General features: G+C 43.1%; 3 protein-coding genes across 11 annotated transcripts; 1 reads left to right on the top strand and 2 right to left on the bottom strand.

The window, feature by feature from the left end:
- Nucleotides 1-16,988: 16,988 nt before the first annotated feature.
- On the bottom strand, nucleotides 16,989-22,031 carry LOC110527184 (uncharacterized). Of its 2 annotated transcripts, none has more exons than XM_036982525.2 (5): nucleotides 21,664-22,031; nucleotides 20,976-21,083; nucleotides 20,593-20,891; nucleotides 20,104-20,330; nucleotides 16,989-17,774 (listed from the first exon to the last, which is right to left on the bottom strand). In XM_036982525.2, the coding sequence occupies exons 1-5, from the start codon at nucleotides 21,728-21,730 to the stop codon at nucleotides 17,672-17,674; spliced, it is 804 nt and encodes a 267-aa protein (XP_036838420.2). In that variant the 5' UTR covers nucleotides 21,731-22,031; the 3' UTR covers nucleotides 16,989-17,671. The 2 variants fall into 2 exon arrangements, with proteins under 2 accessions (XP_036838420.2, XP_021463996.3); XM_021608321.3 differs by having other exon boundaries at nucleotides 20,988-21,083; nucleotides 21,664-22,016.
- A 6,187-nt stretch (nucleotides 22,032-28,218) lies between these two features.
- Nucleotides 28,219-111,071, bottom strand: LOC110527185 (filamin A-interacting protein 1-like). Of its 5 annotated transcripts, XM_021608323.3 has the most exons (7): nucleotides 110,707-111,071; nucleotides 84,230-84,360; nucleotides 71,540-71,870; nucleotides 71,144-71,317; nucleotides 70,532-70,710; nucleotides 32,842-35,656; nucleotides 28,219-28,590 (listed from the first exon to the last, which is right to left on the bottom strand). In XM_021608323.3, exons 3-7 carry the CDS (start codon nucleotides 71,858-71,860, stop codon nucleotides 28,384-28,386), a joined length of 3,696 nt encoding a protein of 1,231 aa, XP_021463998.3. In that variant the 5' UTR covers nucleotides 71,861-71,870; nucleotides 84,230-84,360; nucleotides 110,707-111,071; the 3' UTR covers nucleotides 28,219-28,383. The 5 variants fall into 5 exon arrangements, with proteins under 5 accessions (XP_021463998.3, XP_021463997.3, XP_090096083.1 ...); XM_021608322.3 differs by lacking the exon at nucleotides 84,230-84,360; XM_090239957.1 differs by lacking the exons at nucleotides 84,230-84,360; nucleotides 110,707-111,071 and adding an exon at nucleotides 77,524-77,562.
- On the top strand, nucleotides 65,577-126,887 carry LOC110527187 (uncharacterized). 4 transcript variants are annotated; one of them, XM_036982522.2, is made up of 9 exons: nucleotides 117,880-117,957; nucleotides 118,064-118,293; nucleotides 118,802-118,922; nucleotides 121,544-121,674; nucleotides 122,077-122,175; nucleotides 124,661-124,812; nucleotides 125,831-125,894; nucleotides 126,023-126,085; nucleotides 126,216-126,887. In XM_036982522.2, exons 2-9 carry the CDS (start codon nucleotides 118,084-118,086, stop codon nucleotides 126,546-126,548), a joined length of 1,173 nt encoding a protein of 390 aa, XP_036838417.2. In that variant the 5' UTR covers nucleotides 117,880-117,957; nucleotides 118,064-118,083; the 3' UTR covers nucleotides 126,549-126,887. The 4 variants fall into 4 exon arrangements, with proteins under 4 accessions (XP_090096085.1, XP_036838417.2, XP_021464000.3 ...); XM_090239959.1 differs by lacking the exons at nucleotides 117,880-117,957; nucleotides 118,064-118,293 and adding an exon at nucleotides 65,577-65,801; XM_021608325.3 differs by having other exon boundaries at nucleotides 117,895-118,293.
- The last annotated feature ends 17,292 nt before the right edge of the window (nucleotides 126,888-144,179 follow it).

Below are 144,179 nucleotides of genomic sequence, written 5' to 3'. Positions count from 1 at the left end.
GGGACTGTTCGTTTGTTATTTATTGTTTTTGTTCAGTGTTCTAGTACGTGATTAAAAGCTATGAACACTTACCACGCTGCGCATTGGTCCTCCTCTCTTTCTCCCAACGCCGAACGTTACAAGGGCCGTAATTCGATGTTTGATAAATTGCATAATCCTATCAGAACACAGCAGGACGGGCTAGTACAGCAGGGCGAATGTGACAACAACAATGGTGTCAAGCACCGGTACGATGACAGATCCTCTATTTATCACAGAGATAGAAAGAGAGAGATGAGGTGAAATGGGAATGTTGTTGTTCCGTCCCTGGCTGTCTCCCCAGTCCCAGCTTCACTCCCCTTGCTTCAGCCTCTGTGTCTGTCCATGCCCTCCTGGCTTCTGTTTAAACTGGACTGCTTTTGTCCTTAAATGACAGGAGCTGCTGATGAAGCTGCTCCTAAATAAAGAACGACTAGTGTAATGAATGCTGGGCCTCCTCCTGCCAAAAACTGCATTACAGGCTCTAATGCGCTCCCTTGTCTGAATCAGTCTATCAGCTAACTTGTTCCCAGACAGTGAATTAAAGATCCAGAGAGGAATTAAAGATGATATTGGAGGAGAAGGGGTTAGTCGGAATGAGGGAGGGAAGGAAAGCCAATGAGAGATGCATCGAGACTCACCCAGGGCAGGTACACGACCCCGATCACCAACCCAGTGCCCAGGCGGCCATTACCTTTTAAAGCCTTTGAAATGAGAGGCCTCTCCATCCTTTCCAAGGTGAACAGCTCTCCCTCTATGTTGAATGGTTCATTTCTCTGTCAGCAGGAGAAAGCAGCAAGATGGTGATAGTCAGAGAGATACCTGCTTCCACAGACTCCAAAACAATCTTGAATGTTCTCGGCTTATTTATTAATTAATTTATTTGCCAGGGACCATGTACAACATGTCATTGCACCAGATTTAGCTTGATAGCTCATTTTCATCTGTAATCCCTGGGCAGAAAGCAATCAACATCAATACATCATTACAATGCTACAATACACTGAGTGTACAAAACATTAAGGACACCTGCTCTTTCCATGACATAGACTGAACAGGTGAATCCAGGTGAAATCTATGATCCCATATTGATGTCACTTGTTAAATCCACTTCAATCAGTGTAGACGAAGGGGAAGAGACAGGTTAAATAAGGATTTTTAAGCCTTGAGAAAATTGTGATGGATTGTGTATGTGTGCCATTCACAGAGTGAATGGGCAAGACAAAAACCGCAAGTGCCTTTGAATGGAACGGGGTATGCTAGTGGGTGCCAGGCGCACCGGTTTGTGTCAAGAACTGCAAAGCTGCAGGGTTTTTCACACTCAACAGTTTCCCATGTGTATCAAGAATGGTCCACCACCCAAAGGACATACAGCCTACTTGACACAACTGTGAGAAGCATTGGAGTCAACATGGGCCAGCATCCCTGTGGACCGCTTTCAACAACTCGTAGAGTTCATGCCCTGACGAATTGAGGCTGTTCTGAGGGCATAATGGGGGGATGCAACTCAATATTAGGAAGGTGTTCAAATAGTCAATGTATATATATATATTTTCAGTGGGGAGAACAAGTATTTGATACACTGCTCATTTCGCAGGTTTTCCTACTTACAAAGCATGTAGAGGTCTGTCATTTTTATCATAGGTACACTTCAGCTGTGAGAGACGGAATCTAAAACAAATATCCAGAAAATCACATTGTATGATTTTTAAGTAATTAATTTGCATTTATTGTATGATGTAAGTATCTGATACATCAGAAAGCAAAACCTAATATTCTGGATTTTTGTTTTAGATTCCGTCTCTCACAGTTGAAGTGTACCTATGATAAAAATGACAGACCTCTACATGCTTTGTAAGTAGGAAAACCTGCGAAATGAGCAGTGTATCAAATACTTGTTCTCCCCACTGTATATATACACTGCTCAAAAAAATAAAGGGAACACTTAAACAACACAATGTAACTTCAAGTCAATCACACTTCTGTGAAATCAAACTGTCCACTTAGGAAGCAACACTGAATGACAATACATTTCACATGCTGTTGTGCAAATGGAATAGACAACAGGTGGAAATTATAGGCAATTAGCAAGACACCCTCAATAAAGGAGTGGTTCTGCAGGTGGTGACCACAGACCACTTCTAAGTTCCTATGCTTCTTGGCTGATGTTTTGATCACAGTGGTAGCATGAGACGGAGTCTACAACCCACAAAAGTGGCTCAGGTAGTGCAGCTCATCCAGGATGGCACATCAATGCGAGCTGTGGCAAGAAGGTTTGCTGTGTCTATCAGCGTAGTGTCCAGAGCATGGAGGCGCTACCAGGAGACAGGCCAGTACATCAGGAGACGAGGAGGAGGCCGTAGGAGGGCAACAACCCAGCAGCAGGACCGCTACCTCCACCTTTGTGTAAGGAGGAGCAGGAGGAGCACTGCCAGAGCCCTGCAAAATGACCTCCAGCAGGCCACAAATGTGCATGTGTCTGCTCAAACGATCAGAAACAGACTCCATGAGGGTGGTATGAGGGCCCGACGTCCACAGGTGGGGGTTGTGCTTACAGCCCAACACCGTGCAGGACGTTTGGCATTTGCTAGAGAACACCAAGATTGGCAAATTCACCACTGGCGCCCTGTGCTCTTCACAGATGAAAGCAGGTTAACACTGAGCACGTGATAGACGTGACAGAGTCTGGAGACGCCGTGGAGAACGTTCTGCTGCCTGCAACATCCTCCAGCATGACCGGTTTGGCGGTGGGTCAGTCATGGTGTGGCATTTCTTTGGGGGGCCGCACAGCCCTCCATGTGCTCGCCAGAGGTAGCCTGACTGCCATTAGGTACCGAGATGAGATCCTCAGACCCCTTGTGAGACCATATGCTGGTGCGGTTGGCCCTGGGTTCCTCCTAATGCAAGACAATGCTAGACCTCATGTGGCTGGAGTGTGTCAGCAGTTCCTGCAAGAGGAAGGCATTGATGCTATGGACTGGCCCGCCCGTTCCCCAGACCTGAATCCAATTGAGCACATCTGGGACATCATGTCTCGCTCCATCCACCAACGCCACGTTGCACCACAGACTGTCCAGGAGTTGGCGGATGCTTTAGTCCAGGTCTGGGAGGAGATCCCTCAGGAGACCATCCGCCACCTCATCAGGAGCATGCCCAGGCATTGTAGGGAGGTCATTTGTGACTCCAAATCCAGACCTCCATGGGTTGATACATTTGATTTCCATTGATAATTTTTGTGTGATTTTGTTGTCAGCACATTCAACTATGTAAAGAAAAAAGTATTTAATAAGAATATTTCATTCATTCAGATCTAGGATGTGTTATTTTAGTGTTCCCTTTATTTTTTTGAGCAGCGTGTATTTATATATATACACTGCTCAAAAAAATAAAGGGAACACTAAAATAACACATCCTAGATATATATATGAAATCTATATATATATATATATATATATATATATATATATATATATATATATATGAAATCTAAATATATAACAATAGCAATACCTATGGAAGACAATTTAGTGTGAATGCAATGATACGTTTGTTAAAATAGATGATTCATCTCATCTGAAACCATGCATTTTCTACTCAGACTAGGCTGGAGATATTTTTGTGAAAATAGATTATTCATCTCATCTGAAAACATGTATTTTGGGTACTCAGACTAGGCTGTAGACATACCATAAATCTTTCACAGACTCCAAAACAATGTCTACACAATGTTTTCAGCTTAGTGACGCCGGATGAAAACAATTGTGACAAAATGTGGACCAGAACTAGTATCTCTTGTTGTTGATATAACTCAAGACAGTTTTATTGGGTCCTTCAGACACCAACTAAAGTACTGTTTTCAAACCAGGTCATCTTGCGATGAGAAAACAGGCCTATAACAGGAAAATGAGCAATGGTGAATTGTTAATTCATTATCCCAATGAATTAGTGATAGAGAGAGGGTGAGATACATGAGGCACATGAAGAAGAGGGGCTGCAGATGCTCCCTAGTGCTTAGGGGCTCAGAGCAAACAAACACAAGCGGTGCTCAAACACACACAACCCATGTCACAAAACCAACCTCTCCCACTCCATTTCAGAACACTTTTCTTTGTGTAGGGCACCAGGTTACTAGATGTCTTTCACCAACACATGTGTAAGCCCAGTGATATAACTCTGAATGCATCAAACAAATAACCATATGCATATTAAATCCCTTCTTCTATCCATATGACGTTTGTACTCTTACCGAGATATTGTCAGTTTCAAGTTTAATCTTTGAATTTCAACTTGAATATATCAACTTCCCTTCCATCTCTGCAGGGCAAACATACAAGCAGGAGCCGGGAGAATACTGTACATTTAGAAAATAAAAATGTATTCTGGGAAGTGTGTTTTCTCCCCCTCAAGGAACGAAGCAGAAGTCTTTAAAAAGACATCCCAGGATTATCTGGACAGGCCACAAAGAAATGTCTCTGGAGTGAGAATATTGGGCATCCTGTCTTCTGACACACAATACTGCCAAGGGAAGGAGAGGAGTCTGACAGTGGCAATAAGAGCGCATCTCCTCCTTCTGCTATCAATATGTACAGCTGGTAAAAAAAATAAAAACGTGTTTATGCTTTGACAGTAACACTAGGATTGGAAACCGCAGAGCATTTTGTAAAAAAAAAACTAAAAAAAAGCAAGTGCAAGTTTTTATTTCATTATTTAGGCACACAGACTCTGATATGGAACTGGGTTTCTATGGATAATGATGTATGTGGCTTTTTGCACCTCCAATAAAAAGTGTATTGCTCTTCAATACAAGAATACATCAAACCTGACGCACAGGTCAATGCTAGATATAATGTCCTCCGTAAATGTCTTCCTTACCTTTGACAACATCAGCATAACAAATACATGATGTAATTTCAATAAATAATGAATGATTATCAAACAGCAGTGGTGGAAAAAGTACCCAATTGTCATACTTGAGTAAAAGTAAAGATACCTTCATAGAAAACGACTCAAGTAAAAGTGAGTCACCCAATAAAATACTACTTGAGTAAAAGTCTGGTTTTAAATGTAAACGTGAGTCACCCAATAAAATACTACTTGAGTAAAAGTCTGGTTTTAAATGTACTTAAGTATCAAAAGTAAATGCAATTGCTAAAATATACTTAAGTATCAAAAGTAAAAGTATAAATCATTTCAAATTCCTTATATTAGCCAAACCAGACGGCACGATGTTCTATTTTTACTTATTTACGGATAGCCAGGGGCACTCTCCAACAATCAGACATAAATTATAAACAAAGCACCAACTAAAAAATACATTTTTAACACGATTTTTTAAATAAAAAGACAAGTGTCGTAGCAGAATCAGAATTCTTTAGGTAACATTTATAAATAACATTTTATTCATTTTATTGCATGCTTATGTGAGATATTTGTCATTAGAATGTCTTCTTTTGGATAATACTGTTGGCCGTTTGCAGTTATCTGTTCTCTGTCAGGGTTCAGTTACTTGGGCCACAGAAAGGGGAGAGGTCAAGCTTGTCTTCATATGTAAACATATATTTTAAACCATGTGAAGGGATGATTGAGGGGGAACCAATTATCTCTTGGCTCCACAATGTCTGTGTGCCAGTCACTGTGTCTCTGTGATCTTGTCCAGGAGAGCTGTATTTTATATATGCTAGTGGATGGGGTTTTGTTTTTGGTCCTGAGTGGTACCAAGAGCGAGATAAGAACATAGTTTAGGAGACAAAGCTGAATGATAATTTATAGCCAATGCTGTCTGGCTATGTGTGTCTTTGCTATAAAGGATCTCAGTTGCAATGTGTAAGCACTCTCAGAGAATTCATTTATAGACACTGAATTGATCTGAGAGTCACAGGGTTGTGATGGAGCTCATAATAATTAAATATGGACTTTATGATAACTCTGACTTGTGTAGTGGTTTGCTCTCATGATTTGGTAAATACAGGAAATTTCCACTACACAAGTAAATGAGCATGATAATTACAACATTTTTTAAAAAAGCATTAGTGTTTGTGAGTCTGCCAGATCAGGTAGTAGGGATGACCAGGGATTTTCTCTTGATAAGTGCGTGAATTGGACCAGTTTACTGTCCTGCTAAGCATTCAACATGTAATGAGTACTTTTGGGTGTCAGAGAAAATTTAGTAAAAAGTACATTATTTTCTTTAGGAATGTAGTGGAGTAAAAGTAAAAGTTGTCAAAAATATAAATAATAAAGCACAGATACCCCAAAAAACAATTTTAAAGTATTTTTACTTAAGTACTTTACACCACTGTCAAACAGTGATACCATTAGCCAATAACAGCTGTCAATTGGGGCTGCATGATTATGTGGAATTAAGGCGGAATTTTACCTCCGTCGCTAAGCACGTCCATTCACCAGCTGACTCAGGCCTTGTTTGGTTTGCTATCAGTTGAACATTTTCCTTAACTCAGCACCGGTTGTGGCGAGCATACCGAAGAGACTGCCTCCATCTGTGAATAACAGTACTGGACACACAACTATTAACTGATTATGGCAGAAGGCCGAGTATGGCAATAGTCATGTAAACACCTTACTCTGCTTTTCTTAATCGTCAAAATCGAAGTAAGCATATGACGACTAAAATACCTGGTTTTCTGATACATTTTTCAAATAATTAGGACAAATAAACACTAATCGGCGTTCCAGCGGATTTATCTGCGCACGTGCTAGCATCAGACGAGCCCTCTATAGGGCGAGTGATGTGAGTTCGGAACAACTGAATGTATACGTCTTAGAAGTAGTTTTCACATACACGCTATATGCTTCCTAAAAATAGCATGGTCGCTGTGGTAAAACGTTTATTTTGATATGGCGATTTTCTGCATTTATCAGTGCCATCATTTAGCCTGATTTCAGATGTGTCCATTTAAACCAGATTATTATGGATTTTTTTTCTTGCAAGCATGTAAACGTTTTAATCGAACTATTATATGAATCTGACTATCCACAATAATTGCATTATTGTGTGCATGTTACCGTACTCAGAAATCCTCCTCGTGGTTATTTTATCACAGGTATGTCATGTGTCCTGTTTGGAAGAAATTGAAGTGAAGTTTATTAAGCAGTAAGTACCCCGTACTCAGTAAATCCTCCTCGTATATATGTAACAAGTATCCCTTATGGTAATCTCTTGTGGACAGACTACGCAAACATAAATGGTACCGTAGATATGTCATGATACAACGGGATGTGCGCAATCGTCACTGGTTATTTGGAGAAATCCCGATTTCGCAGGCGTTAGAATCTTTTGAATTAAGGAAAGGGTTCCGATGTTCTTTCTCGCTCTTCTCTTAACACGTATGGACCCAGAATTTAATCGAGCATCAGACCAATTACGCAATACTTTAGTTCTAGGTTAATTTAGGCAACATGCACTTCTTCCTCAACTAGATGGGATGGCTGGAGGAGACGCGTGTTATTCTGCTGTAGTTTGGTACCACAGATGGGTCCGATCTGTCCTAATCAGATGCCTGAGCTGGGCTGGCTGTACATCTCTGGTGTTTGTTGTCAAAATGCGGCACAGGCCTGCACGAGCATGCTTGCACACAAAACAGCCTGCAGTACGGGAGGCAGTGCACGTGCACACTCAATGTGACGTTCTCATAAATCTACCAATGTGGATGAGAAGAAAAAATAACTGAAAAAGCATTTCTAAAAGGTATTCTTCTGAATCCAACCTGCCTTTATAGATTAATGATATAAAATGTGCCATACTCTTGACACCAGACAGCAATCTATGTCAAGTCTAATTATACCCAGTCTATAATTATACTGCATGTTATATTCTGAAAGCCAAAAAACAGAAACCAAAGTCTCTAAATAATATTAAAATCAAGGCGAACAAATACAATCTCATGCAATTCCCTGTAAACATCTCAATATATCTAAGAGTATCAAATCAAATCAAATCAAATTTATTTATATAGCCCTTCGTACATCAGCTGATATCTCAAAGTGCTGTACAGAAACCCAGCCTAAAACCCCAAACAGCAAGCAATGCAGGTGTAGAAGCACGGTGGCTAGGAAAAACTCCCTAGAAAGGCCAAAACCTAGGAAGAAACCTAGAGAGGAACCAGGCTATGTGGGGTGGCCAGTCCTCTTCTGGCTGTGCCGGGTGGAGATTATAACAAAACATGGTCAAGATGTTCAAATGTTCATAAATGACCAGCATGGTCGAATAATAATAAGGCAGAATAGTTGAAACTGGAGCAGCAGCACAGTCAGGTGGACTGGGGACAGCAAGGAGTCATCATGTCAGGTATTCCTGGGGCATAGTCCTAGGGCTCAGGTCCTCCGAGAGAGAGAAAGAAAGAGAGAATTAGAGAGAGCATATGTGGGATGGCCAGTCCTCTTCTGGCTGTGCCGGGTGGAGATTATAACAGAACATGGCCAAGATGTTCAAATGTTCATAAATGACCAGCATGGTCCAATAATAATAAGGCAGAACAGTTGAAACTGGAGCAGCAGCACAGCCAGGTGGACTGGGGACAGCAAGGAGTCATCATGTCAGGTAGTCCTGGGGCATGGTCCTAGGGCTCAGGTCCTCCGAGAGAGAGAAAGAGAGAAGGAGAGAATTAGAGAACGCACACTTAGATTCACACAGGACACCAAATAGGACAGGAGAAGTACTCCAGATATAACAAACTGACCCTAGCCCCCCGACACATAAACTACTGCGGCATAAATACTGGAGGCTGAGACAGGAGGGGTCAGGAGACACTGTGGCCCACTCTGAGGACACCCCCGGACAGGGCCAAACAGGAAGGATATAACCCCACCCACTTTGCCAATGCACAGCCCCCACACCACTAGAGGGATATCTTCAACCACCAACTTACCATCCTGAGACAAGGCTGAGTATAGCCCACAAAGACCTCCGCCACTGCACAACCCAAGGGGGGGAGGGGGGGGGGGGAGGGGGGGGGGGGGTGGGGGGGCGGGGGGGGGGCGCCAACCCAGACAGGATGACCACATCAGTGACTCAACCCACTCAGGTGACGCACCCCCTCCGGGGACGGCATGAGAGAGCCCCAGTAAAGCCAGTGACTCAGCCCCTGTAATAGGGTACCCTCTTATCCACAGCAAATCATCAGTGCATTCAGTACAAGTTATTCACAGCACTAACAATAGTGCACTAGCAGTGCAGAAGTTCTTCATGTTAAATACCTAAGGTCATAACTTAAATTGTTATTTTATCTTTCTTTTTTGATAGACATCTAATTTCCGCAGTTGACATGAATTAGCATGCTATCTAATAACCTCGTCATCACATTAAGCTGTCTGAGCTTGATTTGTTGAAAAATGACACACTCATGTCAGATCAGTGTCACAGATGAGCAGCTAGCGTTGCCTTACTCCCGACGGTAGAACAGAGCCAAGTAACAAAACATACTTGTGTGTTAAGAGTAAACCCATGGAAGAAAGACTGACTGCCAGACATCACTGATTGTTTGGCTTGTATTCATGTTATCCTCCTGATGGCACTGACACGGATAGAGAATCAGCTGCCAGCCCACTCTCTCTCTCTTCCTCTCTTCTGAGGAGTAGGCACTGATCTGCCAGAGGACCCTGTACCTCTCTCCGTTTATCTGACAGTTGATCCACTTCCTCTAGGCACTGCCGCCAGTGCCTTCCATCTGTGGAGGCCACCGTCAGGACAGGACAGACATGTCACTGTGGCATGGCGACTGGGGAGGTCCCGTGCAGAGCTGCTTGTGATTTAGAAACTTGGCCTTGCCAGAAACCCTCTTCCTCACATTAATTTGTCATGCACAAGTTCACTACTCAACGTACAGACAGACACCAAAGGAGATCGATCTCAAGAAATTATAAGCAAAATGGAAAAATACAGGAAGCACAAATGATTGCCCAATAAGGAGAGAACGATAATCCTAATCAATATACTACTCTCCTCCACCCACCCAAATCACTAAGCTATAATCTTCACACTTGCCCGTATCATTCAGCCAGCACTGGATGGTGATATGATGTAATATCACCAAGGGAAATTCAGATTCTTCCCTGATTCTTTTGTCGGTTCTGAAAGGAGGCTACGTCAGGGAGAGAGGACTTCCATGTAGACGGAGAGTAAACAAAACCTTACGACTGAAACACAGTGACTCTGTCTGTCTGTCTCCAGGGCTTTGGTCACAGTCACTTTTCTCATTTCTAACTTGTCAGACTCGACTTCATCTTTTTTTATCGCCATTGAAATCCCCATTTGCACCACGAGGCGCTGGAGCAACTTGACAGTGCAAATATGACAGTAACACATTTGGACCGAAGAGCAAAGAGAATGTATACAGACACCACCACCAAGGCCTACTGAGACTGTAGACACTGGAGCCTACTACAGCACATCTTTAATAGACACTATATCAGTGTTCTATATCTATGCTGTCTGTTACCACATACAGTATAAGCTTCAAGAAGTGAGAAAGTAATCCACCTATGCCATGTTGTATAGAGGCTAAATCACAATCTCCATCTGGGCCCCGGGGACAGTAATATAGAATGAGGGTTTATTTCTGTGTCACTGCGGTTGGGTGAGACTGAGTAAGTACACCTTTCTTTCTTCCGTGCAGGTGAGTGTGTGATAATAGTTTGTGCAATCCAAGGCTGCTGGAGATAGTGCCTGCAGGACCCTGGTTAATTTGCTGTTGCCAGTGATGTGTTAAATGGCCATCTGTGAAAAGGTGAGAGCCTCAATAATGACTTCCTGTATGGATGAGAAGGAACGGTGGAGTTTGGGTCTAATGGAGGGGGAGGGGGGGGGGGTTATCACACTTGTTGTTCCTGGTAAACTGGTATCATACTCACTGTATAGGGCAAGTTTATACTGCATGCATTTGTGCCACTGGCGCTACACAACCAGAACTGTCAGTCAAAGTTACTTCCATTGATATGGCTTCATGGGGAATTTATTAATTTAATTAATAAATAAAAACCTTTTAATGTGTTTTCTGGTTCACTAGCCACATTCTTTAATGATGGTTAGTTAATACAAATATATGCAGCATATCTATTTATGATTTAGAGCTCAGCAAAATATCAGCAAGTAATTTAACCATTTCCAAAATCCCAGAACTAGATAAAATGCATAGTGAGGAGTTATTACTGCACATGTTTTACTGGCCTTACCTCACCAAGTATAGTATAGATTGAAAGGGCCACATCAGCCATACTCAGGCACTGCAGTTCAACTCCAGCCCTGTATTTAAGGGTATTATGCTGGTCACCTCTGAAATAGAGTTCTCCCACCTTAGAGAACATTCACCAGTGGATAATTATCCCTAATCATCACCTCAACAAGCCTACTGTGTAATTTTACAGTAGTTACTTTGGACAGCTACAGCTAGCTAGCATTCTGCTTTCAGCTTGATCAGCAATTCTCTGTGCAGGTTTGGTCACACCAAGGTCACACCAGATCGACTTCAGTATTCAACGTTTGTCCAAGTCCCCAGGACGTTGGGAGATGCCTTTAATGCATCCACTAGGGGCAACGTGAGCGCCTAGTACCATCTGGTACAATGGTTGCCAACTCCAGATCTCATGTACCCCCAACAGTACACATTTCTATTGTAGCTCCGGACAAGCACACCTGATTAAACTAGTCAACTAACTAATCAACAGGCCCTCATTTAATATATATATACACTGCTCAAAAAAATAAAGGGAACACTTAAACAACACAATGTAACTCCAAGTCAATCACACTTCTGTGAAAACAAACTGTCCACTTAGGAAGCAACACTGATAAACAACAGGTGGAAATTATAGGCAATTAGCAAGACACCTCCAATAAAGGTGTGGCTCTGCAGGTGATAACCACAGACCACTTCTCAGTTCCTATGCTTCCTGGCTGATGTTTTGGTCACTTTTGAATGCTGGCGGTCCTTTCACTCTAGTGGTAGCATGAGACGGAGTCTACAACCCACACAAGTGGCTCAGGTAGTGCAGCTCATCCAGGATGGCACATCAATGCGAGCTGTGGCAAGAAGGTTTGCTGTGTCTGTCAGCGTAGTGTCCAGAGCATGGAGGCGCTACCAGGAGACAGGCCAGTACATCAGGAGACGTGGAGAGCAACAACCCAGCTGCAGGACTGCTACCTCCGCCTTTGTGCAAGGAGTAGCAGGAGGAGCACTGCCAGAGCCCTGCAAAATGACCTCCAGCAGGCCACAAATGTGCATGTGTCTGCTCAAATGGTCAGAAACAGACTCCATGATGGTGGTACGAGGGCCCGACGTCCACAGGTGGGGGTTGTGCTTACAGCCCAACACCGTGCAGGACGTTTGGCATTTGCCAGAGAACACCAAGATTGGCAAATTCGCCACTGGCGCCCTGTGCTCTTCACAGATGAAAGCAGGTTCACACTGAGCACATGTGACAGACGTGACAGCCTGGAGACGCCGTGGAGAACGTTCTGCTGCCTGCATCATCCTCCAGCATGACCGGTTTAGCGGTGGGTCAGTCATGGTGTGGGGTGGCATTTCTTTGGGGGGCCGCACAGCCCTCCATGTGCTCGCCAGAGGTAGCCTGACTGCCATTAGGTACCGAGATGAGATCCTCAGACCCCTTGTGAGACCATACGCTGGTGCGGTTGGCCCTGGGTTCCTCCTAATGCAAGACAATGCTAGACCTCATGTGGCTGGAGCGTGTCAGCAGTTCCTGCAAGAAGAAGGCATTGATGCTATGGACTGGCCCGCCTGTTCCCCAGACCTGAATCCAATTGAGCCCATCTGGGACATCATGTCTCGCTCCATCCACCAAAGCCACGTTGCACCACAGACTGTCCAGGAGTTGGCGGATGCTTTAGTCCAGGTCTGGGAGGAGATCCCTCAGGAGACCATCCGCCACCTCATCAGGAGCATGCCCAGGCGTTGTAGGGAGGTCATACAGGCACGTGGAGGCCACACACACTACTGAGCCTCATTTTGACTTGTTTTAAGGACATTACATAAAAGTTAGATCAGCCTGTAGTGTGGTTTTCCACTTTAAATTTTGAGTGCGACTCCAAATCCAGACCTCCATGGGTTGATAAATTTGATTTCCATTGATAACTTTTGTGTGATTTTGTTGTCAGCACATTCAACTATGTAAAGAAAAAAGTATTTAATAAGAATATTTCATTCATTCAGATCTAGGATCTAGTGTATATTTTTTTATTAAAACCTATTGTTTTTATTTCATCTTTGGTCATGCTGCTGCTCCCCCTATGATCATTCCACTCCACCTCCTCAACAGTCGTCACTCTGCCTCCACACCACTGGACATTTATTTGCCACAGTTATTATTATGTACATAGTGCTATTTCTATTGTGTGTTATGACCATTTCCATGATTTTATTTAACTTAGTCCTGCATGTTGGAGCTCGAAAATTAAGATTTTAACTCTACCCTGCAACCAAACCTGCAACCCTGTATGTGACTATTAAATCATCTGAATCACTGAGTTGTCTGGGGGCTACAACAACAATGTGTGCAGTTGGAGATACTGGAGGACTGGCGTTGGGAATCACTGGTCTAGTCGTCTGAGGATTGCAGGTTCAATCCCAGGGCTGGGCAATCGTTTTCCTTTTTTCTGTTTCTACCCTATCCCAAACCTTAAATCAGTCGGAATGAATGTCTAAACTTAACCCCCAGACAAACATTGAATACTGAAGTGAGATCTTATTGGTAATTTACCTTTCACTCGACCGAATCCTTCATGTGATATAAATTCAAATGGAAAATGGCACTTGCTGATTTATTGAGAATACAAAGTGTGTTTGACTGATTGGGTTTCTACCTTGTTCCGTTTGATGGTGCGATTTCATTGAAACTAAATTGATAATTGAAAAGTTGGACTGTAAGAAGCTAACAAAATATAACCGTATGGGATCCTGCTTATCAGCCTCAATTGTTCAATACAGACCATGACCTCTGAATCAGAATCTAGCATGGGAGTGTTTGAGTCAGAGTAATGACATTGTAGTCCCAGGGGGGAAATTCTGGGTTGATGCATGAACTAATTACATGCTTATCACACTATTTTACAAGGGAAATATTTTACAGCACCTGATTGCAAAGTGAATAACTAAAAACATTTTTTCAAAACAGTCCAAAAATCTGTAAAAAGGCTTTAACATGAAAGTGTTGATTTCTAGATCATTCAGCACAAATCTTTCTAAGGAGCGTTGTCACTCAGCTCTTGAGTGTGTGTGTGAGAGAGAGAAGGGGACTGCTGCCCGTACTGTGTTTTGTTCGATGGGCCACTCTCCTGGAGAGAGGCAAAGTGAGGACACACTCGCCAAAAGCATTGTCCCCAGTCAGCCATGAAAACAGCATCAGTGTTCCTGCTGCTAAGCTGCCAGCGCTGAAATGAGACTGTCTAATGACACAATGCCCTAGGAAGGCTCAGGTCAGCAGCCCAAATGTGAGGCTGCCCTCACAAAGGGCAGCCTGCCGTGTCACTTCAGCTGGCCGGCCCACCCTCCACACAGGGACAAATGTGAAAGGACTGAGAATGTCCCCATAATAATCTCTACCTCTCAGAGTGGGTGTTTCTGTTTCTGAAAAGAACTGCATGGGCAGGTAATGATGAAATGTCTTAATAGCTTTTTAATGAAAATAATATTTTTTTTTACCCACATAAGACAACGTAACAAAATATCATGAAGGCAATGGTCTGAGCTCTAAACCCAACGGTCAAGCTCCAAAACATTCCAAAATAGTTTTGATGTTTAACATGCAGTCTAATTCTGTTTGCTCCCCAGGTCAAATAAGCCAGGTGCTCATGAATATAGAAGGAATTAAAGATGCGAGAAGTTATTAATTACAAGTTGGAGATTTTTAACAAGGTTATTCTTTCGTCTTGCTTTCCAGTCAGAAACACGGCTGTCAGATCATCTCCTGTTCTCTCTCCCCAGGTGGCCCTGAGGGCTGGATACTCAGACAGCAACAACGGCCCTCACAATTCATCCAAATGCAAGTCAGCCATGGTTCTCACAAAGGAAGGTTGGTACGGGACTGTACATGGTTCATAAACACATGTCAATGTTGAATGTGAAAAGGGCAGAACGATAACGAATACCGAAAACTGCACAAAAATCTACTCATTGTTCCATTTTACTTACTGACAGGAGTAAACAAATGTAGCAAGATTACATTTTCCAGTAGATGGCCAGTTAGAATCAAACTCCCAGACAGGAAACGTACATTTTTCTGTATCACCAGTGTGCATTGAAGAGCGCTCTCTATCCCCCATCCCAGCTCCATACAACCAGCGCATGGCTGTCTCATTGGGAACACCAATTATATATACTGAATTGTTTTGTTAGGAGGATATTGTGATCAAGTCTGCTAACAATGGATAAATAGCCATCTCCACATGATTGCCTGTCAAACTGATAAGGAATCCGTAAAGAAAATCCCCCCATGCTCACCCCGATGTCATTATTTACTTCTTAAAACCTGAATTCGGACTTTAAAAAAAAACATACTTATTTCTTGGTTTTAAAAAAATGCTCCTCTAGACTTTACCACAGAGATATACTATGAGATGGATGTAATGGAATTAAATTGTGAAGGAATACATAGAAGTGAAATAGCAACAATGCTGCAGAGTACTTGGGTTGTCTGAAAACACAAGCCATCAAATCCTTGCTTCCGCCGTCCTTACCTCAATATACTTCTCAAAGCAAATGAGGGGGCGCTCCTGCTCCTCCCCAGAGCTTGGAGGAAACAAGGATTTAGGACAGATAGGAACATTTTCAGACACCATTATGGACGCTGAGGAAACGAGAGCGTTCTGATAATTAAGCAGTTGCCAAGGACACTGATAACACACTGCAGAGATGGCAACACCCTCCTGTGTCCTGCGAGGTACACTAATCACAGTGTTTGAGAGTGTGAACACAAGGCTTCATCTGCTGCGGGATTGAGTCATCTTCCTTCAGATTGCGCTTCCAAAAAGCAATAAATGTTACTGCTAGAACTGGATGTACTGCCACACATCTGGTGATGAATCTTTTCATGTAAGAGTGTAAACGAATTAGCGGGCAAGGCTAGATTTCATTCTCCTCATTCGTTCAGCATTAACCATTGGGCATTTCTGAATGCCAGTGTACTGTGCTGGGTTTAAACAGAGGTTGGTGCTCAGGATAAATCATGTAACATGGGCTCCACACAGTGGTGGCACAGGGAAAAGGAAAATCAGACACCGTCACTGATTAAAGGGCAACCAACTACCGCAGTGCTCAGCAGAAAACATTGGAGGAACATTCTGATGGAAATATATGAAGTTAATTAGAACACAAACCTAAAAGTTATTTATTTTTTATTTATTTTTCTGCTCTTTTGCACACCAATATCTCTACCTGTACATGACCATCTGATCATTTATCACTCCAGTGTTAATCTGCAAAATTGTAATTATTCGCCTACCTCCTCATGCCTTTTGCACACATTGTATATAGACTCCCCCTTTGTTTTCTACTGTGTTATTGACTTGTTAATTGTTTACTCCATGTGTAACTGTGTTGTCTGCTCATACTGCTATGCTTTATCTTGGCCAGGTCGCAGTTGCAAATGAGAACTTGTTCTCAACTAGCCTACCTGGTTAAAGGTGAAATAAAAAAAATAAAAAAATAAAATTATGTCCCAGTGACGTGCAGACTGAAGAATCACGTCAGTTCTATTCATGTAGCTGTCCCACTTCTATTTCGAGGACGTATCACTAATGTTGATGAGATGTTTTGACTGTGACAGCTACAAGAAGAAAATGCCACTCTCCTCACATGCTTGCACTGAACCTGTCCTCTGAATTAGGCAAAATGCAAGGGGAAAACCAGCTAATTAACTCAGTGACAAAGCAGGTCGCCAAAGTCTCAAAACGGTAAATCAGTGTCATGTGTTTTAGAGGAGACAAAACCAGAAAGTCAATGTCGAAAAACTAAGTAGAATTTTATTAAATTAGATTTGATTTTATCAAAATGTCAAGTTTCCAGGATGAAGAAAACAGTGCAAAACAGTTACTTTAGACAAATATTTACAAAACAGGTAGCATTCAGCCAAGTTGAAATAAGGCAGCTGTTTCATGTATCGTGGCATTTTTCAACACATCCACAAAAACATCCCCCAAATATAAAACATCTTGGTGAAAAGGACAGTTCATTTCCCTATGACAGCATTTCACATTTTAAAGGCCATTTCATAATTTCCTTATGATAACATTCAATAGTTCAATGGCAATAAACACATTTTACAAAACAACTTAAATACAAAAAGCTTAGATGCACATTTAAAAAACAGCTTACCAAAATTCAAAGCTCTCTTGTATTTACTCTGAGGGAATACTGTAGGCAAGGGGGAATAGCGCAACACAAGGCAAGGGGGAATAGCGCAACACAAGGCATGGGGGAATAGCGCAACACAAGGCATGGGGGAATAGCGCAACACAAGGCATGGGGGAATAGCGCAACACAAGGCATGGGGGAATAGCGCAACACAAGGCAAGGATACCAAACATAATTGAATGGCAACCACTGATATACGCTGTTCAATAGTGCAACCCCATAGACTTGGAAGCCGTGCTGATGGTTGTCAGCTGATCTTAGTGTTGGCCATTTCAGTGGGTGTTCATGGAACAAACCTGTGCTTCGCCGAGGCTTCTCTCCAGCTCCTGAATACAAGGAGAGATCAACTGACTGTGCAGCTGTGCCATTTTAAACCTGAAGGAAAGAGTTATAGAAAAGAAGAGTTGAAAGGAGCAGTATTCCCACATATTTCTCTTCACAGTTGGCAAGAAAAAGTATATGAACCCTTTGGAATTACCTGGATTTCTGCATAAAGCTGGTCATCAAATCTGATCTGATCTTCATCTAAGTCGCAACAATAGACAGTGTGCTTAAACCAATACACACATTGTATTTGTCTATATTGAATACATTTAAACATTCACAGTGTAGGTTAGAAAAAGTATGATAACCTCTAGGCTAATGACTTCTCCAAAAGCAAATTGTTGTCAAGAGTTGTTTAACCTGGAGTTCGATCAATGAGAAGATTGGAGATGTTGGTTAGAGCTGCCTTGCCCTATAAAAACACACACAATTTGAGTTTGCTATTCACAAGAAGCATTGCCTGATGTGAACCATGCCTCAAACAAAAGAGATATCAAAAAAACCTACAATTAAGAATTGTTGACTTGCATAAAGCTGGAAAGGGTTACAAAAGTATCTCGAAAAGCCTTGATGTTCATCAGTCCACGGGAACACAAATGGTCTATAACTGAAGTGCAGCACTGTTGCTACTCTCCCTAGGAGTGGCCGTCCTGCAATTATGACTGCAAGAGCACAGCGCAGAATGCTCAGTGAGGTTAAGAAGAATCAGCTAGACTTACAGAAACCTCTGCTAATATCTCATCTGTTGAGGAGTCTACAATACGTAAAACAAGAATGGTGTTCACAGGAGGACACCACGGAAGTAGCCACCGCTGTCCAAAAAAAACCCATTGCTGCACGTCTGAAGTTTGCAAAAGTGTACCTGGATGTTCCACAGCACTACTGGCAAAATATTCTGTGGACAGATGAAACTAAAGCTGAGTTGTTTGGAAGGAACACACAACACTGTGTGAAAAAAAAAGGAAAAGCACACCAACATCAAAACCTCATCCCAACTGTAAAGTATGGTGGAGGGAGCGCCGTAGTTTAGGGCTGCCTAGTTGCCTCAGGGACAGGACAGCTTGCTATTATCAACGGAACAATGTATTCCCAAGTTTATCAAGACATTTTGCAGGAGAATGTTAGGCTGTCTGCCAATTGAAGCTCAACAGAAGTTAGGTGATGCAACAGGACAGTGACCCAAAACACAGAAGTAAAACAACAGAATGGCTTCAACAGAAGAAAATACACCTTCTGGAGTGGCCTCATCTCAAGAGTACTGACCTCAACCTGATTGAGATGGGAGCATGACCCCAAGAGAGTGGTTCACACCAGACATCCCAAGAATATTGCTGAACTAAAACAGTTTTGTAAAGAGGAATGGTCTAAAATTCCTCCTGACCATTGTGCAGGTCTGATCCTCAACTACAGAAAACATTTGGTTGAGGTTATTGCTGCCAAAGGGTCAACCAGTTATTAAATTCAAGGGTTCACATACTTTTTCCACCCTGCACTGTGAATGTTTACACAGTGTTCAACACAGACATGAAAACATAATTGTTTGTGTGTGATTAGTTTAAGCAGAGTGTTTGTCTATTGTGACTGAGATGAAGATCAAATTTTATGACCAATTTATGCAGAAATCCAGGTATTTCCAAAGGGTTCACAGTTTTTCTTGCCACTGTAGGTGTCTTTTACTCCCGGTGTTTCCATTATGAAAAAGTTGTGCCGGTCAAATGTCCAAACATATCTCAATTTGCCAGACTGATGCCAATGTGCAGTTTCTCTAGAGAAAAATCAGATCAAGCACAGGCTGGACGATGTAGTAGGAGGTTGTAATTTCCAACAGGCCAATGTTTTACATAGTTCAGCGCAGAAAACGTGGTAATTAACTACAATAACCATAATCCATTTGCCCGGTCTGTGTTTTTACACAACTTATTTACACGAGGTAATAAAGCTTGAATCCATAATGTTTCTAGGCGCACTGGTGCTCCCAAATTAGAATTCCAGGCCATAGAGCAGAATATTTAGGGGCATATGCGAGTAAAATGGTCGCACTGTGGAGCCTTGAGCCTCGTCTGTCAGACTCACTTTGTGAGCCAGTACCAGTAACAGTGTTGCAAGTTTGCAATAGCAAGAGGTCAAGACTAACAGGCGGAGTTGACAGACTAGAGATATACGATTAAAAAACAACCAGAACCAACCTCCATGCATAGCCAAAGTGACTTTATAGAGCATATTTACTTTTCAATTTGTATTTATTTATCTGGTTTTATGCACTTTTACCATCCAAACGCTGCCAATTCTCAGTCAACAGAAACACCAGTTTAAACTCAATACAGTGTTAACAATTCAAGCATGACCTGTGAAAAGGTTCCAAAGAAAGGAGGATTCTTACCTCCTGTGCAGCTCTATGGCTTTGCTGGGGTCTGGGCAGTAGTGCTGTAGAGCTGTGATGCAGTGGGCTGCCAGCATGCTGTAACACTGTTCCCTCACCAAGTTGTGGCTGCTGGTGTCCCACTGTGGCAGCTCACTGGTGTACCTCCACGCCACTAGGGCGTGCTCCAGAGCAGACTCCCACTCCTCGTTCTGCAGCAGCAGCTGACCCCACTCCTGGCAGGAAACCTGGGAGGAAAAAGACAAGGTTTGTTAAAACACACAGCAGGTGATGCAGCATAGTACCAATCACCATGACAACCCAGAATGTCTAGCTATTAAACCATCTTAGAAGCACTTAAGTCACACAATCAGCTTGAAAAAAAGTTAGTGTAAATCTTAAAAGACGTATATTATTTACTGCAAGGAGATTCAACTTCAGGTCAATTACCCGAGTTACAGTCACATAAGGGCAACTTAAAGAGCATAAAACAAAAATGTTGATACTCACTTTAAACACCACCAGGTGTGGATATGCCTTTCTGTAACAGTGTGCGTCTCGGTTGGACCCCAGCCGTGAGTAGGGTATAGATCTGTAGACATTGGTCTTTTTCAGGTGCAAGTCCTCCTGTAACGGCTTCAGGTCTGTAGTGAGGGCTCTGGGCTCCTGCCTCTGCCCCTGTTCTACTAGGATGAAAGATCTTATGAGCTGCACAAGCTGCTGGTTGGACAAGGGTGTCTGGTCGTCTTCCATTCTTTCACTTTGGGCCTCACTCCGACTACTCCCTGTTCTGTATATGGCTGGGTCCACTGCAAAACATACACCACCGTATTGGTCACACTAATATATGACTAGAAACTGAACGACATGATCCATTTAATTTGCTTACTAACATGAATGCCCACGTTTTGAATTGCTGGTCAGGTTTCTGCCTCTAGAAGTGGTTGAGAATGGAGCTATGCGTGAACTTAGAACCTCCAGGTAGGACCTTCTCATTCGAGCTGCAAAAAAACATTTGGCATAACTTGAGTGCATTTGTGTCTACTAACGTTACAGGATCATAGTTAACCCAGTTACAATATTATTCTAGCTGTACTAGAAAGGAAGGCAGATGCAATGTTTTGGTACTTGCATAAAACAAAAATAATGGTCATGTCTTGCTGAATTAAGCTACAAACAGCTCACCCACAATCTTTATTACTTAGCTAAAAATGTCCAATATCAGCTAGTTATAACTAGGTAAAGTTGTTAGCAAAGGCTAACAATAGGTACCATGTTGTGTCAATGCAATTGCTAACTCAAAGATGGCTATCTAGCTAGTTGCCCACACAAGTTAAAACGGACTTATTTCCATTATTAGCAAATTGACACAATTTGATTGTTCAGACTCGGTGTTTTATTGGATCTTACTGGCTGACTTCATTGTTATGATTCAACATATTTAGAAAATAAGGTAGCCGCTATTTAGCCACATTTGTTCCTGGCCCGCGCTTACTTTACCAAGGACAGCTGTTGTGATGCTGCAGTGGAGGGAAATGTAGCTGGCTAGCCAGCTAACGCTAAAGTTGTTGTCAGACGTACCTGCAATTTTCGGCTGTGGAGCTGGGATTTCCATCAGGGCACGTCTTGAGTGACACATAGTTGCCATATTAGATACTTTGGATCAAAACGACAGACCTCTTGCAAAAAGTTTGCCAGTTATGTTGTTAACGTTAGCTGTCTAGCTAGCTAGCAAACTGTCTAGTAGTGTGCAGCCAACAAACTGTGAAGGTTGTACTAATAACACGCAGCTACCGCATGCCAAGTACCTCAAATAAATGCCATAAATTTAAATAGTTGCTGGCAAAGCTGTTCTCCCGCGAATGTATGACAAAATTACTGTCGCAAGAACTTAGCGCGCGGTCGTGGTTCATTACCCATCAACCTGATTGGTCAATGTCGAAACAGGCGCGTGCATTTTTATTGGCGAATGGGATCTTGAATTGCGCTGTGTTGAAATATCAAAAACTAATAACTGCTTAAATACAGTAGGCCGACACATGTACTGTTGTGAAATAGGACTTACGTAGCCATTTGTGAAGTGGTTAAAGTCTGACATACCTGACATTGTTGGCTGGGGGATAGTTAGCTAGCTACTTTATAGTAAAAAGACATAGACTTTGCAAACATTTGACCAGTTCTGTTGTGGGCGACCATTGATGCACTTTATTTTAATAACATACAGCTGCCAAGTAGAAAACAAATGACAACAAATATATTATGGTAATAGTCATTGCTATGAATTTAAAAAATCTTCTTCTGTGGGGTTTATCGGATGTTGGCATCCAACGTTATGAAGCATTACCGCCACCTACTGTACTGGCCTCTTACGAAAAAAGATTGCAGTAAGAGTGCAGTTTAAACTGGGTGGTTCGAGCCCTGAATGCTGATTGGCTGACAGCCGTGGTATATCAGACCGTATAACACGGTTATGAAAAAATAAGTATTTCTACTGCTCTAATTAAGTTGGTATCCAGTTTATAATAGCAATAAGGCACCTCGGGGGTTTGTGATATACGGCCAATATACCAGAGGTGTGGACTCGAGTCACATGACTTGGACTCGAGTCACAAATATGATGATTTGCAACTCGACTTTGACATTAACACCAATGACTCGTGACTTAACTTTTTGCCTTTTGACTCGACCTGACTTGATACCCTCCCCAAGCCCAAATATGAAAAATTATGCTATTAAAAAAGGTGTGCCACGCATCAACTCTTCATTTAACAGATTACAGTTTGAATCGGACAGCAGCCAATCAAATTGTGCCAACTGAGAAACAGTTGAGCGTGGCAGTGCAGAGGAACATCGGTGGGTGAATTCAGACGGAGCCCTTGGAAAGATGATACCCCAAATTATTATTTTCGGATATAAAGACTACGCTGTATCAACAACAAACAGATTGTAACTTGCAAAACATGCGGGAAGAAAATTACAGACAGAGGCAACAATTTCCAACTTTGTTTGACATTTGAAGCAGCACAAAGAACGGTAAGTCGTGGCTAATATAGCCGACAGCTATATATAACTTTCCTAGTGTAGCATGTAGGCTAACGTAACGTTAAATCTATGAGCCTCCACACAGTCAGTCAGTGCGGGAACGTGATCATTGCACCCAAGATTGAGCAACAACTGGCTAGGCAGTTGGTAGCCTAAAGCCTGCCTGATGTTACTGCTGTTCCTAAAACCATTGACATACGTTAGCCTACTGTAACCACACACAGAGAGGATGTGTGTGTGTGTGTGTGTGTTAAGGTTGGGCGATTGTGTACAAGCCTACATCTTTCTCATGGCTACACATGCAAGTTTATTTGGAAAGTAATAAATATATATATTTTTAAAGCATTCAAGATTTGTGTAAATGTAAAATACGAACTATTACTCTTGTTAAAAATATGAAATGGTGTTACATTTGGTGAAGAGCACATTATAACTTGTTTAGGACTCGAAACTGAAAGTTTAGGACTTGAGACTTGACTCGGACTTGCCTGTCTTGACTTGGGACTTGAGTGCTAAGAATTGAGACATACTTGTGACTTGTAAAATAATGACTTGGTCCCACCTCTGCAATATACCACGGCTAAGGGCTGTGTCTAGCCCTTAGCCGTGGTATATTGTCCATATAGCACACCTCTTCAAGCCTTATTGCTTAATTAGAGTGCAGTATAACGGCAGTATGCAGCAAATACTGCGTCCAAAACAACAATGTTTTTATACTACAGTACTTTTGCAGTGGAACTGCAGTTAGAGTGCAGTATAACTGCAGTTCAACTGCAGTACACTGCATTTGTTCTGCAATTACTGCGTCCAAAATACCACAGTCGACTGCAGTTACTGCACTTTTACTGCAGTTTCAAAACTGTAATCTTTATTTGAAAGGGGCCTGTGGGCCAGCCCACCTGCCAGCCCCTTTTCTCTTAAAAAAGATAACAAAATATTTGAGACTGTATTTCTGCCACGCTGATCCTCAACACAAGGGCCCCTCATGGGTGTATGCACAGTCCCCTCCTGTACTCCCCATTCACCCATGACTGCATGGCCAAGCACGACTCCAACACCATCATTAAGTTTGCAGACGACACAACAGTGGTAGGTCTGATCACCGACAACGATGAGACAGGAAGGAGGTCAGAGACCTGGCAGTGTGATGCCAGGATAACAACCCCTCCCTCAACGTGATTAAGACAAAGGAGATGATTGTGGACTACAGAAAAAGAAGGACTGAGCACCCCCACCCCCAGAATGGGGGCCCCAACCCCCATTCTCATCAACAGGGCTGTAGTGGAGCAGGTTGAGAGCTTCAAGTTCCTTGGTGTCCACATCACAAACAAACTTTTTAATTTTTTATTTCACCTTTATTTAACCAGATAGGCTAGTTGAGAACAAGTTCTCATTTACAACTGTGACCTGGCCAAGATAAAGCAAAGCAGTTCGACACATACAACAACACAGAGTTACACATGGAATAAACAAACATACAGTCAATAATACAGTAGAAAAAGTCTATATATACAGTGTGTGCAAATGAGGTGAAATAAGGGAGGCAAGGCAATAAATAGGCCATAGTGGCAAAGTAACTACAATATAGCAATTAAACACTGGAGTGATAGATGTGCAGAAGATGAATGTGCAAGTAGAGATACTGGGGGTGCAAAGGAACAAAATAAATAAATACAGTATGGGGATGAGGTAGTTGGATGGGCTATTTACAGATGGGCTATGTACAGGTGTAGTGATCTGTGAGCTGCTCTGACAGCTGGTGCTTAAAGTTAGCGAGGGAGATATGAGTCTCCAGCTTCAGTGATTTTTGCAGTTCGTTACAGTCATTGGCAGCAGAGAACTGGAAGGAATTTATCGCCGAAGTCGAGGATCGGTAGGATAGTCAGTTTTACGAGGGTATGTTTGGCAGCATGAGTGAAGGATGCTTTGTTTCAAAATAGGAAGCCAATTCTAGATTCAATTTTGGATTGGAGATGCTTAATGTGAGTCTGGAAGGAGAGTTTACAGTCTAACCAGACACCTAGGTATTTGTAGTTGTCCACATATTCTAAGTCAGAACCGTCCAGAGTAGTGATGCTGGACGGGCGGGCAGGTGTGGGCAGAGATCGGTTGAATAGCATGCATTTAGTTTTACTTGCATTTAAGAGCAGTTGGAGGCCACGGAAGGAGAGTTGTATGGCATTGAAGCTCGTCTGGAGGTTAGTTAACACAGTGTCCAAAGAAGGGCCAGAAGTATACAGAATGGTGTCGTCTGCGTAGAGGTGGATCAGAGAATCACCAGCAACAAGAGCGACATCATTGATGTATACAGAGAAGAGAGTCGGCCTGAGAATTGGACCCTGTGGCACGCCCATAGAGACTGCCAAAGGTCCGGACAATCATAGTCCAAACACACTAAGACAGTCATGAAGAGGGAACAACCACACCTATTCCCCCTTGGGAGACTGAAAAGATTTGGCATGGGTTTTCAGATCCTCAAAAAGTTCTACAGCTGCACCATCGATTGGTTGCATCACCGCCTGTTATGGCAACTGCTTGGTCTCCGACTGCAAGGCACTGCAGAGGGTAGTGCATACGGCCCAGTACATCACTGGGGCCAAGCTTCCTACAATCCAGGACCTCTATACCAGGTGTCAGAGGAAGGCCTTAAAAATTGCCAAGGACTCTAGCTACCCTAGTCATAGAATGATCTCTTTGCTACCGCATGGCAAGCGTTACCGGAGCGCCAAGTCTAGGCCTAAAAGGCTTCTTAACAGATTCTACCCCCAAACCATAAGACTCTTGAACAGTTAATTAAATGGTTACCCGAACTATTTGCTTTGTCCCCACCCCACCCCCCATTTTTACGCTGCTGCTCCTCGCTGTTTATTATCCATGCATAGTCACTTACGGTGCCCCTGCACGTTGACTCTTTACCGGTGTTGACTCTTTACCTGAACCGCTTGTATATAGCCTCGCTACTGTTATTTTATTGTTGCTCCATAATTATTTGTTATATATTTCTATATTTCTTTCTTAAAACTGCATTGTTAGTTAAGGGCTTGTAAGTAAGCATTTCACTGTAAGGTCTACATCACTGTAAGATCTATATCACTGTAAGGTCTACAACACTGTAAGGTCTATATCACTGTAAGGTCTACATCACTGTAAGGTCTACATCACTGTAAGGTGCACATCTATCTGTTGTATTCGGCTCATGTAACAAATACAATTTGATTTGATTTTGTATCTAATGATGTTCTACTCTGTATTCTCTTTAAACTCAATTCCTCTACCCCCTTCTCCCTCATACTGGATCTCTATTTCCCTCTCATACTGCCCACACTATCAGTACATGCTCCACTATCTCTGTTTCCTGGCAGTAATCACACCTTCCTGTGGTTGGTGACTAGAGGGAGTACAGCTCTGACCGGAAGTTACTTTTTGTAGCAGGTTAGCAGAGCATTTGAGCTAAACCTAACCCTTTTCCTAACCTTAATCCAAGTCTTCTAACCTGCCACGTTAATTATCCTAACCTGCTGCTTAAATTGTCCTAACCTGCTAGGAAAAAGTCTGGTTTTAGCTGTACTACCTATAGTACCCCTTCCTGTTGGACGCTTTCCTATCACATTTAACGTCTTATTCAACCTGCAGTGTCCCACCCTTAGCCTTGTAAAGATGTCATCCTCTCTTCTCTCTTCCTGCCGTCCTCCCCTCCCCAACTTTCCTCTGTACTTGGAATAGATGCCTGCCCTTAGTGTTGCTGTTCCACTGCTCCTGCCATCTCTGCACCACAACTGTCCTTATAACTCACTTAAGCCTCTTCCTTGCTTATCGGCATCTCCACATCCACCTCCTCTCTCCTAAGGGCCTGTTTAGCCAGAACATCTACTTCCTCATTCCCTTCCATCACCACATGGGCTGGGACCAAATCGAAACCTATCTGGATACCCATCTGTCTCACCCGGGCATGAATTTGGCGTACCTCATATAACATGTTGGAGGCTACTGCTAAGAGAACTTCACAGATAATCTGCATCTCCCGCAAAGAATGAACCACGAAGGTGTGGTTGTCTGATCACCTGACTGACCCATCAACATGATTGGTGATCGTCGAAACAGGTGTGTGCATTGCAATTGGAGGATGTCATTTTGAATTGAACCATGATGAGATCCTCTGATATACAGGTAGGCCTGCATTTACACAGTGGTGAAATTCTGTGATGGAATACTGTGATAATTACCCATTTAAAAAAAATATATATATTAGCTTGCACAATTCATATTTCCACCAGATTGGGAGTGTTTTTATGTTCTATATTTCAGGCAGAGCAAGCTGGGTTTCTTATATATAAAATAAAATGTAAATGTGTATATGTATATGTAGGTATAAAAACAATATTTATTGATAACCAATTAATAGTCTGATCATTACATTTCAGAGATCATCACTGAGGAGGTCGCATTCAACATAAAATACCAATAATACACATGTACATTATTGAAACTGTTGATAGCATTCCTTTTTTTGCCACTCATAGAATTAGACTAATTAAGTAGTGGATGTAAATTAGATAGGTCTAACCACATTAAAATAACAATACAGTTCATGTTACAAGGGGATAATACACATTCATATTTTAATGGTATTAGTAAGAACAGTAGCCTAATATCCCATATATATATATATATATACATGTGTATATATATATATATATATATATATATATATATATATATATATATATATATATATATATATATATATATATATATATATATATATATATATATATATATATATATATATATATATATATATATATACATACATACATGTGTGTGTATATATATATATATATATATATATATATATATATATATATATCATAATTGATCAATTACTGCAATTATCGCTCACCAGGGGCGCAACTTTGGTTTTAGAGGTGGGGACACACGCATATATATATTGTATTTTTTTTCTACCCGACCGCTCGGAGGCGTCTGCATGGTCCTAAAGTACCCCGCTGCCTTGTTTTGTATCACATTCCAATCATAAAACCCCGTCCCCAGTAAAAGTTGTGTCCCTGCTGCTTACACAGACAGATCAGTGAATTTTTCTTTGTGAAACACATATGCTAGTTAACCTTGTCCTACTCATCTTCCTATTTTGGTGTTTTCATTATCAATACCGAGGCACACAAAAGCAGAAGTCTTTGTAGCAACAGGACTACATCATAATTGAGATCATAATGTGATGATACATCCAAGTGTGTGACGTTATATTCTAGTGGGGCGGTTGACCACATTTAGGTTGTTGGCTGCACTCTGAGTACCCTGCAGCGTCTTCTCTGAGGAGAGAGCTGTCTGGGGCTGTCCTTTATTGCTCGGCCCTGGATTGACCGCACTGTTTGTTCCTTTTGTACTGTAGGCTTTAGGTTTGGGGATCCTGGTTGGACCTGGGCGTCGGAATGCTTCCAAGGGGATCTGAGAATAGACAGAGAGAAAAAAGGGATCAATATCCTTACGATATATAACTGTAGGTTGTTTATCAAACTGACCACAAGATGGTGCCAAATTATGTTTTTTGGCATACAGTAGCAAATATCTAGCAATTTCTGACAAAACACATTACAAAATAAATCATGACATGCTTATTAAGACATGTACAGGTTCATGTATGTGTGCAGTATAACAAGTAGACTAATAAAACATTACTATTTAAGTAAAGCTTTGACCATTTTTTCAACACAACCGACCTCTGTAAAGAATGGAACTAAAGAAATCCATGATTCCCTTTCTGAAACCATCTTTGGAGTTTGTAGAGCTATTCACAGACAAGTAATTGTTTTGCTCCCAAAGAAGGCTTATAAGAGAGAGTGGGGAGGGAAAATGTTTGGAGACAGGTATTGGATCGTGTTTTAGCACCAACTGCCAAAACAGTCACAGAAAATGTCTCCCGTGGGGTTTGCATCATTGTGTTGTTTACTGCACAATCAGCTTAAACTGTCATCTAATGCTCCTAGCGCTCCGTCTCAGCTCTGCCAGAAGGTGATGTCACCATAGGAGCTCTTCATGTTTGTCATCGCTCTGCGTTTAGTTTAAACCCCTCTCTGCTCAGTCTAAATGCTTCTCTGCTCAGTCTACTCAGTCTAAACCCCCCCCCCCTCTCTCTCTTTGCTCAGTTTAAACCCCAGGTATTGCCCAGTTTAAACTCCTCTCTCTTTCTGCCCAGTATAAACTCCTCTCTCTCTCTGCTTAGTTTAACCCCCGCTCTCTCCCTCTGCTCAGTTTAAACCTCTCTCTCTCTCTCTCTACTCAGTTTAAACCCCACTCTCTCTGCTCAGTTTAAACCCCACTCTCTTTCTACTCAGTTTAAATCCCTCTCCCCCCCCCCCTCTCTCTCTCTTTCTCTCTGCTCAGTTTAAACCTCTCTCTCTCTCTCTCTCTCTCTCTCTCTCTCTCTTTCTCTCTGCTCAGTTTAAACCTCTCTCTCTCTCTCTCTCTCTCTCTCTCTCTCTTACTCAGTTTAAACCCCACTCTCTCTTTGCTCAGTTTAAACCCCACGCTCTCTCTCTCTCTACTCAGTTTAAATCCCTCTCTACCTCTCTCTCGTTTTCTTTCTCTCTGCTCATTTTAAACCCCACTCTCTCTACTCAGTTTAAACCCCTCTCTAATACCTCTCTCTGATCAGTTTAAACCCCCCTCTCGCTCTGCTCAGTTTAAACCCCCCCTCTCTCTCTCTCTGTTCAGTTTAAACCTCTGTCTCTCTGCTCATGTTAAAAAAACCTCTCTCTTTCTCCTCTGGCTTTAATGTAACTGCATGTGCGACTAGAGGGATGATGATGAGGGTGCTTAGAGCAAAGAAAGACAAGAAGGGGTATAGATGATGAAGTAGTGTGCTACATAGGGAATAGGGTGTCATTGGGGAGGCGGTTCATTTTGCACATTAAGGCATTCTCCCAGACCTGTTGCAAAATATAGGTTATTATACTGTAGTTTTAACGTTGCAGCTTATTTCATCACTCTTTCTTTCTCTGAGGGAGAGCTCTTGTGAGACACTCCAGTTACATGCCGAAAGCTATTGAGTGAATCTACCTAGTCCAAGGAGTGAGTGGTTAAATGCTTTTAAAGACCAACTGTAAGTGAGTGTGTATAAGTGTTTTATGATTTCGAAGATTAATTCTGAAACGTGCAATGAACCATGTCCTTAAATCCATGCAGGACATAAATTTGAAATGTGTTTTGAAAATGAGGTTAATGGACCAGAAAATCTGTGTGGGTCATGTCAGGGGGCCATGTTGATTTTACACGGAATGACCTTTAATTATAAGCCTCCTCCCTTTGGAGGCATGCAACAGGAGTACTAGAGTAAGCACTTCCTCTGCCACGGACAGACCAGCCTGAAGTTCACTAGGCCGGCCTGCGTTCTGCAATACTGGCAAAGATGCAGGGTTGTCTCCATGGCAACAAAACACAGGATTTGTTTTGTGCTTGGATTGTGGTGCGAGACACTATTTCACAGCACACTACTGAGCCTCAGGATCCTCTTTAGTTCACAATATGAGGCCTTTGTTTGAAATGGGCCCTGCCCTGTCCGTTTATTTTCCTCTCCTTGTTCATTGGGCCTATCGGTCAAGGTGTTTGGATACCATTGTGATGATGACCGTCATTGTAAACTACACGTGAATCCCATCAACTCCTAAACTAGCCTGGGATTAGCCTTTGCAGGGTCGCCAGAAACCGCTTACATCCGGTTTTCAGGGATACAATATTTTCAACCTAACTTCTGTTTCCCCTGAATAGCGGATGTGGGAACTCCGCTCAGGCGTCTTTTTACGCCTGCTACATTAGATTAGCCTGTGATGTACACTGACGATTAGTCTCGCCTCTGATTGGCTACTGTCCTTTCTGTATTGAAAAACAGCACAGTGGATGATGGTGCTGTGTGATTGTATAGCTTACATAGACCTTAGATTTATCTGATGCGTCAAGTGAGATATAAAAAGGGAAAGGGTGTGTCAGACTATGAAGCCATCATCCATACTACTTGCACTTTGCTCTCATTCGATACGGACTTTGATGTTATTTTTACATCAGAACATATGATCTGCCTGGCTCAAACAATGACCTCACTAGATGTGAATAAGTACGATCAGATAGATAATGACATGGAGGATATTTAAGGACACAGCTACTCTGATCCCTTGAATGAACAGCGTCTTGTTTAGCCTGCAAATTATTCTTGGGCATTGAGAGATTGGGATCCTGTTTCCAAATGTCAATGCTCCCAGCCTGAATCGATTTAAAGCTTGACATAGACACCTCTTTATAGTGACACTGACTCAGAGAGTATTTGGATTGGGTGTGCATTTTCACATGCGTGAATGGATCTGACACATTTATGCTCATTCAGGTGAGCTTTATATTACCAGTGTCACTCAGAAGTCTCTTCATGATAAGCCAGTGCTTTGAGTGATGAGTGTGGTTTTTCTTCATTCCTCTACTGCAATCTATTTGCATTGTTGTGTAGGTTGCATGATAATTTGCCATTAAAACAACTGTATGTATTTGCAAAAGAATCATACAACACTATGATGAACGTAAAGAATATTGATTCAAATTGATGCAGAGAGTTGCAGCAAAGAAACATCCACTTGGAGAAGACCCTCAACAGTTAAAGCACCTCTCGTTCGTCCAAGCTGACTTACATGGACTTTCCATGGTATCATTAAAAAGGAACTTCAAATTCACTCATGCTAGTCTTTACTCTTGGTAACTGGGTTTTTGTGTTTGGGATAGAAGGAGAAACTATGACATCACCAGCCTATGAATTTAACTCAGCCAAGAAAACACATGTCAGAAATCCCTGGCCTTTTTTTCATTTTCTAATAAATTCTGGACGTTCACACAAGAGTTCTTCTGAGAGTCCTGCTAGTAAAAAACATAAATGAAGTGTCTCTAAAATGTCCTATTCATTGTATGTGTGTGTCTTGATGGTTGAAGGACAATGGACTGCTATCAGTAGTTGTATTGACTGAATACTATTTCAAATGGTTAAGGTAGCACTTGAGCAGTGGAAATTAGATCACAATGAACAAATAAAATATAAAAACTAGAAGTTAGAAAACATGCATAAATAAAAACATTAAAAATATATTTGAACCTTGAAATTTATTCCTCATTTTCATCATTCAGCATGCTGGGTTTACCACTTCTGAATGAGTAAATGAAATATGCAAGCATGGATGACAAACTAAAACAGAACTTTTGCACACTTTTAATATTTAGAAAATAAATCAGCTTAAACAAAATGCAAGTTGTGTAATATGAAGTTTAAACACAATTGAAACGGTCCATCAGTGAATAGTCTTAGTACATGGTATATTTACCAAATAGCATATACAGTAAAGTTATCCCGGTGTTCAGTAAACGTTTCTTACTACAAGTGCCTTCAAAGGGTTATTGTTCTGTATTGTATTTGAATGACAATTCATGCATGCAAACATCTTTCCAAACAGAACCAAACAAACAAACAAACCCCAATCACAAACAGAGGTCGGCCTCTCTTCATACAGATCAAGTAAAATGGAGGTGGATGGATCAAGATCGGATGACTAGGGACTGAGGAGGTTGGGTTGGGATAGGTGGTGCTAATGGGAGACGGACAAACTAGGGTTTACTAATGGGGTGAGGTCTCTTGGGATGGGGAATCAGTCAATCATAGGCATTACTTACTGTAATTTGTGAAGGCTTTTTGTTTGGGGTGGATGTTGGCTTTATAATGATGCTACTTGTGATTTTGCTGTTGCCTTTGACAGGGGTACCATTGGATGATACAGGAGATCTCTGCTCCTGCCCAGGTGAGTAGCATGGGCTCACAGGCTGGGGTGTAGTGTTTAAGCTCTGAATGAAGGGGCTCCCTAAGTGAATGTGGATTTTGTTGTCCTCCGTGGTGATGACGTTGGGGCCGGAGCTGTTGGACCTCTGAACCTGCCAGCTGCTCTGCCTCTCTGGTGTCACCCTGAAGACTGCATGACCTCCCATGACCTCTACTGGCTCCGTGAACAGGGACCGGTCAGGAGTGCCTGTTGTGACCGAAACAATCTGGATGGGTGACATAGCCCTGTCTGGAGTGACCGACCCAGAGGAGTCTGGGGTCATCGCTCTAGAGTAGGTGGTCATGGTGAAGGGAGATATGGCTCGATCAGGAGTGCAGGGGGAACCATCTGATGAGGGGGACCTTAAACCTTTGTTTCTGGTAGTCGGGGAGATGGATGTGTTCTGAATTATGGTGATTCTTTGTTTGGGTGGACCTCCGCTTGTGGGGATGACTGCAGTGCTGGTGTATGACTGGGTGTTTTCTGCGGTGGGGCTGGTGATTTCTAGCATGGCCATGTTATGCCCGTGGTCTGGGGTTACCTTGATGTGCAGTGGTTGCCCGGGGCTGTGTGTCAGAAACACGTCTCCTTGCTGCACATGGTTCCCATTCTGTCTGGGAACCTGCACTTTGCCATTGACTGGGTTGTGGCTTTCTTTGGTTTTGAGAAAAGGGACTCTCCTGATGTTGTTGTTGAGGTTGTTGACATTGTTGAAGAGGGAGGGGTTACATTGGGCGAGGGGCAGCTCATTGTTGTAGTTTGGATCGTCCCCAGAGTCACTCTCTTCGTACAGTTTTCCGTTCACCACGGCCCGCTCCAGTGGGGCGATGCTCTTGTAGTTGGGTCGAAGGTGGTCTGCTAGATCTGTCTGTACCTCCTTGGTGCACACCTGTAAGTCTGAGAAACGTCTGCCGTTCATGCCTGGGCGGAGACTTTTGCTGAAGCGACGGTATCGCTCCAGCTCCCGATTGAGGGTCTCCATCTCTCTGGCCAGTTCTTTATTTTTCACCTCTTGCAGAGTCAGTTTTCTTTGCAAGGTGGAGTGGTCATTTTTCATGCGACAGATGTTTTCCTCTGTGCCCATATATTCATGGATCTTCTCTTTTAGGGCCGCCACCTCTCGGGTCAGATGACTGGACTTGGCCTCTTCCTCTTTCAGACGCTTGTAGAGGATGTGCTCCTGGTTGGACTCTTGCTTCTCTGCCAGTTGATACTTTAAGAGCTCATTTCTGGATATTTCCAACTCCTCCATCAAGGCCTTTGCTCGCTCTTGTTCCCTGGAGTATCTCTTCTCCATTGACTCAAACTCATCCTCAGTCTTCAACAAGTCATCTTCGACAACCTTCATATCTTTAAGTTTTCGCCTCAGGCGCTCAACTTCCTGCGTAAGGTCTTTGACTTTGTAGTCCTCTTGTTGGGAGCGGTTGGCGATGGGCGCCTTGATGTTTTCCTCTTTGGCTTTGTTCCTCAGGAATTCCCTCTCTGCAGCTTCCAGTGACTGCAACCTCTTCTTCATCATGGTAACTTTGGACTGCAGGTCGTTGCTCTTTTCCTCCTCGGCTTGGAGCTTGGCCTTGAGTTCATCCCTGTCCTTGGTGGCGCCACACATTTTCTCCTCAAGCTCAGCATTCGACCTTAGGGCTTTCTTGCTCTCCTCAATAAGCTTCTCTGTTACTGTTGTGACTTTGTGCTGCTCAGCTTGCAGTTTGCCAGTGCTGTTATGGACCTTGTCCTCCATCGCTTTCAGTTTCTCAGCCATGGTCTTCCTTTCATCCACCAGCATGACCGTCAGCGTCTTCAGCTTGGTGAGGTCTTCCTTTAGTGTAAGCTCTGTCTTCTCCAGCTGACCCTCCAAGGCCTCCAGTTCTTTGACCCTCGCTTTCAGGATGTCCATCTCCCTGGACAGAACGTTTGACACTGTCCTCTCTTTGTCCAGATTGCACTTTAGCGCGTTGCACTCCTGTTTGCTCTTGCCGAACGCATCCTCTAGTTTCTCCAGCTCCATGATCCTGTGGTTCAGCTTGTCCACATCAGCCTTCAGGCTACGGCTTTGGCTGGCTTCCTTCTCCAGCTTCTTGTTGAGGTCCCTGCACTGGTCCTCCATTCTGACCAGCTCCTCGTCCTTCCCCTCCATCTCCAGAACCCTTTTCCGTAACTCCTCCACCTCATCCATGAGGCTGGAGTTGCCACATTCCCCGCGGCTGATCTTGTCCCTCAGCTCCTGGAGCTCGTCCTCGGCCCTCCGGAGGGTCTTGTTGGTCTCCTCCAGTTCATCCAGCTGCCGGCTGAGTGTGGACAATTTCTGCTTGAGCTGCCGGTTCTGGGCATCCTCGCTGGTCAGTTTGGCTGTCATGGTCTCCTGTTCCTGGTGAAAGCGACTGGCTTGGTCGCCTAGCTCTGTCTCCAAGTGAAAGACTTTCTCTTCCCCCTCTTGCACCTTTGCATTAGCAGAGCTCAGCTCTTCCTGGGTGTGGGAGGCGCTGGCGGTCAGTTCCTGGACCTTAGCAGTCTGTTGGGTCAATTGCTCTGTGAGGCGCTGCTGCTCGTCCACGACCATCAACGCAAATGACTTCAGCTTGGTCAGCTCCTCCTTTAGGCTGCTGACCTTCTTGTTGTTCTCCTCCTCTTTCCTTTCCTGATAGGCCTTTTCCTGGTCAATGAGCAACTTCAGTCTGAAAGAAAAACACAAGAAGAAGAGAAAAAAAGTTTGAATAAAAAACCATGTTGAACTTTTCACTGATACACACATTGGACAACTGACACATGGGTGGAGAAGGTGATGGATGACACAGGGAGCAACATAACACGACACAATAATAATAACACAATAATATAACATAAACAATATACAGTATATCAGCTTGGTAGAAAATTGTCATTCGTTGTTTGCTTGTGAAGTATCAAATGTGTCTAATTCTTATTCCCAAGTGCCATCGGGCCTATTATTAGTAGGAATGCAGACACACCATAAACACTCATGGGTGTCACATTTGTCTGACCATACTGAATGGATTTCTGAAGGGTTTTGACATTTTATGTAATGGAAACTTTAACAGATCATAAATATAACTGTGCTAACTTTCCCAAGTCGGTAGCCTGACATACACTTGCAGTGTGTTCCTTTTAAGGTCCCCCGATAGCAGTTAACTCTCATATGGGTTGGAAACTCTACACGCCATAGTAAAAGTCCAAAATAGTACTCCTTACGGTCATTCCTATACAAATGGACTATCTAGATTACTATTATTAGGATTTGCATGACTGATTACTGATGTCCTGTATTGTTTATCTACTGTTACTTGAAAGAAGAAAAATAATAGAGAATGGACTAAATGCAGTGTTTGTACTGTGTGAGGATGTTCCCTCCAAATGCAAATCCAATAGACTTTTTTAGAATGCTGAATGTTTACCCTGACCCCTATCTGACAAGAATACTCCCATCAGTCCCCATCAAACTGTAGACTAAACCCGTATTCAACCACACTGCTGTTTTTGAAATGTCCCAGTGAATACAGCCCTCTTTCATACCTGTTAGAACCACCAACCCTGCTTAAAGAAACCACTAAGCTTATATTGCAGTTATTTTAACATCTAGAGTGATATTGAGTTCATAGTGTGTACTTGTGAGCATGTGTGTAGGTGTATGCCCAGTGTAAATGTACAGTCTACTGTATATACAGCATATGTAACAGAATCACGGGGGAAGCTGGGGTCACGGTAGCTGGCAGGGCATGCATCGTACCGGGCCAGTGTGCCTCCGCTCCAGGCAGCGTCGGAGGGGATGTTATGACTGCTGAATGTGCAGCTGCCAGCGTGCTAGCACAGATGTCGCATTGGCATGGAACAATCCCCTAATTAAGGGGTTCCTCTACTACCCCCTGCCTCCCTCTCTCTCTGGTTATATATTTAAAGGAATCCCCCCTGCTTCCAGTGGCAATTACAGCCTGGCTGGATAAACAGAGGGCCTCTCTCAGGGATCACTAATTACACCTAGTCTCCTGTAGAGGAACATGATGTCAGCATGGTCGCTGGTAGAACTGGGGCTAAGGCAGGTCCATGGTAGGGCTGGGGCTGTCCTATGCCCTATGATGTTAATCCCATGATGTTCCACATGTTCCACTGTGCCAGAGATCTGATGATCAAAGCTGATCAGCTTGAAGTTGATGTACAGTAGGAAAGCATCAGACGGGGAGGAGTTTGTAATGGCCTCTAGTGTCCCACTGAGAAAGTTCACAATGGGAATGGGTGGTAGTCAGTTCTACAATATCTGAAGACATGTCTTTCTGGCAGAAATGATCATTTAGAAAAAATCATCTAAATCATGATATTCTATTAACATTGCTGAGACGTCAGGGCAGAGCAGAGGAGTGGCAGCCATATAAAGGCCTGCAAATGTAGCTAGAATGTAGCTAGAATGTAGCTAGAGCTAGACTGCTTTATTTGTATCCTTGTTTACTCTAGCAGTTATCTCCGCTACCCAGTTATGCTCCGTTTTCCCAGTGATGCAATCAAACCAGAACAGAATGTGAGCCGAGGTCCTGGACTTTAGACACTGCTAGTTAATCACAGAGGGTTACATTGTGAAGATACATTATGGAAACAGAAGATACATTCAGGGAAACTTCCATGTATTATTAATCAGGTGCTTGAGATCAGCCAAGACATAGTAGGCTATATGATGTCTCTGGAGAGGAAGTACATGTGTTCCCTAGGATCCTAATCGCTTGACATGAGAATACTGTGTCCCTCCAAAGGGACAGTCATTGGATTCTGTTTCCCATGGACTCAGAATTCTGCTGGACTAGTGGGACTTGACAATCGAATAAGACAACTTGGGAGAGCAGAAGTTGAACTGCCAGTGAGTCAACTGTGACGATATGGTCGAAAGGGGAATACGAGGGACTTGAAGGCTACCACTTGAAATTCTCAACGTTTGCCAATGAATGATGTACTAGTTTACCCAGTTCATCCTTATACGGCTTTGCCATCAAACTTGGTTATACAAGATGTCAGCTGCAGAGAACAGCGACTTTGTTTATTAATCATTGAAAAACGATCAAATCCTATTCTAGATTAAATCATTCTATTGCGTGATTAACTTTGTGATTTTCCCCGGAATGGTGATTACAAGGTACGGTAAAGGCCACACTTGATTGAACAATTTATTTTATCACTGCCAATTTTCCAAATAGAGTCAGTCTGTCTAAAACGGTACATTCCCATAAGGAGTTTCTATGTCATGGAAAATAGAGTGATGCCTTCTGCATGGTAAGCAGTTAAGAAATGGGTGTGGGTGCAGATGGCTATTAACCCAAAACCAACCATTCACCTACTGACCTCTTCCGAGCAACATCAGCATGCAGAGGGGAAAACACACACACACATAGCCGGCAGCAGGATGTCACCATGCCCACCATTATGGCGAAGGCCACAGAGGGCTTTTCCTCACATTTAAATAAGCAGCTGTGGCCAGTGTCCTTTGAGCTGGAAACTATGGCTCAGACTCTGTAAACAGTGCTGCTGCTGAGATGATACAGGACATGCCAGTATTCTGTGTGTATGTTTTAGAAGTCAATGTCCAAGACAATGCCCTTGTTATAGGTCAATATCCTGCCCTTTCCCTTAAAACACCAGATTTTATTTGACATTTATATTAACAGGGGAGTCTCATTGAGACCAAGGTTCTAGGCCTCTTTCACACAGGAGCATACACATAATTTACAAAAGACATTATAAAACAATGATCTGTTCATGTTTGATCCTGAACCCTGTAAATAGATAGAAGCAGTCAGTTTGTTAGGAGGATTATTCCTGGAATGCTTTATGAAAGAGACATAGGAAGCTGGCCAGCATACGTCCAGCAGAGGGCAATCAGTAAGCAGTATGGGCTCATAAAATTACAGGCAATATTTGTATGCCTTCAGTTGAATGACTGTGCTAGTTAAATATTTTATTTTTAATAGTTACATTTTAGGGGTTTAGCTGGCTATGCTGTATGTTACACAATCAATAGCTCATCAAAAAATATATATACATATTTCAGGTTGTTGAATTCATTGTAATATCTGAGTTTATGTTCAAACTTAACTTGTTGGTTCATAAATGTATCACTCAGAAGTGATTCATTTTTCACAGGAGAGCAGGTTCAAATAACAATGACCATCTTTTTGATTTCACCATGCACATTTTCCCCAGATTCTCACAGACAGTAGAGTGTCGTGTGAGTGTTGAGTGGCCCGTTCAACTACACTTAGGAAATGAACCACTGAATTACCCATAGCTTTAACTCACACACGGAATCAGCTTCTATCAATGTCCTCCCTCAATGGTACATTTGAAAATCACAATTAGGGAATAAACATTGTGTACAAATTGTTGCAATATTTAGTTACTGTACTCAGCATCCGTTTAATTGTAATCACAGTTTCCAAAATATCAGACTGCAATTGGTCAAAATTGTTTCACCATTTTTTCATGACTTGTTGAATGAAACCTTTATTTCTAATAGATTGCCTATAATTGTATCCCAAAAGACACAACTTTCCCAGAGTCAGATATCAATTCTTTACACTAACCCAACTGAATGTCAATATCAAAGCTGTACTTTCCCCCTTGCACTCAGTCACAGTGCTCCATAACGAACCAACAGAGCAGCTAAGTCGAGTTAAAGTTGCTTTTCCTCCTACCTGTTCCATAGGTCTGTCTGGTGGCAGCCTCAGTGATTGAAGCTCATTATGTTGCCGTACTCTCTCTGTCTCTCAGCTCTCACACAGCGGTCTGTGATGTGGACATTCCAGCAGGGAGACCAAACAATAAGATATGTCTCTCTGCATGCTCCCTGCCTATGGAGCATTACATCATCAAATGCCCTTATATGGAACTTTGTGTTGTACAGCCTCCCTGACTCTCAAAGGGGTGTGTACTCCTGTGTGTGTGTGTGTGTGTGTGTGTGTGTGTGTGTGTGTGTGTGTGTGTGTGTGTGTGTGTTGTACAGCCTCCCTACCTCTCAAAGCGGTGAGTGTGTGTGTGTGTGTGTGCGTGTGAGAGAGAGAGAGAGATTCTTTGCATGTGGGCTTAAGCGTATGTGTGTGTGTGTGTGTGTGTGTGTGTGTTTGTCCACCTAGGTGTGGCGTGGGCCTTAAAACAAGAACAGAGAGGAAAAGTGTTGAGTGACGTCTGTAACGTGTGAAATATCTGCTCTCTCTGGTCTGTCTATACTCCAGAGGCAGAGGGTGAGGAGAGACAATTTTATTTATTTTTTTTTATTTTACCTTTATTTAACCAGGCAAGTCAGTTAAGAACAAATTCTTATTTTCAATGACGGCCTGGGAACAGTGGGTTAACTGCCTGTTCAGGGGCAGAACGACAGATTTGTACCTTGTCAGCTCGGGGGTTTGAACAAGCGATTTAGGTTACAACATTTCCTTCTGACTTTCCTCAGTAAGAGTCATTGATTCAACTGAAGAAAAAAAGACTAAATTAACTTGACCGACAACCGTGTTTAGTAAGGAAATCTGTGTGTGTTTGGAATTTATTCTTGTAATACACTATTAGAGCCGAACCGAATTAGAAACACGCCAAACATTTACATGCAACACTTCACACAATCAACAACACAAACATACCGCAACAGTATATGACACTACTAATCGATAATGTTGGATTGTCTGTAAAACTGTTATTAGGGACTGCTAATCGAGTGCTGTCTGGACTTTTATGGCCAGGATTTCAACATGACCGTTCATCTAGAAACGATCCTCACATTTACAGTACATCTCACAATTCACATTTACAGCCCTCTGTATTATCACAGACGGCTCATTGCTCAGTCTATTCTACAGTGTGCCTATCTTTCCCTTGATACCAAGACTCCTCTCTCCACTTCACACAAGCAAAATTATAGATTCACACTAAATAGCTGGCAGCGAACTACACTCAAACTAAGCTAGTACCAAAAGCATTAAGTTCAGTGGGCCAAAATACTGGATATAGCCTGCTAATAGAGATCATTGAGTAAATTATCCTCCCGTATCGGTTCAATGTCCCTATTGTCGTCGGACAGAACATCAGCTGTTCGCTGAAACAATGGAGTTCACAGCATCAGCACGGACGTAACATGACATCAGTCATCCTCGTTAGGAGGAATCAAGGAAACACTGGGACATTTCCTGTTCCCAAAATCCTCTAAATCAGATGTCACAGCTTCACAATGGGCGCCAAAGCTTGGTTACCAAGCTGTAGGAAACGAGGAAATACTGCCAAGACAATATAGAATAGAGATGTCCATGGAAGGCCAGAGAGCAAGGAGCCAAACAGCCCCCTCCCTCCTTGTTAGTGGTTTGAAAATGGCAGCAACCACAATGAAACAAATACGTCATTTGACACGGTGCGATCCAGTTTCATGAGAACATTTTGTGGTGATAACCCAGATTATACAACGGACCGAAGAACCAAATACTGATTACATTTCACTATGTCATGATCTTTCTAGAATTTTTGTAACAATTTGTTTGTTCTTGACGTAAACACATTCCTTCATTTAGAAAGCCCAATTAGGGTTTGTCTATTTCTGAATCTGTACATTTCCAACACATCCTAGACAGAGTGATCCCAATCCCAGATGTTCTTCATTGAACATGAAAGTTGGCCACACAAACATGTTCTCTATGTGAAGCATCTGCCAAATTATAAATAGTGGAAAACAATCCCTGTTTTATGTAATGTCTTGGTACATGAGTCTTCCTCTGATACTCCGAAATGGAATGTAGAGTATTATGAATCAGCTAGATTGAGTGAAAATGTGTGGTTTCAGAGAACATTTCCCATGAACACACAATCTTAGAGCTACATGTGTATCTACGGCTCCTATAGTGTGTTTTAGGCTGAAAAACGCTCATCTCTATGACATTTTCGTATATACATGATTTGTAAAGCATTTATGTAGGTATTTTAAAGGTCTTACGTCTTTATCAGGCCTTTGTAAGACATGATTGGTTCAAGTGACCTTCTCTTGAGACTTGCCAAGTGAATAAAACCAATGTTTCAAGCCACAAGTTCTATACCATATAGGAAGAACCACCATGACCCACCATTTGGGAATCAAACCGTGCCCCAAGATGACAAATTGACTCTCTCCCTTCTGTGAGTGCTGTAGGAGTATGCAGATTGTTAGTGCTGTAGGAGTATGCAGACTGTTAGTGCTGTAGGAGTATGCAGACTGTTAGTGCTGTGGGAGTATGCAGATTGTTAGTGCTGTAGGAGTATGCAGACTGTTAGTGCTGTGGGAGTATGCAGATTGTTAGTGCTGTAGGAGTATGCAGATTGTTAGTGCTGTAGGAGTATGCAGACTGTTAGTGCTGTAGGAGTATGTAGACTGTTAGTGCTGTGGGAGTATGCAGATTGTTAGTGCTGTAGGAGTATGCAGACTGTTAGTGCTGTGGGAGTATGCAGACTGTTAGTGCTGTAGGAGTATGCAGATTGTTAGTGCTGTAGGAGTATGCAGATTGTTAGTGCTGTAGGAGTATGCAGACTGTTAGTGCTGTGGGAGTATGCAGATTGTTAGTGCTGTAGGAGTATGCAGACTGTTACTGCTGTGGGAGTATGCAGATTGTTAGTGCTGTAGGAGTATGCAGATTGTTAGTGCTGTAGGAGTATGCAGACTGTTAGTGCTGTAGGAGTATGCAGACTGTTAGTGCTGTAGGAGTATGCAGACTGTTAGTGCTGTAGGAGTATGCAGATTGTTAGTGCTGTAGGAGTATGCAGACTGTTAGTGCTGTAGGAGTATGCAGATTGTTAGTGCTGTAGGAGTATGCAGATTGTTAGTGCTGTAGGAGTATGCAGACTGTTAGTGCTGTAGGAGTATGCAGACTGTTAGTGCTGTAGGAGTATGCAGACTGTTAGTGCTGTAGGAGTATGCAGACTGTTAGTGCTGTGGGAGTATGTATACTGTTAGTGCTGTAGGAGTATGCAGACTGTTAGTGCTGTAGGAGTATGCAGACTGTTAGTGCTGTAGGAGTATGCAGACTGTTAGTGCTGTAGGAGTATGCAGATTGTTAGTGCTGTAGGAGTATGCAGATTGTTAGTGCTGTAGGAGTATGCAGACTGTTAGTGCTGTAGGAGTATGCAGACTGTTAGTGCTGTAGGAGTATGCAGACTGCTAGTGCTGTAGGAGTATGCAGACTGTTAGTGCTGTAGGAGTATGCAGACTGTTAGTGCTGTGGGAGTATGCAGATTGTTAGTGCTGTGGGAGTATGTATACTGTTAGTGCTGTAGGAGTATGTATACTGTTAGTGCTGTAGGAGTATGCAGATTGTTAGTGCTGTGGGAGTATGCAGATTGTTAGTGCTGTGGGAGTATGCAGATTGTTAGTGCTGTGGGAGTATGCAGACTGTTAGTGCTGTGGGAGTATGCAGACTGTTAGTGCTGTAGGAGTATGCAGATTGTTGGTGCTGTAGGAGTATGCAGACTGTTAGTGCTGTGGGAGTATGCAGATTGTTGGTGCTGTGGGAGTATGCAGACTGTTAGTGCTGTGGGAGTATGCAGACTGTTAGTGCTGTAGGAGTATGCAGACTGTTAGTGCTGTGGGAGTATGCAGACTGTTAGTGCTGTAGGAGTATGCAGACTGTTAGTGCTGTAGGAGTATGCAGATTGTTCGTGCTGTGGGAGTATGCAGATTGTTCGTGCTGTAGGAGTATGCAGACTGTTAGTGCTGTAGGAGTATGCAGACTGTTAGTGCTGTAGGAGTATGCAGACTGTTAGTGCTGTAGGAGTATGCAGATTGTTAGTGCTGTAGGAGTATGCAGATTGTTGGTGCTGTAGGAGTATGTATACTGTTAGTGCTGTAGGAGTATGCAGATTGTTAGTGCTGTGGGAGTATGCAGACTGTTAGTGCTGTAGGAGTATACAGACTGTTAGTGCTGTAGGAGCATGCAGACTGTTAGTGCTGTGGGAGTATGCAGATTGTTAGTGCTGTGGGAGTATGCAGATTGTTCGTGCTGTAGGAGTATGCAGACTGTTAGTGCTGTATGAGTATGCAGACTGTTAGTGCTGTAGGAGTATGCAGATTGTTAGTGCTGTAGGAGTATGTATACTGTTAGTGCTGTAGGAGTATGCAGACTGTTAGTGCTGTAGGATTATGCAGACTGTTACCGCTGTAGGAGTATGCAGATTGTTAGTGCTGTGGGAGTATGCAGAATGTTAGTGCTGTGGGAGTATGCAGATTGTTCGTGCTGTGGGAGTATGCAGATTGTTAGTGCTGTAGGAGTATGCAGATTGTTAGTGCTGTGGGAGTATGCAGATTGTTCGTGCTGTAGGAGTATGCAGACTGTTAGTGCTGTGGGAGTATGCAGACTGTTAGTGCTGTAGGAGTATGCAGATTGTTGGTGCTGTAGGAGTATGTATACTGTTAGTGCTGTGGGAGTATGCAGACTGTTAGTGCTGTAGGAGTATGCAGATTGTTAGTGCTGTAGGAGTATGCAGACTGTTAGTGCTGTGGGAGTATGCAGACTGTTAGTGCTGTGGGAGTATGCAGATTGTTAGTGCTGTGGGAGTATACAGACTGTTAGTGCTGTAGGAGTATGCAGATTGTTAGTGCTGTGGGAGTATGCAGACTGTTAGTGCTGTAGGAGTATGCAGATTGTTAGTGCTGTGGGAGTATGTATACTGTTAGTGCTGTGGGAGTATACAGACTGTTAGTGCTGTGGGAGTATGCATACTGTTACTGCTGTGGGAGTATGCAGATTGTTAGTGCTGTGGGAGTATGCAGATTGTTAGTGCTGTGGGAGTATGCAGACTGTTAGTGCTGTGGGAGTATGCAGACTGAGACACATGTTTGCATAATACTCAATCCATGCCTGGGGCCTGAGTACCTGACACATATGACATCACTAGTCCCTTAATCAAATCCATATGTCTCTCTCTCTCTATCTTTCCCATCTCTCTCTCTCTCTCTCTCTCTCTCTCTCTCTCTCTCTCTCTCTCTCTCTCTCTCTCTCTCTCTCTCTCTCTCTCTCTCTCTCTCTCCCTCTCTCTCTCTGTCTCTCTCTCTCTCTCTCTCCCTCTCTCTCTCTGTCTGTCTTCTTCGTGTTTGTGTAAAGGCTGAACTGACTATGTAGTAGGCCAGAGTGAGTCTGGGATCCTTTGACCTCGTTACACAATAACCTGGCTGTCTGTGGAGTCTGGCCATCCTGTAGGCTGCTTTAGTTCTACTGTCTCAGAAACAGGCTCCCTAATAGAAGTGTATCAGCGTTAAATAATATATAGTATTGAGTACCACAGCATCATAAAAAACAGAAATGGTTCCAATCGTTTTTTCACCATTTCCATCTGGGATTTTAAAACTAGTTCAAATAAGGTCTGTGTTTCATGTAGACTTACCTTGGCATGACGTTTTGATAACCTGGTCTGTGATTCATGTAGACTTACCTTGGCATGACGTTTTGATAACCTGGTCTGTGATTCATGTAGACTTACCCTGGCGTGACGTTTTGATAGCCTGGTCTGTTTCATGTAGACTTACCTTGGCATGACGTTTTGATAGCCTGGTCTGTTTCATGTAGACTTACCTTGGCATGACGTTTTGATAGCCTGGTCTGTTTCATGTAGACTTACCTTGGCATGACGTTTTGATAGCCTGGTCTGTTTCATGTAGACTTACCTTGGCATGACGTTTTGATAGCCTGGTCTGTTTCATGTAGACTTACCTTGGCATGACGTTTTGATAGCCTGGTCTGTTTCATGTAGACTTACCTTGGCATGACGTTTTGATAGCCTGGTCTGTGTTTCATGTAGACTTACCCTGGTGTGACGTTTTGATAGCCTGGTCTGTGTTTCATGTAGACTTACCTTGGCATGACGTTTTGATAGCCTGGTCTGTGATTCATGTAGACTTACCTTGGCATGACGTTTTGATAGCCTGGTCTGTGATTCATGTAGACTTACCCTGGTGTGACGTTTTGATAGCCTGGTCTGTGTTTCATGTAGACTTACCCTGGCGTGACGTTTTGATAGCCTGGTCTGTGTTTCATGTAGACTTACCTTGGCATGACGTTTTGATAGCCTCGTCTGTGTTTCATGTAGACTTACCCTAGTGTGACGTTTTGATAGCCGCGCAAATCTACCTCGGACGAGGTAACTTTGATCAATAATTAGCATTGTGAATTGTTTTAAGTAAATTGTGGCTAATATATTGATAAAACACCTTGTCGGAGAGAGAATTACACAGCAATCAAAACGTCACGCCAGGGTAAGTCTACATGAATCACAGACCAGGCTATCAAAACGTCATGCCAAGGTAAGTCTACATGAAACACAGACCAGGCTATCAAAACGTCACGCCAGAGTAAGTCTACATGAAACACAGACCAGGTTATCAAAACGTCATGACAAGGTAAGTCTACATGAATCACAGACCAGGCTATCAAAACGTCACACCAGGGTAAGTCTACATGAATCACAGACCAGGCTATCAAAACGTCACACCAGGGTAAGTCTACATGAATCACAGACCAGGCTATCAAAACGTCACACCAGGGTAAGTCTACATGAATCACAGACCAGGTTATCAAAACGTCATGACAAGGTAAGTCTACATGAATCACAGACCAGGTTATCAAAACGTCATGACAAGGTAAGTCTACATGAATCACAGACCAGGTTATCAAAACGTCACACCAGGGTAAGTCTACATGAATCACAGACCAGGTTATCAAAACGTCATGCCAAGGTAAGTCTACATGAATCACAGACCAGGTTATCAAAACGTCATGACAAGGTAAGTCTACATGAATCACAGACCAGGTTATCAAAACGTCACACCAAGGTAAGTCTACATGAATCACAGACCAGGCTATCAAAACGTCACACCAGGGTAAGTCTACACTGAACACACAATTCATTTAAAAAAAAATCCACATTCACGATGTGAAAAATAAATGGCGGAAAAAACATTGGAAACATTTCTGTGTTTTTATGGCAGAATATACTATATATGGTATACTATATCTATATGAAGGTAGTGGCATAATGGACGAAACAAGTGTGATATCACCAGGAGAAGATTACCAGTCAGTACCAGTCAAAAGTTTGGACACACCTAATCATTCAAGGTTTTTTCTTTAGGCAAGTCAGTTAAAAAAAACATCTTCTTTTACAATGAGGAAAATATCAAAACTATGAAATAACACATATTGTATGTAGTAACCAACAAAGTGTAGTAACCAACAAAGTGTCAAACAAATCAAAATATATTTGAGATTCTTTAAAGTAGCCACCTTTTGCCTTGATGACAGCTTTGCACGCTCTTGACATTCTCTCAACCAGTTTCACTTGAAATGTTTTCCAACAGTCTTGAAGGAGTTCCCACATATACTGAGCACTTGTTGGATGCTTTTCCTTCACTCTGCGGTCCAACTCATCCCAAACCATCTCAATTGGGTTGAGGTCGGGTGATTGTGGAGGCCAGGTCATCTCATGCAGCACTCCATCACTCTCCTTCTTGGTCAAATAGCCCTTACACAGCCTGGAGGTGTGTTGGGTCATTGTCCTGTTGAAAAACAAATGATAGTCCCACTAAGTGCAAACCAGATGGGATGGCGTATCGCTGCAGAATGCTGTGGCAGCCATGCTGGTTAAGTGTGCCTTGAATTCTAAATAAATCCCAGTGTCACCAGCAAAGCACCCGCACACCATCACACCTCCTCTTCCATGCTTCACGATGGGAACCACACATGCGGAGATCATCCGTTCACCTACTCTGCGTCACACAAAGACACGGTGGTTGGATCCAAAATCTCAAATTTGGACTCATCAAACCAAAGGTCAGATTTCCACAGGTCTAATGTCCGTTGCTCATGTTTCTTGGCCCAGGCAAGGCTCTTCTTCTTATTAGTGTCCTTTAGTAGTGGTTTCTTTGCAGCAATTCAAACCATGAAGGCCTGATTCACGCAGTCTCCTCTGAACAACTGATGTTGAGATGTGTCTGTTACTTGAACTCTGTGAAGCATTTATTTGGGCTGCAATTTATGAGGCTGGTAATGAACTTATCCTCTGAAGCAGAGGTAACTCTGTGTCTTCCTTTCCTGTGGCGGTCCTCATGAGAGTCAGTTTCATCATAGCGCTTGAGAGTTTTTGCGATTGCACTTGAAGAATCTTAAAAAGTTCTTGAAATTTTCTGGAGTGACTGAATGATTAGGTGTGTCCAAACTTTTGACTGATACTGTATATATACAATTGACAATGTAACAGTTGAATTTGAAGAGCGACACCAAACAGGCCATAATTTAGGACAAAATAACTGCCATTACCTCATAAAGGACACACTCTTGTTCTAGCCTTTGGTGAGAGGACGGGTGTGTGTGTGTGTGTGTGTGTGTGTGTGTGTGTGTGTGTGTCGACAGGGCTGTGGTGTGTGTCTGTTGCCATTTCTGGGTGCAGGTAGCTGATAATAATTACCTCTCAAGTGTTTGGATTGATGCTGCAACTCTGGAGTGCTTTGGAGGAGGATGTTTCCAATGGCTGTTTCACAGGAAGCACAGTGGATTTCAAAGCCTGGGTCCCGGGGCCATTACAGACATACAGTGCCTTGCGAAAGTATTCGGCCCCCTTGAACTTTGCGACCTTTTGCCACATTTCAGGCTTCAAACATAAAGATATAAAACCGTATTTTTTTGTGAAGAATCAACAACAAGTGGGACACAATCATGAAGTGGAACGACATTTATTGGATATTTCAAACTTTTTTAACAAATCAAAAACTGAAAAATTGGGCGTGCAAAATTATTCAGCCCCCTTAAGTTAATACTTTGTAGCGCCACCTTTTGCTGCGATTACAGCTGTAAGTCGCTTGGGGTATGTCTCTATCAGTTTTGCACATCGAGAGACTGACATTTCTTCCCATTCCTCCTTGCAAAACAGCTCGAGCTCAGTGAGGTTGGATGGAGAGCATTTGTGAACAGCAGTTTTCAGTTCTTTCCACAGATTCTCGATTGGATTCAGGTCTGGACTTTGACTTGGCCATTCTAACACCTGGATATGTTTATTTTTGAACCATTCCATTGTAGATTTTGCTTTATGTTTTGGATCATTGTCTTGTTGGAAGACAAATCTCCGTCCCAGTCTCAGGTCTTTTGCAGACTCCATCTGGTTTTCTTCCAGAATGGTCCTGTATTTGGCTCCATCCATCTTCCCATCAATTTTAACCATCTTCCCTGTCCCTGCTGAAGAAAAGCAGGCCCAAACCATGATGCTGCCACCCCCATGTTTGACAGTGGGGATGGTGTGTTCAGCTGTGTTGCTTTTACGCCAAACATAACGTTTTGCATTGTTGCCAAAAAGTTCAATTTTGGTTTCATCTGACCAGAGCACCTTCTTCCACATGTTTGGTGTGTCTCCTAGGTGGCTTGTGGCAAACTTTAAACAACACTTTTTATGGATATCTTTAAGAAATGGCTTTCTTCTTGCCACTCTTCCATAAAGGCCAGATTTGTGCAATATACAACTGATTGTTGTCCTATGGACAGAGTCTCCCACCTCAGCTGTAGATCTCTGCAGTTCATCCAGAGTGATCATGGGCCTCTTGGCTGCATCTCTGATCAGTCTTCTCCTTGTATGAGCTGAGAGTTTAGAGGGACGGCCAGGTCTTGGTAGATTTGCAGTGGTCTGATACTCCTTCCATTTCAATATTATCGCTTGCACAGTGCTCCTTGGGATGTTTAAAGCTTGGGAAATCTTCTTGTATCCAAATCCAGGTGGATTGTATTTATCATCATTAGTCATTTAGGTCAACATTGAATCATTCAGAGATCCTCACTGAACTTCTGGAGAGAGTTTGCTGCACTGAAAGTAAAGGGGCTGAATAATTTTGCACGCCCAATTTTTCAGTTTTTGATTTGTTAAAAAAGTTTGAAATATCCAATAAATGTCGTTCCACTTCATGACTGTGTCCCACTTGTTGTTGATTCTTCACAAAAAAATACAGTTTTATATCTTTATGTTTGAAGCCTGAAATGTGGCAAAAGGTCGCAAAGTTCAAGGGGGCCGAATACATTCGCAAGGCACTGTAGGTCCTGAGACCTGGGGCCATTAAAAGGTCCTGGGGCAGTTACGGACAGAGGTCCTGGGGCCATTACAGACAGAGGGCTTGGGGTCATTACAAACAGAGGTCCTGGGGCCATTACAAACAGAGGTCCTGGGGCCATTACAAACAGAGGTCCTGGGGCCATTACAAACAGAGGTCCTGGGGCCATTGCAGACAGAGGTCCGTCCTGGGGTCATTACAGACAGAGGTCCGTCCTGGGGTCATTACAGACAGAGGTCCTGGGACCATTACAGACAGAGGTCCTGGGGCCATTACAGACAGAGGTCCTGGGGCCATTACAGACATATGTCCTGGTCCTCTTACTTACAGATTAGTGAGGAGCTGGAAAGAATAAGCCTTCCCCTGCATCCCAATAAAGCACAGTGCCCTGGTCAAAAGTAGTGCACTATATACGGAATACACACTACAGATGGGCAGGCTCCAAGTGTGGTCAGTCGGTTGAAGAGCACTTCAGCCACTAAGCAGCTAGGGCATCCTATGAGAGCACACTGCAGGGGAAAACACACTACTTAGGCTACATAACATGCTATTTTCCTATAGCTCTGGCTGGCCACGGTCTCTACTCCCTATCCTCAGCCAGTGATTAGCGCAGTGTCTGCTTTGCTCTGGCTTCTTAAACTGTATAGGAAGCACGGGAGAGATAAACAGACATTACTAACAGATCTGGGTCTGCCTGGGCGATCCTTAGATCCAGATCAGCTGTCAGTTGTGTCTAACTAGGGGCGACAGGTAGCGTAGTGGTTAGAGCATTGGGCCAGTAAGGTTGCTCGATCGAATCCCCGAGCTGACAAGGTAAAAATCTTTTGTTCTGCCCCTGAACAAGTCAGTTAACCCCCTGTTCCTAGGCCATCATTGTAAATAATACTTTCTTCTTAACTGACTTGCCTAGTTGGCAGGGTAGCCTAGTGGTTAGAGCGTTGGACTAGTAACCGGAAGGTTGTGAGTTCAAACCCCCGAGCTGACAAGGTACAAATCTGTCGTTCTGCCCCTGAACAGGCAGTTAACCCACTGTTCCCAGGCCGTCATTGAAAATAAGAATTTGTTCTTAACTGACTTGCCTGGTTAAATAAAGGTAAAATAAAATAAAGTTAAATAAAGGATAAACATTTAAATATCTATTATTAATCCTTGGCCATATCCTCCTGGATTTTCAGGAGTCTCAGGTTATCACAGATCTAGGATCAGATTACACAACCCTAAATCCCAACCTTAACAATAAAGAGCATGAAATCCAGTTCCTTCAGGAAGTATTCATATCCATTGACTAATTCCACATTTTGTTGTGTTAGTCTGAATTCAAAATTGCTGTAAAAAAATATATATATGTATATCACCCATCTATACACCACATTGGCAAAGTGAAAACATGTTTTTTGACATTTATGCACATTTAATGAAAATTAAATACAGAAATATCTAATTTACAAAAGTTTGGACACACCTACTCATTCCAGGGTTTTTCTTTATTTTTACTATTTTCTACATTGCAGAATAATAGTGAAGACAACAAAACTATGAAATAACACACATGGAATCATGTAGTAATCAAAACACTGTTAAACAAATGAAAATATATTTTATATTTGAGATTCTTCAAAGTAGCCACCCTTTGCCTTTATGACAGCTTTGCACACTTCTCTCAACCAGCTTCATGAGGTAGTCACCTGGAATGCATTTCAATTAACAGGTGTGGCTCGTTAAAAGTTAATTTGTGGAATTTCTTTCCTTCTTAATGCGTTTGAGCCAATCAGTTGTGTTGTGATAAGATAGGGGTGACACACAGAAGATAGTCCTATTTGGTAAAATACCAAGTCCATATTATGGCAAGAACAGCTAAAATAAGCAAAGAGAAACAACAGTCCATCATTACTTTAAGACATGAATGTCAATTAATGCTGAAAATTTCAAGAACTTTGAAAGTTTCTTCCAATGCAGTCATAACGACTATAAAGCACTATGATGAAACTGGCTCTCATGAGGACTGCCACAGGAAAGGAAGACCCAGAGTTTCCTCTGCTGTAGAGGATAAGTTCATTAGAGTTACCAGCCTTAGAAATTACAGCCCAAATAAATGTTTCACAGAGTTCCAGTAACAGACACATTTCAACATCAACTGTTCAGAGGAGACTGCGTGAATCAGGCCTTCATGGTCGAATTGCTGCAAAGAAACCACTACTAAAGGACACTACTAAGAGGAAGATACTTGCTTGGGCCAAGAAACACAAGCAATGGACATTAGACTGGTGGAAATATGTGCTTTGGTCTGATGAGTCCAAATTTGAGATTTTTGATTCCAACTGCCGTGTCTTTGTGAGACGCAGAGTAGGTGAACGGATGATCTCCGCATGTGTGGTTCTCACCGTGAAGCATGGAGGAAGAGGTGACACTGGAATTTATTTAGAATTCAAGGCACATTTAACCAGCATGGCTACCACAGCATTCTGCAGCGATACACCATCCCATCTGGTTTGCGCTTAGTGAGACTATCATTTGTTTTTCAACAGGACTATGACCCAACACACCTCCAGGCTGTGTAAGGGCTATTTGACCAAGAAGGAGAGTGATGGAGTGCTGCATCAGATGACCTGGCCTCCACAATCACCCGACCTCAACCCAACTGAGTTGGACCGCAGAGTGAAGGAAAAACAGCCAACAAGTGCTCAGCATATGTGGGAACTCCTTCAAGACCGTTGGAAAAGCATTCCATGTGAAGCTGGTTGAGAGAATTCCAAGAGTGTGCAAAGCTGTCATCAAGGCAAAGCGTGGAATAATCTAAAATATTTTTTTATTTGTTTAACACTTTTTTGGTTACTACATAAATCTATATGTTATTTCATAGTTTTGATGTCTTCACTATTATAGTAAAGAGTTTTGCACACCTTAGACTGCACAATATTTACACATTTTTATGTTTCTAATTCTTCAAGCTCTGTTGGTTGTTGATCATTGCTAGACAGCCAATTGTAAGTCTTGCAATAGATTTTCAAGTTGATTTTTAAGTTAAAACTAGGCCACTCAGGAACATTCAATGTCGTCTGCGTAAGCAACTCCAGTGTATATTTGGCCGTTTGTTTTAGGTTATTGTCCTGCTTAAATGTGAATTTGTCTGTCAGTGTCTGATGGAAAGCAGACTAAACCAGGTTTTCCTCTACGATCTTGCCTTTGCTTAGCTCTATTCTGTTTCTTTTTATCCTAAAAAAAAACACCTTAGTCCTTGCCGATGTCAAACATACCCATAACATGATGCAGCCACCATCATGCTTGAAAATATGAAGAGTGGTACTCAGTGATGTGTTGTGCTGGATTTGCCCCAAACATAAGGCTTTGTATTCAGGACATAAAGTTAATTTCTTTGCCAAAATGTTTGCAGTTTTACTTTAGTGCCTCGTTGCCTTCTTACTTCTTATTTTGTCATATTTTGTCATTTTGTCATTTAGGTTAGTATTGTGGAGTAACTACAATGTTGTTGATCCATCCTCAGTGTTCTCCTATCACAGCCACTAAACTGTAACTGTTTTAAAGTCAACATTGGCCTCATGGTAGAATCCCTGAGCGGTTTCCTACTTCTCCGTGAACTGAGGTAGGAAGGTATATTTGTAGTGACTGGGTGTATTGACGCACCATCCAAAATGTAATTAATAACTTCACCATGCTCAAAGGGATATTCAATGTCTATTGTTTTTTTTACCCATCTACCAATAGGTGCCTTTATTCATGAAAACCTCCCTGGTCTTTGTGGTTGAATCTGTGTTTGAAATTCACAGCTTCACTGAGGGACCTTACAGATAATTGTATGTGTGGAGTAGAGATGGAGTAGTCATTCCAAAATCATGTTAAACACTATTATAGCACACAGAGTGAGTCCATGCAACTTAACGTTTTTACCCCTGAACTTATTTAGGCTTGTCATTTAGGCTTGAAAACTTATTGACTCAAGACATTTCAGCTTTTCATGTTTAATTAATTTGTTTAAAAAAAAATGGTATTGTGTGTATGCAAATTACCAGAAAACCTAAATGTAATCCATTTTAAATTCAGGCTGTAACACAACAAAATGTTGAAAGAGTCAAGGAGTGTGTGTACTTTCCGAAGGCACTGTAGATCAGACTCTGGACCAGCACCTGCTACCATACACATGGTATAAAGGCTCTGATCATAAACGTATATGTTGTGTATCAACCTGCATTATTTAATAGTAGTCATGTATCACTCCAGAGACTTGTATTCCAGTCATCTTTCATTCGCTCCAGATGGTAACTTCTATATGTCTGATATATGGAGATGACCTGCTCCTGAACCTCAATGTCTTTCCCTGGCTGTCCTATCCCCATGAACATGAACCCAGGACTGATATGCTAGGCCTAGCTACTGTAGGTAGAACGATAATTCAGTAAACCTCAAATATGCTGTTGCTAAGCGTTAAATCACTGGTTGCCTTTGTTATTTACGGTTTGGGAAAAGGTGCTAAGGAGGGGAAGCTACTATTTAACTTGTACAGCCACTCCCTTCCACCCCTACTGCTGTTCTAAATGTCTAGTGTTCCTTCCAGCAAGGTCCCAGCTTGAAACAATACAGGGCTAGGATTAGTGCAATTAACATACCTGCACTTCAAAGTCGAAAAACACCGGAGCTGCGTTAGATTACAGCTAACATAAGCAACACTTGTTAAACGCAAGCGACCGGGGGCTGCAGCTGTAGCCTGGCACTAAAGTTGTTCTTAATATAGATATATCTGTCATTTCCCTCTGCACGCATCATCTATAAACAGTGTTCAGTGATTATATACAGCGGAAATGGTTTCCTAATCCATGGTTTCATTATTTTGCGAAGAATCCACAGGCTATGTCCCCGCTTAGGAAGTAAATATGCCCCCCGTGACACAACTTCATCGCGTAGCTATTTCAAAACAACCCTGGACCGTGGGGACACTTTTCTTTCTCTTCTCTGGAATCAATTCTATAATTAGATTTAAACATGCCTTGTTCTACAGAAGAAGTAACCAGCATTACTTTAATCAGACACCCAAGAGAGAGCCAGGTCTCAAGAAAACAACCCTATTCTACTGTACATCTGTTATGACCCCGACAAGGTGGGGTCAGATTGTGGGCTGTTTCCCATGAATAGGCCTCTGATGGCACATTAAGGCACATCAATGACAACCAAGGGATCGCTACAGCATCACTTCACATGCTTTATTACAGGACTTGTCCACTCCCTAATCCTCCCTAGACCCTGCCTTATCATTCAGCTGGCTAGTCAGGGTTTCCGTTACAGCAAGCCAACCAACTGCTAGCTAAAGCTCTGGGTTGAACCCACTGGCCTAGACAACAGATAAAGATGTGAGTCTGTGTGTTGACCAGGAATGTAAATGATGGTGATTGGGGCTTTAGGCGTGACACTGGAATTTACTTAGCAGAGACTCTAGACGGCAGATGACAGATTTCTTCTGTGGTGTGTGTGTGTATGTGTGTGTGTTTAGGTTGAGATTGTGGCTCATTGTGTCTGACTGAGAATGACATCATCCCCCGTCCTGGAGCTTCCATAAGGGATGAGAGGAAGGAGAGATGGGAGGATGGGAGGATAGGAGGGATAGGAGGGATAGGAGGATGGGAGGAGGGCTGTGGTTTGGGATCCTGGTTAGTTGGAGAGAGTTCACTCTATTGTCTAGCTGCTTCCTGTCCAGGCAGCTCAGCTCTCATTGAGTGTCTGAAACACCCCCATCACCACGGCCATTATCTCTCCCTCATTGAATTCATCAAGCTTTCCTCAGCATGAGGCCTGTAGGCCTGATAAACAAGACATGGTGGACGTCACTACTACAGGCCCATGTCAGGGACTGGCTGACATACTTAGTGTTGACTTATTAAATGAGAGCTTCCCTTGCACTCACAACTCACACGGCCCATGTTGATGCCGTCATCGTCTGGGCCAAGAGTGTTCTCACCTCAGCGACAAGACACAACAGATGGTTTGGATCTGTCTGAGCCCTTGGGGTCTCTACAGTGGGAAATCTTGGAGAGATGAGAGAGAGAATTGTAGAGTGGCCAAACTAGCCCAGCCCAGCCTAGGCCATCTGGCCCCTCCCAAGTGTGAAGGAAGACGTATAGAGGAAGACTTTTAGGTTTGATATAAAGGTCAGCCATTGAGCCTAGAGCAGAGTTACCGTAGTTAAGTTAATGCACGTTGTCTACAAACAGTGATACCCACAATTTCAAATAGGATGTTCAAGTTTGGACACTTCTACGGTGCGGCGGTGCCAAACGGAACCGAGCCAAAACTTTACCGGCAGTCACAGAGCCTAAAAGCTACATCAGATTTGGTCTTTGTTATTTTGGGTAATCATAAAACTGCCAGTAATACATGGGAGCTTGAAACGTGAGATCATTATGTTATTTGTTTTAACAATGAGTGTGCTTTAAAATATGAGGTCATACTGTACTTATATTAAATTAGAGATCCAGGCACAGTGTTTATGCACAGGGTTTTATTATCATGTGCTTGCTTGTCCATATTGTTCCTACCTTCTCTCTAGCTACATACTGAACGTTTATGAGTATTGGCAAAAACCATTCCCTGCTGTCATCCTGAGGATATAGAACAGGGAGGAGCAGGTGGAGGAGGAATGATGTGTAATGTCCTCAGTCTAACCCTACACTTGTAAATATGATGATAATGTCTTGGTATGTGTGGTGCTAACTTGTTGCCATGGTTAAAACTACATCTGGATCCCAAGTTGCAGAAGTACTGTAGTATCTATGGTACATGGTAACAACAAACATTACAATAGTATTCTACGTTTCAGTTTACGGGCCTACATTTTGTGTCGATTGGAAGCATTTTCTTATGACTTGAGGCAGGCTGAAATATTGAATACAAGAAACACAAAAATACAAAAAGTAACCAAAGACTGTAAACCCCTTGATATAACACCACTTCAACCAGCAGCATCCCTGATAGAGACTAACAGTGTCAGAACCTGACTTGTGTTCAGCCTCCTCACTCTGACATTGATCCTCTCCAGTTCACTCTCTCACTAAGCCAACTCTATGGCCTCTTCAACTCACTAGACTCCCGCCCCCCCCCCCCAGTTCTCCGTAAGGCACCTCTTTTGTTACCAGAGGATTACCTGGGGGGTGACCCCCACACATTTATCTCCAGATATTGGCTCCCTTTGCTCTTGCTGCTTGATACAGTCTGCCAATATGTTTTTCTGTGGAGGGAGAGAAAAGTAAAGTAAGGGGGGAGTTAATGGTACTGTAGATATCTGATCCTGTTCACTTCCCCCTGGCCTCATGTGCTGTTGCTGTATCCTTTAATGTTACACAAATTGCCCTCTCAGGTTTCTCTAAACCTGTGGTAAACTGTACCCCTCCGAAACGCTCATAACATCAAGAGAATAATATGAGATCTGCATCAAACACCGACATAATACGATAATCACACACAGTATGTTGCTTATTCGTTCATGTAGAAAGATAGAATGGCTGAGGGTAGAACAGGTACTTGATTATTCACTTGAAATGGTTGCTCAAAAGCAGTTGTGCCAAGGACAGATTTGCTAACCACCATTTTGTAATTAGATTATGTTTCTGGGGGGGATGTTGTTTTTCTATAGTGCTGCAGTTGATGGAAGTAGTCTTTCGAGTTGTGTGGCCTTTAAAACTACTATAATTAGCCGCTCCAGCCATTGGGCCTGCTGTATACTTGTTAAAATTGACTGAGAACTGGTCAAGTCTCTGGATTCCTGTCGTAAAAAGCCTGGATTTTGTTTTATGTTGAGCCATGGGTATTCACACGATTTGAATTACGTTTCTGTAATGTTCTCCAAGAAGCTTGGTGGGCTTGTAAAATGTTAACGTGTTTTAATTTAGTGCTTTTACACCTTGTCCATGTGGCTTTTGTGAACAACTTACATTAGTCCGGTTGTCTTGTATTGTGTGTCGTTGTTCTGCCATTGCAAGTGTTGCATTTTTCAGTTTTGGCATTTTGAATGTAGACGGATTTCATAATCGTCTTCATTCCTATGACCGTTAGAATAAATGGAAAAGGTCTTCATCAGTCTTCACAGACACCTGCATTGGGCCAGGCCAGGAGAAGAGGAGGGAGACATTTCAGACACTACAGAGTTTCTTATTTCCCTGGTTGAAACATCTCATCAAAGCCCCCAAGATGCATTGGGACAGGGTGGTCCCTGTGACAGCTCTTCATTGTTTCCTGCCAAACACCAAGTCTAGTTTTACAGTTTGGTTTCTATATCATGACTTGACATCCGACCACCTTCAGTCTCGACAAGTTCTCCCAAGGCTTCAGGATATGGCCTTGAATTAATCTCTCCCATTTTAACCACAAACTATTCATCTGTCCCATTGTAACCACAACCTCAACCCCTTGTCTCAGTTTCAGACAGTCTATTCTTCTTGGACTTGCTACATTTGAAAGTCGACGCTTGTAAATTCCCTGTGTTAGTGAGGGTGGGTGGGGACATGTTAGATAACAGTTATTAGCAGACTGACCTAGCTTGCCTCTAACAAAGGGCTGCATTCACACCAAACAAGTAAACAAACTTGATGGCGGCCGTGTCGAGTCTGCGTCAGCAGCCGAATTCCCATCAAGGAAAAGTAAATTGAACCTCCATCCCCATAAATGTTAGAAATGAACAGTTACCACCTCAAAATTAGCCGTTTCCTAACTCTTTGCGCGAGTTATGAGGTCGACTTTAGATTTTACACAAAGTTAATAAAACTGTGTGTACACACAGAAGTTGGAAGTGTGTACACCACATTAGCTTCCATGTTGATGGGAGAGCCCCATGAATAATAGCAGATACAAATCCAACTCTGACTCATTGAGGACGTAACACAACATGACCTTGGAGCGTTGCTCCTGGTACAGTGCCTTGCGAAAGTATTCGGCCCCCTTGAACTTTGCAACCTTTTGCCACATTTCAAGCTTCAAACATAAAGATATAAAACTGTATTTTTTTGTGAAGAATCAACAACAAGTGGGACACAATCATGAAGTGGAACGACATTTATTGGATATTTCAAACTTTTTTAACAAATCAAAAACTGAAAAATTGGGCGTGCAAAATTATTCAGCCCCTTTACTTTCAGTGCAGCAAACTCTCTCCAGAAGTTCAGTGAGGATCTCTGAATGATCCAATGTTGACCTAAATGACTAATGATGATAAATACAATCCACCTGTGTGTAATCAAGTCTCCGTATAAATGCACCTGCACTGTGATAGTCTCAGAGGTCCGTTAAAAGCGCAGAGAGCATCATGAAAAACAAGGAACACACCAGGCAGGTCCGAGATACTGTTGTGAAGAAGTTTAAATCTGGATTTGGATACAAAAATAATTCCCAAGCTTTAAACATCCCAAGGAGCACTGTGCAAGCGATAATATTGAAATGGAAGGAGTATCAGACCACTGCAAATCTACCAAGACCTGGCCGTCCCTCTAAACTTTCAGCTCATACAAGGAGAAGACTGATCAGAGATGCAGCCAAGAGGCCCATGATCACTCTGGATGAACTGCAGAGATCTACAGCTGAGGTGGGAGACTCTGTCCATAGGACAACAATCGTATAGTCGTATATTGCACAAATCTGGCCTTTATGGAAGAGTGGCAAGAAGAAAGCCATTTCTTAAAGATATCCATAAAAAGTGTCGTTTAAAGTTTGCCACAAGCAACCTGGGAGACACACCAAACATGTGGAAGAAGGTGCTCTGGTCAGATTAAACCAAAATTGAACTTTTTGGCAACAATGCAAAACGTTATGTTTGGCGTAAAAGCAACACAGCTCATCACCCTGAACACACCATACCCACTGTCAAACATGGTGGTGGCAGCATCATGGTTTGGGCCTGCTTTTCTTCAGCAGGGACAGGGAAGATGGTTAAAATTGATGGGAAGATGGATGGAGCCAAATACAGGACCATTCTGTAAGAAAACCTGATGGAGTCTGCAAAAGACCTGAGACTGGGATGGAGATTTGTCTTCCAACAAGACAATGATCCAAAACATAAAGCAAAATCTACAATGGAATGGTTCAAAAATAAACATATCCAGGTGTTAGAATGGCCAAGTCAAAGTCCAGACCTGAATCCAATCGAGAATCTGTGGAAAGAACTGAAAACTGCTGTTCACAAATGCTCTCCATCCAACCTCACTGAGCTCGAGCTGTTTTGCAAGGAGGAATGGGAAAACATTTCAGTCTCTCGATGTGCAAAACTGATAGAGACATACCCCAAGTGACTTACAGCTGTAATCGCAGCAAAAGGTGGCGCTACAAAGTATTAACTTAAGGGGGCTGAATAATTTTGCACGCCCAATTTTTCAGTTTTTGATTTGTTAAAAAAGTTTGAAATATCCAATAAATGTCGTTCCACTTCATGATTGTGTCCCACTTGTTGTTGATTCTTTACAAAAAAATACAGTTTTATATCTTTATGTTTGAAGCCTGAAATGTGGCAAAAGGTCGCAAAGTTCAAGGGGGCCGAATACTTTCGCAAGGCACTGTATATGGTGAATGCTCACGTTTACATCTGTGGAATAGAAGTATGTCCAATGATCTGAAGTAAAACAAATCAAATTACAGTTTATTTTGTCACATGCGCCGAATACAACACAACACGAATACAACCTTACCGTAAAATGCTTACTTACTTACAAGCCCTTAACCAACAATGCAGTTTTAAGAAAATAGAGTTAAGAAAATATTTACAAAATAAACTAAAGTAAAAAAATGAAATAAAAGTAACACAATAAAATAACAATAATGATATACAGGGTCAATGTGCGGGTGTACAGGTTAGTCCAGGTAATTTGTACATGTAGGTAGGGGTATGGTTTAGAATTCATTGGTGTTTGTTACAATACAGGGTTGTATTTTTACATTGTTTGTATTTAACTGGGCAAGTCCGTTAAGAACAAATTCTTATTTACAATGATGGCCTACACCGGCCAAACCCGGACGACTCTAAGCCAATTGTGCGCCGCCCTATGGAACTCCCAATCACGGTCGGTTGTGTTACAGCCTGGAATCGAACTAGGGTGTCTGTAGTGACGCCTCAAGCAGTGCCTTAGACCGCTGCACCAATCAAAATTAAGCAACACACAGCACTTGACATAAACCATTAGACCTTACATCAGGGGCAAGTCATGTCAGAGAGAAGCCCCTTGTTCTGAGCGATCCAGCCCCCTGGCTTGTACAAAACATGTTTGTGTCTCTTTTGGCATGTGTTGTTACTGACTGCTGAATGTCATTTGACATGACAGAACACAGAATGACACAAGATTGCGAATAAAATTCCTCCAAAAAGATTTACATGAAATGCCACTGTGATTAGGGGCAGATGCCATCAAAACACAAAGAATGTTTGTTTGCCACATCCCAGTTTGAATGAAACGTTTTCACAATTCAGCCAGACAGAGAGAGAGCCATCCGGCCCAGAGAATGGAGAATGCATTCACCTCGACAAGAGATTTCAACTGGCAGCTCTGGGCCACTTTTCCCCCATAATTCACTCACTATCTTGACACCATGTTGGCGGGAGAGCATGAGCAGCTCCAGCACATTGTACAGACAGACACAGCTGCTGCTGCCAGCCTCAGAGACGTCATGTTCATGTCTACGTCCAAAATGGCACCCTTTTCCCGTTATAGTGCGGTATACTTGGGACCAGAGTCCATAGGGCTCTGGTCATAATTAGTGCACTATATAGGGAATGGGGTGCCATTTGGGACGCAACAACCTTCAAGCTGTTAGTCGCTTCCTTCCAGCCTGACAATATGAAAAGAACTTCCTTTACCCGTGTCGTGCCAGCCATAATTTAAGAGGTACTGTGTAGGCTATCCACTCAAACAACTGCTACAGAGAGAGAGAGAGAAGATCTCTGGTAAAAGTATCCTCAACATGTAATTCCTGGCATTTTTGCTCCTCTGTTGTAAATGAAGACTCGTCTTTACTCATCAGATTCAATGGAGGCAGAACATGGGGAAGACATTTCAGGCTTACTGGTGTGTTAACTGCTAGATTTCCTTCCCAAAGTTCCATTTACTTTTTGGAATACCTCTGGGGGAGTGGAATGAAACCCTAATAGCTGGACACACTTACGCAAGGGAGGAATCCATTTATACAAGGGACAGTGACACAAACTTGGCAAATCATAACTGGGCTTAAATTCCCTGAAAGTTGGAGAGTTTTATACAGTACATCAAAATGCAGGAGGATAGTAGTGGGAGGCATCGTTCATTATGCAAAGCACTGATGTGCTTAATCATCCAAAGTAATACACTCTCTCTCTTTCTCTGTCTCACAGGGGGAAAATAGGAGCTGAGAGTAGAGTATGTACTCTGTGGTCTGCCAGGCTAATCACTGCATTCTGTCAGAGATATGTAATCACACGACGCCATACAATGACGGCTCCCGGACCTAATAGGCCCACACATTTACAGAGGTAACGGAGAAACGTCTGACAGCTCTGCACACTGAGAAAAGCACTTACATGTCGTAAAACGGGCCTTTAATCATTATGTCCAAGGTTTTAGTTATAGTTCACCTCCTAGACACATTACTGGTTGAGGTTCAGCTAGGTACTGTACTGTGGTAAAAATATGGCCATCATTATAGATCTTGTGTATTGAGTACAGTGCACTAAAAGTGTCCATTAGTTTTTAAGGTTTTTAACAGGCTTTCTCATCACAATATGTAACCTGGTGGGATCTGCTTCGGTTCTATTAGAGGCAGACCATAGTGGAGCACACTGATCAAAGCGTTGGTCTCATCATTGTCACGTCCATGGCTAGACAATTATCTCACTATCTTGCAGTAGAGGAGGAAGAGGGACTGCTGGCAGACTAGTCTGTCAGGTCACAATCAGGAAGCAGCTCACATTTTCCAATCGGTCCAAGGCCACGCCTGTGTGACACAATTACAGTGTGTACAGGTGTGGGATCTTAATTTGACCAGTTTCTCACAGCAGGGACGTAATCCTGCAGCAACAGGACATGTGAATTATTATGTGGGTTATAATTAAATGGACATTTTTGTAGGGGTTGATGCATTTTTCATAAGGTAAAATCAAGTCTGAAATTTCAAAGTGGAAATGACAAACTTTAGAATCCTTTTTAAACGTCCCCTGGTTTAGGTTTTAGGTTTGATTTATTCACACCAAAGAAAAGAAGTGAAAGACAAAACAGTAGAGATAAAACAAAACGGGTAAAAACGGTGTGCAGGTGAGGTATGAAGCCCAAAAGGGCTTATATGAAAACCACACCATAACTATAAGTACAGCAAAAGAAAGTTTGCAACAGGGTGATCAAATGAACTGTAAAGACAGAAAAGAAGAGAGAGAAGTGGATTTCCCCTTAGGTTCCATATTTAGTTGAGTTTGTAGCTTCAGCCACCTCAAGAGGATACGTTTCTACCTGAATACACACTGTATCATGTGAACTGCCATAAAACATATATACAGGCTTTTCAAGTTCAGACAAGAAAGTATTCAGAGAGGAAGTCATAAAACAAACCACATTAACTACAATAATCGTCTAACAAGTCTGGTTAGTAGGTATGGTCTTTTCGTACGAAAAAAGCAGTATTCTTGTGAATGAGATTTTTCAAAGGATGAATCGTAGGACACTGACACAACTCTCACACTTGCAGAAATTCTGAATGCACAGAGTTATATTGGCTGAATCACTTAAGCCAAAATTTCCTCAGTCCCTATTTCCCAGTAGTGGAAGGTCAAAGATATACTGACACAACCGGCGCCGAGTTCCAGCTCGTTTTGTTTGGACAAAGCACATCGAGGGGAGTCTGTGTCATCTGTATGTTTAGAAGGAGTTGGTGAATATGTCATAGCTGTGTGATGATTCTGGACCTCACCACAGTTCCTGTGGTTGGGCCTTAGAGCACACTACACACATTTCAAACAATGTCTCCCCTTCAGACATGGAAAACAGAGTTTGCTTACTACAAGTGTGTGTGTGTCTCTGCTCTTCTCCTTTCCAAGTCCATGACCTCTATGTTTGCAACTCTTTCCACATCAAAAAGCAGAGATGAATGATCATATAAAATGTTTGACATTCCAATTAAAGATGGTTTCATGTTTCTTTTATCTTATTCCTTGCTGGGGATAAACATTTTGCTGGCAAGTCACAACATTCTGTCATGTTTTCTCTATACCTTCAGCCCTACACTGAAATTCCAAACAGGAATGTACAGCATGCGTAAGTGAAGCAAAGCCTTCTGGGAGCCGTGGCAATACAGGTGTGCTATTCCTTTATTAAAGTCATGACCAACTGTTAAGAGTCTTGGCTGGATGCGCTTTAATCTAATTGGTCAGCAACAGATGATTCATTACTCTGCTGCCTCTAGTAGTTAATGAGAGAATGAGAGAGTAATAGCATCTAAAATAGATAGTCAAGATGTGACAGGGGATCCTGCTTGTGCCTGTACCAGTAACAGCTGGATGATAACTTCTTAAAACATAGTCCTGGACATTTGTAGTCGATCCTACCCTGAAGGTGTAGTCATACTGAGAGAGGTATGCTGTTCCTGCTCATACATTATAATGAATTCATGGAAGCAGATCAAAACGCCCCAGTGTTCTATCTTCGAGAACTGAGAAGGAACTGCGTCCCAAATGGCACCCTATTCCCTATATAGTGCACTACTTTTGACCAGAGCCCAATATGCGGTCCTGGTCAAAAGTAGTACCCTACATAGGGAACAGGGTGCCATTTGGGATGCAGAGTAATAATAAGCATCACAAGGAATGATGGAATGGCAGTGGAATGTTCCAGATGCACCTGAATGATGTAATCATGACAGGGTCAGTGGACCGGCACACTGAGCCCCTGTGTGTGAGATGGGACTGTAGAGATGTAGAGAGAGAACACCTATCCATCTTACTAGGCTGTCAAACCAATGACCAGAGCGCTACTTTTTCATGAGAAACAGCATTTCTGTCTGAAGGTATAGTCACCCACTAACAAGAAAAGAAAAACATCCAGATTTGCATATTAACATATTAGTCAACAAAATTAACCTTTCACCTTTCAAACCCAAAAGAGACAGAGTGAGCTGATGTGCCTCAGTGCCGTATGTTACACACGTGTTGAAATCATGTTTCAGGCAACATCTGCTGATGGTTAGAGTGCTCAGTGCTACTCTGCTCTCACACCCCACTACTGCCACACACAAACACACCGTACACTGTAGTGAGGTCCTCAGGCCTGGACATGGCTCGATAGCCAATTAATCAGAGGGGGCTGCTTGACCTCTATCAACCCCCCCCAAACCCTCTCTCCCCCTTAACTCCCAGATTAACATGCTACATGAGCTTTCCAGGACCAGGAAGGGTCACCCAACAGTTGGAGGCTCAGTGCCAAAATAAAGAGGGAGAAAGAGACAATGAGAAATGAGAAAGAGAGGAAGAAATGGAGGGAGAGAGAGCAAGAGAGAGAGAGAGAGAGAGAGAGAGAGAGAGAGAGAGAGAGAGAGAGAGAGAGAAGAGAGAGAAGAGAGAAGGGGAGCTCTGGTGTCTCGTCTGTACTTAAATCCCTACACATAGCCCTCGTAGTATGTAATCACACTCGCTGCTTGCCAGCAGGGTCCAGAAAGGAAATGACTGCATCCAGCGAAAATGCATCATACAACAATGGATTAACGGGCATGAAATGAAAAACTGGTGCTGCGCAGTGCTCTTCAAACGGGTGAGCTATGGCCAAGCTTTAGTGCTGAGATCACAGAGGCTATTGTCGCTCTCTTCAGACCAGTGACAATTGGTTTGTCCATCTACATTCTGTGTGTTCTGAGGTTTTCCTGTTTATTGTTTCTGCCCCCTGTGATTATCTTTGGGAATGGCTGTCTTCAGAACAGAAGCTGCCACACGACGTATCAGGTCCTGAAATGGGACGACTACTACTGTTAAAGTATTTATTGAAATCCTTTGGGGAATTGTTTTTGCTGTAGACATCCAAGAGAGTCGAAGAGAATGTGTTTCCATTTTGAGCAAAAAGGTTTATGATGGTTCAAAGAAGCCTTTTTACCCCCTGGTTCATGTCCATGTTTGGTCCAAATGGTAAACACAAGACAAGACAGCAACACAGTCTGTGTACGTGCTGGTGGGCTGTTGAATGCCAATACTCAGAGTTACTTTGAGAAAGTGACTCTAATGTTTCTTTGTCCAGGTCCAACTTTATTTAGTGATTTTGTTTGGCTTGAATAAACACTGTTCGTCATACATGCTACTTATTGAGTATTAAATGACACAGTCTTAATGGATCATAGCCCTTCAGTAATCTTAAGGGTTGCTTACTCTCTAGACATTTGATAGTTTGTAACAGCATAGGATAATATCATAATTACCCAGAATTCAGCCATGTAAAAAGAATCAATCTTCTGAGGATAGTCTAGACCAGGTATTCCCAAACGGGGGTTCCGCGCAATGCCCCCGGGTTTACGCCAAATACAAATGTGTTTCACATTTTTATTAAATTAGAATTGAAAACTCTTCACATTTTCAAACAGTCCATTTGTATTTTCCAACGGGGATATACATTTGATTGAGGTTTTTTTCTCACCTGAGTAGCCTCGTTTCACTGCCAAAAATAAAATTAAACCATCTAGTGTTCAGCAAAATAACAACACAATGTCAAATACAGGTAGCCAAGTCAAATAATTAACATCCAATCACATTAACCATTAGTCTCTCGCGGGAATTCCACTAACGGTCCATATTTAGCCAAACGTAGCTGCTGCTCATTCTGTTTACGCTCAAAAATGGATAAATGGTTAAAAAAGTAAGGCCCACGTCCATAGAGACACATACCAGCTCTACTAGTAGTACTGCTACTACCAGCAGTACTACACCTGCACCTGTTGACGACACAAGCTGTTCTGCTTCCACGAGCACATCCAATGGTAGCATCAGTAATTCTATATTTGTTGTTAGCCCAGCTAGCATGGACACTGACAGTTGTGAATCTGATGCAGACGAAGAGCTACTGCCCCCTTACCCGGGAAAGCACAGAACAACAGACAGGGACATTGGACTATCGAAGAGGCGCAAATATGATGAGAACAACATTGATTTGGGTTTCACTTATATTGGGAGTAGTGCCTTTCCCCAGCCACAGTGTGTTATATGTGCAAAAGTACTATCTCACAACTCGATGAAACCTTCACTCTTGCGCCGACATTTTAAGCTACTGGACAGCTTTGTGACATCAAATGGACTTTAGTGGTCAAGATGTGTTGGTATCTGTACTGATGGCGTAAAAGCCATGACAGGGAGACATAGTGGAGTGGTAACGGACGTGCAAGCAGTTGCTCCCAACACCACTTGGGTACACTGCAGCATCCACCGAGAGGCTCTTGCTGCCAAAGGAATACCTGACAGCTTGAAAGATGTTTTGGACACAGTGAAAATGGTTAACTTTGTGAAAGCAAAGCCCCTAAACTCTTGTGTATTTTTTGCACTAAGCAATGATATGACCATGTCATGCTTTTACAACATACAGAAGTGATCTGGTTACCAAGGAGCAAAGTATTGACACGTTTTTTTTAATTGAGAGAAGAGCTTAAAGTTTTCTTTACTGACCATACTTTTCACTTGTCTGACTGCTTGCATGATGACGAGTTTCTCACACGACTGGCCTATCTGGGGGATGTTTTTTTCTCGCCTGAATGATCTGAATCTAGGATTACAGGGACTCTCCGCAACTATATTCAATGTGCGAGACAAAATTGAGGCTATGATTAAGAAGTTGGAGCGCTTCTCTGTCTGCATTAACATGGACAACACACAGGTCTTTCCATCATTGTATGATTTTTTGTGTGCAAATGAACGGGCAATGTCAAATGTGATATAGCGAAGCACTTGAGTGTGTTGAGTGTGGTGAGCAATTACGCAGGTACTTTCGCGAAACGGATGACACACATTCGTTATCCCTTTCATGCCCTGCCTCCAGTCCACTTAACGATATCTGAACAAGAGAGCCCTATCGAAATTTCACCAAGCGGTTCTGTGAAAATGTTATTTAATCAGAAGCCACCGCCAGATTTCTGGATTGGCAGCGCTCAGAGTATCCTGCCTTGGAAAATTGCGCTGTTAAGGCACTGATGCCCTTTGCGTACCCATGTGAGAGTGGATTCTCGGCCCTCCCTAACATGAAAACGAAATACAGGCACATTTTTGTCACAGCCGGGTTGTGACAAAAACTCACACTCATTCTTATGTTTAATAAATGCATTGCATAGTGTGTGTGTGGCAGGCTTACAATTATGGCAAAAAAACAGCATTTGAGAGTGCGCTGACCCTGGTGCTAGAGAGGGTACGCAGCTGGAGGTTGAATGTTTGAAGTGGTACGGGACTATAAAACGTTTGGGAACCACTGGTCTAGACAAACAACCAGGGATTAGATGAGGTAAAACAACACCTCAGAGACACCCACCTTTACTCTACACTTGTTCCCCAAGCACTTCACTTGTTGCTCTAGTTCTGCTCCAGCCGGTCTCTGAGCGAAGACAGATGACGAAGGCAGACGTAGAAGAAAACTTTCAGCTCTACTTTCTTTACAGTTTACTCACTCAAACCCAAATCTGGATGTCCTCTAGTCTACAAAGCTATGGCCAAACTTTAGTCATTACCATGGCGACCTGACATCTTGTTGAACATGCAGTATGATTAATGCGCTTTTCCTCCTAGGCCATTGTGTTCTTTCTCTCACGTATAAATCTTTCACCTTGTTCTCACAGAGTAATTAACGTGAACCCTGGATGGAAGGATATTTATCATGGCACTTCAACACTTCCTGACACACTCCTCTGAATCGTGACTGAGCCCAGTGCTGCAGGCCCAGGCCGTGGCCGCCAAGCCAAACACACCGACCAACCCAGAGAGGTTCTGATAATGCGGTCATCATAATTAGGGCACTTCATTCTGGACCGGGCTAATGGCCAAATCTCTCCCTCTCTGAAGTGATTTGGTGGACGTGTGAATGAATCTGGCTGAGGCAGCAGGGGCGGCTAGAGGGAGAGATGGATGGAGGGAGAGATGGAGGGAGAAGGTCATACTATACCTGTATGGTACAGTCTAGTCCGTTTTACACAGATTTACAATGATGGATGTCTCTACAGGAAGGCATAGCCTCAGTCAGAAGGTGAACTCCCTGTTAGGGCTTGAAAGTTCTCTGTCAGGGTGGATAAACTTAAGCCAGATCTCTCTGACTTCACTTCGCACTGACTGACATTGCCATATAAAGACATTACTATTGACACAGAGAATCTGACAGAGTACGTATTTGCAGAGAGAGAGAGAGAGAGAGAGAGAGAGAGAGAGAGAGAGAGAGAGAGAGAGAGAGAGAGAGAGAGAGAGAGAGAGAGAGAGAGAGAGAGAGAGAGAGAGAGAGAGAGAGAGAGAGAGAGAGAGAGAGAGAGAGAGAGAGAGAGAGAGAGAGAGAGAGAGAGAGAGAGAGAGAGAGAGAGAGAGAGAGAGAGAGAGAGAGAGAGAGAGAGAGAGAGAGAGATGTTGCTTATAACAAGGGCAAAGGCAGTTTAATTTTGGGCCAAGTCATCGGGTTTGACTTCAACACACCCGATCTGAACACTATGGTCGAGTTTCTAAGTACCAAAAAGAGTCTGGGTCATGTTTGAGTTACGACACAATTAATGTCTATAATAGGGGAACTCTGTACTCTGTCAGATGGTCTGTTAATGTGTATAAAGTGTAATGTAGTGTTTGTTTTGGACATCTCCTTGGCATGCCCATTCATTTGCTGTAATATTATCCATAGAGTATATTACAGTTCAATTATCACAGTTGCAGAACCCTGGATGAAAGCTAAACGTGTGTAAAACGGGGAACCTTCAAGAAAGTGTTTCTCTGTATGTAACTACAGTCTGCTATTCATAATGTCCTTCTAAATTCCAGGTAAATACCAGCCAACCGTAAAGAACACGTATTACTCTAATATCTAGCCTACACAAACATCAGTAGGAGTCTGTCTATAGCAGCTATTCAGGGTTGGGTTATTGTTCTTTGGAAGCCAATGAGTAAAGTTTCTTCTGGCATTATGCATCACTCTGTCGTCTTACGACAACATGTCTCAACACAACCTGGGTTATAATACAGCCACGTCATTTATAAGGGGATTACCAATCAAAGGCAACCTGATACTGATGTATTGAATTATTTATCAAGCGTTTGGTTTTAAGTCCCTCCTTTCTATGTGAAAACAGTAAATACAAACCATCCATAAAGATTTTGGCATGTAGGTGTTCATTTCAAGATCATTCATTCAACCCCTTGAGGAGCCTTTCTGAGGAGCGTGCTCAGCTCTGTGTGTGTGTGTGTGTGTGTGTGTGTGTGCATACATGCGTGTTTGCCTGCCTTTGCACATGTATGTTTGTTAAGTGTTGAGAAACAGAGCAAGAAACAGACCTTTCTCGTTCCTGCTCCAGCAGGTTGGTGAACTCGTCACTCTTCCTCATGAAGTCTCCATGGTTCCTCTTCTCGTCGTCCAGCTTGTACAGGGCGCGCTTGTGGGACTGCTCAGTCAGCAGCAGCTGCTCCAGCATGCGACGGTGGGTCTCCCTCTGCTTCTCCACCAGCTTGTCCAGCTAGGAGAGACCAGAGCGTTTACTGACCACTCCAAATACACTTCCTGTCACCTCTATGTGAGGTGATATCGGATGTATTAATGTATTTTCAAATGTGATTGTCCAGTCATGAGACAAAAACACAAAAATGTATCTTTGAACCTACAAAGTAGCTACTTCATATACATTTTAGCAGACTCTTATCCACAGCGACTTACAGGAGCAATTAGGGTTAAGTGCCTTGCTCACGGGCACATCAACAGATTTTTCACCTAGTCGGCTTGGGGATTCAAACCAGCCACCTTTCTGTTACTGGCCCAATGCTCTTAACCGCTAGGCTACCTGCCGCCTATATACTGTAGCTGAAGTCTCAACACTTCCAAGTCGTCTTATCAGGGTGCTACTGACCCCAGACTTTACTGAGCTGCTGTATTGAATGTTGAGACTGTGCTACCTCAGCCATGGGCCTCTCGTAGATGTCCTCCTGGAAGCTCTCAGCCTTGCTCTGGACGGTGTCTCTCTGCAGGGCCTGAAGGACCTTCTGTGGGGTGACGAATCCATACTGGGCCTCCAAGAGGGCCAAGTCAATCTTCTCAGCCTTCAACACTGTGATCACCTCGTCTCTGGCCTGTGGTAGGGGGGAGAGAGAGAGGGAGAGAGAAGAGGACACAGTTCTATGAGCATGATAGCTAGACTACCCATGGTTTAGTATTACCAAGAAGCCAAGTGATCTGCCTCTCCTCACCAGATAACCCAGAACCAGCCAAACCCTTGCCCAGTCTCCTAGTCTCTCCTCACCAAACAACCCAAAACCATCCAAACCCTGGCCAGTCCCACAGTCTCTCCTCACCTGCAGTTCTCCTTCTAGCATGGAGAGAAGGAACAGAAGGTCGTCTCGGGAGAGGTCCCTGGTCTTCCCTCCTGCTGCCTTCTCCCTCCGACTGTTACTGCTGGCACTGCCACTCCCACTGCTGCCGCTGCCCTCCTTTTCCTTCCTCTGGACAGTGCCTGTGTTTGTGCCTGTGTCATCGGGGGGCTCCCTGTGCCTGGCCTGTCCTGCACCCCTACCCTGGGGCTCCTCACGTTCTGTGGCCCGCCGCTGCGATCGTGCCTGGTGCTGAGCCAGCTTGGCCTTTGCTGTGTCCTCTAGGCTGTTGCTACGGGAACGCATGGTTTTTTACCTGCAGGGGGAACAGGAAGGAACATAGTGGAAGGAGATTGATAGATGGGATGGGGTGGGGTTGGGTGTAGCCGTGGGGTAAAGGGTTGGTGGGTTGAGGCAGGCGACAGCTGTGTGAAGGGAGTGATTTGTTTTATTCAGCCCCGAAGCTCAGTCGTCCAGGCTCTGTATCATTGTGGTTTAGTTAAATCACTGACTCATGACAATGATGAAGCCATGAATGGTCCGACAGTCTTAAGCTCCATTCACTGTGTCATTTATCGTTTTCTGCGTTATATAGTACCGGGAAAGGTAAACATGCACCTTGATGAAAAAGTGATTGTGAATACAAATCCTTAATAGGCATAGGCCAATCTCTGTTCTGTGTGTTTGATCTGAGGATGAAAAGAAAAACGCCTTGAATCATTCATTACATCACCAGTTGTATTAGTGGCCTGGCTGACAGTTTATGAGTAAGAGGGATAGCTGTTTGACTGCATATGTACACATGCAAGGCACGGAATGATTCGGGGATGATGTCATCGCCGCAAGCAGCAGTCTGCTTGAACAGATCTAAACTCAGAGATCTGGGCTCCAGGCGAGAGCAGAGAGCAGCCATATCCGTTAGTGAGGGTTTGCTTACACCATCACAATGCACTCGTCCCAGGAGGATAGCGTGTAATTCCGTAAACCTTCATCAGGGTTCTGTTGATGAGTAAACTGTGCCACAGTAGACACTAAAGCAATCAGGCCCTGTTTGGCCCTAATGGATTGCAGCTATTACTCACAGTTAGTCTTGCAACATTTGAGCTGTTCAAACAGACAAAGGGCACAGCTGGGATCCAGGTCGACAAGGAGTTGGTTACGCAACACCTCTAAAGAGTTCAACCCGGGTCACTGTGTTTGGCTGTCCCCATAGGAGAACCCTTTGAAGAACCCTTTTTGGTTCCATGAAGAACAATTTCCACAGAGAGTTCTACATGGAACCCAAAAGGGTTCTACCTGGAACCAAAAAGGGTTCTCCTATGGGGACAGCCGAAGAACCCCTTTTCTAAGTGTGTACTGCCAAAGTGCCAAACCTGACGATTGCAGAGTGCTCAGTGAGTGTATAATAATATCTAACACTCTTCTTGATTGACTGTCATCAGAGCTCAGATATGCCCCAGTGTTCTCTGCTGTGCTGTGTGTGTTTGTGTGAGACTGAAATAGAGCTGGCTGGAGTGGAGCGTCTGGCATGTCTCCATATCAACTCTGGCTGTTGTTCGCTCACTTCCCTGACAAAGCTGTGTGTTTTGAGAGTAAACATTGCCGAGGGCCCACGCTACTGGTCAGTGTTGGGTTTGACAGTCACACAGGCTGTCCTGTTCCATGACTGTAATGGTTAGACGTAGGAGTGCTGGGAAACCTATACTGTGAGAGAACTATACTTCTGTTTAGAACCTCTCACTGGGAGAATCTAGGGTTCCAATCCTAGGCTGGATTACTCCCTTTGGCACATCTATACTGGCTTTGTACACTACTTTCAGAGAAACGTTGGTAACACTTTATTTTTAGAGCCTACTTTCCAATTGGAAGCTCTCACCCATTTCACTCCCTCCAGATCATGTAATAGTCCAACAATAAAGTAAACAAAAATGAACAAGAATGTGCAAAGAGAGACCTTTGCTGGAAAGTACCAGTTATTCAAGCAAGCCAAATGAAAGCACGGTTTGAGATGATGATGTTTTTGGAATTATCTCTGAACTTCTCAGAAGAGCACAAAACTAAAACACCAGTTATGGAACTGCTGATGTCGTCTATGTATGAACTGTGAACATGGTTTTACTGTTGTGATGTCGTCTATGTATGAACTGTGAACATGGTTTTTATTGTTGCTGATGTAGTCTATGTATGAACTGTGAACATGGTTTTTACTGTTGTGATGTAGTCTATGTATGAACTGTGAACATGGTTTTATTGTTGTGATGTAGTCTATGTATGAACTGTGAACATGGTTTTTACTGTTGTGATGTAGTCTATGTATGAACTGTGAACATGGTTATACTGTTGTGATGTAGTCTATGTATGAACTGTGAACATGGTTTTACTGTTGTGATGTAGTCTATGTATGAACTGTGAACATGGTTTTTACTGTTGCTGATGTAGTCTATGTATGAACTGTGAACATGGTTTTATTGTTGTGATGTAGTCTATGTATGAACTGTGAACATGGTTTTTACTGTTGTGATGTAGTCTATGTATGAACTGTGAACATGGTTTTTACTGTTGTGATGTAGTCTATGTATGAACTGTGAACATGGTTTTTACTGTTGTGATGTAGTCTATGTATGAACTGTGAACATGGTTTTTACTGTTGTGATGTAGTCTATGTATGAACTGTGAACATGTTTTTACTGTTGCTGATGTAGTCTATGTATGAACTGTGAACATGGTTTTTACTGTTGTGATGTAGTCTATGTATGAACTGTGAACATGGTTTTTACTGTTGTGATGTAGTCTATGTATGAACTGTGAACGTGGTTTTATTGTTGTGATGTAGTCTATGTATGAACTGTGAACATGGTTTTATTGTTGTGATGTAGTCTATGTATGAACTGTGAACATGGTTTTACTGTTGCTGATGTAGTCTATGTATGAACTGTAAACATGTTTTTATTGTTGTGATGTAGTCTATGTATGAACTGTGAACATCATTTTACTGTTGTGATGTAGTCTATGTATGAACTGTGAACATGGTTTTATTGTTGCTGATGTAGTCTATGTTTGAACTGTGAACATGGTTTTTACTGTTGTGATGTAGTCTATGTATGAACTGTGAACATGGTTTTACTGTTGTGATGTAGTCTATGTATGAACTATGAACATGGTTTTATTGTTGTGATGTAGTCTATGTATGAACTGTGAACATGGTTTTTACTGTTGTGATGTAGTCTATGTATGAACTGTGAACCTGGTTTTATTGTTGTGATGTAGTCTATGTATAAACTGTGAACATGTTTTTATTGTTGTGATGTAGTCTATGTATGAACTGTGAACATGGTTTTATTGTTGTGATGTAGTCTATGTATAAACTGTGAACATGGTTTTATTGTTGTGATGTAGTCTATGTATGAACTGTGAACATGGTTTTATTGTTGTGATGTAGTCTATGTATGAACTGTGAACCTGGTTTTATTGTTGTGATGTAGTCTATGTATGAACTGTGAACATGGTTTTATTGTTGTGATGTAGTCTATGTATGAACTGTGAACATGGTTTTTACTGTTGCTGATGTAGTCTATGTATGAACTGTGAACATGGTTTTATTGTTGTGATGTAGTCTATGTATGAACTGTGAACATGGTTTTTACTGTTGTGATGTAGTCTATGTATGAACTGTGAACATGGTTTTTACTGTTGTGATGTAGTCTATGTATGAACTGTGAACATGGTTTTATTGTTGCTGATGTAGTCTATGTATGAACTGTGAACATGGTTTTACTGTTGCTGATGTAGTCTATGTATGAACTGTGAACATGGTTTTTACTGTTGTGATGTAGTCTATGTATGAACTGTGAACCTGGTTTTATTGTTGTGATGTAGTCTATGTATGAACTGTGAACATGGTTTTATTGTTGTGATGTAGTCTATGTATGAACTGTGAACATGGTTTTTACTGTTGCTGATGTAGTCTATGTATGAACTGTGAACCTGGTTTTATTGTTGTGATGTAGTCTATGTATGAACTGTGAACATGGTTTTATTGTTGTGATGTAGTCTATGTATGAACTGTGAACATGGTTTTTACTGTTGCTGATGTAGTCTATGTATGAACTGTGAACATGGTTTTATTGTTGTGATGTAGTCTATGTATGAACTGTGAACATGGTTTTTACTGTTGTGATGTAGTCTATGTATGAACTGTGAACATGGTTTTTACTGTTGTGATGTAGTCTATGTATGAACTGTGAACATGGTTTTATTGTTGCTGATGTAGTCTATGTATGAACTGTGAACATGGTTTTACTGTTGCTGATGTAGTCTATGTATGAACTGTGAACATGGTTTTTACTGTTGTGATGTAGTCTATGTATGAACTGTGAACCTGGTTTTATTGTTGTGATGTAGTCTATGTATAAACTGTGAACATGTTTTTATTGTTGTGATGTAGTCTATGTATGAACTGTGAACATGGTTTTATTGTTGTGATGTAGTCTATGTATGAACTGTGAACATGGTTTTATTGTTGTGATGTAGTCTATGTATGAACTGTGAACATGGTTTTTACTGTTGTGATGTAGTCTATGTATGAACTATGAACATGGTTTTATTGTTGTGATGTAGTCTATGTATGAACTGTGAACATGGTTTTACTGTTGTGATGTAGTCTATGTATGAACTGTGAACATGGTTTTATTGTTGTGATGTAGTCTATGTATGAACTGTGAACATGGTTTTTACTGTTGTGATGTAGTCTATGTATGAACTGTGAACATGGTTTTATTGTTGTGATGTAGTCTATGTATGAACTGTGAACATGGTTTTATTGTTGCTGATGTAGTCTATGTATGAACTGTGAACATGGTTTTTACTGTTGTGATGTAGTCTATGTATGAACTGTGAACATGGTTTTATTGTTGTGATGTAGTCTATGTATGAACTGTGAACATGGTTTTTACTGTTGTGATGTAGTCTATGTATGAACTGTGAACGTGGTTTTATTGTTGTGATGTAGTCTATGTATGAACTGTGAACATGGTTTTATTGTTGTGATGTAGTCTATGTATGAACTGTGAACATGGTTTTACTGTTGCTGATGTAGTCTATGTATGAACTGTAAACATGTTTTTATTGTTGTGATGTAGTCTATGTATGAACTGTGAACATGGTTTTTACTGTTGTGATGTAGTCTATGTATGAACTGTGAACATGATTTTACTGTTGTGATGTAGTCTATGTATGAACTGTGAACACGGTTTTTACTGTTGTGATCTAGTCTATGTATGAACTGTGAACATGGTTTTATTGTTGTGATGTAGTCTATGTATGAACTGTGAATATGGTTTTTACTGTTGCTGATGTAGTCTATGTATGAACTGTGAACATGGTTTTTACTGTTGTGATGTAGTCTATGTATGAACTGTGAACATGGTTTTACTGTTGCTGATGTAGTCTATGTATGAACTGTGAACATGGTTTTTACTGTTGTGATGTAGTCTATGTATGAACTGTGAACATGGTTTTACTGTTGCTGATGTAGTCTATGTATGAACTGTGAACATGGTTTTTACTGTTGTGATGTAGTCTATTTATGAACTGTGAACATGGTTTTTACTGTTGTGATGTAGTCTATGTATGAACTGTGAACATGGTTTTATTGTTGTGATGTAGTCTATGTATAAACTGTGAACATGGTTTTACTGTTGCTGATGTAGTCTATGTATGAACTGTGAACATGGTTTTATTGTTGTGATGTAGTCTATTTATGAACTGTGAACATGGTTTTACTGTTGCTGATGTAGTCTATGTATGAACTGTGAACATGGTTTTTACTGTTGTGATGTAGTCTATGTATGAACTGTGAACATGGTTTTACTGTTGCTGATGTAGTCTATGTATGAACTGTGAACATGGTTTTTACTGTTGCTGCGTACGCTAGGTACGAAACCACAAACATAGTTTGTCGATGAGCATACTTTGTTTTGCTGCCTGTCAGCTTGGCCAAGGTGTGAAGAGGAATCTGCCAGAACACAATTAGTTAGTCACCATATGAGGTAAGAGCTCTTACATGGCCTGTTCTACTGCTAATGATGATGAGGTGCACCACAATGGTATTATTTTACCAGAACATTCCCTCCTCTATAGTGTTCTGAACAGCAAACAACAATCTTCACGTCAAGTATAATACTGGGGAGAGTTCATAACGATACATTCTGTAACATTGAAATGACCACTGAACAGATTCCCAATCCCCAGAATAGAGGTCGACCGATTAATCGGAATGGCCGATTAATTAGGGACGATTTCAAGTCTTCTTAACAATCGGAAATCGGTATTTTTGGGCACCGAATTCCGATTTTTTAATGATTGAATGATTTTTTTTATACCTTTATTTAACCAGGCAAGTCAGTTAAGAACACATTCTTATTTTCAATGACGGCCTAAGAACTGTGGGTTAACTGACTTGCTCAGGGGCAGAAGACAGATTTTCACCTTGTCGGCTCAGGGGATTCAATCTTGCAACCGTACAGTTAACTGGTCCAGTGCTCTAACCATTGCGCTCCACAAGTAGCCTGCCTGTTACGCGAACGCAGTAGAAGCCAAGGTAAATTGCTAGCTAGCATTAAACTTATCTTATAAAAAACAATCAATCATAACCACTAGTTATAACTACTAATCCAGGTTAGCAGGCAATATTAACCAGGTGAAATTGTGTCATTTCTCTTGCGTTCATTGCACGCAGAGTCAGGGTATATGCAGCAGTTTGGGCCGCCTGGCTCATTGCAAACTAATTTGCCAGAATTTTACGTAATTATGACATAACATTGCACAACCTTCAATGTAACAGGAATATTTAGACTTAGGGATGCCACTCATTAGATAAAATACCGAACGGTTCCGTATTTCACTGAAATAATAAAGCTTTTTTTTTTAAATGATAGTTTCCGGATTCGATCATATTAATGACCAAAGGCTCGTATTTCTCTGTGTTATTATGTTATAATTAAGTCTATGATTTGATAGAGCAGTCTGACTGAGCGATGGTAGGCAGCAGCAGGCCCGTAATCATTCATTCAAACAGCACTTTCGTGCGTTTTGCCAGCAGCTCTTCGCAAAAACAGCGCTGTTTATGACTTCAAGCTTATCAGCTGGTGTAACCAATGTGAAATGGCTAGCTAGTTATTTTTTTATTTACCTAGGCAAGTCAGTTAAGAACAAATTCTTATTTTCAATGATGGCCTAGGAATAATCGGTATCGGTATCAGCGTTGAAAAATCATAATCGGTAGACCTCTACCCCAGAATGTACCTTTAAAGTCAACTCACCTACAACTGTATAAGGATGGTGATTGTTATGAAATACTCATACACTACAGTAAACCCAATGGGCAAAACTGGTTGAATCAATGTTGTTTCCACGTCATTTCAACCAAAAATGTTGTTTACCCACCTTTCAACCTAAATCCAATGATATGGTGAAATGTTTTGTTTAACTCACATTAGTTGACAACTCAACCTAATGTAAATCAAATCTCGATGTTGAACTGACGTCTGTGGCCAGTGGGAACACTGAAGAAAGCACAATGCCATGACAGTCTTCTCCCCTCCATGTAGTAAACTGACCAGACTAGTTTGACATTCATACTCTGTGACACTATGAATGAAAGAGTTTGTAACGTGTGTGAATCTGCCCAGAGAGATTACATTTAATCATGATTTGTTCTACTACTAATCTGGCCAGCTGAACATCACAGAGCGTGAGTCCCAAATGGTCCCGTACTAACAACATAGTGCACTACCTTTGACCAGAGCCCAATAGTCAAAAGTAGTGCAATGCATAGGGAATAGGTTACAATTTGGGAAGCAAACACAGTCATTGTGTCAAACCGGCTCAGGCATTTTACATCTCATTGTCTCAGTCTTCTACAGGTCCACAATAGGAGCAGGATTACAGCCAAAAGGTGATGTAATGATAAACAGCACTTCATACTGTTTGCAGAGGATTAGCTATTGCTTTGGCAGAGAGGACATTACCATATGCACGCAACATGGATTCATGCTTGTGCATGTCTATAGGCCTATACCTTGCATTTTAAGTAATATCAGTACACACACACACACACATTATATTACCTAGTACAGGTAGGTACTGTAGATACTGCCTCTATAGCCAGTACACAAAGCTTGCCTGAAAGACCTGTAACATATCTGTAACATACCTGTACAGTCATCATTCCTCAACACAGACTTAGTCTAAAATAGACTAGAAAATCATTTGACAAGTATCCTGACATGCTGATGTGATTATTACCAGAGTAATGACCTAGGAAAGAGTGCTGTGAGTTTGGGGGGTGGTGAGGTTGGGTTTATAAGGCTGCACTGTGCCCTCGGCTTGATGAGGTCACAGACCTGGCAGAACTAGACTCAGGCTCTCTCTTACTGAATGGAAACAAAGTTTGTCAAAGGCGCCTGTCCTTTACATTGATGCCTTGCCTGCCTCTCACTCTCTCTCTGACGTGCTTAATCATCCAAAGTAATAGTTCTCTCTCTCTCTCTCTCTCTCTCTCGTAAAGAGAGAGCTTGGAAAATTCCAGAAAATTATGTCATGGCTTTAGGAGCTTCTGATAGGCTAATTGACATAATTTGAGTCAATTGGAGGAGTACCCGTGGATGTATTTCAAGGACTCCCTTCAAACTCAGTGCCTCTTTGCTTGACATCATGGGAAAATCAAAAGAAATCAGCCAAGACCTCAGAAAATTGTAGACCTCCACAAGTCTGGTTCATCCTTGGGAGCAATTTCCAAACACCTGAAGGTATCACGTTCATCTGTACAAACAATTGTACGTAAGTATAAACACCATGGGACCACACAGCTGTCATACGGCTCAGGAAAGAGACAAGTTCTGTCTCCTAGAGATTAACGTACTTTGGTGCGAAAAATGCAAGTCAATCCCAGAACAACAGCAAAGGACCTTGTGAAGATGCTGGAGGAAACAGGTACAAAATGTATCTATATCCATAGTAAAACAAGTCCTATATCGACATAACCTGAAAGGCCGCTCAGCAAGGAAAAAGCCACTGCTCCAAAACCGCCATAAAAAAGCCAGACTACGGTTTGCAACTGCACATGGGGACAAAGATTGTACTTTTTGGAGAAATGTCCTCTGGTCTGATGAAACAAAAATAGAACTGTTTGGCCATGATGACCATTGTTATGTTTGGAGGGAAAAGGGGGAGGCTTGCAAGCCGAAGAACACCACCCCAACCGTGAAGCACGGGGATGGCAGCATCATGTTGTGGGGGTACTTTGCTGCAGGAGGGACTGGTGCACTTCACAAAACAGATGGCATCATGAGGAATGAAAATTATGTAGATATATTGAAGCAACATCTCACGACAACAGTCAGGAAGTTAAAGCTTGGTCGCAAATGGGTCTTCCAAATGGACAATGACCCCAAGCATACTTCCAAAGTTGTGGCCAAATAGCTTAAGGACAACAAAGTCAAGGTATTGGAGTGGCCATCACAAAGCCCTGACCTCAATCCTATAGAATGATTTATTTTTCTTTTTTCCCCCCACCTTTATTTAACCAGGTAGGCAAGTTGAGAACAAGTTCTCATTTACAATTGCGACCTGGCCAAGATAAAGCAAAGCAGTTTGACACATACAACGACACAGAGTTACACATGGAGTAAAGCAAACATTCAGTCAATAATCAGTAGAAACAAGTCTATATACGATGTGAGCAAATGAGGTGAGATAAGGGAGGTAAAGGCAAAAAAAGGCCATGGTGGCAAAGTAAATACAATATAGCAAGCAAAACACTGGAATGGTAGATTTGCAGTGGAAGAATGTGCAAAGTAGAAATAAAAATAATGGGGTGCAAAGGAGCAAAATAAATAAATAAATAAAATAAATTCAGTAGGGAAAGAGGTAGTTGTTTTGGGCTAAATTATAGGTGGGCTATGTACAGGTGCAGTAATCTGTGAGCTGCTCTGACAGTTGGTGCTTAAAGCTAGTGAGGGAGATAAATGTTTCCAGTTTCAGAGATTTTTGTAGTTCGTTCCAGTCATTGGCAGCAGAGAACTGGAAGGAGAGGCGGCCAAAGAAAGAATTGGTTTTGGGGGTGACCAGAGAGATATACCTGCTGGAGGGTGTGCTACAGGTGGGTGATGCTATCGTGACCAGCGAGCTGAGATAAGGGGGGACTTTACCTAGCAGGGTCTTGTAGATGACATGGAGCCAGTGGGTTTGGCGACGAGTATGAAGCGAGGGCCAGCAAACGAGAGTGTACAGGTCGCAATGGTGGGTAGTACTGTATATGGGGCTTTGGTGACAAAATGGATGGCACTGTGATAGACTGCATCCAATTTGTTGAGTAGGGTATTGGAGGCTATTTTGTAAATGACATCGCCGAAGTCGAGGATTGGTAGGATGGTCAGTTTTACAAGGGTATGTTTGGCAGCATGAGTGAAGGATGCTTTGTTGTGAAATAGGAAGCCAATTCTAGATTTAACTTTGGATTGGAGATGTTTGATGTGGGTCTGGAAGGAGAGTTTACAGTCTAACCAGACACGTAGGTATTTGTAGTTGTCCATGTATTCTAAGTCAGAGCCGTCCAGAGTAGTGATGTTGGACAGGCGGGCAGGTGCAGGCAGCGATCGGTTGAAGAGCATGCATTTAGTTTTACTTGTATTTAAGAGCAATTGGAGGCCACAGAAGGAGAGTTGTAAGGCATTGAAGCTTGCCTGGAGGGTTGTTAACACAGTGTCCAAAGAAGGGCCAGAAGTATACAGAATGGTGTCATCTGCGTAGAGGTGGATCAGAGACTCACCAGCAGCAAGAGCGACATCATTGATGTATACAGAGAAGAGAGTCGGTCCAAGAATTGAACCCTGTGGCACCCCCATAGAGACTGCCAGAGGTGCGGACAACAGACCCTCCGATTTGACACACTGATCTCTATCAGAGAAGTAGTTGGTGAACCAGGCGAGGCAATCATTTGAGAAGCCAAGGCTGTCGAGTCTGCCGATGAGGATGTGGTGATTGACAGAGTCGAAAGCCTTGGCCAGATCAATGAATACGGCTGCACAGTAATGTTTTTATTGATGGCGGTTAAGATATCGTTTAGGACCTTGAGCGTGGCTGAGGTGCACCCATGACCAGCTCTGAAACCAGATTGCATAGCAGAAAGGGTGTGGTGAGATTTGAAATGGTCGGTAATCTGTTTGTTGACTTGGCTTTTGAAGACCTTAGAAAGGCAGGGTAGGATAGATATAGGTCTATAGCAGTTTGGGTCAAGAGTGTTTCCCCCTTTGAAGAGGGGGATGACCGCAGCTGCTTTCCAATCTTTGGGAATCTCAGACGACACGAAAGAGAGGTTGAACAGGCTAGTAATAGGGGTGGCAACAATTTTGGCAGATCATTTTAGAAAGAAAGGGTCCAGATTGTCTAGCCCGGCTAATTTGTGGCGGCCCAGATTTTGCCTGTCTTTCAGAACATCAGCTGACTGGATTTGGGAGAAGGAGAAATGGGGAAGGCTTGGGCGAGTTGCTGTGGGGGTGCAGTGCTGTTGACCGGGGTAGGGGTAGCCAGGTGGAAAGCATGGCCAGCCGTAGAAAAATGTTTATTGAAATTCTCAATTATAGTGGATTTATCAGTGGTGACAGTGTTTCCTATCTTCAGTGCAGTGGGCAGCTGGGAGGAGGTGTTATTTTTCTCCATGGACTTTACAGTGTCCCAGAACTTTTTTGAGTTTGTGTTGCAGGAAGCAAATATCTGCTTGAAAAAGCTAGCCTTGGCTTTTCTAACTGCCTGTGTATAATGGTTTCTAGCTTCCCTGAAAAGCTGCATATCACGGGGGCTGTTCGATGCTAATGCAGAACGCCATAGGATGTTTTTGTGTTGGTTAAGGGCAGTCAGGTCTGGGGAGAACCAAGGGCTATATCTGTTCCTGGTTCTACATTTCTTGAATGGGGCATGCTTATTTAGGAATGCATTTAAAAAAATAACCAGGCATCCTCTACTGACGGGATGAGATCAATATCCTTCCAGGATACCCCGGCCAGGTCGATTAGAAAGGCCTGCTCGCTGAAGTGTTTCAGGGAGCGTTTGACAGTGATGTGTGAGCAGAACTGAAAAAGCGTGTGCGAGCAAGGAGGCCTACAAACCTGACTCAGTTACACCAGCTCTGTCAGGAGAAATGAGCCAAAATTCACCCAACTTATGCTACCCGAAACGTTTTACCCAAGTGAAACAATTTAAAGGCAATGCTACCAAATACTAATTGAGTGTATGTAAACTTCTGACCCACTGGAAATGTGATGAAAGAAATAAAAGCTGAAATAAATCATTCTACTATTATTCTGACATTTCACATTCTTAAAATTGGGTTTAAATGTATTTGGTTAAGGTGTATGTAAGCTTCCGACTTCAACTGTACATTCCTGGGTGACGATTAACTCTTGATGATTATACGCGACACACATAGTGGTCCTGGCAGACAAAACCCATCCTCCCATGAAACCTCTCTGCTCTCCAGACCCTGACCGTAGGCCCTGTCCCACATGGACCCACACCACCTGAAACACTTGTTTGAGTAACACAGACGGATATTGTATTTCAAGCCCACTCTACACATTCCATAGACTGCAATGTATTTACCATTAACTTATTTCTTACCAGAAGTCAGTCCATGGTCTTTAAAATGAGTATTTTCTGTCCCGGTATACAGATAGGGTTATGGTGATGACTTCACTTTACGTTCGTGGGGAGGAGGGTTGGCGGGACAGGAGAATGAAGGAGTGGGGAGGCTGTTAAACAGAGAGGTTGAAAGGTGAGGATGCAGGTGTGCTTTTAACACACTCCTCTTTTTCCCTTGCACACACATACAAACACACACACACACATAGTATGCACACACACGTATGCAATGCACATACCCATATGCACACAGACACTTAGACAATTTCCTCTTAGATCACTGAGATTCTCCTGATCTGTATTTATCTCTTTCATAATAATTATTTGTGTTTTTTGGTTCAGACATGATGTATTTTAGCACAATTTCCACAAAACTCTCATTACCGCAACAGTTTTCAAAGTCCCAAAAAGATATAAACAAAGGGCTGTTGGAAAATAAGAACCTCATCCTGAAGGCATATAAGCATAAAACATTTTCTTAACTAAGGACTACTCCTCTAGATGACGCATCGTGGGGGAATGAAACTTTATTGAAAACTGACTGGAGATTTTACAGGAATTTGAAAAAGTGTTACGGTAATGAGACCTGTTCACAAAACGCTGTGTAATAAATATTATAGTTTTATGTACACTTCAGCTAGTATACAGTACCTTTATGATTTATAAACAAACTAGAGCAACATATTTGGTGTTTTATTGAAAGAAATTAGCTATAGCTATAGGCTAGACTCTAATCTCTCTGTTTAGATATCCGGTGCTATAGGTTACCCTCTAATCCATCTGTTTAGATATCTGATCATATAGGTTACCCTCTAATCCCTCTGTTTAGATATCTGATCATATAGGTTACCCTCTAATCCATCTGTTTAGATATCTGATCATATAGGTTACCCTCTAATCCATCTGTTTAGATATCTAACTATAGGTTACCCTCTAATCCATCTGTTTAGATATCTAGCTATAGGTTACCCTCTAATCCATCTGTTTAGATATCTAGCTATAGGTTACCCTCTAATCCATCTGTTTAGATATCTGATCATATAGGTTACCCTCTAATCCATCTGTTTAGATATCTGATCATATAGGTTACCCTCTAATCCATCTGTTTAGATATCTAACTATAGGTTACCCTCTAATCCATCTGTTTAGATATCTAGCTATAGGTTACCCTCTAATCCATCTGTTTAGATATCTAGCTATAGGTTACCCTCTAATCTCTCTGTTTAGATATCTGATCATATAGGTTACCCTCTAATCTCTCTGTTTAGATATCCGGTGCTATAGGTTACCCTCTAATCCATCTGTTTAGATATCTGATCATATAGGTTACCCTCTAATCCCTCTGTTTAGATATCTAATCCATCTGTTTAGATATCTAGCTATAGGTTACCCTCTAATCCATCTGTTTAGATATCTGATCATATAGGCTACCCTCTAATCCCTCTGTTTAGATATCCGGTGCTATAGGCTACCCTCTAATCCTTCTGTTTAGATATCTAGCTATAGGTTACCCTCTAATCTCTCTGTTTAGATATCTGATCATATAGGTTACCCTCTAATCTCTCTGTTTAGATATCCGGTGCTATAGGTTACCCTCTAATCCATCTGTTTAGATATCTGATCATATAGGTTACCCTCTAATCCCTCTGTTTAGATATCTAATCCATCTGTTTAGATATCTAGCTATAGGTTACCCTCTAATCCATCTGTTTAGATATCTGATCATATAGGTTACCCTCTAATCCCTCTGTTTAGATATCTAATCCATCTGTTTAGATATCTAGCTATAGGTTACCCTCTAATCCCTCTGTTTAGATATCCGGTGCTATAGGTTACCCTCTAATCCCCCTGTTTAGATATCTAACTATAGTCTGCCCTCTAATCCAGCCGATGTGTAATTTATTTTTTACCTTTATTTAACTAGGCAAGTCAGTTAAGAACAAATTCTTATTTTCAATGACGGCCCCTGAACAGGTTAACTGCCTGTTCAGGGGCAGAACGACAGATTTGTACCTTATTAGCTCAGGGGTTTGAACTTGCAACCTTCCGGTTTACTAGTCCAACGCTCTAACCACTAGGCTACCCTGCCTCCCCATCTGTATAGATATCCATTGCTATAGGTTACCCTCTAATCTCTCTGTTTAGATATCCATTGCTATAGGTTACCCTCTAATCTCTCTGTTTAGATATCTGATCATATAGGCTATCCTCTAATCCCTCTGTTTAGATATCTGATCATATATGCTACCCTCTAATCCCTCTGTTTAGATATCTAGCTATAGGTTACCCTCTAATCCATCTGTTTAGATATCTGATCATATATGCTACCCTATAATCCCCCTGTTTAGATATCTAACTATATGCTACCCTCTAATCCATCTGTTTAGATATCTGATCATATAGGTTATCCTCTAATCCCTCTGTTTAGATATCTGATCATATAGGCTATCCTCTAATCACTCTGTTTAGATATCTGATCATATATGCTACCCTCTAATCCCTCTGTTTAGATATCTAACTATAGGTTACCCTCTAATCCATCTGTTTAGATATCTAACTATAGGTTACCCTCTAATCCATCTGTTTAGATATCTAACTATAGGTTACCCTCTAATCCCTCTGTTTGGATATCTGATCATATAGGCTAGTCTCTAATCCCTCTGTTTGGATATCTGATCATATAGGCTAGTCTCTAATCCATCTGTTTAGATAACACACCACAGTCAACTGATCCTGAAATCTCTAAAACACAGTTGTCAAACTCATTCCACAGAGGACCAAGTGTCTGCGTGTTTTCGCTCCTCCCTTGTACATCATTGATGAAGGTCATTATTTAATAAGGAACTCCCCACACCTTGTTGTCTAGGTCTTAATTGAAAGAGGAAACCAAAAACCAGCAGACACTAGGCCCTCCATGGAATGAGTTTGACACCCCTGATCTAGGGGTGTCAGCTGATGGACACCATGATACATCCAACACACAGAGTTACATCACTTCTATCAGCCATTTCAGCACTTGCATTTGTACTCTTTAATTGCACATTCCAGTGTTCTATTTCCATAGTGTAGGCTATAGCATTTTTCTCAGGAGACATGATCAGGAACTAGAGTGGTCAAAGAATAGGACAGACAGTATGGTACGCTACAACACAATGTACTGTAAGTCTAGGAAAGAGAGCACTAGAAAGTCACTGCGATGTAAAACCAGATCAGATTACTCTTCTCCTCTCCCTCTCTTTCAGACTCAGAGCATTGTGTAAGAAGCCTGAATGCAGGCAGGGGTGGATAAATGATCATTCACGTCAGTTGTTCAACTATGTAATCGTAGATGACCTTTTTGTGCAATGATTTACGAGAGCTATCTCTTATTTGTTACTGGATGTTATACCTCCAGTCTAAATGCCGGAGGTAACAGATTCCCATCCTCAGTTTGTTAAGACTGTTAGTATTCTCTGCTTCACATTGTATTGTTGTTTATCACAATGGGACAATGGGAGATTCATCCCTGCCTATCCTCTCTGACTTGACCTATGCACTGACACTGACACAGACAGACACAGACACCGGTGTGTGTACGTTGTGGTCTCCTAGTGTGATACAGTACAGTTAGCAGCCAAGGCATAACCTAGTGATACAGGACAGTTAGCAGCCGATGTGTAACCTAGTGATACAGTACAGTTAGCAGCCGATGTGTAACCTAGTGATACAGTACAGTTAGCAGCCGATCTGTAACCTAGTGATACAGTACAGTTAGCAGCCGAGGCGTAACCTAGTGATACAGGACAGTTAGCAGCCAAGGTGTATCTTAGTGATACAGGACAGTTAGCAGCCAAGGCGTAACCTAGTGATACAGGACAGTTAGCAGCCAAGGTGTATCTTAGTGATACAGGACAGTTAGCAGCCAAGGTGTATCTTAGTTATACAGGACAGTTAGCAGCCGATGTGTAACCTAGTGATACAGGACAGTTAGCAGCTGATGTGTAACCTAGTGATACAGGACAGTTAGCAGCCGATGTGTAACCTAGTGATACAGGACAGTTAGCAGCCAAGGTGTATCTTAGTGATACAGGACAGTTAGCAGCCAAGGCGTATCTTAGTGATACAGGACAGTTAGCAGCCAAGGCGTATCTTAGTGATACATGACAGTTAGCAGCCGATGTGTCACCTACTGATACAGGACAGTTAGCAGCCGATGTGTAACCTAGTGATACAGGACAGTTAGCAGCCGATGTGTAACCTAGTGATACAGGACAGTTAGCAGCCAATGTGTAATTTAGTGATACAGGACAGTTAACAGCCGATGTGTAACCTAGTGATACAGGACGGTTAGCAGCCGATGTGTAACCTAAGTGATACAGGACAGTTAGCAGCCGATGTGTAACCTAAGTGATACAGGACAGTTAGCAGCCAATGTGTAATTTAGTGATACAGGACAGTTAACAGCCGATGTGTAACCTAGTGATACAGGACGGTTAGCAGCCGATGTGTAACCTAAGTGATACAGGACAGTTAGCAGCTGAGGCGTAGCCTTGATGCCACCTTACTGTCCTTCTGTATTTGACCATCATCAATCATCCATGATGCTTTATACTCTACTCCATGACTCAGCTTTATCACTCTCCTAAAGTATTTCACACCAGCTCCTTGGCCCGGGACACTGTGCATACCACAGTCATGCACGGAGTACTACCTCCTAACTGTTTATAGCTGTGCCTATGGAGTTTCTTAATCATCTGGAAATTCCCATCCTGAATTCCAACATGCCAACTATCTACACTTGTTATTATGTTAAAGTTAGTGTTAATTTCAGTTAGTGTTTGTGCTTGTGTGGTTATTAGCGTGTTAGTAGCGAATAAGGGCTACTTTTCTCTCCAAATACTGTGAACTTGAAAGTGGGAAAGGCCTACAGGCTTTTCCATCCAGCGCCAGCCCCTAGAAAATGAATTGTTTACAAACAGCAGGGTGATCTCCTTGGTTACGGGCAGCGATCACAGTTCAGACTCTGAAGTGGATGGGGCGCAGGGCAATAAAACCATTCCCCGAGTTTCCTGCTACAACAGAGAACTCATTTGGGAATTCCACAACTCTGAGATAAATCAATTGCTGGGGACACACGGCTGTAATTCCTCCATGCTGACCAGAGAGATGTTCAGGAGCGGGTCAGGCAAACAGGATGTTTTAGTACAGCCATAAAGTATGCTATTTTAAAACCCCTCTATATATGACGTTGTTGTAGACCTACATTTCCGTTGCTGTCGTGTGGGCCTATAGCAGGGAGTGTAAATACTAAGCCACAGTGCTTTGCAGTGCTCCAAGTGATGCAATCAAATCAACGTTAGTTATCTAGAGATAACCAAGTGTTGACTTTTAAATGTTTTAATTTGCAGGAGTGCATCTTGAGATTGTCATGAGTGAACTTTAACTATATTGCGTCACAACATTATAATTTCTGTCACCACACCTACAGTATAGCTCATTGAATTATAACATAACCTTCAAGCCGGCATGGCTACAACTCATACCAAGAATGATCCCAACTTCATGAGCCCCAGAGTACAGAGTAGACACACAGTGACATATGACATGACACGTACTTTAGTGCAACACAGTCCCAAGGGTCCCCAGAAAGAGAGAGGACGAGGGGTGAAACCTGATGATGAATTACAAGACACATGAAAATACAACACAACCCTGTGCTGGATGCAAACATCCAAACCTCCTCCTCCTCGTCGAATCTCGCTCAAGTAGCATGACACAAGCTGTTGACAGAGGGACGGAGGGCTACGTCCCCCTGAGAGGAGAGGAAAGACAGAAAAGACACCTCTACACAGAGGTCCTGTTAGGTTTGGCTTGAGGGGTCTGTCTGGGAAGACATCCATGCGTGCGTGTGTCAGTCTGTCTGCTTATGTTGAGGTGTAGTGGTTGCCATGGGGATTATATCACATGATCTCATGGTCTGGGCCAGATGCCAAACTCCAATCCCACTTTTTATGACCGACCAGGAATGCAGAAGGACCTAGGGTTGGTGTGTGTGTGTCTGTCTGTATGTTTGTTGGTATGTTTGTCTGTTTATGTACTGCTCTGTTCTGTAATTTTCAGTCTATAAAGTATAAACGTATTGCCTTGTACTGTACTTTTGAGCTTTGGTATTCATGAATCTGTCTATGTGAGTGTGCTCTTCCATACAGTATATTTGATACTGACTCTTGTTTCATTAGTTGGCAATGGGGGAAAACCGCAATATCATCTTTAGCAACACACTGTACCTTTTAATTTATGCAGGTGATTATGATGAGAGGTGTCAGGTAGTGACACCCACCACCCCCTGGTTTCACACCCTGCAGGCAGCTGACACCAGAGCCCAGGAATGAAGCTGCCAAACCCTCAGGAGTACTGACATAGACATATGTTCCTGGATTTTCCATGGATGTGTTTTTGTAGAGAGATGGGGAGACAGACACAGTATGTTTTCAGGTCATGGCCATTAATGTTGGGTCTCTTCTTACGGAATACGGTACAAAGAGCCTGGTCCCAGATCTGTATAGATCCTCTCTGTTATGTTCGTTCATGGTGATGCCAAACATGACAACAGTAGTCAGAGCAGAGGACTTGGCTGAAGCACACTGTATATATCTGGGACAGATCTGGGACCAGGCTATATTACAATATTTGGCTGAAGCACATACAGTATTATCTGGGACAAGGAGGCTATGAAAGCGTGATGCTTTCTCAGGGAAATATCCACTTCCACCGGCCTGGAGCACTGGCATATCAACACAGCGGTTGGCGGTCGCAGACAAGATTCACCGGGTTGGGTGTGATTATCTGGGATGTTCTATCACCACATGGCCCCCCCATCCCGGGGCAGAAGACACATCATGATGAACTTTACTGGTGCAGCAGGCCTGGTACTCTCCATTCCTTCCTCCATAGATAGTATAGTACTTATTTTATGTGCAATCTTATTCCATTCTTATTAATTTGTTTACAACTATTCTTAATTTTATTGACACCGGTATTATAATAATAATTATATGTAATGGTGTGTGTGTGTGTGTGCGCGCGCGCGTGTGTGTGTATGTATGTATGTATGTGTGTATATATGTGTATGTGCATGTATGTATGTATACATATATATATATATATATATACAGTGCCTTGCGAAAGTATTCGGTCCCCTTGAACTTTGCGACCTTTTGCCACATTTCAGGCTTCAAACATAAAGATATAAAACTGTATTTTTTTGTGAAGAATCAACAACAAGTGGGACACAATCATGAAGTGGAACGACATTTATTGGATATTTCAAACTTTTTTAACAAATCAAAAACTGAAAAATTGGGCGTGCAAAATTATTCAGCCCCCTTAAGTTAATACTTTGTAGCGCCACCTTTTGCTGTGATTACAGCTGTAAGTCGCTTGGGGTATGTCTCTATCAGTTTTGCACATCGAGAGACTGACATTTTTTCGCATTCCTCCTTGCAAAACAGCTCGAGCTCAGTGAGGTTGGATGGAGAGCATTTGTGAACAGCAGTTTTCAGTTCTTTCCACAGATTCTCGATTGGATTCAGGTCTGGACTTTGACTTGGCCATTCTAACACCTGGATATGTTTATTTTTGAACCATTCCATTGTAGATTTTGCTTTATGTTTTGGATCATTGTCTTGTTGGAAGACAAATCTCCGTCCCAGTCTCAGGTCTTTTGCAGACTCCATCAGGTTTTCTTCCAGAATGGTCCTGTATTTGGCTCCATCCATCTTCCCATCAATTTTAACCATCTTCCCTGTCCCTGCTGAAGAAAAGCAGGCCCAAACCATGATGCTGCCACCACCATGTTTAACAGTGGGGATGGTGTGTCCAGCTGTGTTGCTTTTACGCCAAACATAACGTTTTGCATTGTTGCCAAAAAGTTCAATTTTGGTTTCATCTGACCAGAGCACCTTCTTCCACATGTTTGGTGTGTCTCCCAGGTGGCTTGTGGCAAACTTTAAACGACACTTTTTATGGATATCTTTAAGAAATGGCTTTCTTCTTGCCACTCTTCCATAAAGGCCAGATTTGTGCAATATACGACTGATTGTTGTCCTATGGACAGAGTCTCCCACCTCAGCTGTAGATCTCTGCAGTTCATCCAGAGTGATCATGGGCCTCTTGGCTGCATCTCTGATCAGTCTTCTCCTTGTATGAGCTGAAAGTTTAGAGGGATGGCCAGGTCTTGGTAGATTTGCAGTGGTCTGATACTCCTTCCATTTCAATATTATCGTTTGCACAGTGCTCCTTGGGATGTTTAAAGCTTGGGAAATCTTTTTGTATCCAAATCCGGCTTTAAACTTCTTCACAACAGTATCTCGGACCTGCCTGGTGTGTTCCTTGTTCTTCATGATGCTCTCTGCGCTTTTAACGGACCTCTGAGACTATCACAGTGCAGGTGCATTTATACGGAGACTTGATTACACACAGGTGGATTGTATTTATCATCATTAGTCATTTAGGTCAACATTGGATCATTCAGAGATCCTCACTGAACTTCTGGAGAGAGTTTGCTGCACTGAAAGTAAAGGGGCTGAATAATTTTGCACGCCCAATTTTTCAGTTTTTGATTTGTTAAAAAAGTTTGAAATATCCAATAAATGTCGTTCCACTTCATGATTGTGTCCCACTTGTTGTTGATTCTTCACAAAAAAATACAGTTTTATATCTTTATGTTTGAAGCCTGAAATGTGGCAAAAGGTCGCAAAGTTCAAGGGGGCCGAATACTTTCGCAAGGCACTGTATATATATATATATATATATATATATGTGTATATATATATATATATATATATATATATGTATGTATATGTGTGTGTATATTGTATGTATGTGTATATATATGTATGTATGTATGTGTGTGTATGTATGTATGTATGTATGTATGAATGTATGTACTGTACGCATCAGCAACCACAGCTAATGAAGTCACTGAAACCATTAACAAAGAGTTGCAGTCTGTTTTGGAATGGGTGGCCAGTAATAAACCGGTCCTGAGAATCTCTAAAACTAAAAGCATTGTATTTGGTACTAATCATTCCCTCAACTGAACCTGGTAATGAATGGTGTGGCTGTTGAACAAGTTTAGGAGACTAAATTACTTGGCGTTACCTTAGATTGTAAACTGTCATGGTCAAAACTTATGGATTCAATGGTTGTAAAAATGAGGAGAGGTCTGTAATAAAGAGATACTGTGCTTTTTTGTCACCACACTCCAAAAAGCAAGTTCTGCAGGCTCTAGTTTTGTCTTATCTTGATTATTGTCCAGTTGTGTGGTCCAGTGCTGCAAGGAAAGACCTAATTAATCTGCAGCTGGCCCAGAACAGAGCATCACGTCTTGCTCTTCATTGTAATCAGAGAGCTGATATAAATACCATGTATGCTAGTCACTCTTGGCTAAGAGTTGAGTAGAGACACTGCATCACTTCTTCTTTTAATAAGAAACATTAATGTGTTGAAAATCCCAAATTGTTTGCGTAGTCAACTTACACACAGCTCTGAGACACACACTTATCCCACCAGACATGCCACCAGGGGTCTTTTCACAGTCCCCAAATCCAGAACAAATTCAAGAAAGTGTACAGTATTACAGTACCTTGCGAATGTATTCGGCCCCCTTGAACTTTGCGACCTTTTGCCACATTTCAGGCTTCAAACATGTGGAAGAAGGTGCTCTGGTCAGATGAAACCAAAATTGAACTTTTTGGCAACAATGCAAAACGTTATGTTTGACGTAAAAGCAACACAGCTGAACACACCATCCCCACTGTCAAACATGGTGGTGGCAGCATCATGGTTTGGGCCTGCTTTTCTTCAGCAGGGACAGGGAAGATGGTTAAAATTGATGGGAAGATGGATGGAGCCAAATACAGGACCATTCTGGAAGAAAACCTGATGGAGTCTGCAAAAGACCTGAGACTGGGACGGAGATTTGTCTTCCAACAAGACAATGATCCAAAACATAAAGCAAAATCTACAATGGAATGGTTCAAAAATAAACATATCCAGGTGTTAGAATGGCCAAGTCAAAGTCCAGACCTGAATCCAATCGAGAATCTGTGGAAAGAACTGAAAACTGCTGTTCACAAATGCTCTCCATCCAACCTCACTGAGCTCGAGCTGTTTTGCAAGGAGGAATGGGAAAAAATGTCAGTCTCTCGATGTGCAAAACTGATAGAGACATACCCCAAGCGACTTACAGCTGTAATCGCAGCAAAAGCTGGCGCTACAAAGTATTAACTTAAGAGGGCTGAATAATTTTGCACACCCAATTTTTCAGTTTTTGATTTGTTAAAAAAGTTTGAAATATCCAATAAATGTCATTCCACTTCATGATTGTGTCCCACTTGTTGTTGATTCTTCACAAAAAAATACAGTTTTATATCTTTATGTTTGAAGCCTGAAATGTGGCAAAAGGTCGCAAAGTTCAAGGGGGCCGAATACTTTCGCAAGGCACTGTATATAGAGCCCTAATTGCGTGGAACTCCCTTCCATCTCATATTGCTCATATAAACAGCAAACCTGGTTTAAAAAAACAGATAAAGCAACACCTCACGGCACAACGCCTCTCCCCTATTTGACCTAGATAGTTTGTGTGTAGTTCTGTCCATGAGCTGTTTCTATTAATGTTCTGTATTATGTCATGTTTCATGTTTTGTGTGGACCCCAGGAGGAGTAGCTGCTGCTTTTGAAACAGCTAATGGGGATCCTAATAGAATACTAAAATACCAATCTTGGTTTCATCAGACCAGAGAATCTTGTTTCTCATGGTCTGAGAGTCTTTATGTACTTTGTGGCAAACACCAAGTGGGCTGTCATGTGCCTTTTACTGAGGAGTGGGGGGTCTGGCCACTCTACCGTCTGGCCACTCTACCATAAAGGCCTGATTGGTGGAGTGCTGCAGAGATGGTTGTCCTTCTGGAAGATTCTCCCATCTCCGCGGAGGAACTCTAGAGCTCTGTCAGAGTGACCATCAGGTTCTTGGTCACCCTGACCAAGGCCCTTCTACCCCGATTTCTCAGTTAGGCCGGGCGGCCAGCTCTAGGAAGAATCTTGGTGGTTCCAAACTTCTTCCATTTAAGGCCACTGTGTTCTTGGGGAACTTCAATGCTGCAGAAATGTTTTGGTACCCTTCCCCAGATCTGTGCCTCAACACAATCCTGTCTCGGAGCTCTACGGACAATTCCTTTGACCTCATGGCTTGGTTTTTGCTCTGATATGCGCTGTCAACTGTGGGACCTTTATATAGACAGGTGTGTGCCTTTCCAAATCATGTCCAATTAATTGACTTTATCACAGGTGGACTCCAATCAAGTTGTAGAAACATCTCAAGAATGGTCAATGGAAACAGGATGCACCTGAGCTCAGTTTCGAGTCTCATAGCAAAGGGTCTGAATACTTATGTAAATAAGGTAGTTATGTTTTTTGTTATAAATTTGCAAAAAAATCTAAAAAACAGTTTTCGCTGTGTGATTATGGGGGAATAATATTGTGTGTAGATTGATAAGGGAAAAATAAATAATTTAATCCATTTTAGAATATGGCTGTAAAGTAACAAAATGTTGAAAAAAGTCAAGGGGTCTGGATACTTTGCGAATGCACTGTAAAATAATGCAATTAGAAATGTAACACCAAACTTTCTGGGCCAATAATGTAAGAGATAACACAACATTTGTTTTACAATACTGCAACATTTCTTAGGAGCTAGAAGCAGAGCTGCCCTGTCTGTTGGCGCCATCTCATATAGCTATAGAGATGTCACAAAGCTATGTTGAGCCAGCAATGGTAATGATCGCCTATCATAAATCGCCATGGTAAATGTTACTCTCAAATGTCTGACATACTGTAGGGCAACCACTCCATAGAGTGCTCAATCCACCCCTGTGGAACAGTGGGTAGAGGATGGTGTTTGCAACTTTAGGGTTGTGGGTTCAACTCCCACGGGAGACCAGTACAAAAATGCCCCACTACAGTAAGTCGCTCTGGATAAGAGTGTCTGCTAAATTACTGAAACGTTAAAAAAAAATGCTCTACATTCTGGTGATGCTTTTTACAGGATAACCTGCAGAGGGCAGCAATTTGTAACTTTTGGGACTTTGTCCTTTATCCTGCACACAAGCGCCACAGCAGCACTGAGTAAGATATCATCATTCTTAAAGGCACTATGCAGGTATCATGACCCTCCTCCCAATGAGCCTATCCTCTCTGGCAGTTCTGGGCAGAAGGCACCTGTAAACACTGATTTAGGATTAGTGACTTTTCCCGAATTCTTACCTTCACCATAAGGGAAAGAAATGCAAAGCTGACCTTAGATCAGTGTCTCTGACAAAGGACTGACAAGAACGCAGAAATGGGTAATAGGGTCCATTAGGCTGGTCATCAGGTTGTCAGTGTGTCTGATACAGCCTAGATCCCTCTGAATGGTGATTCCTCCTTTCACCACGTCCTGTAACTGTTCATGTCTTAGCCTGACTCACCGTGACCTGTCTGAGAGATCAAATCAAATCAAATGGTATTAGTCACATGCGCCGAATACAACAGTGAAATGCTTACTTATGAGCCCCTAACCAACAGTGCAGTTTAAAAAAAAACTAAAATACGAAATTAAAAGATACATACCACTATGACCTTATGACTCCGAGTGACCTCACAAGTCAGTTGATTCCTTCTCATCGTCACACCAACTGAAGTATACACAACAATCCGTTTGCGGAGGTTGAAAATCCCTCTTTGTCGCGTTTTCTAATCTCTCAGTGTTTCTGGTTGACCCTTTCTGACCGCTCATCTATTGGAGAGGAGTGACACCACCTTGTAACCCTTCACAGTCTTGTCTGTTGTCTCCCCTTGAAAGAGTCCCATGTCCGTTTCTCTGGTCTATTTCTCCCATAAAAGCATGGTATGCCTCTCCGCCCACGTTCAGTCTTACAATGATAGCCTATCTATATATATCCTCAGTATTTTGGTGCTTACGGAATCGTACAATATGGGACAATGAATGTAATGGCACTGTGTGCTAACCAATGTACTTAGAATACCTTGCCCTTTCTAAGAATCTAAGAATACTAGAAAAAGTTAATGATCCAATTAGTCCACTTGATGTCAAAAACTTAAAGTTCCATTTTTCAGACTTTAGCTTGCAGCTTTATGCCCCCTACTGGAAAAAGGGGAAGGAAACATGTAGAAGGAGAGAATTTTGGAGAGAAGTAATGGTGGAAATTCAGCTAGACCTCCATACAATACACCCTGCATACCATACACCCTGCATCCCATACACCCTGCATCCATCCCACTGCTGGTATGCCTCTGAAGCTACGCAGGGTTGGTCCTAGTCGGTCCCTGGATGGGAGGGCCAGTAGGAGGCACACTTTCCTCTGGTCTAAAAAAAAATATCCTTGTGCCCCAGAGCAGTGATTGGAGACATTGCCCTGTGTAGGGTGCTGTCTTTTGGATGGGATGTTAAATGGGTGTCCTGACTCTCTGTGGTCACTGAAGATCCCATGGCACTTATTGTAAGAGTAGGGGTGGTAACCCTGGTGTCCTGGCTAAATTCCCAATCTGACCCTCATACTATCATGACTATCTAATCATCCCCAGCTTCCAATTGGCTCATTTATCCTGCCTCCTTTCCCTAGTAACTATTCCCCAGGTCATTGCTGTAAATGAGAATGTGTTCTCAGTCAACATACCTGGTAAAATAAAGGTTAAAAAAAACACAGAACACATTGATGCTAGGAATGTAGACCAGTTATGTTATCAGGCAATCCTCACAGTTGAAAGGCTCATATGTGAAGAGGCCAACTAGGTTATATTGCAATGGTCACTTCCTTCTCAGTAAACACCAGGCCTATACAAAATACCCACACGAGATTATAAAATATCACTGGATTCATTCTGCTCAGTAGGAGTCATGAAAGCCCAAAAAAAGAGAAATGGCTCCAAGAAATGTGAACCATCTCTACGCTTCGTCCTTAACATGTCCCACAGTTTATAGTCTGTTGAGCAAGAAGCGGCTATGGCTATTAGCCATGCTGCTAATTCGGTCCTGCTAGCTGTTGGAATGGGACTAGCCTAGCCTTCACGCATATATGCTCTATGGCAGTTGGAGTGGGTCAAGCCTAGCCTGTGATGGCTGCTGCAGTGGGGCTAGCCTAGCCTGTGCTAAATGCTGCAGTGCTAGCTGTTGGAGTGGGGCTAGCCTAGCCTGTGATAAATGCTGCAGTGCTAGCTGTTGGAGTGGGGCTAGCAGTGCTCGTGTTGCCGTATTAAGCCTCTGTGTTTGCTGCTTTGGGTGTTGTATTGTTGTCTCTACCTTATTGTCCTTTGTGCTGTTGTCTGTGCCAATAATGTTTGCACCATATTTTGTGCTGCTACCATGTTGTGTTGCTACCATGTTGTTGTCATGTTGTGTTGCTGCCATGTTGTGTTGCTACCATGTTGTTGTCATGTTGTGTTGCTACCATGTTGTGTTGCTACCATGTTGTGTTGCTACCATGTTGTGTTGCTGCCCTGTTATGTTGTTGTCTTAGGTCTTGTTGTGTGTTTTGTCCTACATACATACATACATACATACATATATATATTTATTTATCCCAGCCCCCGTCCCCCGCAGGAGGCCTTTAGCCTTTTGGTAGGCCGGCATTGTAAATAAGATTTTGTTCTTACTGACTTGCCTAGTTAAATAAAGGTGTGTTTATGTGCCCAGACTTGAGGTGGGATGATCTCTCTGTAATCCACGCTTGCCCAACGGCCCGCTGCCTGCTATATTTAGGGTCACTCGATCCGCCCCACTACGGGGGAGGGGGTGGGGAGTTAAATATATATACCTAATATATTTAAATATATTGGGAAAATGTATTTATCATATATATAAGTAAATAAAATATATGTACATTATTTGTAAATTGCATGTGTAAAATACACCTTACAATCTTTTCTGCCCCCATGATAATGTCGAGTCTCATTGACCTCTGGTACCTTAGCATTAGGTTTCCAAAGTTGTGTTTAGCACTGATTGAAGTGGATTTAACAAGTGACATAGCTTTCACTTGGATTCACCTGGTCATGGAAAAAGCAGGTGTTATTAATGTTTTGTATACTCTTTTTAATTTTATTTTTAATTTTACCCCTTTTTCTCCCCAATTTCAATTGTTTTAGTAGTTACTATCTTGTCTCATCGCTACAACTCCCGTACGGGCTCGGGAGAGACGAAGGTTGAAAGTCATGCGTCCTCCGATACACAACCCAACCAAGCCGCACTGCTTCTTAACACAGCGCCATCCAACCCGGAAGCCAGCACCAATGTGTTGGAGGAAATACTGTGCACCTGGCAACCTTGGTTAGCGCGCACTGCGCCCGGCCTGCCACAGGAGTCGCTGGTGCACGATGAGACAAGGATTTCCAAACCCTGCAGTACAGCGCCCTTAACCACTGCGCCACCCGAGAGGCCCTTAATGTTAGCTCACTGTTGCTCACGACAACAGACCCTCAAGGGTAGTTGTCTGTTTGTCTGTCTGTCTGTCAGACTGAAATCTCATGTATCTAAGAATTTGGACAGCTACAATATCAGTTCAATAAGCGTTGAACTCTTTACTAAGAATAACACATATTGTTATTTGCTAGCACAGCAGGCTGAGGTAGTAACCAATTAGTCCATTGACCAGCTGTCGAGGTCACAATTGATGTCACTCTTCCCCCTTGATGGTGATTAGTTAAGCATTAAGCATCTCCTCATTGATTGACTCGCTGGGAAAGAGGGAATTGATTGGCTATTTAAAACCACTCACTTGTATTGACCGTAATGTATTGACTAACACTGGCTGGAGTCTCCTGTTTGGAGATTTGAACCTTTACGCTAACAAATCTAAGATGGAAAACATCAGGGCCCGGTTTCCCAAAAGCATCGTAGGAGCATCGTTAAATCTCCGAGCTGTTTCCCAAAAAACATTGTTATATACATTGCACTTGAAAGCACTCTTAATCTAACGACCACCTCAGACCACTCGTAGAACAGTTAAGTCAAATCAAATCAAATGTATATATATAGCCCTTCTTACATCAGCTGATTTCTCAAAGTGCTGTACAGAAACCCAGCCAAAAACCCCAAAGAGCAAGCAATGCAGGTGTAGAAGCATGGTGGCTACGAAAAACTCCCTAGAAAGGCCAGAACCTAGGAAGAAACCTAGAGAGGAACCAGGCTATGAGGGGTGGCCAGTCCTCTTTTAGCTGTGCCGGGTGGAGATTAAAACAGATCATTGCCAAGATGTTCAAATGTTCATAGGTGACCAGCAGGGTTAAATAATAATAATCACAGTGGTTGTCGAGGGTGCAACAGGTCAGCACCTCAGGAGTAAATGTCAGTTGGCTTTTCATAGCCGATCATTCAGAGTATCTCTACCGCTCCTGCTGTCTCTAGAGAGTTGAAAACAGCAGGTCTGGGACAGGTAGCACGTCCGGTGAACAGTGCGTCGTTAGATGCGTTTTTGACCTCCCAAGTCACTTTATACACAGAAGATCTCCGCTAAACATAGAATCCCATGTTTTATCTGTCTCTCTGTGACTGCTGATAACTTCACAACAAAGTTGAATACAAATGCAAAGTTGCCTACGGTAGGCTATAGGCCTATGTACAGTGCCTTGCGAAAGTATTCGGCCCCCTTGAACTTTGCGACCTTTTGCCACATTTCAGGCTTCAAACATAAAGATATAAAACTGTATTTTTTTGTGAAGAATCAACAACAAGTGGGACACAATCATGAAGTGGATCGACATTTATTGGATATTTCAAACTTTTTTAACAAATCAAAAACTGAAAAATTGGGCGTGCAAAATTATTCAGCCCCTTTACTTTCAGTGCAGCAAACTCTCTCCAGAAGTTCAGTGAGGATCTCTGAATGATTCAATGTTGACCTAAATGACTAATGATGATAAATACAATCCACCTGTGTGTAATCAAGTCTCCGTATAAATGCACCTGCACTGTGATAGTCTCAGAGGTCCGTTAAAAGCGCAGAGAGCATCATGAAGAACAAGGAACACACCAGGCAGGTCCGAGATACTGTTGTGAAGAAGTTTAAAGCCGGATTTGGATACAAAAAGATTTCCCAAGCTTTAAACATCCCAAGGAGCACTGTGCAATATTGAAATGGAAGGAGTATCAGACCACTGCAAATCTATCAAGACCTGGCCGTCCCTCTAAACTTTCAGCTCATACAAGGAGAAGACTGATCAGAGATGCAGCCAAGAGGCCCATGATCACTCTGGATGAACTGCAGAGATCTACAGCTGAGGTGGGAGACTCTGTCCATAGGACAACAATCAGTCGTATATTGCACAAATCTGGCCTTTATGGAAGAGTGGCAAGAAGAAAGCCATTTCTTAAAGATATCCATAAAAAGTGTCGTTTAAAGTTTGCCACAAGCCACCTGGGAGACACACCAAACATGTGGAAGAAGGTGCTCTGGTCAGATGAAACAAAAATTGAACTTTTTGGCAACAATGCAAAACGTTATGTTTGGCGTAAAAGCAACACAGCTGAACACACCATCCCCACTGTCAAACATGGTGGTGGCAGCATCATGGTTTGGGCCTGCTTTTCTTCAGCAGGGACAGGGAAGATGGTTAAAATTGATGGGAAGATGGATGGAGCCAAATACAGGACCATTCTAGAAGAAAACCTGATGGAGTCTGCAAAAGACCTGAGACTGGGACGGAGATTTGTCTTCCAACAAGACAATGATCCAAAACATAAAGCAAAATCTACAATGGAATGGTTCAAAAATAAACATATCCAGGTGTTAGAATGGCCAAGTCAAAGTCCAGACCTGAATCCAATCGAGAATCTGTGGAAAGAACTGAAAACTGCTGTTCACAAATGCTCTCCATCCAACCTCACTGAGCTCAAGCTGTTTTGCAAGGAGGAATGGGAAAACATTTCAGTCTCTCGATGTGCAAAACTGATAGAGACATACCCCAAGCGACTTACAGCTGTAATCGCAGCAAAAGGTGGCGCTACAAAGTATTAACTTAAGGGGGCTGAATAATTGTGCACGCCCCATATTTTTCAGTTTTTTATTTGTTAAAAAAGTTTGAAATATCCAATAAATGTCGTTCCACTTCATGATTGTGTCCCACTTGTTGTTGATTCTTCACAAAAAAATACAGTTTTATATCTTTATGTTTGAAGCCTGAAATGAGGCAAAAGGTCGCAAAGTTCAAGGGGGCCGAATACTTTCGCAAGGCACTATAAATCATATTGCAATACATTTAACGTTCAATTTAGTTGTATTTTGATACTTGTATGATACTGTCTATAATTTGTCTCAATATATTACATGATGTGTAACAACATATGCGCAATGATGTGCCAAATCTTGATTTAGTGCATTATTAAAGAGTAAGCATTATAATAAGCTGCCTAATATTTGCAGCGATAGGTGATAATATCTTTCTAGGAGCTGATCTGTCATCAGTACTGTGGAATAATTAGAATGTTAACGTAAGATTTGAATAGAGAAAGCTGATCCGAGAGCAGCGTTGCCTTTCGATCATATCAGTATCAACCCATGCCTCAATGACGCACTTAGCGAACGTTCTCTCTGCGTGGTGTTTTGGGAAACCTATTTGACATCTTCGGCCGTTGTAGGAAAGATGTATCGTTACAACGCTCGTAAGCCTAAATGTCAACACTTTCCTGGCAATGATTAGCTGGCGAAGCATGGTTGTAGATCTAAGTGATCTGTTGTGGTATTGATATAGCTGTGGACCCCAGGAAGAGTAGATGCTGCTTCTGCAAAGGCTAATGAGGATCCAAATAAACAAAACAGCTACCAACAGCGAACCCCTAACTACCAAAACCACCTAGCAGGTCATTTGGGACACATTCAGGTAGACATGTCAAAAAAAGAGCTGACAAGATTCCTTACTCTACATGTAATAGAGCCATGTCGGTTCTACTAAATATTTTTGTATCTGAGTGTTCCACACCACTGTGCCCTACTTCCTCTACTGGTATCCTGAGGGAAAGACGATGTGGAGAAAAGCTTCAGTCTAAGAGAGATTGGACCATAGCTTAAGCCAGGCCTGTTATAAGGTCTAACTGGACTATATGGCAGACAGAAGGTGTACTGTACCCTCCTCACACCTCATGGGTAGCTCAGTACTGGGCCCCATGCCAGCCTGACACTGCACCATGCTGTATCCTGGAGGCCAGAGCTCATATCCAGTGCTGTGTGTGTAACATGCCTCAGTCAATCAGTAGCCTTAAATAAGAAGGGAACGGTTGAGGGGAACATGTTCTAAGGGGGAGAAAATAGCCTGATAATTGCTCCTGACATTTGATGAATTCCAGAGTGGCACAAGGTGTGGCTGTGACAAGATACGCTCTCTGTCATTTTTAGTATGACCGTCCATAGACGGGACAACAACAAGGGCCACTGCAACCAGTGGGGCTGTTTTTAACCAATTGGAACTCAATGACCTTTTATTCTTTCACTAGCTCACATTTAGCAGGGAACCCAGTACTTGTGCCGTCTTATCCAATCCTTCGACCCCGTGGCTTGGTTAATGCTCTGACATGCACTGTCAACTGTGGGACCTTATATAGACAGGTGTGTGCCTTTCCAAACCATGTCAAATCAATTGAATTTACCCCAGGTGGACTCCATTCAAGTTGTAGAAACATCTCAAGGATGATCAATGGAAACAGGATGCACCTGAGCTCAGTTTTGAATCTCATAACAAAGGGTCTGAATACTTATGTAAATAACATATTTCTGTTTATAAATTTGCAAAAATGTCTAAAAATCTATTTTTGCTTTGTCAGTATGGGGTATTGTGTGTAGATTGATGAAGGGGAAAAAAAAACAATTTAATCAATTTTACAATAAGGCTGTAATGTAACAAAATGTGGAAAAATTGAAGGGGTCTGAATAGTTTCCGAATGCACTGCATATGTTCAATCCAGAAATGGTTCATCCAATCAGCCTAAAACCTAATCCCTTCTTTATTCACTAGCTCACCAGCAATATGCCTCACACCAGGCTTAGTCTGGACCTCAGGCTGAGCAGGTCCAGCCTTCTCTGACAAGTTTAGAAGCTGGAGATTCACCCTGTAACACCCCAGCTATAGGATTCCACATGCACGGCACTTTCAGACATTAAAATGAGGCCTTTTCATCTGCTGCTGAGTGTCTAATGCAGCACGGACGCTCATCCATCACTCCAGGCCTAATGTACTCTTTTTGGTTCCAGGTAAAACCCTATGCGGTTCCATGTAGAACCCTTTCCACAGAAGGTTCTACATGGAACCGCATAGGATTTTACCTGGAACCAAAAAGAGTTCTTCAAAGGGTTCCCCTATGGGGACAGCCGAAGAACCATTTTAGGTTCTAGATAGCACACTTTTTTCTAAGAGTGTACCTATTTCTACCTGTCTGTGAGAGGAGTCTATCAGCTGTTTTTACAACGCACTATCCAAAGACCATTGTGTGATTTGACTTGATTGTAGGGAAAAAGGAATGTTGAACTGTGTAAACACTGCAGTGCAGACTTGTTTTGACAGAGCTCATGGTCACTCTGGTAGCTAGGCCAGAAGGTCTCAAGAGGGACTAGTAAACAACTCACTTCTCTGCCTCCCTACATATTCTCTAACTGGGGAGAGAAACGTCCCTACAGCTCTGAATTCTCCTTCAACCCACAGATACAACGACTGCAGTGCAGCTTGAAGCTATGCTGTGAATCTAAATGATAAATAGAGGATTAAAAATAAACATGCTGATATTTAACTTCAATGTGCAGCAAGGCACAACGTTGTGGCTGGCAGGCAGAAGGAGGAGGAGATGTGGGGGTGAACAACATTAGAATTTCTCTTCAGATATATATATATAGAGCTCTTTTCCCAGAGACTACACCAGTGGCATTCTGTGAGGAAACAGGATACCTGGTCTAAAAAGGAAGCAACCTCGCTGCTCTTTGGGGAGCTACATGTGCTTAGCTCGGGTCCCACTGGCACTGGTCAACCCTCTGACTAGCCACCATCTCAATCCCGGCCCCTCTAGCCGCTGTCTCTCTGACCATCCCCCATCTCAACCCCCTCTCTAGCCCCTGTCTCTCTGACTAGCCCCCATCTCAACCCCGGCCCCTCTAGCCCCTGTCTCTCTGACTAGCCACCATCTCAATCCCGGCCCCTCTAGCCGCTGTCTCTCTGACCATCCCCCATCTCAACCCCCTCTCTAGCCCCTGTCTCTCTGACTAGCCCCCATCTCAACCCCGGCCCCTCTAGCCCCTGTCTCTCTGACTAGCCCCCATCTCAACCCCGGCCCCTCTAGCCCCTGTCTCTCTGACTAGCCACCATCTCAATCCCGGCCCTTCTAGCCCCTGTCTCTCTGACTAGCCACCATCTCAATCCCGGCCCCTCTAGCCCCCATCTCTCTGACCAGCCCCCATCTCAACCCCGCCCCCTCTCTAGCCCCAGTCTCTCTGACCAGCCCCCATCTCAACCCCGGCCCCTCTCTAGCCCCAGTCTCTCTGACCAGCCCCCATCTCAACCCCCTCTCTAGCCCCTGTCTCTCTGACCAGCCCCCTCTCAACCCCGGCCCCTCTCTAGCCCCAGTCTCTCTGACCAGCCCCCCCCATGGCCTCCCTCAGACCACATGATGGACAAAGCACAATACCTGGTCCAGCACTAACACACTGGGTTCAGTGAGTCCAGGGCTTGGTGCTATTGGATTTGTTGAAGTACAGTACCAGTCAAAAGTTTGGACACACCTACTCCTTCAAGGAATTTTCTTTATTTTTTACTATTTTCTGCATTGTGGAATAGTGAAGACATCAAAATTATGAAATAACACACGGAATCATGTAGAAAATAGTACAAATTATGTAAAACCCTTGAATGAGTAGGTGTATCCAATTTTTTGACTGGTACTGTAGGTGTGGTTGTGGTTGTGCTGAGCTGGAACAAAAGCCTGCATGCACAGTATCAATGTCCACAGCAGTAGGAGGGGCAGCTTGTGGGGTATGTCGGTTTTAATGCAGTCAACACCTGTGTCAACTTTCTGAAGAAACTCCCTGTGTGGTTTCAGTTCATCTGCAATTGGGGCCAAAGAAGTGTTACTTCAGAATCCAACTACTGTCATGAGGAGACAGATGAAGTGTTGATGAAGCCTGGCAAACACCCCGGCCAGCCTCCCTTAAACCCTTAGTGAAGGGATTTGGCTGAGGGGAAGAAGGGAGGAGTCTACAGCCATGGTTGGTATTAGGGGCCATGGCCTCACAGCACGTTAATGAGACAGAATGATGGTGGCAGTAACGTGAAGATCTCACTGCCTGCAGACATGGCTTCATATCTGGCCTCACAGCAGCATCAGCTGTACCTGTTCATGTATTCATTTGATACCTGCACGGATGCACAAGCACACACAACACACACACACAAACACACACACACACACACACACACACACACACACACACACACACACACACACACACACACACACAGATCAGGTAAACAGATCACTAACCCAATTCCCCTCTAGTTCTAGACAGCAGGAGGTGTGACTAATACTTGTCAGTCTGATGTACTGATTACTGCCCCACTTCCCCCAAACTGTCAATCACACTGAAGGAACCAGACGGCAGAGCATGCCAGTGCCAAACCAAGGTAACAATCTCTACGGTAACCATGGGATCAACACTGCATCAGTACCCCATCCAATCCATTACTCTGCACAAATGGCCCAATGGAATTTATAAGCCCAAATCCCTGGGCTCTGCTGATTCAGCTGTTCCTTGATCCCTCTCTCCTCACCCCCTGTCTCCCTTGTTCATCCCACACATACTGTACACTCCTACTGGGACTTCACTTGTAACCTGGGCATACACCAGTGGAGGCTGGTGAGGGGAGGGCAGCTCATAGTAATGACGGTTTGATACTGTTCCATTACTATGAGCCTGATCTTTGATTTAAAGTTTTACCAGCCACTGTCATCCACACACCCTCAGACCCTCCCTAGGACCTAGCTGTCTCACCACATCCACACACCCTGAGACCCTCCCTAGGCCCTAGCTGTCTCACCACATCCACACACCCTCAGACCCTCCCTAGGCCCTAGCTGTCTCACCACATTCACACACCCTCAGACCCTCCCTAGGCCCTAGCTGTCTCACCACATTCACACACCCTCAAACCCTCACTAGGCCCTAGCTGTCTCACCACATCCACACACCCTCAGACCCTCCCTAGGCCCTAGCTGTCTCACCACATCCACAGACTGTCAGACCCTCCCTAGGCCCTAGCTGTCTCACCACATCCACACACTCTGACCCTCCCTATGCCCTAGCTGTCTCACCACATTCACACACCCTCAGACCCTCCCTAGGCCCTAGCTGTCTCACCACATTCACACACCCTCAAACCCTCACTAGGCCCTAGCTGTCTCACCACATCCACACACCCTCAAACCCTCCCTAGGCCCTAGCTGTCTCACCACATCCACACACCCTCAACCCTCCTTAGGACCTAGCTGTCTCACCACATCCACACACCCTCAAACCCTGCCTAGGCCCTAGCTGTCTCACCACATCCACACACCCTCAAACCCTCCCTAGGCCCTAGCTGTCTCACCACATCCACACACCCTCAAACCCTCCCTAGACCCTAGCTGTCTCACCACATCCACACACCCTCAACCCTCCTTAGGACCTAGCTGTCTCACCACATCCACACACCCTCAGACCCTCCCTAGGCCCTAGCTGTCTCACCACATCCACACACCCTCAAACCCTCCCTAGGCCCTAGCTGTCTCACCACATCCACACACACTCAAACCCTCCCTAGGCCCTAGCTGTCTCACCACATCCCCGGCTTACAGTCAGATTACAACGCCTGAGAAGGCAGGCACCACGGACAGGCCACGCCATGCCAGAAATACTTTAAGAAATGAGGAGATGGGAAACTCATTGGCCAATGAATAGAGGAAAGTACTATGCTGCCCCACCCAGCAGACTGTCAACCAATCATGTTCATGTTGTCATGCGGTTGCTAAGCTAATCGTCAAACAATCCCTTCTAAAAGTCTAATCAAAATTGAATCAAATCAAATTGCATTCGTCACATGCTTCGTAAACAACAGGTGTGGACTAACAGTGAAATGTTTACGGGCCCTTCCAAACAACGCAGAGAGAAAGAAAATAGAGAAATAATAAAAAAGTAAAAGATGTAATAATAAAAAGGTATGAGTCGAGAAACCTGCCTATTGTCCTCAAAAGTATGAAATGTCACGATTTCAAAGTTATATAATATTACAGAGAACAAGTTAATTATCTCACATCTCAGAAAATATTTGTAATGTTGTGCTTATTGTTTACGAAATTCATGCTAATGTTGGATTTTGGAGCTGGCGCCCAATTGACTCCCATTGACTCCTTGAAGGAGGGCACTCCTTGTGGGATTGTACCCAGAATGCACCGCGCGGCCCATTGACAACATACGGGCAACATACATAATGGTTGTTAATATGAATCCAATGACGTTTCCCATCTCCTCATTTCTTAAAGTATTTCAGGTCAGGCCTGGTTGTATGTGTTAGCCTGTCGCTTGGACTCACAAAACACTCTGTTGGGTCTTAGGCCTTTTAAAAGTTCATATGGAGCATTGCTGGGTGTCCTTCTGTCAGGACAAATATTTGCTTACAGCACAGATTATTGTTGGGTTTAGGTTTAGTGTGGTTTAGTGTTAGGCTTATCAGGGGCATGTCTAGAGAAGAGCATGGAGCTTCCTCAGGTTATAGATGAAGGAAGACAGACACAGACCATTCCTGTTTTATGCATGGATCGATGACCTCTAATGTTTAGACTCAACGCTGGAGGGATTGACATAATGTTCTGAACTACAGTTAGCAGGTTAGACGAGGGGAGAGGCAGTCACTGACTAACGCTATAGCTGTTTGTTTCCTGAATGCCTTGGTGACACTAAATGTTCAGACTTTAACACTAGAGGGATTGACATAATGTTCTGAACTACAGTTAGCAGGTTAGACGAGGGGAGAGGCAGTCACTGACTAACGCTATAGCTGTTTTTTTCCTGAATGCCTTGGTGACACTAAATGTTCAGACTTTAACACTAGAGGGATTGACATAATGTTCTGAACTACAGTTAGCAGGTTAGACGAGGGGAGAGGCAGTCACTGACTAACGCTATAGCTGTTTGTTTCCTGAATGCCTTGGTGACACTAAATGTTCAGACTTTAACACTAGAGGGATTGACATATAGATCTGAACTATAGAAAGTATGTCCACGAGGAGAAAGGTAGGCGTTGACGCTGAATGAGGGATCAACCTAAAAGGTCTGTAATGTCACCGAAGATGATGTGGTCCTTTTCATGTTACACAAACATCCAATGTGCTTTACCACTGTAGGGTTGCCATGCCAAACCCTGGATCCTCCTGGGAATTGATAACATAAATGTAAACAATGTTGAAGGAGTTCTAATGGTCTTTAGGTTAGGAACCCTGAACGACCGACTCCTCTTGGGTCACATATTGACCATACTGTACCCACTAAATAAGCTACCCTAAATGTGGGAATTATACGCTCTAGCTTGAGAAATGACGACCAAACACAGAGGGGCTTGCTTTGGGCGCCATGTTTGCACCAGTCTGATCCACAGCCAGAAGAATCTGGTCGCTGCTAAAATGTATTGATGACGGCCAGGCACCCGCCTCCCTCTCCCTGCTCTGGGGCGACACGTTCAAAACGGATCTGCTAGGTGAAGGCCTGATAACCCCACTCTTAGAAAAAAGGGTTCCAAAAGGGTTTTCCAGCTGTCCCCATTGGATTACCACTTTTGGTTCCAGGTAGAACCCTTTTGGGTTCCATGTAGAACCATCTGTGGAAAGGGTTCAAGATGGAACCCAAAAGCATTACACCTGGAACCAAAAGGGTTCTTCAAAGGGATATGCTATGGGGACAGCCAAAGAACCCTTTTGGTTCTAGACAGCACCTTTTTTTCAGTACAATATTCTATCCAGATACACAAACACAACATCAATACTCATGCAGATATGCACCCAAAACATCAGTAATGATGCAAAGATGTCAAATCAACAGAGTCAATAGGATTGATAGTGGATCTGTAAACCAACTCCCTCAGCTGACCTCACTGAGAATACAACAGTGAGCAGAGTGGTCTATGTGGTCACTACATGTTCCCTTCATGCAGTCTACCTGCCCTGTCTGATTAGCCACAACATCGTCACAGCAACACCCACTCAACACCAGCCTGTCTCCATACACTGCAGAATGCACATGATAAACTGAATGAAATACTGTAGACAAAGAGGGTTGTCATGGGTACAGAGAGAGAAGTCCATGTAGTTTGACCTCCCTCTCTGGGTTTAGCTGCAGCGTGTAGCTGACAACCAGTCTTACCTCAGAGAGCGGTGAGTCAAAGCTGTAGTCCAGACCGCTGCTTGCTGCTACTGCTGCAGTGTCACTGTGTTGCTCTGTAGCCCCCTGCCAGCAGAGAGGAAATGTTATCCAGTGTGTAGTGTTTTCACGTCTTCCTTCCCTGATCGAGCCCTTTTTCTCCTCTCCTGTGTCCTCAGCTTGCCTCTGTCTGTACAATCCAGTTCGAGCGATGGGGGAGGAGGAGGGGGGTGAATCACTCTCCCGCCGATATGACGGAGAGAGGGAGCGCGCCTGGGAGAGAGAGTGACAGAAAGAGGGGGAATGAGACGCTGTTGTGATAGAGGACTGGATAGAAGGACAGTGTGGTGCATTGGGGAGAAATGACTGGGGAGGGAGAGAAGGAGAGAGAGAGAGAGGGAGGGAAGGAGAGAGAGAGAGAGGGAGGGAGGGAAGGAGAGTGAGCGAGGGAGGGGGGTAAAGGGACAGATAGGACCTGGCATGCAGATATCTGCCTCGCTGCTAAATTTAACCTACCCCTAATGACACACACACACACACACACTTGGCCAGATGGTCCTGTCAGGGAACTGATCCCTAAGGAGTCTGGGACTGTCCCCGTGGAGATAGAGAGAGAGGAAGGAGAGGGGAAGGAGAGAGAGAAGAGAGAGAGAGGGGGGGGGGGGGGGTTAACTTGTTTCAAGTGCCCAGGGGCAGGTTAGTCAGTTTGGGATTCTATGGAATCTACCTTCATCAGGACAGCTTTGGAAAGCTGATCCATACATGTAGTCAGGAACTTAGTTTTACTGAGGACACTGATACCCACATCACCCACAGCTTAAACAATAGGTGACACAAGGTGACAGAGTAAAATGCATTGTAGGTTTTATTTTACTCAGGTGGTCTATTCTGGATGACAATTGAGTCCGGGTGACCATGTCACCTGCTCTGGTACCTTAGGACAAGGCATTTGATTTGCATGTGGGGAATCAAAATGGTGGTCTGATAGGAGCATAGCAGTATTCAAAACAATGTCAAGATTCTATGATCATTTGCCAGTCAACTCTGAAAATAATTGAAAACTGTATTTTTCAAAGAATCACAGAATTTCACAGCATGTTTTTCCCCTTTAAAACCCAGCGTTCTATTCCAGAAGTATACTGTTCTACGCTTGGACATTCACTGAGGCATGCTCTCCTGTGGGACTGTTTTCTGTCCGACCACGGCAACCACGGAACTACATCTCAGACTCCTTTCAATGTGTCCTTGGCTCCGTGCGGGTCTGTGTTTTCCATCAACTAGCAGTGCTGCGGTGGGTGTGTGGGTGGGAAGGCTTTACCTCTGGCCTTCTGCTGAGTAGCAGTGGTGTCAATGTTTCAGTGTCTGGAAGTGTGTCTGGACTGACACAAACTGCGTGTGTGGTGAGGTAAAGGCACATTCGAGGCTTCCATTGTGTCAGTCCCCAGCTGTCATCGGAACCTCTCCTTGACACATACACATACATCTTGCCAGAAACAGACTAAAAGGTGGGCCTCACAGTGCCTGCTAGGGGAGGTAGAAAATATCCCCTTATAGATTTAGATCTCAATGGGCTCCCATCAACTATGACCTTATCTACAATGTGCTGGGGGTTGTCATGGAGACGTGTCATGGAGACGCGGCGTGGCCTGTACTATCAGAGCCACCTGTTGTCCTACTCAGGAGAACAATAACGCAGGACAGCATGACAATACACACTCAGTCCCCACTGTAAAATAAACTGTTGGAATACAGGAAAATAGATTATATAGCCAGGCTAACTTTTTCCAGAGAGTTGAGAGGAGTCTCTTTATAGTGTGTGCAGTTCAAAAACACATTGAGTTGCCAACTACACACATCATTCATCAACTCACTATGAACTCTGAGGGATGTTCCTGTCTAGCCTGACTCCCAACTCTGTTTGTGCTGTCTTGTGCAACTTTGGCGTGACGTTGACATAGCGGTTGTCAAGACAGCACAAACAGATGAGGGACTCAGGCTAGTTCCTGTGCCCTCAGATATAACTAGTTCATCGTTGGCCTTGCGGCCAGTTACTGTGGCATGATGGATGTGATCTGCCTCTTGGGGAGGCTGTGCTGATTGCCTGCGCTGATGTATTTCATTGACAGCTATGTCAGCCATTTTGAGAGTGATGTACTATCATTATATCCCAGCTATGTTTATTCACAATACGTATCCTAGCAATTTAACATCCTCTCTAATTGACAATGTGAAGTAAGGAAGTTCATATAGTCATCAGTTACTTTCAGTCATCAGTAAGAAATAGTCAACTGGATAAAAATGGCTATTAAATATCTTTACTTCTATAAAAGGGAGCCGGATAGAATATTGACATTGAAGCATCTCAGACCTGGGACGATAAACTGAAAATTATCGACACCGGCCAAACTGACCACTTATTGTGGACATTTTGCTGGTATCATTCATTATGATAAATAACCCATAGGGCCGTACTTGTGTAGTTTGAAATTAAATAAGTTTGCTAATATGAGTGATTGTTGAGGCTTAACATAACCCTGCCCACACCTTGCAGGAGGGGGAAGGCTATTCCCATCACACCTTGCAGGAGGGGGAAGGCTATTCCCATCACACCTTGCAGGAGGGGGAAGGCTATTCCCATCACACCTTGCAGGAGGGGGAAGGCTATTCCCATCACACCTTGCAGGAGGGGGAAGGCTATTCCCATCACACCTTGCAGGAGGGGGAAGGCTATTCCCATCACACCTTGCAGGAGGGGGAAGGCTATTCCCGTCACACCTTGCAGGAGGGGGAAGGCTATTCCCGTCACACCTTGCAGGAGGGGGAAGGCTATTCCCGTCACACCTTGCAGGAGGGGGAAGGCTATTCCCATCACACCTTGCAGGAGGGGGAAGGCTATTCCCATCACACCTTGCAGGAGGGGGAAGGCTATTCCCATCACACCTTGCAGGAGGGGGAAGGCTATTCCCATCACACCTTGCAGGAGGGGGAAGGCTATTCCCATCACACCTTGCAGGAGGGGGAAGGCTATTCCCATCACACCTTGCAGGAGGGGGAAGGCTATTCCCATCACACCTTGCAGGAGGGGGAAGGCTATTCCCATCACACCTTGCAGGAGGGGGAAGGCTATTCCCATCACATCGCTGATCTGAGCCGTGATCCATCCCACTGAGTATATGTATATATAACACCTCCACCTGGAGAGGGAGGGAGGGAGAGAGGGAGAGAGAGGGAGGGAGAAGGGAGTGAGGGGCAGAGAGAGGGAGAGAGGGAGAGAGAGAGGGAGAGAGGGAGAGAGAGGGAGGGAGGAAGGAGTGAGGGGCAGAGAGAGAGGGAGAGAGAGGGAGGGAGGAAGGAGCGAGGGGGAGAGAGAGGGAGGAGGGAGCGAGGGGGAGAGAGAGCGGGAGAGAGAGGAAGGGAGGAGGGAGCGAGGGGGAGAGAGAGAGGGAGAGAGAGGAAGGGAGGAGGGAGCGAGGGGGAGAGAGAGAGGGAGAGAGAGAGAGAGAGGGAGAGAGAGAGAGGATTCCAGAAATAGACCCCAATACCAAAGACTGGTAACCTTAGAGGGGCCTGCTCCTCAAGTGTACCATGGGTCAGTCCGGATAGAGCATACTTATGATGAAAGCTGAAGGATGTATGGGTCATTCAACCCCACACAGGTCTAGACCACTGACCTATAGACTAGGGTACTCTGGGTAATGAGGCACAATATCTAGCTCCTATCCCCTATAGGCTAGATCTTTAAGGACTCATCCTCTCTCCATCTCTCCCATTTTGTTGTCCATCACTTAATGGTTGATGAGCTTCACAATGCTAGGCCTTTGACCTCCGCCAAAGTTAAGTGCTTTTCATTGTACCTGCCAGACATGACGTTGCCTAGTGCTCCATCCCAAAATGACTCAAACAGTACACACACACGCACACATACATACACGCAGACACACGCAGACACACGCAGACACATGCATACACACACAAACACACACATGCACACACAATAACAAATGGGCCATTATCGCTAATAAAAGGCTCTCTGGTGCAAAGATGCTTCCCAGAAAGACCCTTCACAGCTGCTCTCTCCAGCCAGTGTTAGCTTAATGCGAGACAGTTGAAGGAAACAGCTGGTGCAGTGGTAAAATAACCCTATGGAGACTATCTTTTTACCCTACTGTCTATTCCCAATGTGATGACTGTTTAATGCACTTTTTAGGACATCACTTTGACTGCCTGGGTCTCAGAAGCATTGCTGATAGAGGAATCAGCCCCTGTGTGCTATTGACAGAATGAGCTACAGATGCTTGGTGAGGAAAAAAATAAAAAACACATTGACAGTTTATTTGTTAAGCTATTGATCATCCTGCAAACGTGCAATACCATATGGAATTTCAACTTCCCAACTTGTGCTAAAATTTATATTTTGTTTCTTTGCCTGTATTAAACAACATTTCTGGTTCACAGAATAAAAAATAAAAAACTTATCGGTGTCTAGAGGAAGAACTAAGGGGCTTATTCCCAGGGGGAGAACTAAGGGGTTTATTCCCAGGGGGAGAACTAAGGGGCTTATTCCCAGATGGAGAACTAAGGGGTTTATTCCCAGGGGGAGAACTAAGGGGTTTGTTCCCAGAGGGAGAACTAAGGGGTTTGTTCCCAGGGGGAGAACTAAGGGGCTTATTCCCAGGGGGAGAACTAAGGGGTTTATTCCCAGGGGGAGAACTAAGGGGTTTGTTCCCAGGGGGAGAACTAAGGGGCTTGTTCCCAGGGGGAGAACTAAGGGGTTTGTTCCCAGGGGGAGAACTAAGGGGTTTGTTCACAGGTCTAGAACTAAGGGGCTTGTTCCCAGGGGAAGAACTACAGGGCTTGTTCCCACGGGAAGAACTAAGGGGCTTGCTCCCAGGGGAAGAGTAGATGGGTGTAAAGCCATGTGACTCTCCTTCTCCTCCCTTGGCCCTAACCTCCTGGGAAGCAAGTGTTGTAAAGCTCTCTTCCTCTCTCTCCCGCCTCTCGTCTCTCTCTCTCTTCCTCTCTCTCCCGCCTCTCTCTCTCTACTTAAAAGACGGTGTGTGTGTGTGTGTGTGTGTGTGTGTGTGTGTGTGAGCGCGTTCGGCCGCCAGCTGTGTTTCAGAACACATGAAAGGAGGCTGATTGGAGCTCAGCATCAAACGTCCATCAAGGAACCCTGACCCATCTCTCTACACACACACACACACACACACGCACGCACACACGCACGCACGCACGCATGAGTGTAATTTACACCCCCCATTCTCTTCCTCAGTGTGATGGACCCGGTCGGACAGTTTAAAAACAGAAGTATTTATGACTCAGCATTCACTCTCATCTTCCATTCCTGGAGCTCTCTAGAGCATGTGCCTCAGCCTAAGCCTGGCCGGACGGACGGCATGAAGAGCAGGTTTAAACTTAGCTGTCAGTTCTGCTTGGCTATACAGAACTTTCGGAAAGTATTCAGACCCCTTGACTTTGTCCACATTTTATTACGTTACAGCCTTATTTTAAAATGGATGAAATAAAAAACAATTGTCATCAATCTACACCAAATACCCCATAATGACAAAGTGAAAATAGGTTTTTAGAAATGTTAGCAAATGTAGAAAATATGTATTACTTATTTACATAGGTATTAAGACCCTTTGCTGTGAGACTTGAAATTAATCTCAGATGCATCCTGTTTCTATGGATCATCCTTGACCGTGCATGTCAGAGCATGTTTTGTCATTATGGGATATTGTGTGTAGATGGATGAGGGAAAAAAACAATTGAATCCATTTTAGAATAACACTGTAACGTAACAAAATGTAGAAAAAGTCAAGCAGTCTGAATACTTTCAGAATGCACTATATGTTCCCTTACGGCTTGTGTTTCGGTGGAATCACGCGGTGTGTGTGTTCTCAGATCAAAAACATGTATTTTTTTTTAGCTCATTAACATAGTATGAAATGCACTTTTTATTTAGAATTGTAATAAAAGGTCTCCTCATAGTGTTTGATAATGCTGCTTCAGGTCATAAGCAGATTGTGGCTGTCTGCTACTGATGGTGTCTGAGCACTAAGTCCAGGTACACATCACTGTCCCATTGTTGTGGCACAGGGCTCTGATGTGGACAAGGAGGAGAGGGCAGATCTGGCTTCAAAGGACAACTCCTGTAGAAACTGTTGACACTGCATTATGCTATTTTGATACCCGAGCAGACAAGGTGAAAAATATGTTGATGTTGTTGAGCAAGGCACTTACCTCTAATTTGCTCCAGGGGCGCAATACTACTATGGCTGACCCTGTAAAACAACACATATCACTGTCTGCACCGGTGTATGTGACAATAAAACATTATTTATTTGATTTCTTTCACTCCCTGAGCACTAGTTGATGACGTGGACGTGGAATAAGGCAGCCCCCCCACACCTCTATAATGACAATACTGATGATTCCTCAATGCAGGTGCAACCTCTTGTCTCCCTCTACTGGTCATACACTACTAGTACATGTTCTCATCTGCAGCTGGCCAATTTGATCTTTGCTGTTTTCCCCTCTGGATGTCTCCCTGCTCCGACCATTTTTAGAGGTGCCAAGAGCCTTGGCATTTACAGTCAGCTGTTTAGGGAGGATTTAGCCTCACTGGAAGGTAGAATTTCAAGCAATGCAGTTTACCATCCATTATATTTTATGCTTACTGTATTTATATTATACATGATGTATGTTGACTGTGTAAATTCCTCTGTCTGTATTCTGTCTGTATATTTGTCTATTGCTGGGCATGAGTAAATGTACTTGGTTTATAAGTACCTTCTGATTCTGAAATTATGGTGAAATGTACGTCAAGTGAAGCATCCAATACCCTGTTAGTCTCCTCTCACTGCTTTCTGACCTGCCCTATGGCCTCCCTGAGCTTTGAGGGTGAAAACAGAAATCACACACCTACTGTATCTCTGTCTGAGATATCATCTACTGTAGGAATGTTTTTCATGTACAGTAGGCTATAAAAAAATATATATATTTTTAAATCCTGCAACATAATTTAATATCTCAGTATTGTCAGATCAGACTTCCCGCCCTCACCTACTGTTAACCAATCATGTCAATGCAGAGCTATACGGAGCCCCCCCACATTGTTAGAAGATTGAAGAGGCGCACAGCGATGCCGTACAGAGCTCAATTCAGCCTCTGCCCCGCTATTGCGTCTCAGACCATATTTTCGGATCAAGCATAAATTGGCTCTTAGCCACGGCCTCGCGAGCGTTACAGGTGCGCGCCAACAGGTGATTTAGATTCGATTGTCACATAACGCCTCTAATCTTTTTATTTTTTATGAACGGTTTAGTCAAAATATGTTGCAATTTGTCTAGTTTAGGTTTCAACGCAACAAGAAAAATGGATCTCTCAAAGAATTCCGTTGCAAACAGGAGAAACAGAAATGCAACCAAAGGGAAAAAAGCTACTCACAAGTCAAATGTTTCACCGGCGATCAGTAGACTCATTCAAGACCCTTCAAATCATATTCCATTGGGACGACAACTTCAGAGGACGCCGCCAACGTCAGAGTTGAACTTAACTCGGCCTTTGAGCTTTAAAACACATGTGGTAGGCCGAATCTCGTTCACCACACTTCTGCCTAGGTGCACTGGGGTTTTACAGTGCCTTCAGAAAGTATTCACCCCTAGACTTTTCCTACATTTTGTTGTTACAGCCGCAATTTTGTCCGTGGCATATGTAGAACAATCCAGGAGTGGAAAGCTCACCCAGAAAGACTCACAGGTGTAATTGATGCAAAAGGTGATTCTAACGTATTGACTCTGGGTTTTAATACTTATCTAATCAAGATATATATTAGTGTTTTATTTGTTGTAAATTCTAGAATTTGTAAAAAATGTCTTTCACTTTGTCAGAGTATTTTGTGTCTGGTTGACAAAAAATGCCAATTAAATACATTTTAATCCAACTTTTTATCACAAACTGTAAAATCAAGGGGTGTGAATACTTTATGAATGCACTGTAGTTTGTATGCCAACTTGAGCCAATTATTGTGGAGGGTAGGCCTAGCTGACAACTAATACATTTCTATCTGTTACCATTTTGTCTTTACATCCAGATTGAAACCACCCCTGGGCAAGAGCCCTTGTCTCCCACGTTAAATATGACCATGGACCTTTACACAATCGAGCCTGCAGAAACTGAAACATGCCGACGGTCTCGCATCACTTCAAGCACACGTGGGTGTTTCCTATATTGTTCACAATCCTATAGCTGTATATTTGCACCAATATGTGGTTTGGTATGTTTGAGGTGACAAACATAAACACACACAGGGGTGTCAAAATCTGAGGGGCCACAAAGTAGGGTGGTCTGGAGGGGGCTAGGCCCCATCTGCATGTGAGAGAATTTAGCCTGAATTGCTTTTTCCTGGAATTTAGAGCCATAATCATTATGCTTAATTTTATGTGCAAAAATGTATATTTTTCTGCATATGTAACCATACCTCTTAAGCTGTCTATTCTCCTGACTTGTGGTTCTTTTTTTCCTAATATCTGGGTAGAAGATTGAAATGAATGTCTTATTCAGTTCATTTAGTAATTGCTTGCTTTCCTAAAGTCTACCAACCTTGCCAGCAGGCATGCCAAATATTTCTGTAGTTGTCACATGTGCCGAATACAACGCGTTTAGACTACAGTGAAATGCTGAGATGGTTAAACAAGCTAGCTACTCTAACTTGATTAGTAGCCTGAAATGGCTTTTTGGTAGCTAGTTATGAGGTTGGGAGATAGGTTCTCAATCTGGGCTAGCCAAAATCAACTTCATAAAATTGCTAGGTGGCTTAAAGTATTTCAAAGAAACGACAACTATATATACAGTTGTCTGAAGTTTACATACACTTATGTTGGAGTCATTGAAATTTGTTTTTCAACCACTCCACACATTTCTTGTTAACAAACTATAGTTTTGGCAAGTCGGTTAGGACATCTACTTTGTGCATGACACAAATAATTTCTCCAACAATTGTTTACAGACAGATTATTTCACTTCTTCACTGTATCACAATTCCAGTGGGTCAGATGTTTACATACGCTAAGTTGACTGTGCCTTTTAAAGAGCTTGGAAAATTCCAGAAAATGTTATGGCTTTAGAAGCTTCTGGTAGGCTAATTGACATAATTTGAGTTAAATGGAGGTGTACCTGTGGATGTATTTCAAGGCCTACCTTCAAACTCGGTGCCTCTTTGCTTGAAATCATGGGAAAATCAAAAGAAATCAGCCAAGACTTCAGAAAATTGTAGACCTCCAAGTTTGGTTCATCCTTGGGAGCAATTTCCAAATGCCTGAAGGTATCACATTCATCTGTACAAACAATAGTATGCAAGTGTTAACACCATGGGACCACGCAGCCTTCCTACTGCGAAAAGTGCAAATCAATCCCAGAACAACAGCAAAGGACCTAGTGAAGATGCTGGAGGAAACGGGTACAAAAGTATCTATATCCACAGTAAAACGAGTCCTATATAGACATAACCTGAAAGGCCGCTCAGCAAGGAAGATGCCACTGCTCCAAAAGCCAGACTATGGTTTGCAACAGCATATGGGGACAAAGATTGTGCTTTTGGAGAAATGTAATCTGGTCTGATGAAACAAAAATAGTACTGTTAGGCCATAACCACCATCGCTATGTTTGGAGGAAAAAGGGAGGCTTGCAAGCCGAAGAACACCATCCCAACCATGACGCACGGGAGTGGCAGCATCATGTTGTGGGGGTGCTTTGCTGCAGGGGGGACTGGTGCACTTCACAAAATAGATGGCTTCATGAGGAATGAAAATGATGTGGATATATTGAAGCAAAATCTCAAGACATCAGTCAGGTAGTTAAAGCTTGGTTGCAATTGGGTCTTCCAAATGGACAATGATCCCAAGCATACTTCCAAAGTTGTGGCAAAATGGCTGAAGGACAACAAAGTCAAGGTATTGGAGTGGCCATCACAAAGCCCTTACCTCAATCCTATAGAAGTGTGTGGGCAGAACTGAAAAATGTGTGTGCGAGCAAGGAGGCCTACAAACCTGACTCAGGGCGGCAGGGTAGCCTAGTGGTTAGAGCGTTGGACTAGTAACCGGAAAGTTGCGAGTTCAAACCCCCGAGCTGACAAGGTACAAATCTGTCGTTCTGCCCCTGAACAGGCAGTTAACCCACTGTTCCCAGGCCGTCATTGAAAATAAGAATTTGTTCTTAACTGACTTGCCTGGTTAAATAAAGGTAAAATAAAATAAAAATAAAAAAACCTGACCAGCTCTGTCAGGAGGAATGTGCTACAATTCTCCCAATTTATTGTGGAAGGCTACCCAAAATGTTTGACCCAAGTGAAACAATTTACAGGCAATACTACCAAATACTAATTGAGTGTATGTAAACTTCTGACCCACTGGGAAAGTGATGAAATAAATCAAAGCTGAAATAAATCATTCTACGATTATTCTGACATTTCACAATCTTAAAATAAAGTGGTGATCCTAACTGACCTAAAACAGGGAATTTTTACCTGGATTAAATGTCAGTAATTGTGAAAAACTGAGTTTACAAACAACTTAGTCAAATACATTTAAACTTCCGACTTCAACTATATATATTAATTAACAGGACCGATCTGAGGGGGCACGTGCCCCTGTGTCCTCTGAACACATTTCATTAAAGTTCCAATTCTTATCTATTTTAATGTAGTCCTATGTCACATGATCCTACTGTAGGTCTATAAATCTGAATGTTTAATGCTTTGGTTTATGATGGTGCAGAAGCTTGTAATGAAAAAAATATTCAGTATGATCCACCAAATGTTATCAATGTACATGTTCAGTCTGTTCAGGCAGTGTGCTGGAAGAGGACCCCTACTCATTGATAAGAGGCATGCAGGGCTATGAGGTTACCCCAGCAGACCTTGTATTCCTGAAGAGAGCCAGGCAGGAGAGGCAGATCAACGCCTTACAGGTGAAATCCATATATCTGATGGTGAAAACACCCACTTGATTATTTTAATGACTGATGCTCATGGTACCTCAAATTACGCAGCCATTTTGTGCTGCTTTGGTCAGACATTTAAAGCTATTGTCAATATTCCCTCAATCACCTGGGGTGTGTTCTTTATTCGCAGACATAGCAAAACTTTTTTGCAGCAAAATGTTTTGCCACAAATTTCAGGCAGGTTTTGTTCCGTTTGCGTTTTCTCCAGTTTGGTTCAGTTTGCAACTAAAAATGTTTTGCAATGAAAACGAGTGTTTCTGTTGGACAAATTCAGGTAGGTTTGATTCCTAGTGAATACACCCCATTAGGGTCTACTTGGTACAGTTGAATGAGGTTATGTTCAAGGCTGTCATTGTGTTTCCTATGTAGAGAGAGCTGGATGAGTTACTGAGGCAGCGGAGGAACCAGATGCTGGCCAGGGATCTGTCCTTGGCCTCCAGAGAGAAGATCCAAACTGACCTTGATGAGGTGAGGCCACATGTTACTGTACAGTACTGTAGCTACTAGGGATGTGACAAATGTACAATTGTTCTTAACTTTTAAACTCCTGTTATGTTTATACGCTAATAAAACTCAGATATGGTCCTTCGTATGATCCTGTGTGTGTGTGTATATGTATATATATATATATATTAGGGGGAGGCTTATATATACTGCTCAAAAAAATAAAGGGAACACTTAAACAACACAATGTAACTCCAAGTCAATCACACTTCTGTGAAATCAAACTGTCCACTTAGGAAGCAACACTGATTAACAATAAATTGCACATGCTGTTGTGCAAATGGAATAGACAACAGGTGGAAATTATAGGCAATTAGCAAGACACCCCCAATAAAGGAGTGGTTCTGCAGGTGGTGACCACAGACCACTTCTCAGTTCCTATGCTTCCTGGCTGATGTTTTGGTTACTTTTGAATGCTGGCGGTCCTTTCACTCTAGTGGTAGCATGAGACGGAGTCTACAACCCACACAAGTGGCTCAGGTAGTGCAGCTCATCAGGATGGCACATCAATACGCGCTGTGGCAAGAAGGTTTGCAGTGTCTGTCAGTGTAGTGTCCAGAGCATGGAGGCGCTACCAGGAGACAGGCCAGTACATCAGGAGACGTGGAGGAGGCCGTAGGAGGGCAACAACCCAGCTGCAGGACCGCTACCTCCGCCTTTGTACAAGGAGGAGCAGGAGGAACACTGCCAGAGCCCTGCAAAATGACCTCCAGCAGGCCACATGTGCATGTGTCTGCTCAAACGTCAGAAACAGACTCCATGAGGGTGGTATGAGGGCCCGACTTCCACAGGTGGGGGTTGTGCGTACAGCCCAACACCGTGCAGGACGTTTGGCAATTGCCTGAGAACACAAAGACTGGCAAATTCACCTCTGGCGCACTGTGCTCTTCACAGATGAAAGCAGGTTCACACTGAGCACATATGACAGACGTGACAGAGTCTGGAGACGCCGTGGAGCACGTTCTGCTGCCTGCAACATCCTCCAGCATGACCGGTTTGGCGGTGGGTCAGTCATGGTGTGGGGTGGCATTTCTTTGGGGGGCCGCACACCTACATGTGCTCGCCAGAGGTAGCCTTACTGCCATTAGGTACTGAGATGAGATCCTCAGGCCCCTTGTGAGACCATATGCTGGTGCGGTTGGCCCTGGGTTCCTCCTAATGCAAGACAATGCTAGACCTCATGTGGCTGAAGTGTGTCAGCAGTTCCTGCAAGAGGAAGGCATTGATGCTATGGACTGGCCCGCCTGTTCCCCAGACCTGAATCCAATTGAGCACATCTGGGACATCATGTCTCGCTCCATCCACCAACGCCACGTTGCACCACAGACTGTCCAGGAGTTGGCGGATGCTTTAGTCCAGGTCTGGGAGGAGATCCCTCAGGAGACCATCCGCCACCTCATCAGGAGCATGCCCAGGCGTTGTAGGGAGGTCATACAGGCACGTGGAGGCCACACACACTACTGAGCCTCATTTTGACTTCTTTTAAGGACATTACATCAAAGTTGGATCAGCCTGTAGTGTGGTTTTCCACTTTAATTTTGAGTGTGACTCCAAATCCAGACCTCCATGGGTTGATAAATTTGATTTTGTTTGAATGTGCTGACAAATTTGTTGTCAGCACATTCAACTATGTAAAGAAAAAAAGTATTTAATAAGAATATTTCATTCATTCAGATCTAGGATGTTATTTTAGTGTTCCCTTTATTTTTTTGAGAAGTGTGTATATTTGTGTGTGTGAGCCGTGTCTATTTTCTAGGCAGGACTGAGGTATACTGAACTGCATTGCCCCCTAGTGGTCATACCAATGTTTTTTTGAAAACATTAATAATATATATATATATATATTAATAAAAAACTCAGTCCTGCCTAGCTAATAGACGCAGCTCAATTTACTGCTGTCTCCCACCCACTCAGCAACAATGATAGTTAATGCCGTTTTAGGTTCTTTGCTGTGTCCCTCCATGTTTTCAGGACTTTGCTACTGTCGCTTCCCACTCTGCCATTTCTCCAACTGTTAAATATGATGACGTGCGGGGTGCTTTTATATCCGTGACTAATCATTTGAAAGATGCATATCCCCTCCAAATAACGTTACAGCATTGTTGCGTTAGGTATGTTTGTATTTTTCCCTTGATGATGATGATGATGATGATGGGGATCTGTTAGTTGTAGTTTTGTGATAACTACACTGACTGTTATTCAGTTAGGGATTTTCTCCTTTAAACGTTCACACCGCTACTAGATACTGTCCTATGCTGAATGTCATGTTGCCAACCTTTGAAGTTATGACCTTGAGTTAACACTGCCTCTTAAATGATAAGATATAGCACAGTAAAGTTATCTATATAAATGTTTATGTATTCATAATTTTCACATACTCATATTCGTAATGTTTGTGGATATGTCGACGCTTTCTCTGAAAATTGTTCTGTTGGACATCACATTTCAGATCCTGTCCTGTGAGCAGACTGTTCAAATGGGGCAAGTGTTCCTCTCGAGGAAGCTGAGCTCAACGGAGGTAGAGGCCCAGCAAGCTGTAGAGGAGGAACAAGCTGAGATCACTGTGCTAGAGGACAGAGTGGCCAGAGCCCTGGAGCTCAGGTAGCTAGCTATCTCACTTCATGTTACTGCAGTGGCCAGAGCCCTGGAGCTCAGGTAGCTAGCTATCTCACTTCATGTTACTGCAGTGGCCAGAGCCCTGGAGCTCAGGTAGCTAGCTATCTCACTTCATGTTACTGCAGTGGCCAGAGCCATGGAGCTCAGGTAGCTAGCTATCTCACTTCATGTTACTGCAGTGGCCAGAGCCCTGGAGCTCAGGTAGCTAGCTATCTCACTTCATGTTACTGCAGTGGCCAGAGCCCTGGAGCTCAGGTAGCTAGCTATCTCACTTCATGTTACTGCAGTGGCCAGAGCCATGGAGCTCAGGTAGCTAGCTATCTCACTTCATGTTACTGCAGTGGCCAGAGCCCTGGAGCTCAGGTAGCTAGCTATCTCACTTCATGTTACTGCAGTGGCCAGAGCCATGGAGCTCAGGTAGCTAGCTATCTCACTTCATGTTACTGCAGTGGCCAGAGCCCTGGAGCTCAGGTAGCTAGCTATCTCACTTCATGTTACTGCAGTGGCCAGAGCCATGGAGCTCAGGTAGCTAGCTATCTCACTTCATGTTACTGCAGTGGCCAGAGCCCTGGAGCTCAGGTAGCTAGCTATCTCACTTCATGTTACTGCAGTGGCCAGAGCCCTGGAGCTCAGGTAGCTAGCTATCTCACTTCATGTTACTGCAGTGGCCAGAGCCATGGAGCTCAGGTAGCTAGCTATCTCACTTCATGTTACTGCAGTGGCCAGAGCTATGGAGCTCAGGTAGCTAGCTATCTCACTTCATGTTACTGTAGTGGCCAGGATCATATTTATTAGGCACCAAATGGAAGAACATTTACTGGAAAAGGGGCAGGAAAACATGCAGGGACTTACAATAAGAAGCATTCGTTTTTGTTCTGATGCAAAACGTTTTGCTACAGTGTGCCTTAATGAATATGACCCATGGAAGACATGGCCAGTGTGCAGTTTGTTCATGTTTACAGAAACAGGAGTTCTGGCTTAATATTATTGTTTCTAATTTCAGAGAGAGAGGGGAGCAAAGACAACAGGAGATTGAGAATCGGAACAGAACCATCCTCACGAAAAAGGTGCTCTTTGTTCAACACTTGTCACCATGTAGTTTTAAGTTATACGATGAATTACCAACAGTACTGTACGGTAATGGGCCAGTTCTTTCTGGACATGTATAACTGTTGAACACTGCTTCATCTCTAAGGCAAACATCAAGCATCTGATGAAGGAACTATCAGAGCTCAAATCCCAGCTGGCTGGGGGAGAGGTAAGTCTGTGTAATAAGCTCCGTGACTGACCTTGTGGTGTCTGGGGTGTTGGGAATTTTCAGTCACATTGAAAAATATTTGTACTTCCTCAAAAGAGATTCCATGAGCCAGTTCCTTGTAACTTCACAGGAGTCTTTGCTAGCTATTCAAGGCAAGATGGACACTTTGAAAGACACAGAAAAAGAGGAAGACACAGGTCCCCAGGAGGCATTGCAAGTCGCCCCAAGCCAAGCAAAAGCTCCCAAGAAGGCACCCAAGACAAAAAGGAATGGTGGAGAAACAATTACCCAACAGGCTTCTCATGTCCGAATTAAAGCTGAAAATACACCTACCATAGTTGGAGAGCCACATATGGCCAGTGGTCTCAGACGATCTACGAGAATAGCTACCAAGAAGAGCTGCGTTGAGAATAAGCCTGTTTTAAGGAAAACTCGCCCTGTCAAAGCAAGCATTTCACTTTGAGAATTTTTTTTCTCCACTTTTCCTGAAACTTTTGAGTTTTAAGGAGTTGTTTTCCACTGCTTGTTTGGTACTGTGGTTAGGTTTCCATCCAGTTGACAACAGATTTTAATGCAGATATTCAAGTCACAGAAACATTATATGCATTTTTCCCACCAGACGTGCTTTCGTCAAACTGACTTTGTAGCGGATAAAATGTTGTGTGTGACAGTACACACTTTTGTACTTAAGTTTTCATGTACAGAATAAAATAAAACAGACGTTTTAATGTGTTTCCATAGCATTTTCAATTCTATGGATGATTTTGTCACACAAACTGCAATAAATAGCATACTTGCCCAACCTGGTTTTTAGCCCATTCTCTATAGACTACTGTGTGCTGCTAAAGTGGAAAGGGTAGGTTATACACTGAGTGTACAAAACATTAAGAAGCTCTTCCCATGACAAGACTGACCAGGTGAAACCTATGATTCCTTATTGATGTCTCTTGTTAAATCCACTTCAATCAGTGTAGATGAAGGGGAGGAGACCGGTTAAAGAAGGATTTTTAAGCCTTGAGACATGAATTGTATATATGGGACATTAAAGAGAGGAATGGACAAGACAAATGAACAGGGTACGGTAGTAAGGGGCCAGGCGCACCGGTTTGTGTCAAGAACTGCAACGCTGCTAGGTTTTTCCATGCTCAACAGTTTCGCATGTGTATCAAGAATGGTCCACCAGCCAATTTGACACAACTGTGGGAAGCATTGGAGTCAACATGGGCCGGCATCCCTGTGGAATGCTTTCAACACCTTGTAGAGTCCATGCCCCGACGAATTGAGGTTGTTCTGAGGGCAAAAGTTGGTGCAACTCAATATTAGAAAATTGTTCTTAATGTTTGGTATACTCAGTGTACAATGAGATATGGATGAAGGCAGCCAATCACTGTTCATGTCACCTGCATCATTCAAATGATGGCCTAACCTCAATATTTTTGCATGAAGCTTAACACTGGCGTGCATTTAAACAAGTTATTGAATCAACAACAAAGCAGCCACCCCGCCTGCATTTTGGTGAAAAACTGAGGGAAGGGTCTGGAGAAATGTCACCACTCAAATTCATAGACTGAGCTATGGATGCCAGCAGTGGCCATCCATGATATCAACATTATAGTTTAAACCATGTTTTGAAGCTGTAGTGTTGTTTTTTTGACTGATACTTTGAGTAAAACAAGCTCATATTTGGGGTTCTGATGGGGTATGACAGAGCATTAGTAAATGTTATTCTTCAAGATGTAATGGGTACTCAGTATATCATTAATTTAGAAGTCCAAAAATGGATGTAGCAACAAAAAAATCAAGATTCTCAGTTGGTTTGGCTCAGTGTACAGATTGATCTACTTGTACCTTTGATCAGATTGTCGTGGAAATTTCCTCTATTTACCAAATCATGGGAGCAAACCACACACAAGTCAGAGTTAGTTATCAAAGTCCATCTTTAATTATATGAGCTCTATCACAACCCTGTGACTCTCAGATTGATTCAGTGTCTCCCAGTGAATCCTCTGAGAGCCCCTTCCACATTGTGAATGAGGTCCTTTATAGTAAAGACACACACACAGGATAAGACAGCATAGACATTATTCATCGTTCAGCTTTGTCTCCTTTCCCAAACCCCAGAACCATAAACCAATCCTCCAAATCAACAGGCATATATCAAATTGTCATTTAGATACAACCCACTCTAAATACAAACTCCTGGACAAACTCACGGAGAGGAGGGTGAGGCTATAGGTTAAGATAGAAACAACATAAGAGGGAGCATATAATGATTCCAGACACTGCAACCTTCCTTTCCCCACTATGGGAAAGGTAGAGAGTGAAAGATATGTTTACACATGATGACACTTTGACCTCTCCCCTCTCAGCGGCCCAGGCAACTTAGTTTTGACATAGAACAGATAACTGCAACCTCACCACAGAATTACACAAAAATACCATTCTGATGAGAATTAACTTAAACATATTTGATGAATATAAAACATCTTACATATGTTACCAACAAATTCTGAATCTTCCCTAACAAGATATATTGCTGAATAGACATACTGTTATTACTGGAATAAAATCTTCTAGAAATGGATTTCTCTTACACCAGTGTTTTCAGATATAGAATAATAGAGCCCTCTTGTGGACACTTTGGAATCTGACAATGCAGGATCTGTTAGTGTAATTGGTGTGTATAGTTGTGAACTCTAGAATTTCTACAGTGCAGGCCAGGGATATTTCTGCTGATGCATGTCTTTCTGTGAGCCAAGTTGGCGACAGTCTAGTCAAGCCCTGGACGAGTTTTAATATGAAGGAAACTGATGTTCTGCTACATAACCTGAGTCATAACCTTGGCCTATTGGCGAGACCAGTGTTCAGATTATCCTCAGTGACCCTGTAGCTAATGTGCATCTTATATACATTTTCTCATTTTGACGTCACTCTTAAGAAGCTTGAGAACACACAGATGCTCTCACTCACTCTCACTCATCTGGTGTACAGCAGCTCGGCCCAGTGGAGAGGGAACAGTAGGAAATGGGTGGTGAACAGCAGAATTACCCAGAACTCACAGTTATTCTTGGCTACCAGACAAGGGAGCTGAAACGAGGAACATGAGGGCTGCCATATTGTTAACATATCACAATCAACCCTTCTGTGTCTTTTAGAAGAGAGTGGAGGAACCCGTCCCAAATTTCTGTCCACTTTATTTCAGTTGGAGCAGAGAGAATTGGCACATTTCTTTAGACATGTAGATTTCGAAATTGTTGAAATGCTGTCGACGTTTCCCAGACTTGCCCTGACAGTTTCATGCCACACTGCAATATTCCAGTCAATCATCTGAAAGAACAATTTTCTTATTCTTTATCCGGCGTGAAGATTCACCGTCTTTCTCACTCCTCTGCTATCTGTGTTGTGCCACATTGACATGCGTTTTCATTAAACTGCACAGTGAGTCATTTACTCAGTGAGATTAAATAGAATTTAAATGATAATTTTGTGTAAGCATGCATTTTTCCCATGCAGAATTGTTCTGTAGTGCAGATTTGATTGAATTCAGCCCTGGGTTCCCTCAGTACATACAGTATCTGTTGAAGTTGGTCAGGCGCCTCCACGGACTGATGTGGTGTATTTCTAGTACTGTAGATCACCTAGTCCTTTCTGTTTGGCTCTACTGTTGCAGTGTGAAAGGAGACCGATTACCGGTATGTGGCCTTGTATTCAAAGTAGTGCTGGCTGTACAGTTTGCTCTGGGTGGATTGACTTGTAGTTCCCTCTTCAGAAGAACTTGACGGGGTGAACACAGATGCCCTATTCATCATCCAGCAGGCCTGTTCTCTGCAGTCCCTAGTCTAGACAAGAACCAACATGCCACCCTCTGTCTTTGTGCTCTGTGCCAGCAGATCAATGTCAAATCAAATCAAATCATCAAATCACATTTTATTTGTCACATACACATGGTTAGCAGATGTTAATGCGAGTGTAGCGAAATGCTTGTGCTTCTAGTTCCGACAATGCAGTAATAACAAGTAATCTAACTAACAATTCCAAAACTACTGTCTTATACACAGTGTAAGGGGATAAAGAATATGTACATAAGGATATATGAATGAGTGATGGTACAGAGCAGCATAGGCAGGTTACAGTAGATGGTATCGAGTACAGTATATACATGAGGTGAGTATGTAAACAAAGTGGCATAGTTAAAGTGGCTAGTGATACATGTATTACATAAGGATGCAGTCGATGATATAGAGTACAGTATATACGTATGCATATGAGATGAATAATGTAGGGTAAGTAACATTATATAAGGTAGCATTGTTTAAAGTTGCTAGTGATATATTTACGAGAGGGACAGGTTGCAGCTTTGACAGGAACCAGGCTTATATCTTTACTGTTTGGTCGTCGTCCTGGCGAGTGACGCAAACGAGTCCCTGCTGCTAGCATACTTATTTCTGCTACAGTACCTTTTTGTTTATTTCTAAATCTGAATCTGTTGCAGATGACATCATGGTAATGGTGGATGGTTGTTTGCAACCGGTGGTCACATCTGTCAATCAGGCCAGATTTAATCAAGGACTGCTGTGTATAAACATAGTAGGCTGATACAGGCAGTCAGGCAAACTTTTGCTCGTTACTCTCCCAACCATATCCATTCCTCCCCCTTACACTGTAATGCTAATTAGCATAGTCATTTGACACACTGTTGCACAGTGTCTGCTGAAGTGGTATTGTTCAGGGGTGACAGTGCAATGTGCGATCTGACTCTGCAGGGTTCAATCAGCGTCTCTCAAACTCTGCCTGTTAGTTTAACTTTCCTCCTCTGGCTCCAGACCCCCAGTGTTTCATATGACATCTTTACTAGACAGCTGCGCTGCCCAGTCGGCTTGTCCTGAAGTCGTCTGTCTCAACGAGCCTTTTGTAGAGGCCAGGGTAAGTGATCTATTACCCTCGGTCTGTGAGCCCTGAGCTGAGCTAACTCAACTCTCTGACCTTTTGGAAGGGATTGGTGGATCTATGTCCATGAATCCACTCCCCTGTTCTCTGTCTATGCCCAGATGAAGGACCATGGGACCAGGCCTCTCTGACCAGATGATTGCTCTGATGAAGGACCATGGGACCAGGCCTCTGACCAGATGATTGCCCAGATGAAGGACCATGGGACCAGGCCTCTCTGACCAGATGATTGCCCAGATGAAGGGCCATGGGACCAGGCCTCTCTGACCAGATGATTGCCCAGATGAAGGACCATGGGACCAGGCCTCTCTGACCAGATGATTGCCCAGATGAAGGACCATGGGACCAGGCCTCTCTGACCAGATGATTACCCAGATGAAGGACCATGGGACCAGGCCTCTGACCAGATGATTGCTCTGATGAAGGACCATGGGACCAGGCCTCTCTGACCAGATGATTGCTCTGATGAAGGACCATGGGACCAGGCCTCTCTGACCAGATGATTGCCCAGATGAAGGACCATGGGACCAGGCCTCTCTGACCAGATGATTGCCCAGATGAAGGACCATGGGACCAGGCCTCTCTGACCAGATGATTGCCCAGATGAAGGACCATGGGACCAGGCCTCTCTGACCAGATGATTGCCCAGATGAAGGACCATGGGACCAGGCCTCTCTGACCAGATGATTGCCCAGATGAAGGACCATGGGACCAGGCCTCTCTGACCAGATGATTGCTCTGTAAAGAGTCAAGGTTATAAAAAGATGATTGTGAAACTGCAGGACAGCAAGCGCATGAGTCCATGGTCTGAATATGCAGGGGTATATGTACTGTAGTCTGTTTGGATCAGAAACTCTATCTCCAGGCACTCACTAGCTTGTTTTGGGCTGTTCAGCTAGGTTCTGCTGCGGCACATTTCATTAACCTGAGGTAGTCCGTGCCTGATTCCACATATTCAAACCCTTTGGTACAAGGAGACGCTAATCTGGAGTGAAATGAATGCTGCTGTTCAAAACAGTTTAATACTTCCCTGAAATGTTTCGTATGGCTTTTTTATTTTTTATTTAAGTACTTTGAAATATTTTGACCAATATTTGCTAATGCAGGGCCAGCCATTGTTCGGAAGCTTTCTGGGTATGAGTGCTTCACCTCAAATATGTCAAGTCAAAGAACCAGATCGTGTTTATACACCGAGTCCAAGCAGACAGGGGAGATCCCAGGCCAAGAAGCTGTGGGCAGAGAATTATCCCCAAATTGCTCATGTCTTTCTCTCTGCGGTCGGTGGAAACTTTCTCTGGGTTTAAACACTTTTAAATGACCACTTTACCTGTTGTTTCTGCCACAGGAAAACAGAACACCTCTGTCTCCAACCGTGCAGTACTTTATTCTGCGTCTCTTTTTGGATGTGTTTTCAGTGAAATTATATCGATACTAAAAGAGAAATATACGTCTAGAAACAAACCGCATCCATATTGATATCTGTTTTTCTAAAATCTATTTTGTCTGCCCGTCGCCCTCTACACTTCATGTGGACTCTGTAATCTCTGGTTCTACCACAAGGAGGCGGTGTGGGACATGTCTGACATCTGTGTAAACCATGGGCCTATCATAGAGGTTAGTCAGGACAACCCAGAATGCGACGGAATGGAAGACACACACAGACACAGTCATCTAATTTCCATCGCTTAGCACTCTGCCAAAGTCATCTGTCGTCTCTAGTAATGTTGTTCTGTTTAGTTTGGACAGTCCCTTACTGCCAAGTAAAACCCTATAATCGTATATTACAGACAGAATGAGCCCGGCTAACAGTATGTGAATCAGTGGCACATGTAACAGTAGTCGTGCCAAGTCTAACTGGGCAGCAGGAGCCGGTGCACTGTGAACACATCCAACCTCTCTGTGGGACCAGAGTGTGAAACCAGCCACTCAAGTCCCCGGCCAACACCGATAAACCACCGATAAACCATCAGTGTTTCGCTCTAGACAATTCTCCCTTTTGTTGTTCCACAGCATTAAACAGTAATAATGACTATAGTTTATATACTAGATTGATTTATCAAGGATGGTGGCCAAATTGGACATCTATATATTGCTATATTAAATGTTCACTCGCAATAGGCCGAGATATTAAGACCTCTTCACTTGTCTTTGTGCTGGTGCAAGTAGGCCTATGGACCGACCAAGAAGTAAACATCTGTTTTTCATCAAAGTTTTTCTTTTTTACATCAATTTGGTATCTTTTTCAATTATAAAGTAATTTGTATTTTGATTATAGAATGTTGAATGATTTGCAGGAAATGCTCAATATTGTTTCAATTTACAGCTGAATGTGATATATGCATTAATGTAATTCACATTATCATTAAGAATAAAGGACTGTTCAATCAGATTAGACAAATCATTCACATAATCAATCAAGTTATAAAAAATATGCCCAGAATATCTACCTCCCCTCCCTGCTCCAAATATCCTCCAAATACACCCTCCTCTCCACAGCTCTTTTGGATAACACAGACATCTGCATGTTGAGAGAGTTTGATGAACGCTTCAACTCACTGATTGAGCGATTGCAGCGGTATTAGAATGAGCAGTTAGTCTTCCAACTAGCAGTTGTTTGTAGAACTAGTTGGATGAAAGAGCAGTTAGTCTTCCAACTGGCAGTTGTTTGTAGAACTAGTTGGATGAAAGAGCAGTTAGTCTTCCAACTGGCAGTTGTTTGTAGAACTAGTTGGATGAAAGAGCAGTTAGTCTTCCAACTAGCAGTTGTTTGTAGAACTAGTTGGATGAAAGAGCAGTTAGTCTTCCAACTGGCAGTTGTTTGTAGAACTAGTTGGATGAAAGAGCAGTTAGTCTTCCAACTAGCAGTTGTTTGTAGAACTAGTTGGATGAAAGAGCAGTTAGTCTTCCAACTAGCAGTTGTTTGTAGAACTAGTTGGATGAAAGAGCAGCAGTGTCATTGGTTTCTGTGGCACCATTACAGCCAATGGAGATGGACACCGTTCCTGTTCTTAATGTATGTTCTCAACATACCCTTTCTCCTATTTTGATCAGTGTTTGAGGAGAGAACACTGTGGCTTATCCTACATCTGTGTGCAGCAGAAAGCACCCAGCAAAGCTCTGAAGTCATTTGTTTTGCTACTCTGTGTGGAATGGCCTCGGGAAGAGAGGGGTGGTTGGGTTTGGGGGGGGGGGGGGGGGGTAGAAGCGGTAGCAAAACAAGCATGGCAGCGGCTCCGCTAAGTGTTGGCTGTGATGCTGAAGAGGAGCGTGGAAATAAAACATACCAGACTAAACATTTGCACACTGTCTGCATGCCAGCTTGGTTTCCGACATGGATGGATGGAGGCTGGGAGGTTTAAGGGATGACATTCACTGCCAATAATACCCCCACCCCCTGTTACGTATACATTGTACATTCTATTAGAGTGAAAATAAACTCACATAAGGCCATTTTACTTTCATCATTAGAAATGAAAGTAGAGTGAAGGGTATGTTCAGACAAGCATTGGGTTTGAGGTATGAATAGTCCTGAGTCCCCTTTCAACCCCCCTCTTTCTCTCTCTCTCTCTCTCTCACACACAGCGACCCCCTCACCCCCCCCTGCGGCCTCCAGCCCACAGCATCAGGTTTGGGCTCTGGCGTTGTAGAGGTTTGTTTTAGAATACCAAAGCCGTGAGCACCTCAGACAGTGCACACGCCTCTCAACTCCACAAATATGTCAGAAGCATATTAGACAAATATTCCCTCCAACTGCAGTGCCAGTGTACACACCCCAGAGTTCCTCCCATCTATCAACTCATGCTGAAGTGTTACTCTGGAGGCAGGAGATTTACGGTGATCAAAGTGTCCTTTTGGCTGACCCGTTAGCTAGAGGCTATAGAAAGGAGAGACCAGAGCAAGGCTACACTGACTGTGCTGTCCCAACAGCTTATCACATGCAATAGTGATTACTGCATTTCTGCTGGATGCTATGCTACCTCGCGTTTACTAACGTGTAGACCAGGGGTGCCCAACCAGTCGATCGCCATCTACTGGTCGATCATGGAATGCTTGCCAGTCGATCGTGAGATGATTATACATCTACTTAAATTCAGCCACACATCAACGCCTATAATCTCTTTCTGTTTTAACGTTCAACAGTCCTCCATTCACAGCAATGTCTGAGAAGTCAGGTGATTTACATCAAATATGACCAGTCCCTGCCCACTAATTGACGTATGCCTAGTTAGCGTGGTCAGATGTCGTCCGCCAACTCCAAGTCGAGGTCATGGTGATACCAGGCAGGTAGCTAGCTAGCTAACTTTGTAGCCAGATTAGTTCTTAAGTTGTGTGGTTGACAGCAGCAATAATGAGTGGAGGGAAGGATTAAAAAAAACTGAAAACATAACATTTCCACAAGGAAAGGAGGATTCTTTTTTTCGTCATGTCAAACTCAAAATGTGTGTGCCTCGTCTGCCATAATAGCATCGCTATCCCAACGAAAGGTAACACAGAACAACATTTTAAAACCACACACAAAACCCAGGAAAGAGATTTTTCAGCAAAGACTGAATTACTAAGAAGAAAGGTACAAGAACTAAAAAATCAACTGGCAGCGCATCAGTCACAAGGCCTGTGACCTAAGGGACGCGGCAACCATAGCATCTTATTGTGTGAGTCGCGTTCTTGCTAAGCATAAAACGTTTTTCAAAGATGGAAAGATGATCAAGGAAGCATTTATTGAGGCTGCAGACTCGCTGTTTGAGGATTTTAAGAATAAGACTGAAATTATGGCTGCCATCAATGACAGTCAGTTGTCTAAAAATATGGTGACAAGAAGATGTGAGGGAATAGTAGAGAACCTTGAGCATCAACTGAAGAAGGATATGGACAGCTGCGAGTGTTATTCCCTCCAGTTTGACCAGTCGACAGATATGGTAGATGTGGCACAGTTATACCTTTTCATCAGATTCGGTGAGCGAGTTCATTAGAACATGCGTTGAAGATGTCGTTCCCATAGCAACGATTAAAACATTCCCAAACCAGAAACCGTGGATTGATGGCAGCATTCGCGTGAAACTGAAAGCGCGAACCACTGCTTTTAATCAGGGCAAGGTGACCGGAAACATGACGAATACAAACATTGTAGCTATTTCCTCCGCAAGGCAATCAAACAAGCTAAGCGTCAGTATAGAGACAAAGTAGAATCTCAATTCAACGGCTCAGACACAAGAGGTATGTGGCAGGGTCTACAGTCAATCACGGATTACAAAAAGAAAACCAGCCCCGTCACGGACCAGGATGTCTTGCTCCCAGGCAGACTAAATCACTTTTTTGCCCGCTTTGAGGACAATACAGTGCCACTGACACGGCTCGCAACCAAAACATGCGGACTCTCCTTCACTGCAGCCGACGTGAGGAAAACATTTAGACGTGTTAACCCTCGCAAGGCTGCAGGCCCAGACGGCATCCCCAGCCGCGCCTTCAGAGCATGCGCAGACCAGCTGGCTGGTGTGTTTACGGACATATTCAATCAATCCCTATCCCAGTCTGTTGTTCCCACATGCTTCAAGAGGGCCACCATTGTTCCTGTTCCCAAGAAAGCTAAGGTAACTGAGCTAAACGACTACCGCCCCGTAGCACTCACTTCCGTCATCATGAAGTGCTTTGAGAGACTAGTCAAGGACCATATCACCTCCACCCTACCTGACACCCTAGACCCACTCCAATTTGCTTACCGCCCAAATAGGTCCACAGACGATGCAATCTCAACCACACTGCACACTGCCCTAACCCATCTGGACAAGAGGAATACCTATGTGAGAATGCTGTTCATCGACTACAGCTCGGCATTTAACACCATAGTGCCCTCCAAGCTCGTCATCAAGCTCGAGACCCTGGGTCTCGACCTCGCCCTGTGCAACTGGGTACTGGACTTCCTGACGGGCCGCCCCCAGGTGGTGAGGGTAGGCAACAACATCTCCACCCCGCTGATCCTCAACACTGGGGCCCCACAAGGGTGCGTTCTGAGCCCTCTCCTGTACTCCCTGTTCACCCACGACTGTGTGGCCACGCACACCTCCAACTCAATCATCAAGTTTGCGGACGACACAACAGTGGTCGGCTTGATTACCAACAACGACGAGACGTCCTACAGGGAGGAGGTGAGGGCCCTCGGAGTGTGGTGTCAGGAAAATAACCTCACACTCAACGTCAACAAAACTAACGAGATGATTGTGGACTTCAGGAAACAGCAGAGGGAAAACCCCCCTATCCACATCGATGGAACAGTAGTGGAGAAGGTAGTAAGTTTTAAGTTCCTCGGCGTACACATCACAGACAAACTGAATTGGTCCACCCACACAGACAGCATCGTGAAGAAGGCGCAGCAGCGCCTCTTCAACCTCAGGAGGCTGAAGAAATTTGGCTTGTCACCAAAAGCACTCACAAACTTCTACAGATGCACAATCGAGAGCATCCTGTCAGGCTGTATCACCGCCTGGTACGGCAACTGCTCTGCCCACAACCGCAAGGCTCTCCAGAGGGTAATGAGGTCTGCACAACGCAGGCAAACTACCTGCCCTCCAGGACACCTACACCACCCGATGTCACAGGAAGGCCATAAAGATCATCAAGGACAACAACCACCCGAGCCACTGCCTGTTCACCCCGCTATCATCCAGAAGGCGAGGTCAGTACAGGTGCATCAAAGCTGGGACCGAGAGACTGAAAAACAGCTTCTATCTCAAGGCCATCAGACTGTTAAACAGCCACCACTAACATTGAGTGGCTGCTGCCAACACACTGACTCAACTCCAGCCACTTTAATAATGGGAATTGATGGGAAATTATGTAAAATATATCACTAGCCACTTTAAACAATGCTACCTAATATAATGTTTACATACCCTACATTATTCATCTCATATGTATACGTATATACTGTACTCTATATCATCTACTGCATCTTTATGTAATACATGTATCACTAGCCACTTTAACTATGCCACTTTGTTTACATACTCATCTCATATGTATATACTGTACTCAATACCATCTACTGTATCTTGCCTATGCCGCTCTGTACCATCACTCATTCATATATCTTTATGTACATATTCTTTATCCCCTTACACTTGTGTCTATAAGGTAGTAGTTTTGGAATTGTTAGCTAGATTACTTGTTGGTTATTACTGCATTGTCGGAACTAGAAGCACAAGCATTTCGCTACACTCGCATTAACATCTGCTAACCATGTGTATGTGACAAATAACATTTGATTTGATTTGAATGGTATTTGACAACATGAAAGGACATCCAAGGGGCGAAGATATTTTTCAAGCTTTTAGGGAGTTTGCTAACAAATTCCAACTGCCCTTTTGTAAGCTTGTCTACATTACTACCGATGGGGCACCCGATATGGTAGGCCACATTAGTGGGTTTGTTGCATTGTGCCAACGAGATGATTCTTTCGCCGTCTTTCTTTGTTATCACTGCGTAATTCATCAGGAAGCTTTGTGCAGGAAGATGTTAAACATGAAAGAAGTGATAGATGTTGCGATGAAGATTGTGTCTTCTATTCGAAGCGGAGGCTTTTTCACGCTCACTTAGAAGAGGCTGAAGCGGGGCACACAGACCTGCTGCTGCACACGGATATGCGGTGGCTGAGCCGAGGTACATTTTTAGGTTGATTCAGTGAGTTGTCTGAAATCAAGGAGTTTCTCAAGGTCTCCAAACATGCAGAATATGCACAGCTAGAGGACACACAGTGGCTCCTGGATTTATCTTTTCTCACTGACCTAACTTACATGCTTATTGAATTGAATGTAGAGCTGCAAAGAAAAGGCAAACATGTAATGGACATGATCAGCTCTGTGAACACTTATATGATCAGCTCTGTGAACACTTATATGATCAGCTCTGTGAACACTTATATGATCAGCTCTGTGAACACTTATATGCAAACCACAACTGTTCACAAGAAATCTGCAACGTAAGGACCTGCATTTCTTTCAACACATGCATTCAGAACTTGAACACCAGGGCAAGGATACAGCACAGCTTTAGAGTCCAGAACATCTTATCTGAGTTTTGCAGTCGTTTCATTGACTTTGCATCACTTGAGCCTATTGCCACTTCCGTTTGGCACAGACATAAATGTGGAAGTCATTGCCTCCAAAATGGGATCACTTGTTCAGTTGGACACAACTATAGCAGAAACAGAAATTCTCACCCATCAAAATGACATTCAGCTGAAATCCAGGGCAACCACTGAGATGAAGGAAGAGTTCTGGGAGCTACTGCTGGAGGAGAAGTATCCCAATATAAGAAGATGTGCTCTCAACATATCAGTCCTTTTTGGATCAACCTACCTCTGTGAGTCTGCATTTTCTCACATGAAGATAAAGTCCAAGTCCAGATCTACTATGACTGATGACCACCTTCTGTCCTGCATGAGACCTGCAACAAGCTGCTACAGCCCTGACTATGACAAACTACTTGCCTCCACCCAATGCCAAAAGTCACACTAAGGTCGGAAATGAAATTAGTTTCACTTATTTGTGGAAAACATGTTATTGGTCCACATATTTGCATATCAAATAGGTACAGTGCCTTGCGAAAGTATTTGGCCCCCTTGAACTTTGCGACCTTTTGCCACATTTCAGGCTTCAAACATAAAGATATAAAACTGTATTTTTTTGTGAAGAATCAACAACAAGTGGGACACAATCATGAAGTGGAACGACATTTATTGGATATTTCTAACTTTTTTAACAAATCAAAAACTGAAAAATTGGGCATGCAAAATTATTCAGCCCCTTTACTTTCAGTGCAGCAAACTCTCTCCAGAAGTTCAGTGAGGATCTCTGAATGATCCAATGTTGACCTAAATGACTAATGATGATAAATACAATCCACCTGTGTGTAATCAAGTCTCCGTATAAATGCACCTGCACTGTGATAGTCTCAGAGGTCCGTCAAAAGCGCAGAGAGCATCATGAAGAACAAGGAACACACCAGGCAGGTCCGAGATACTGTTGTGAAGAAGTTTAAAGCCGGATTTGGATACAAAAAGATTTCCCAAGCTTTAAACATCCCAAGGAGCACTGTGCAAGCGATACTATTGAAATGGAAGGAGTATCAGACCACTGCAAATCTACCAAGACCTGGCCGTCCCTCTAAACTTTCAGCTCATACAAGGAGAAGACTGATCAGAGATGCAGCCAAGAGGCCCATGATCACTCTGGATGAACTGCAGAGATCTACAGCTGAGGTGGGAGACTCTGTCCATAGGACAACAATCAGTCGTATATTGCACAAATCTGGCCTTTATGGAAGAGTGGCAAGAAGAAAGCCATTTCTTAAAGATATCCATAAAAAGTGTTGTTTAAAGTTTGCCACAATCCACCTGGGAGGCACACCAAACATGTGGAAGAAGGTGCTCTGGTCAGATGAAACCAAAATTGAACTTTTTAGCAACAATGCAAAACGTTATGTTTGGCGTAAAAGCAACACAGCTGAACACACCATCCCCACTGTCAAACATGGTGGTGGCAGCATCATGGTTTGGGCCTGCTTTTCTTCAGCAGGGACAGGGAAGATGGTTAAAATTGATGGGGAGATGGATGGAGCCAAATACAGGACCATTCTGGAAGAAAACCTGATGGAGACTGCAAAAGACCTGAGACTGGGACGGAGATTTGTCTTCCAACAAGACAATGATCCAAAACATAAAGCAAAATCTACAATGGAATGGTTCAAAAATAAACATATCCAGGTGTTAGAATGGCCAAGTCAAAGTCCAGACCTGAATCCAATCGAGAATCTGTGGAAAGAACTGAAAACTGCTGTTCACAAATGCTCTCCATCCAACCTCACTGAGCTCGAGCTGTTTTGCAAGGAGGAATGGGAAAAAAATTCAGTCTCTCGATGTGCAAAACTGATAGAGACATACCCCAAGCGACTTACAGCTGTAATCGCAGCAAAATTTGGCGCTACAAAGTATTAACTTAAGGGGGCTGAATAATTTTGCACGCCCAATTTTTCAGTTTTTGATTTGTTAAAAAAGTTTGAAATATCCAATAAATGTCGTTCCACTTCATGATTGTGTCCCACTTGTTGTTGATTCTTCACAAAAAAATACAGTTTTATATCTTTATGTTTGAAGCCTGAAATGTGGCAAAAGGTCGCAAAGTTCAAGGGGGCCGAATACTTTCGCAAGGCACTGTATCATAGCAACAGGTCCATACTCAGTGGTGTGTTGCGTTCCATACATTTTGTTGGTTGGTTTAGGTTTAGAGACTGGTAGATTTCATCACGCTGGCAAATGAAAAAGTAGATCTGACGTCAAAGAAGGTTGGGCACACCTGGTGTAGACTGACTGGGCACACCTGGTGTAGACTGACTGGGCACACCTGGTGTAGACTGACTGGACACACCTGGTGTAGACTGACTGGGCACACCTGGTGTAGACTGACTGGGCACACCTGGTGTAGACTGACTGGGCACACCTGGTGTAGACTGACTGGGCACACCTGGTGCAGACTGACTGGGCACACCTACTGGAGACTGACTGCCCAGCATGCTCTTTGTGCTACTGCTACTGGCAGGTGTCAAAATCTAGCTGATTGATGGAGTGGCAATCTGACAATCATTTAATCCCATGGCCAACGTCCTAAGAACTTGGGTTCCAGTGAAGTCCTGGATGGACTGATGGCTCTCTCCTGGATGGACTGATGGCTCTCTCCTGGATGGACTGATGGCTCTCTCCTGGATGGACTGATGGCTCTCTCCTGGATGGACTGATGGCTCTCTCCTGGATGGACTGATGGGTCTCTCCTGGGTGGGCTGATGGCTCTCTCCTGGGTGGGCTGATGGCTCTCTCCTGGATGGACTGATGGCTCTCTCCTGGATAGACTGATGGATGGATTGATGGATGGATTGATGGATGGATGTTGACCACCAGCAGTTTGAGAAGGCTGTCTGTTGCTGCTGAGCATCTTTGTCTCAACAAAGCGCTGGGGTTTATTTATGGACAAGGCAGGTCATGGATTCTCCCATCCCTTTTTGCCATGTTAAAGGTTGTGTGACTGATTTACAGACATAGAAAGGTCTCCTCTGGCCTATGGGGCCTTAGCATGTCTCCCTTTATAGAGATATGCCTCTACACACGCAAAACACAGCCCCTGTCAAAGTCCGACGCTGAATCAATATGTCTGAAAACGCCATAAAATCCATAGTTTTGTCTTGTTTTGTCACTGTGACCCTTGTCCTGCCAGGCCGTTTCCTGACACACATTCCTACAAGCTTGTAAATATGTCTTTCTCCGGTTCGCTGGAAGTTCATTCACTGGAAGTTTATACTCTTTTGACCTCTGGGAGCACACTTACCAGCTAGCTCACTGCTCTGACCTCACCATAATATATTTAAGCAATAAGGCCCGAAGAGGTGTGCTATATGGCCAATATACCCCGGCACGACACAACGCCGAGTGCCTGGATACAGCCCTTAGCTGTGGTATATTCGCCATAAATCAAAAACCCCTGAGGTGCCTTATTGCTATTATAAACTGGTTATCCAACGTAATTAGAACAGTAAAAATAAATGTTTTGTCATACCCGTGGTCTACTGTCTGATATACCACGGCTGTCAGCCAATCAGCATTCAGGGCTCGAACCACCCAATTTATAAAAATATTATAACACCATCGGCATCGAGGATAGCACTGTCCAGTGTGCTTTTTTCCAAAAATAAGTCCAATTGACCATGTACATTCTTTAATATTTAGAGTCATTCATTATCTGCATATTCAAAAGGCATATTCATACATATTCATGTTTATTGCACTTGGCCTCGCATCTGAAATAAATGCCAGGCAGTTGTTGAAGTCCCACTTTTCATCCGGTCGACTCCAGACGATAATGTCGTTGATACACTTGGTCTGCATATTTGTGGCTTTGTAAATGGAGTCAGATCATAGAAAGGGGGATCATCAGAATGTTAACGTGAGTCTCACTTCTGAATAAAAGGTGAGTGGAATAGAATGGAGGGAGCCTGAACTCCATGGTTGTCACTAGTTAATACAGACCCAAAGTCAAAATTGGCTATTAAAAAAATCAGAAAAACAAACACTTGCCTTTTGGTCTTTTGTTAAGGTTAGGGTTAGGCATAAGGTTAGTGGCATGGTTAGGGTTAGGTTTAAAAAAAAATGTAAGAAAAGAAATTGTAGAAAATGGGCTGGTTTAGCCATGATTATGACTTTGTGGCTGTGTTAACTAGACGACGAACTCCATGGCTCCGTTTACTCTGGCTAGACCAGTGGAAACAAAGATCTAACATTTCACCAGCTAAGATCTAACATTCACCAACTAACACATGAAGCAACCATTACAGTACAGAGAAGGGAGATAACTCCTTTAAAGGAAAACCCACTCAATGTTTTGCATGTTAGTATTTTGCACGTTAGTATTCAGCTAACCACGGTTTGTGGTCATCAGCTATCCTTTAGCTCGAAAATCTATCGGCAGTTTTGTACGGCGCGGCTCGGATTTTCTCTCCATGTCCCCGGATTTCAACCGCAAGCTCTGGACATTTATACCTGGATCTCGCAGCTAGCTAGCTGCTATCCGTGTGACTATCAGCTTACGTCGATCCCCGAGCAAACATAAATTATTCCGAAGCTAGACAGCTGAAGAGTTCCATCAGCCACTCCTGGGCTACAATCACCTATCCGGACCCGTTTTACTGCCAACGCGGAGCCCCACCGGGCCTTCACAACTGGACTACCGATGTTATCTGCCCGAGGGAGTTATCCAGCTGGCTCCTCCGTCGCGACGTTACCTGTCTTATCGTTAGCTGTCTTATCGGCTGCTATCTGATTAGATCTATCAGACAACTATATCTATTTTTTTGCGAATTGGTTTGATCCCCTCTACCACACGGAACCCCACTAATCCTACCGACGGAGACAATATCACCTCCACCCTACCCGACACCCTAGACCCACTCCAATTTGCTTACCGCCCAAATAGGTCCACAGATGATGCAATCTCAACCACACTGCACACTTCCCTAACCCATCTGGACAAGAGGAATACCTATGTGAGAATGCTGTTCATCGACTACAGCTCGGCATTCAACACCATAGTACCCTCCAAGCTCGTCATCA

This window comes from Oncorhynchus mykiss, chromosome 7 (genome assembly GCF_057628025.1).
Source record: "Oncorhynchus mykiss isolate SJ-2025 chromosome 7, ASM5762802v1, whole genome shotgun sequence".
Lineage (NCBI taxonomy): Eukaryota > Metazoa > Chordata > Actinopteri > Salmoniformes > Salmonidae > Oncorhynchus > Oncorhynchus mykiss.
This window is presented reverse-complemented; position numbering and strand designations above follow the sequence as displayed.

What these genes read in the sequence shown, in the direction of transcription:
- LOC110527184 (XM_036982525.2), bottom strand. Translation starts at nt 21,730, where the DNA reads ATGGCAACTATGTGTCACTCAAGACGTGCCCTGATGGAAATCCCAGCT. An exon ending in CACACCTGGTGGTGTTTAAA is followed by an intron (nt 20,331 to 20,592) that starts GTGAGTATCAAC and finishes TTTTCCTCCCAG; the next exon opens with GTTTCCTGCCAGGAGTGGGG. An exon ending in GCCATAGAGCTGCACAGGAG is followed by an intron (nt 17,775 to 20,103) that starts GTAAGAATCCTC and finishes TCTTTCCTTCAG; the next exon opens with GTTTAAAATGGCACAGCTGC.
- LOC110527185 (XM_021608323.3), bottom strand. Translation starts at nt 71,860, where the DNA reads ATGCGTTCCCGTAGCAACAGCCTAGAGGACACAGCAAAGGCCAAGCTG. An exon ending in CTGGAGCAGGAACGAGAAAG is followed by an intron (nt 35,657 to 70,531) that starts GTCTGTTTCTTG and finishes TTTTTCTTTCAG; the next exon opens with ACTGAAGTTGCTCATTGACC. An exon ending in AAAAGCCTTCACAAATTACA is followed by an intron (nt 28,591 to 32,841) that starts GTAAGTAATGCC and finishes GTCTATTCTCAG; the next exon opens with ATCCCCTTGGAAGCATTCCG.
- LOC110527187 (XM_021608325.3), top strand. Translation starts at nt 118,021, where the DNA reads ATGAACGGTTTAGTCAAAATATGTTGCAATTTGTCTAGTTTAGGTTTC. An exon ending in GGCAGATCAACGCCTTACAG is followed by an intron (nt 121,675 to 122,076) that starts GTGAAATCCATA and finishes TTTCCTATGTAG; the next exon opens with AGAGAGCTGGATGAGTTACT. An exon ending in GAACCATCCTCACGAAAAAG is followed by an intron (nt 125,895 to 126,022) that starts GTGCTCTTTGTT and finishes TTCATCTCTAAG; the next exon opens with GCAAACATCAAGCATCTGAT.